This window comes from Apteryx mantelli, chromosome 7 (assembly GCF_036417845.1).
Source record: "Apteryx mantelli isolate bAptMan1 chromosome 7, bAptMan1.hap1, whole genome shotgun sequence".
Classification (NCBI taxonomy): domain Eukaryota; kingdom Metazoa; phylum Chordata; class Aves; order Apterygiformes; family Apterygidae; genus Apteryx; species Apteryx mantelli.
Window position 1 is genome coordinate 6,322,688 of NC_089984.1, and position 137,256 is coordinate 6,459,943.

General features: G+C 52.2%; 4 protein-coding genes across 7 annotated transcripts; 2 read left to right on the top strand and 2 right to left on the bottom strand.

The window, feature by feature from the left end:
- The first annotated feature begins 6,848 nt into the window (after positions 1-6,848).
- Positions 6,849-42,868, top strand: ADAMTS14 (ADAM metallopeptidase with thrombospondin type 1 motif 14). Of its 4 annotated transcripts, none has more exons than XM_067299714.1 (22): positions 6,849-6,921; positions 7,313-7,704; positions 16,708-16,864; positions 18,861-19,057; positions 22,231-22,314; positions 24,421-24,577; positions 30,363-30,468; positions 31,053-31,196; positions 31,804-31,936; positions 32,259-32,372; positions 33,616-33,764; positions 33,930-34,105; positions 35,387-35,520; positions 35,706-35,829; positions 36,453-36,536; positions 36,944-37,107; positions 37,703-37,871; positions 39,414-39,546; positions 39,713-39,920; positions 40,112-40,241; positions 40,427-40,537; positions 42,438-42,868. In XM_067299714.1, exons 1-22 carry the CDS (start codon positions 6,849-6,851, stop codon positions 42,797-42,799), a joined length of 3,501 nt encoding a protein of 1,166 aa, XP_067155815.1. In that variant the 3' UTR covers positions 42,800-42,868. The 4 variants fall into 4 exon arrangements, with proteins under 4 accessions (XP_067155815.1, XP_067155816.1, XP_067155817.1 ...); XM_067299715.1 differs by having other exon boundaries at positions 24,421-24,568; XM_067299716.1 differs by lacking the exon at positions 42,438-42,868 and adding an exon at positions 40,926-41,395.
- An 11,954-nt stretch (positions 42,869-54,822) lies between these two features.
- On the bottom strand, positions 54,823-71,001 carry LOC106482554 (microsomal triglyceride transfer protein large subunit-like). Its single transcript, XM_067299718.1, has 18 exons — positions 70,895-71,001; positions 69,362-69,543; positions 68,956-69,099; positions 68,411-68,518; positions 67,402-67,518; positions 66,313-66,452; positions 65,534-65,687; positions 64,663-64,820; positions 63,687-63,852; positions 63,264-63,371; positions 62,915-63,127; positions 62,566-62,780; positions 61,548-61,645; positions 60,301-60,422; positions 59,931-60,158; positions 59,146-59,270; positions 58,694-58,864; positions 54,823-57,542 (listed from the first exon to the last, which is right to left on the bottom strand). Exons 1-18 carry the CDS (start codon positions 70,959-70,961, stop codon positions 57,395-57,397), a joined length of 2,664 nt encoding a protein of 887 aa, XP_067155819.1. The 5' UTR covers positions 70,962-71,001; the 3' UTR covers positions 54,823-57,394.
- A 22,446-nt stretch (positions 71,002-93,447) lies between these two features.
- Positions 93,448-126,929, top strand: SGPL1 (sphingosine-1-phosphate lyase 1). The gene is made up of 14 exons (XM_067299719.1): positions 93,448-93,518; positions 101,647-101,812; positions 103,771-103,838; positions 105,784-105,931; positions 109,511-109,590; positions 110,844-110,972; positions 117,622-117,710; positions 118,885-118,990; positions 119,482-119,580; positions 120,429-120,578; positions 121,476-121,714; positions 122,366-122,512; positions 123,576-123,696; positions 123,800-126,929. The coding sequence occupies exons 1-14, from the start codon at positions 93,516-93,518 to the stop codon at positions 123,938-123,940; spliced, it is 1,686 nt and encodes a 561-aa protein (XP_067155820.1). The 5' UTR covers positions 93,448-93,515; the 3' UTR covers positions 123,941-126,929.
- An 861-nt stretch (positions 126,930-127,790) lies between these two features.
- Positions 127,791-133,068, bottom strand: PCBD1 (pterin-4 alpha-carbinolamine dehydratase 1). Its single transcript, XM_067299493.1, has 4 exons — positions 132,799-133,068; positions 129,626-129,757; positions 129,185-129,265; positions 127,791-128,492 (listed from the first exon to the last, which is right to left on the bottom strand). The coding sequence occupies exons 1-4, from the start codon at positions 133,039-133,041 to the stop codon at positions 128,394-128,396; spliced, it is 555 nt and encodes a 184-aa protein (XP_067155594.1). The 5' UTR covers positions 133,042-133,068; the 3' UTR covers positions 127,791-128,393.
- Positions 133,069-137,256: the final 4,188 nt, after the last annotated feature.

Here is a 137,256-nt window from a genome sequence, read left to right on the forward strand (position 1 = left end):
AAGGCTGCAAACCTTTGCATTTTAATTTTAATTTTTTAACTTAGACTCTGGAGCGGCGTTTGGGTTCGGTTCATTTTTGTGGCGAACAACAAGGCTTCAACGCAGGGCTCGTCTCCCTTCTCCTGCCCCTCGCCGCCAGCCGAAAGCTCGAAAATCCTGCCTGCTATCCCGAGGGAAGTCCGAGCAGCCGCTTAATTAGATGGGGTTTTAATTGCCTGGGCACGCCAGCCCTTTAATCGTGGTAACGAAGGCTGGAGATTTGTGTCACCTGGCCCGTGGGCTCAAAGGCTTCTTTCCGCTTTCCCACCTTCAAAACAAGCGATTTCGAGCGTTGGGCAAAAGCAATTGTCGAGGGGGGAAAAGAGGCCTCTGAAATACGAATGCGTTGGTGAAAAATCAACCGTGCTGAATCCCCCCCCCCCCCCCCAGGGCAGAAAAGCAGAGGCGTGGAGCCCCTTTTCCCTCCCGCTCCTTTCTTTCAAGCTCTCCGTCCGAAACGGCCGATCCGGAGCGGCGGCAGGGCTTCCCGGTGGGATTTTGGACGCGAGCGATGCAAAGGTCCCCCGAGCGAGAAGGGCTCCCGCAGCGTCGCCGGTGCCCTCCGTCGCGCCGTTGGGCCTGCGCAAAATCACCGCGCTGGGATTTCTGCAAGCCCTTAGCAGAAGATTCACTCCACTGACAGAGAAGATAAGCCCTAAAAAGGCAAAGGGCCCCTGTGGCACCCTCGCTGTGTGGTTAAGATTAGTGGTAGAATTTTTTTCGTTGACTCCTAAAGAAATAGGAACGAGTGCAGCAGTTCCCAGCCAGACTCTGCATTTCATCTTCTCACGTTTGTGCATCGGATTTGGCTCCTTGCAAACGGCCCCCTGCTCGGCCCCGACGCCGAGGTGAAGGAACGGGTCTCTCCATACCTCGGCCAGTGCTTTCTTTCCCTTTTATTTTATTTTTTCCTTCTCTTGTAGAAATCCTTGGAAGTCTGAATTCACATTTCTGTATGTTTTTTCATAGATAGAAAGGGAAAATGCATCAAGGAGCCAATGTTCCGCTGGCGCGGGGAGCCGCGCTGCAGAACCTGGCGCGGTTTGGGTTAAACCCCTGCAGCTATCAGGCGCACGGTGTTTGCCTCTCGTGCCTGCGCCTTTTTCTTCTCATCGTGATCTGGTCTTGAATGCGTCGGTGTGAAACGTGCAACGGCGCCGGCCCGCCGCGGCCTCTCGCTTTGGCGTATTCCCCTTGCTTTAAAACGGGCTTTTTGGGGGTGTTTGGGTGCAAAAGGCAGGTGCAAAGCTTAAAAAAAAAATAGAAAAAAAATGGAGAAAAAAAACCCAACCCAACCCCAAAGCCCCTTTCCAAATCCCTTCAACCCCGCCGTGCCAGTTCTGCTCGGGATAAAATCAGCGGCGTTCCCTTGCCGGAGAGCTGGGGCGCTCCCTAAGCTTTGCTGCAAAAGCACGCTATTTTGGGGCTCGTTATTTCGTCCCTATTTCCGTTAGCAGCTGGCCGGGGAGGGGGGGAGCACATGGAAACGGCTTGCGCTCTCCCAGGGCCCCGGCCGGCTCGCCGTTCAAAACCCGCCGCTGGGAGCGCGGCGCTGGGAAGGCACGTGCCGGTGTGAAGCCGCCGCGGAGAGCTCTGACGTAACCGTCCTTTCCAGATAATAATAATAATAATAATAATTTCCGTGTTTTTATTTCTGCGATGTGCCGCCGCACCAGGAAGGCCGGCGAAACTCTTGGCCCTCGGCGAAGGGGGAGCCCATCTGTGTTTCATTTCGGAGCTAAAGAATAGTAATTAAGATGCTTTCGTGGAGCCAGGGCTCGGAAAACTCCAAACAACAGCCGTGCGCACACGCGCGCTGCCGGCGCCCCGACCGAGCGCTCCCTGCCCGCTCGCCGCTTCGTTTCCCCGGGCACCCGCTCGGCGCGGCAGGAAGCCGGGAATGGCGAGGGCGCGGGGGGCGAGGGGGGAACCCCTGGAAAACCTCCCGGGTTCGTCCCCGTGAGGCTGCCGAGTCGCCTGCTGCATTGCCCCGACGGCTGCCGCTCCAGTGGCGCCTCCAGGCGGGAAGACCCCCGGTTAAGAGAAGACCTGCGCACAGCTGCCCTTCTGGCTTGGCTTCGGAGCGGCGTCTGGCGTGTTCGGCACCTCGGCGGCGGGTTTCCCCCGGCGCGTGCGCGTTCACGGTGGTTAGTTCAGTTGGCAAAGCCCGCAGCTCCGGGGTCGCGGCTGCTTCCCCGCCACGTGCTGCACGCGCGGCGGAGCTGAGGAGCGTGCAAGCCCGGCATGCATGGACCTGCTTCGAAATCCTGGGAGAAAAACAAAAAAAAAACCCCCAAAACCTTTAACTTGTACCCCCAGACCGTGGTTCAGGGTCAGGAAGGTTAATGTGCGCCACGAGCTAGGGAAAGCTGGCCAAAACAGGGAGAAGTCAGAGGGCATCAGGGGAGACCTCAGAGGCGCGCAATAACTGTCTTCGCGCATGGGAAAGGCTGCGGGAACGGAAAGATCTGCTCTCAAGCCCCCGTGAAAAACATTCAGACCAGACAGGAGGAAAAACTTTCCAAGATGAGAACAGCCGAGGCTTGGCAAAAAACGTCCCCGGGGGGTTGTGGAGGCTCCCCTCGTCTTTGGAGGTCTTTAAGTGCGGATTAGAGCGAGATCCGCCAGGAATGGTCCTGCCTTGGGGCAGCCAGAGACCAGATGATGCTCGCCGTGCTGTCCTGCCTCTCCCACCAGGGACGGCGCTTTTCTTCCTCTTCTCAAAGAGAAGTTGGCCTTGATGACTGCGGCACCTTGGTGACTCTTTCTGGCGGTCTTTTAGCAGCACTTCAAAGCCTCTCTGGAGGTCGCACCAGCCATGGCAGGGCCACAGGTCTCCCAGTCAGCAGATCTGGCTCGCTGACGCTATTTTGAGGAGTTTTGAAGGCAAAGAAGAGGGGAAAAAATGTAGGTGTAGGACCCACCGCTGTCTTCAGAGGCGCTTTGCAATGAGGCAAGAGCCCAGCAGAGTGGCCGCGACTGCCTCGTCCGGGACAGAGCTTCTCCCCTGGCCGGGACGGTCTCTTGAAGGACTTCTTCCCAACTTGCATGGGTTTCTCTGCTCACAGCTGTGACGCTTTTGCTTTTTTTTTGGGGGGGGGGGGGTCTGTTTTATGGAGGGGGGGGAGGAGGCTTCGGGCACCCTCTCTCGCAGGCATCGCCTTGCGGCAGCGAGGCGCCCCTTCCGCCCCCGATGCCGCGGCAGTAAATATTCGCTGTTTCAATCTCGTCGCGGCGGCGCGCGGCTGAGGGATGAGGTCATGCTCGCGCACCGCGAGGCTGCTGCCGGTCTCGCTTCAGGACCTCTATTTTGGGGAGCGGCGGGGGGGATCTCGCTCCCTGCAAGGGCTGCCGGTCCCCGCACATCAGGGAACCTGTATTTCTCCCCGACCGCCCAGGCACCGCTGCAGCCCTCGGGGCAAAAAAGCCTTTTTTTTTTACATCTGTTTCCTTTCTCCTCCTAACCTCGCTGGCTTTGCAGCTTCTCGCCAGGAGTCGCCCCATCGCGAGGCTCGGGGTGGCTGCGGCTCCGGCCGAGCTGCAGCGCCCGGCGCTTTGCCAGCTTTCGGATTTCCAACCGGCGGCTTTAAACCTCTGGAAAGACCCAAGCCGGCGGCCGAGGGCTGGAAACGCCGCCCTCGCTTCAGCTCTGGGCGATCGCAGGCTCCGGGCTCCCCAGCTCATGGCGCGGCGGCTGGAAAAGCCGCCTGAGGTGATTGCTCGAGATCGCTGCGATCTCGCTGGAGCGACCGCTCGCCGGCAAGGCGCCCAAAGGCGGCGGCGGCCGAACGCGGCGCCGAGCTGCGAGCCGTGCCAGCGAGGGAGGACGCGGCGGCTGCGGCATAGGGGCAGGCAAAGCACCTGGCCACAGCGGGGAGCGGAAAACCAGGAAAAGGCACGGCTTAAACTCCGAGACAGAAATGGACAGGGTGAGCCTAAAGGCACAGGCAGGAGGTAGGCAGAAGGACAGCTACGGTGCAGCCTCCTCTCAAGGAGTTTTGGAGAATTTTTCTTTTCTTTTTTCTTCTTTTTTTTTGGTAGCAACCTATTTGTTTCCTGCGATAGCTGGTCTGTTCTTAAGGAAAACGATGTTTTCCTTCAACAAACATATTGCTAAAAAATTGCTGTCCGGAATAAAATCTTTCATTTTACGCTGACAGTTCAAAACAAAAATTTATTTTGAAACATATTATTAAGTCTTAAATTGCTGCAAATTTCAATTTAGCTTTCCTAGCCAAAAAAAAAAAAAAAGAGCCCCATATATGCCTCCTTTTTCCCTCTTCCCACCCTCTCCCCATGCTGGGCACTGCGGGGCAGAGGCAGGAAGAAGGCTGAAGATAAGAGTAGCTTTTCCACCGAACCAAAATGCTTCTGTTTTGTTTGTGCAGGAGTGTAAGATTTTATTTCAAGCTTCTGCCACAAACTGTTGCGTGAATGCAGGAAGTCTAATCTGTTTTAATCTTTTCCCTAATGGCTATTTTCCTCTGTTTAATTAGCACTATCTAATCCCTAGGAAAGGCGTTTTACAGAAGGGACAGGATGAGGCAGGGCAGGGAGCGACTGCAGGAGAGAAACCGGGAGAGGAAGTTTTCTCCGTTTGCAGCTGGGATGGTGACCGGGGTTGTTTCTTCCTTTCCTTTCTAGATGCTGGTGTCTTACCAGAGGTAATATAAAATCCACTTTAGTCATGGTCATTTTAATATTTAAGGCAAGTAATACTAACGGATAGGGTTGATGGCACCACTCGGGTGATGGATCTGGGAGAGATCTTGGCGTCCTGCGTTCCCACCATGCCCAGCAAGGTGTAGGATCAGGACCTTAAAGCATTTCTGAATTATCTTTAGTAGATGTGCATTTAGTTTAGCACATGGGGGGAATTGAATCTAAAGCTGTGACCCTCGGCGGCGGCCAGACTTGAAGGACCTGTTTGTCAGCTTGGATGGACACGGCCGCTGCCGCTGAAGCCAGCGGTTTGGTAACTTAGGGGAAGTGTTAATGGTCCACAGGGACTGGATGAGTTCATGGATATTGTGGATAAAGAAATAGTTTTGGCCTTTGAAAAGACTAATTAAATGATGTGTGGGGAGCTGTTCTTCACGAGTAAAATATGCTCTTTATTACGCGTTTCATCATAAACCCATTCAGTCATAATTACGGCTCGTTCCAGTTTTAATGCCCTAATGAATGCATATCTGCCTAAGTTACCAAAAACGCTTGGAGCACATAAACTCTTTTTTCTATATTTAACGCAAAGAATCTTTTATGTCTCAAGCCCTGCGTTAAATCATGTACCACGCTACGCAACAGAAACACAAAAACAAACGAAAAGACTCGATTTTGGGAGCACGAGTTTGGTTTTCCAACTCGGAGTCCCGTTTCCTTGGTTGACGGACGCGTACTCGCTGCTTTTCGGGAGGTGCCTGGTGGCTTTTCTTCTCGGGGGTTTTGGAGGGTTGGACTGCGACTGCGGAGCCCTGGCCACCCTCCCCCAAACCCCAAACGAGCCGCGGCGCGAGGAAGCAACGCTCCTCACCCTGCTCCGCGACCCCGGCGTGCCCCGGACGCGTGAACGCCGTAGCGGCTGCTCCGCGGGGCGAGCTACCCGCGAGCAGTCGCAGTCCCGGGAGAAGCACCTTGGCTGCAGCGTTGAGTCTGTGGAAATGCCGCTTGATTTTCTGGGAGTTACCTGTGCTGGCCTGGGAGCCGTGCAAATAAGAGAGTGCAGGAAACGCTCTCCCGGCCCTTGGGGAACGGTTCTTTCTCCCACAGCGCACGTGTGCTCTCTTCCTTCAACAACCCTGTTTCTTTTCGCCTGGAGACGTTCGCTGATGAGCCCCGAGAACAGAGAGATGGGAGTGCCAATAACAGCCGGCGATGTTCGTTTTTCTAAGCTTTTTGTCATATTTATTCGCCTTTGACAAGGAGTTTTGGAATTTGTTTTTTTCCTTGCCCCTGCCTGCCTGTCCCACTTGTATAGAATATTTGTTGTGAACGCTGGATTAGCTGCTCCTCCGCACACCTCCTGGGTGCCTCTGGGTTGCAAAGCTTTGGTGATGCCTTTCGGAAAAGCCCAGCAACACCCATGTTAGGAGAGCAGGCGCCGAGGTGCGGAAACCAGGTGCTGCGGCCACGCAAGCGCCCTGTTTCACCCCATCTATTAAAAAAAAAAAAAAGTGGAGGGGAGAAGTAAAAACTGGGAGTGGAGCCAAATAATCCCGCGTGTTTCTAACGCAGCTGGCCAGGGTGGGCTTCTGGCGAAGGACGTGCCAAGGCTGAGCGAGGACGGCCCTCAGCGCCGGGCAGGGGGAAGGGGCAGGGGAGGAGGAGGAGGAGGAGAGGGAGGAGGGCTCCTCCTTCCCCCGCGGCCCCCGCCGGGGCTCGCCTTTGTTCCGGGCCGGGCCGCCGCACAACTTTTTTCACCGGTCGACCAAAAAAGAAAAAGAAAAAGAAAAAAAAAGGAGGAAAGAAAGGAAAAAAAAAATAAAAAGCTCCTAAACACACAGTAAAATTAAAAAAAAATTTTTTTTTCTTTTTTGAGAAAAAAATTTATTTTTTCCGCCCGGCTTCCCCCACCCCTTCCGCGCAGACCCTGCCCCCGGCCCGCCCCGCGCACGGGGGCCGCGGGCGCGCAGCGCGGCGCCGCCCAGCCCCCCGGAGGCAGCGGCCGCCCCGGCCCCGAGAGCGGCGGCGGCAGCGGCGGCAGCGGCGGCGGCAGCGGGGGGAGGCGGGCGCCGGGCGCCGCCCGCCCCGCATCCCGCCCGCCCCGCAGCCGCCGCGCCGCGCTGCGCTCGCCGCGCCGCCGGCCCCAAATGGATTATCTGCGCCTGGTGCTCTCCTGCCTCGTCCCCCTGCACGGCTGCCTGGCCGCCGGCGGCGCCCCAGGTAGGCTGCCCCGCCGCGGCTCCGTGCGCTCCGCTCCGCTCCGTGGGGCTGCGCCCGCAGGTGCGCGGGGGCGGCGGGCGGCGGGCGCGTTGCATGCCTGGGGCGCGTTGCATGCCCGGGGCGCGTTGCGTGCCCGGAGCGCGTTGCATGCCTGGGGCGCGTTGTGTGCCCGGAGCGCGTTGCGTGCCCGGTGCGCGGCACGTCAGGATGAGTTTCTTCTGCTCCGCTTGACGCGCCCGTCGGAAGCGGCGGAGTGGCAACGCTCGTTGCCTCAACTGGTGCCTCCAACGTGACCGAGTTGGACTCGCCGCCTGAGGCCGGGCCGCGCGCGGGATGCTTTCCCGTGGCTCGCTCTTTTCCCGCAGCGCTCTCCGTCCGCGTGTCTCCGCAGAGCTCCTGCTGTCTGGCAAGCTGAGCGAGTATGGCGTGATCGTGCCCTTCAGCACCGATTGCCGGGGACGCTTCCTCTCGCACGTGGTGTCTGGCTCGGCGGTGGCGGGCCGTGGCGAAGGCCACCGCGTCGCCCGCAGCGCCACCCAGGAGTCGCCCCACCGGCGCAGCGCTGGCAGCCGCTTGCTTTACTTCAACGTCACCGTTTTCGGCGAGGAGCTGCATCTGCGCGTGAGGCCCAACCGGCGCCTGGTGCTGCCCGGTGCCGTGGCTGAATGGCAGGAGGACTTTGAAGTGCTCTTCCGGGAGCCCCTGCAGCAGCGGTGCGTCTTCACGGGCGGCATCTCCGGCATGCCCGGCGCTGCCGTGGCCATCAGCAACTGCGACGGACTGGTAAGCGCGAGGCCGCCCGCCCCACGGTGCTTCGTGCTCGCCTCCCTTTAGGTGGTTGTCCTCTAAAGAAACCCCTCTGGCGACGGGCTGGTGGCCCCGGGGAGCCGGGAGATGCTGGTTGCTGGCTTTTTGGTGCTCATCTGCCCAGTGGTTCCTTCCCAGTTCTCAATGACCCCCCAGGGCTGTGGCCAGAAACACGTTTCCTATGTTATATCCCACCGGGAGAAATTTAACAGGGAGATTTTGCTACGTTTGTCCTAGTGGCTTCAGTCACAGGTGCCACTCTTGCATGGAAAGCGTGAAAGGTCTTACTAAGCTGCTGTCAGACTGATACGGGGACGTTCATCTCAGAGTGCTCTGGGGAATATAGATCCGACCATACGTCCGTGTTTACTCCGGGGGTTAAAAAAAATTGCCTGCCCCATGCCTGAGCCACCTCCTGCCTCGAGGTAGCACGTGCCTGATGCCCTCCTGCAGCCGAGCGTTGGGTAGAAAGCCCAACATCTACATGCGTTGCGCTCGCTGGCTTTCTCCTAGCCTCCAACCATGAAGGACACCAGCGGAGGCGCTGCACGGGCCAAGAGCGATGCCAATGCAGCCTCCATCGTACCCCCCGTTACACCTCGCGACTCTTGAAGGAACCTTTCTGCATGCTTCCCACTTCTTAAATGAGCTTCAGTGAGCTTTCGCATCTCCTAAAATCACTGTTGGCACCTTTTCTAAAGACAGGGCTTACACTGCTGTCTGTCTTGCTTCTCCTAACGTCGGTAAGGTTTTTTTCCATGGAGGACCTCTGCGTTTTTAGTAGTAGCTCAGATGCTCAGAGCCTCCTGGGTGAGGAGCAACAGTCAGTAATGGTGACTTATTGCCGCAGTACTTAAACAGCTCCGTCACCTCTTTGTACCCCTGGCGTCTGATATGCCCACGGGTTTCCTACTTTTGATACGCTTGAAGAATTTCCGATTATTTTTTTTTATAGCTTTGGATAGTTGCCCTTCAAATTTCCTTTGGGCCAATTTAATCCTTGTTATGCGTGCCAGCGTTTGCTGCTTCCTCCTGGTATCGTTCACGCCGCTCTTTAGGTGGAGTGAACTTTTCATTTTGCTTTTTTTCTTTTTTCTCACTTCTTTTTCTGTTGTTTTATTTTGGGAGATCCTTAGCTATTTTTGGCTGCTGGCGTAAAGAGATTGGCATTCCTTTCTTTTTATATAATGCATAGTGTTACTATACATACAGAAATGACAGAGCAATACAGACTGAAATACATATTTCACCTACATGTAGTTTATTTTTGCCGACAACTTTACCAAGTAATCCGCAATTTTTAAAGCACCTTTTTTGAACTGAGTGAGGCTGTGAGGTTGCAGGAAGTCCTCCGTGCCACAGATTTTGCTGGGGCTGGTGAATTTGGACACACTTGACAGCTTTACAGATATTTCCTATAAGCGCAGCAAGCAATTACTAGCGCTGCCTCTAGAACGAATGTGAATTTTTTAAGTGCGCAGGTTTGGCTGCAAAAATAATTTCTCCTGGCACCCTGAGCGAAAGGCCACTTTCTCTCCAGATTTTGAAGCCACTGGTGGATGAACCTGTGCCACTTCTCCAGTGCTTTCACGTTAAACTGGGAGGAAAAGTTTCGGTGCCGAAGGCAGAAACGCTCCTTCCCACCGGAGCATCCTGGGGAAGCTGCCACGGCGTTAGAGCCCGGTGCTGTCGCGGCTTCTCCTGCCCCGGCCGGGTGGCACGTGGCGGCTCTCACCCAAAGCCTGGTAGATCCTGCCAGGAAGGGCAGATTCTGCCAAACCAGTGCGTGGTTTTAAGACTACCCACTCTACCATTAGATTTTGGATGTCGTATCCATCTCGAGTAGATTTTCCTCTCTTTTTAAAAATTTTTTCCCCAGGCTTTTCTTGGCTTTAGTTCCAGGTGCTCCCATCTCAGCCCCTTCCACACCTTCTCAGGTGCAGCTCGTCCTTGTTATCAGCTCTCTCCTTGCATCGGGCCCTTTGGCACCTTGCTACAACCCGTAAACCTCTGGTTAAGGAGGTGGCTTGCAATGCAGAATGCCTTTTGCGTGCAGATTTATACAGCTTTAACTGTCCCGCTGCAAAGAGGTAGAGTCACTCTGGGATAAGGATGTTTAGGTGAGGTACTTGATACGCTATTTCTAAAATCCAAGTGGGGGGGAGCTCTACTGGCGTGAGTCCCATTTAGACCAGCATCTGTGTTGCTGCTTGGTGATGTAGTGGCAAAATTACAGGTCTGACTGATGCAATTATGCCGTGCAAAATCTGTAGACAGAAGAAATGGGCTGAAATCACCAGTTATCATTATTAATGTTGATGTGCTGCCTTGCAGATGTTGTACGTCTTTATTTATAACCTCAGAAGGGCTGGGGGGAAGAGGGAAAAACCCTTCTTTTCTGCAGGGCATTTATTGCTCTGCGGCCAACGAATAAGTGCCCTGGCCTCCAGCAGCAATTTCCCATCGTCTGGCCCAGCCCGTGTGGAGGTTGCAGGCTGGGGAGGAGATCAGAAGGACGGGGCCTGAGCAGAGGCTGTGCCCCACCGTAGGAAATAACGTTATGGCTTTATACCTGCTCGGGGTCTGTCCCCTTTGGAGGAGCCGTGAGACCGAGAGGACCACGAAAAGCAGTCGCAGAGCTTGGTTTAGCAAATGGGGCGAGAAACAGGGCTCAAACGCGTGCTGGCAGTAGCGATGGGATCAGAAGACAGTATTTATGACCGCGCTGAATTTGCCAGCGTGACTCAGCGTAGAAGCGGGACCTTCGCTTTACCGGGAGGGATGTTCGTGATCCGGGCATTTGGAATAATGTTGTTAACATCGCGTTGGTAGATCCGAACTAACCCAGCCCAGGCAGAGCTGGCTGTAGGGAGCAGGGTTTCCCTTTGATATGTGCCCTGTAATTGCTTTTGACTTTTCTGGACGTTGTCCACAGACTTCAGAAAGGGATTATGGCTTTTACGTCTCAGTGTAGCATGCGTGGGAGACGCAGGATCTCTCTTGGCCGCTCGTCTCTGGCCGGATGAAGTGTTCTGGGACGTTGCAGATGGAGCCTGTGTACTCAAAGAGATGATGCTGTGTATAAACTGAGACTGGGATTATAAATAATAATAACGGACTGCTAGAGAAAGAGAGTCCAAGTGAAATCTTTCCTAAATCCATGTTCAGCCATGTGAAGAAGTGGCCTGATTTTTCAAAGAGGCCAAACCCGTGGCACCTTCCACATTTATCATTTGCTGTGGGCATGTACGTGTGGAAATCTGGCTTTCTGTTGCGAGAGCGTCTTGTACCGAGGTGGGAAGACACCGTCTTCCATACCATAAATTCAAAGCTGATCCAAGCCGCCAAATTCCTAAAGGGTGAAGTAGCTTTAGTGAGAAATCTGCCCCAGCAGACGCATCTCTGCAGGCGTCCTAGCTTTCCTGCTGCTAGGGGATCCCCTGTTTCCCTGCGGTCTTCAGCAGCGCGTGGTTGAGTTTGGGCTCAGATGGCCATGGTTTTCATGTAAGAAGAGTAACTGAGAACAAGCTGCAGAGCAATGGCAGCGGCAGCATTTTGCTAGTTGCAGAGGTCATTTGCTGGGGACATGGGGGAGAGCGAAAGAGCCTGAAGGCCTGTTCTTCGGGTTGAATTTGGGTGGAAAAGAAGGAAACTTCTTCTGAGGCCACGCTTTGCTTGAGCACTCGTTGCGGTGATGAACGCCTGCATCTTCCATCGTTTTCTGGTCCGATTTGCTGAGGGACGAAGGGCTGCGGGTTTAGGCGGCTCCGCTGTCTCTGCCCGGGCCTGAGCTTGTGAAACCGGCTTTCCCTTCCCGAGCGGTGGGGTTGGGGTGGAACCTCAGCCTCGGCAGCGAGCGGAGGGCTGGTGGGCAGCGCTTCGCCCCGTGGCTTTTCCGAAGGATCTGGTGGGTGCGGAACTACCTTTTGTACGCACCGTATTTGCTTTTTCACGGCCGCTTCTCCGCACCGCCCTGTGCGGGTATTTGCACCCGTCAGGAACGTGCTACCAGCTGGACTGCCAGCCTTTCCCGTCCCTGTTGCGCCGGCTGCTTTGGGTGGACGGATGGAGCCTGCAGCTCCCAAAATGCAGGTTTAACGTCAGGAAGGAAAAAGGGGCAAGTTTAAATGCTCGTGGGGAGATAGGTGCCTTGGCCTGTGCGGGTCCCACTCTGTCCTCGGCCGGTGGAGTTTGGAGTTGGTGGGTTGCGAAGCCATGCACCCTTGCCGGATGCCAGATGTGAGATTCCCGTCTCTGTAAAAGTCCCCAATACACCCGTGCAATTACCAGCTTAAATTCCCGCAGCCTTCTCCCGCGGGAGAGCCGAGCGGCGGAGGCGTTAACCCTCCCCGGGCAGCCCGTCGGCACGGGGGAGGCGGAGTGCGGTGGTTAGCGGCAGCATCTCTGTCGCCCGGCCCTGCTTTCTGGGACGTTTTGTCCAAATTAAGTGTGAAATGCATAGGAAAAATACATATTCGACACGCACGTCTCTGTTTCCCCCTTTGCCGAGCCGCGTGCTTCCCTGGCTGGGTGTAGCGAGCGGGTTTATTAATTTTTCCACGTTTCAGCTGTGTCTGAGTGTCAGAATTTCCTGAATTCCTGTGGGAGTTTGCTCTCTTTTAGCCGCTGGTCCCAGAGGAGTCACGAGAGGTTTCTCGGTGGTGCGGTGGGCTTCCCTGGGCCGAGCGGTCCGGCTTCCCGTGCCGGGGGCTGGCGGCGGCCCAGCGCGGGGAATTCCACTCTCCCACGGCCCGGAGAGGCGGCGAAGAGCTGGAAAAGAGCCCTCGTCCGCCACCAGCCCTCTGCGTGCTGGCAGAAATGAGCTTGGTGTTTAAAAAAATACGTGCATTTTTCCCTTTCCAGTGGAATTTGCTTCAAAGGGCCGTTTTCTAGTGCGATAATTGCCGGGACCGAAAGCTGTGTCTAGCAGCCAGCATCTCGGACTATAAATATCAGTAATGATATTCCCATCTTGCCAAAGCAGAGTTAATTTTACTTGTTGTTAACCTCCCCCCGACCAGTGCACCTTCCTCCCCTCCGGTGTTGTGCTGGTTTCTATCTGCAGCCTTGATGGGGGGGCTCAAAATTTCCTGAACTTCTTTTCCCACCTTGGGGAGTAGCGGTGGGGACGAGACGAGTGACCCGGCAGATGTTGCTTGCAGCCAGCGGTGCCGCTCGGCAGCGGGATGTGCCACCACGCCGGGCTCTCCAGGCCGTGGGGGTTGCTCCCCGAGCGAGGTCCTCAGCACGGGTGCTGGCACGGATTAACCCTACCTGGTTCGTTTTGGTGGTGGGATCTCTCCGTGGGCGTCTGGTGGTCCGCGGGTGGGCACGTAGGTTGTCCTTGCAGCATTGCAATGGGAGGGGAGCCCAGGGCAGATTTATCATTAGGGATGGGATCAACCTCTTGGAAAGAGCCTGGGGAACGTGCTTGGGGCCCTTGGGGTGGTGCCTGGCACCTTCCTGCTGCCTCCCTGCAGCCGAACCTTCCTGAAGCACCACCTGACCTATTCCTAAAAGGAACGAGCAGGTTGGTGCATGTCTCGTGCTCCGCTTTTTTTTGCAAAAGCCATGGTGACTGCTGTGGTTTCCGTTTCGTTTGCATGTGTTGGAGTCCTGTGATTACAGATTAGGCGTGCGCCTAAGTCCTTCGTCTTTGCCTTGCCTTGCGGTGGCAAGTCCTCACTCTGAGATCAGCCGCTTGGAAAGCACCTTTATACCCAGCTGCGTCCGCTGCAGGGAGAAACGCTCCTCTGCGACTTGCTGGAGTAACGCTCAGTAAATTACAATATACCCCTCTCCCTGCCTGCCAAGGCACGGCCGCTCCAAGGGGAAACACCGTTTATTCCCGTCTTTTTCCAGCAAGGGAAAAACACAGTGTCACTGCAAAAGCCGGTGGAGAAAATCCGTGCTCGCTGGGGATCCGGGCGCCTGCCCTGGTCCATCCTGTCCGCTCACACCCTGGCTTGCGGCGGGCGCTGGCCGGAGCCGCAGCCAAAACCAGCGCCGAAATGCGGTCGGTTTGCAGCGGATTTGCCTCCGAGCCCCCAAGGTAGCGTTAGGCTGGCTTTAAAAGCCCCACGCGGTATTTGCAGTTTTTTTGGTGATTGCTGGGAGGTAACTGCTTGGGTCAACGGCGTGTTGCCTCGCGGGCTCGGGAGAAAGCACAGCCGAGGAAGCCTGCGCGGCTTTATTTCTGGAGCCCAAACTCTGCCGTAGCAGCTGCTCGTTTTTAAATTAAGTAATTGGCGCCAACCTTTCTTTGCAGTAGAACGGCTCAAATTGGCAGGGGTTTCCAAAACTGCACCGTGGAAGTGTCTGTGCAGAGTTCCCGTTGGATAGGTTTGTTGTTTTTCAGCTCCTCGGTATTAATGATGTTGGGCAGTTGTACGCTTCAAACGATATATCAGGTTGTCCAGGGTGAAAGTTTTCCATTTTGAAACTGTTGAAAACTGGTGCTCTAAAACGTAGCATTAAAAATAGAGGTGGGAAAACTGAGAAATGGCAGATGAAAGCTGCGAGTGTCGGAGAGAAGCGCCATACTGAGATGTGTATTTCTTAGAAAGATGAATTCTAAATGCCGTTTCTGGAAAAACCCAGTGAGTTTGTGATAGACGCTGCGGAGTGAAGGTCGCTCGCTTGGCAAACGTGCTTTGCTCCGAAATCTCGGTCCGCTCACGCTCCGAGCAATTCACTCCCAGAAATACGACAAGAGCGATTCGTTCCCGACGGGAATTCAATCAGTGCTGTTCCTCCGCAGGTGCTGAGCGAAGCCGGGGGGAGCTCAGCAGCCGGGAAGGGGGAAGAGAAGACTGTTTCTCGCTTGCTCGCGTGTCTCTGCTCCCCCGTGCAAAGAGCAGGGTGGCCCTTACGGAGCTGCCCGTTTCGATACGAGAGAAACCGCGTCGGAGCGGCGGCGTGCAGGGCCCGGCTCTGAGAGCGCGCGGGTCCTGCGAGAGCGTTGTGAGCAGTCTGGCGGCGCGTTTCTCGTGTTTGGTGTCCCTGGCGTTCCTGACGCCCAGGGAGGTGATGGGGTGGAGCTGGAGGACGAAGAAGGTAAGAGAATGGAAAAAGGAAGAGGAGGAGACACAAGGGGGAAGAAGAGTGATGGCCTGCCAATTCTGACGGTGCCATCCCAATGCTAATGACGAGATGATCGGGGGGAAGGAGAAAATGGATGGAAAATTCTCCTTGTGACTATGCTGGTGGGGGGGGAGTCAAAAAAAAGCAAGAGAGGAGCCTTGTCACCATTGCTTGGCTCGGTGCTGCGCTCCAATTAATGTCGTATCCCTGGGAGCGCGCCAAAGAGAGCAGCTGAAGATGAGGGGGGAGAAAAGAGGTAGAGGGGGGCAGAGCAAGACAAAATTGCGCTGATGGTGCCTCTGACGTGCCGACAGCCCGTAGCAGCCCGTGCCAGTGCCGGGGAGCAGATGGGGCTCCGGGGTGCAGCCTGGCCACGTCCTGCAGAAAGCAAGGACCTGAGATACGTGTGGCAAGCGAGCTGATCCTAGCAAGACTGAGCGTACCTAGATTCCTAGGGAAGGGAAAAAACAAAGCAAAACCACCCCAAACCTGGTTTCCAAAGGAGTTAAGCAGCTAACAAGACTGAAGGGGAGCGGGAAAGCTGATGGAGTATAGCATAGTTGGCTAATGCCACGATGAATAGAGCTCCGCGTGAATGCGAAGGGGATCAAGCGACGCAGGCGAGCTTGGGAGAGCCCCGGCTTTGACCGGCTGTTTACAAAGTCCCGCTCTGCCTCCGCGCCGCTGTGAAACGCCAGCGCTGCTCCCCGCGATCCTTCTTTAGTCACTGAAAGCGAAGCCGTTCCGCTACCAGAGCACCGACGAGTGCTCCGGTTGGTACCTGCTGTCAGAGGCTTTGCTGCAAGGATGGATCTACACGTTCTGCCGGCTTTTCCAGGCTGCTGTTCAATAATAAGCCAGCGGGGATGGTCCAGCCACCAAGGGCAGTGGCAGGGAAGTGGATGCGCGTGCGTGATGGAGACCAGCAGAGCTGGTGGCGGAGGCCGTGTTGCGTATTGAGGAATCTCTTTTAAAAAAAAAAATCCTTAGCTTTGCCGTGGGGCTGGAGAGGTCACCTGTGCGATGAAGGAACCACCGGGTGAAGTGCAAGCGTGCTGATTTGGGGACGAAGTGGCAAGGGGACAACATGATTTTTGCATGGTTATTTCCCGTCGCCCGGTGTCTTTTGCTTGCCCTGGGTCCTAGGCAGCTGGTGCTTCGGGGCATAACTGCCTGGGTTGATTTCCAGGCAGGTTTTGTGGGAGCTTGGTGTTGACTGGGAGCGGCCGGTAGCCAGGACACCGTTTCCAGTGACATTTGCCATCTCATTCATCTTCCCCTTGTCTGGGAGGTATTCGGAGTCATAACGCTGTCCAGCTTCTCAAGGGATTCCCCTGCTGCAATTTCCAAGCGCCTTATGGGCCAAGATGATTATTCTTTTCCTTCCTTCCATTAATACTGTTGGTCAAATGACCAATTTGCCTGCCAGCGTGTCCGGCTGCGATTTGGGGGTGGAGATGGAGCTCTGGGAGGGCAGCTCTTCTGGAGCCCGTCTCCTCTGACGCGGAGGGCTGGCCAAAACCACCCTTCGCTGGTAAGAAGGAAAGGCATTTGGTGGCCGTATAAAGACGTAGTTTGAGATGTGGCCTGGTTGGTTGGTGTTTTTTTCCCTTCTTTTTTCCCACCTACAGGAGAAATTAAGGGTCATTATACGTGAACGTGGTGATGAATTCAACCCACTGACGGTTGACATGTAAAGCACAGTTGATGCAAGGGCAGGGTGGAGGTATGGTGGAGGCTCTCCTATACATTGCGGTGGTTGAACGAACCTGTTTTGCCCTGAAATGGAGCACATACATACACATATGGATATGCATATATATATTTATTTATTTATTTATTTATTTGTACCCACCCACACGTTCCTTTTTTCCGTTTCTTCTCTGCGGATTCCAGGCGGGCCTGATCCGGACGGACAGCAACGAGTTTTTCATCGAGCCCCTGGAGAGGGGGCAGCAGGAGAAGGAGGCGCACGGGAGGGCCCACGTGGTGTACCGCAGGTCGGCCATCCGGCGGGACGGCGCGCAGCCCCACGAGGACCTCCCTCCCGAAGGTAGTGCCAGCCGCTTCGGAGCGGCTGCGGACGGGTTCGGAGAGGGGCCGTTTCTCGTCTCCTCTTGCGCGGGTGGGCCGTGGGAGGGCTGGTGCCTCCGGGCGCAGCTGACGTTCGTGTCCGCATGGGGAGGGATTGTCTTTAAATCCAACGGTTACTCGATCCTATTGCAGATCTGGTACTCGGTCTGAAATCTAGCGTTCCCCAATACTCAGCATTGGTGATAATGTAGATGATGAGCATTCTCAGGGCCCTCGTCGGAAAACTTCCTGGGGACGATAACATCCGTACCAACACCTTTAAGAAGTAGGTTTGGCTGCCGAGTGAAAGGAGTGACTTGCTAAAGGGCCTGAGCATGACGGTCATCTGCACGCAACTTTGGTCCTGACTTCCAGGCTTGTCGTCTCGGTGAACCCCCGCGGCAGTCCCCGCTGTTCGTCCCCTTGCTCTAGCGCTACCGAAGCTTGCTAGCTGCCCACGCCATTGCCACCACGCCTGTCCCCCGCCCACCGTGAAAAAATCAACTTACGGTGACTTGCCCATTAGCAGTTCTCACTGCGCTTTGGAGAGAGCTTGGTCCTTTTGAACCGCGTCTTGCGCGGGGAGGATTTCTCATGACATTTGCCCTCAGGCTTGCGTGTCTATCGCTGTGGCTTTAGGCTGGCCATAGCTCCCAGTGAGATCATTAGCAGCATCAAAGACAAGGAAACGCTGAGCTGTTGCTGGAAATCTTTCGCATTTGGGGAAAATTGGATGAGTTATATGGGTCGGGCGAGGGGAGAGCACTCCTAGGCACGTGTGGTCAGACCCATGGAGGATTTCATCACCCTTGGAACCGGGATGGAATGCAGACTCAGGACTCATGAGGAAAAGGGTCAGGAAGCGCCTGGCCTGGCCTAGGAGTGGGTGGGAGGACGCATTTGGCCTCAAAGTGCCAGGAGACAGAGATGGAGGTGCTGCGTTTTTTTGTGTTAATCAGCTATACATAGTTAAATGAGGTGCTGATTTTTTTCTGGATGATGCAAGTTCTTCTTTTTCCCAGCAGTCATCGTACCCTTCTCTGCTTTCCCTTTTCTAGCGTCTGGCCTTTTATTTTATTTTATTTTTTTGCGTTGAGGCAGAAAATGTGCCCTTTTTATGGCATCTCTCAGCCACAGGTTGAGCTCTGCACGCCTAGCTAGCCCGCTGGCTTCCCGTCCCGCCGGCGCGACGTCGAGCGTGCGCAGAAGTGTTTACGAGCCTGGGGGGTCAGAGGGGCGCGAAGGCGCTTTGTAAACGCGTCGCACTGCATTTGCAGCGAGGCGGAGGAGTCAGCCCGCCGCAGCGTCTGCCCACCTCCTGCCACGCCGTGGTCGCTGAGATTTGAAAGAATTTCGGGGACGCGCTTGTTGCTTTTGGAGTATCGCTACGAGGATTGCAATGGAAAGCCTCGGGGGACGGTGCGGCGGTAGGGAGAGAGCGATGAAGGATGCTCTGGCCATGACCGCCGGCTCCTGAGGAGCAGCCTCGGGCTTTGCACTCGTCCTCCCCATCCATCGGCAGCATCCAGAGATGCCCCACCGCCAGGCAGCAGACAGCCCAGCACCCTAATTACGCGTGGCTATCTGTTTGCTCCCAGTCCAGAGCCATTTCCACCACGAATTTGTTGTGCAGCCATTGGGGAGATATAAAAATATATACCATTTTCTGCCTAATTATTTCTTGGAGTGAGGTGCGGAGGACTTTGCTCCAAACGGGCTGCGGAGCCCACGTGCCAGGAGCACCGAGGTGCCCCCGTGCCAGCTTGCTTCATTGACCTTCGGGGCCAGGATTGGCCTTTCCATCCCATGAGGATGTGTTTATGGCTTCGTGTTGCCTCCACAACTCGTTTGGGGAGCAGATTTGGGGCTTTCGGGGCTGGGAAATCGGTGGGAGCCGGGTGTGAGCCAGAGATCACCGCTCCATCTAGCCTTACTGGCTCTTTTTCCTCTCTGCTGCCCTCCTCTGCCTCGCTCAGCGCCCCGCTTCCCGGTGGGAGAGCTGCCCAACTCGCTGGAGCTGGTGGAGGAGCGGCTCGGCGACGCGGAGCGGAAGCGGCGCCACGCCAAGAAGGACGACTACAACATCGAGGTCCTGCTGGCCGTGGATGATTCGGTCGTGCGCTTCCACGGGAAGGAGCACGTCCAGAACTACGTCCTCACCCTCATGAACATAGTAAGGCTTTCCCCTTTTTTTTTTTCCTTTGGAGGGAGGGGGCTGTTTTCGCAGAGCGGGGCTCGAAGGCTGTCGATGGGGACGGGTACAAACGGGGGGGGACGTTGCTCCCGCGCATTGTGGCGTATTTAATTTCCCACGGTGGCCTGGCAGCGTGGACCTGCTCAAGACCCATCTCCACGGACGTGTTAAGAGAGGTAGGTTTCTCCGATGAAGGCTCTGGCATCTTTTTCCCTGCGCTTCAGGGAGGAATTTCCATGCTGGGGTCGGAAAGGGGGACGGGAAGCCCTGTGCGCCCTCTCCCCGATTTCTTTGCCTCCGATTTCCCCCTCTTTTGTGGATATTTGCCACCAGCGTCTGTGTGCCTGCGTCCCAGAGCACCTTCTGTTTCTCTTGGCCACGACCGTCTCCTCCTCGTTGCTGAAATCCCCGCAAATCCTGGGAAAGCCGCGTTTTCGGAGAACAGCCGTTTCCACTTATTTATTTATTTTGGAAGGTTCCCGTCTGTTGACAAGGGAGAAGATTTTCGGCCTCTCCCCTGCTGCCCAGAAAAGCTGCAGACCTTGAGCTCGCGGATTAGTCGGATGTTTGTGAAAGCGGGTTTACGGCGACGGCGGCGCTCGAGGCCTTGCTCCTGCGCTTCCGGCGGCGCTGGGCGTCCTTCCGCGCCCCGCGGCAGCCTGCTCTCGTTCCCCCCTGCCGCCTGGCTTTCGTCTGCCCTTTTCCCTTTCATCGTCCTTTAGCAAACAGTACACGTGTTCCCCAAATCCTGGCAGAGGTGGAGGGTGAATATTTATCCTACTATTAATTTTTCGGGAGGTTTGCTCTGCTGGCAGCGCCGTGTCCGCGCACGGGGGTCAGCGGTCCCGAAGATCTCGCTCGCTCTCGCCTTTCCCTCCCCTCCGTCCCCACCTCGGCTTTCCCTTCTCTGCCGCCGTCTCTCCCTGGCCGAGTGTCTCGTGGGAGACCTACAAGCCATCCGTAAAGCCCATGGCGGTGGCTAGTTAATGGCCGTAACCCCCCTTTTTATTGCCTTAGGGGTTTGGCGGCGGCGTCCCAGCCGTTGGGATTAGGCTGTGGGCAGCGTGGGGATTTCCCGGGAGCCCGGAGGCAGGCGGGAGCGCGGGGACCCGCGCGGGACCGAGGTGCCTCTCCACGCCGGTATCTTAAGAGGGTTTACGGGGGTTCGCTTAGCGGGGATGGGTCCGATCCTCGGCACAGCATCGGGAAACTTTTAAACTTTTTTAGTTGCTAGAGACGTGGGGGAGAAAGCGGGGGGAGCAGTGCCGGGCAAATTACGGCGCTGCCGGCGGAGCACATTTCCCCTCGCCTCGGCCGCTCCGCGTGAGCGAGGCGGAGAGCGCGGCTCTCGCCGAGGCGCTGGCAAACGCCCGGGCCGACGTCTGCAGCGGAGGGAAGCGCGTGCGGGGTGGGGGGGGGGGGTGAGAAGATCTTCGGCCCCTCTGCGGTCCCGCCAGCGGAGCCCTCTGCCCGGAGCTGCCCGCTTTTTGCCGGCGCAAATTTTGCAGCACCGGGGCCTGCGTTGCCCCTTTGCAAAGGTCAGACCCGCTCGGCGGGAGGATCGGTTGTCACGCAGAAAGGTTAACGCCGATTCTTTACGAGCTTGGAAAGGGGGTGGTGGTTTGGGGTTTTTTTTCTCAAACGGAAGCCCAGCCGATAAATTTTGAGTCTCATAAAGCACTCATGTAGTCTGGGAAATCGGAGTCTCGGAGCTGCGCAACATCTGCGTGAATTGTCACAGCATCCTCGGGTTCAAACCGAAGTTTAAAAAAAAAAAAAAAGGGGGGGGGGAAAAAGGAAAAAAGAGAAAAGCCCCATAAATCTGGCTTATGTATTCGTAATATTCATCTGGTCTGGAAAACTATGACATAGTCGAGGAAAATTATTTCTCTCTTGGACAAGTGAAAAAGTATATTTTAATTTAAAAAAAAAAGGGCTAGTAGCTCCCAGGTACTGCAGAATTGTCCCGGATTTTGTCCCGGCCATAGCAAGGTCATAAATCTCAGGCTTTTCCTTGTGCTTTTTGTCAAAGGGCTCTGAAGCACGTTGAGAACTTTCTTACATATGACCATATGGTTTTAAAAATGTGGGGTGGTGAGTGTTAAATTTTAGAAAGTGCGTGTTTTCTTCTGTCTTTAGCACTTATGGGTAGAATGGGTATTTAAAAAAGAAGTGCATATATTGGTTTCAATAAGTATAATTTGCTCCTCATAAAGCAAGTTTAATGTGCTGGGTAGGTGTGATATTGCGATCCCCCGGTCCCTGAGCATCCAGACGATCTCCCAGAAAGAAACAGGGAGGAGGGGAGGCGAGATCCGAATTTCCAATTTAAAAGCAAAGGAAGAAAAGTCTTTTTTTGTTGTTTTTAAAGAAGGGGTGGGAAAAAAATGCCCTTCTCCGTACTTGCTAGAAACGGAGAAGAAAAAGGTTGGAACTCATATTTTCCTTCGCAAAGTAAGCTTGAACAGCAGATGTTGATGTAGATCTTATTGACTCACAAGCCCTCCCTGTTCTTCCAATTATATTGTCTTCTCCCTGGGTTTCTCCTGGGGTTTCTGAAGCTGTAGGTCAAACTTGACTCACCGGTATGGCTGACTAATCCCCTCGGGTTGATAAGATCACTCACCTCTCCCTCAACGGCCGTTTTTTTCTTTCCACAAAATGCAAGGATGCGAGTCCGAGGCGTTTCCTCCCGTCCGATGAATTGTGCTCCGAAGGGGGCAGTTGCTCGCGGCGAGGTGCTCCGTGACCGAGGCAGAAGCCGTGGGAAACCCGGGCGTCTCCGGCTCTCCTGACAGGAGGAGCGGTGATGTCATTGAACATCTGAGCCCGCATCCTTGGGAATTTTTGCTTATTCAGGCTCGGGCTGCTTTGTTTTGTGTTTTTTAAACAAAAAAAAAAAAGAACAAAAAAAGGAAAGGAAAAAAGCTGGGGCGGAGGAGGAGGAGGAGGAGGACGTGATCCTTGCACCTGGCCTTGCGCGGCGGTGGGAAGCGCGGCGGGAATGAGAAAGAGTGGGCTCAGGGGCGTTTATTCCCGCGGAGGGCTTGGTTAAGCAGACGCCGAGTACCGGGGCGGCTGTGTGCCCTGTTCCTAACTTTCTTTTGCCTTGTTTTGCCTTATTTTTATTTTATTCTGTTTTCCCTCCTCAGGTGGATGAGATTTATCACGACGAGTCCCTGGGCGTCCACATTAACATCGTCCTGGTCAGAATGATCATGGTGGGGTACCGCCAGGTAAATGCGGAGCGCGGGCCCGCGGGGCGCCGGCCGCCGGCGGGGCCGAGGCTCCTTCCTCCCGCGCGGGGGTTTCGCTCGCGCTGAGACGCGGCGAGGAGGAGCTGCTTTTCGGGCCGGCCCCGCCGAGGCCGGCTGTTGCGGTACGATGGTTTAACCCCCGTGTCCTGTCATTCACACCCCTCCGCGCCCCTCGGGGTGTCTGAGTGCCGGTTAGGAATAGGGAAAAACACAAGAGGATCCACGGAGGAAAGTTTTCTTGATGAGATCTGTATTGCTTCTAGTAGAAAAGAAGAGGTAGAAGTTGCTTGTAAAGGGTAGGAAGGGGATGCTTTGCACGGGTTGCCGAAGGGAGAGGCATCCGGGATTTTCCCCTGCTCGCAGGCCCCTGGAAGACCTGGACCTGGGCTTCCTCGGAGGCTCCCTTAGAGGTGGGACATCAGGAAATTATGGGGCAAATGCAGCTTCCCAAATTGGCGAGAGCTGCCTATCAGCGAGGAGAAGCTAAGGCCACCATCTCCTACGTGCCGGGCTTGACTCAGCAGCCCTGGAAGGCTTTGCTGTCTCGGTCTTCAGCAATGGGGGAAGGACACGGACAGGAAAAGTGTGCAAAGGTTTCACGTGGTTTCTCAGCCTGGATTTTTATTTTATTATTATTATTATTATTATTATTTTTAAGGCTTATTTGAGTGTGGCAGCGTAGAGGTTTTCTTTAAAGCGTAGTGCAGTTTGGTATACTTTTTGTGGCAAGCCCCGTCCTACCTGAAATGTTCTAGCAAGAATATCAACGAGTCCAACGAGGTAATATCTGTGTGTGGTCCGTCATAATCAAGGCCCGTTAGGTCTTGGAAAAACACCCAATTATTACGTAAATCTGCTTGGCCAGCAGAAACCACCTGCACGCTGGAGACCCGGTGGCGGTTCTCTGGGGCGCGAGGATAAGACCGGAGGCAGACTGTTTTTTTGGAGGCTGCTGGGAGACCGGGAGCATCGTCTCCATCCGAGGAAGCCAGTAGAGCGCCTGGCTGCTTGCCGCCGGGGCTTGGGCTCTGGTCTGGAGGATGATATACGGAGGGGAAGGGATTCAGCTGCAGTGCTGCGGCCAATAACTGAAGGGACGGGAACTTAAGGGCTCCGTTTAGGATGATTTATCCTCGCAGATCCCTGCGCTGGAGGCAGCTGGTCTGGTTTGCCTAGCTGCGTCATTGTTTAGGTTCGAGGGATGATGTGGAAGTGATGTGCAGATGTTCGCGTCCAAGCTGAGCCTCCGTTAACCACCGTTGGTCTGGGACGCTTCCTGGGGGAGTCCTCTCGCGGCCCCGGGCGGCAGCGCGTGGCACGGCTCGCGCTGGTTTGGCATTGGTTTCTGGCCGCCGTTGAAGTTGCCTCCCGTCTCGGCCAGCCCGCCGGGTTTGTTTTTTGTCTCCCGCCTCGCTTTTTGTAGGGTAAGGACTCCGGGGCTTCTGTCTCCAGGCCGCAGGAGGAGCGCTATTTCCTACCTTTCTTGCAACTCCTGCAGTTCGGCGGGTGCCTGCTAACCAGGAAAGCGTGTGACTCGGGGGACTGCCACAAGTATACTTTCATATTTTTCTGTCACAAGTATATTTTTTTGCAAAATGGCTATGCCAGGGAACTGTGTAGTTGGACAAAAAAAGGTGCAAACCAGGGCGAGTGCTCTCCAGCAGTCCTGGAGCGCCTTTGCTCGTTTTCTGCTCGGGTCTCGGTCTCTGCGGGCCGGGTTTTTGCGGGGGAACGTTGCTCTGCTCCTTGTTAGGCGTCAGCATCTCGCGCAGTGACTCCGTCTCATAGCTTCTCGCCGAGGAGCCTGAGTAGGAGCTAGGAATCTAAATCCTCTTTGCTTTCCAGCGCGTCCAGGCTCCTGGGGCATTTCTGAAGAAAGGACTTTTTGTCATGAGCTCCGCGTCTTGCAGCGCGGAGCAAAACAGCCCTTTTACCAGAAGGGATCTATAAACCGGCAGGGAATTTGAGCAGCTAGAAAACGGGGAGAAAAATCCACAGTTTCTAACCTGAATTTTAAAGCCTTTTCCGTAAGATCACCCATGTTTTTTTTTTTTTGTTTTTTTTTCCCCCTCCATCTTTACGCAGTCGGTCAGCCTGATCGAGCGAGGGAACCCGTCGCGGAGCTTGGAGCAGGTCTGTCGCTGGGCTCATTCCCAGCAGCGCTCCGAGCCGGAGCACGCCGAGTACCACGACCACGCTGTGTTCCTCACCAGGCAAGATTTTGGCCCCGCAGGTATGCAAGGTACTGTATTTATCTCGATCAGGTATGTGCAGTTTGCTGGGGGAAAGCCAGCAAGGGGAGAGGATTTCTCGCGGACACAGTCCGTGTGCCGATGGCCTGACGTTGTTGGCCAGCAGGTCTGGAAAAAAGTTATAAAAATTAGTATTTTTTTTTAATGTGAAATAGAAGACAGAATTAATCCGGGGCATCAACATGAACTGAGAAAAATTGCCTTTTTTAATTCATTAAACCCTTACCTGCCATTTTGGTTTCATGCACCAATCCTCCCCTTGTCCCAAAGAGCCCCAAGCAATTAAAAAGAAAAAAAAGTTATAAGGATGAAATATGAAAGGGAGCTTCACAGGGTCAGTCAATCCCTTCTGCCCACTGGAGGACCTTTAAAGCCTGATTTTACATGGATCGGTTTCTTGGCTGTCTTAGGGCTGGGCACTGGAGCATTCAGTAAATTTTGGGCTGAAAAGGAAGCTTGGCTGCAGTAGTGATGCCCAAAATCAGGGTCAAAATTCAGAAGACCAGGCAAAAATCAGCGTAGGTACCAATGCATTTGCAGAAGAAGCTTCTGGCGTTTGACTGATCCGTTAGAAACACAGATGCTTTGGTGGCAGTACGAGAGCTAACTTCTGCCTCTCTCAGCATGCTCCTGTTCTCCAAGCCTGCTGCCCGGTGGCAGAAAACACGTGAGTTTCTAGCATGAGTCATTCCAGTGTATGTAGGATGGATGAGAGGTGGAGAAGGAATCCTGCCCCAGCCTCCGTTAACTCCCTGGGAAGGGTCTTTCCTCAACAGCGAATGCAGGGATTAATCACAGGAGACATCCACCTGGGAGTCCTTGTGAGCTGGGCAGCCAGGAGCAGAGCTCACGCCGCACCAGCAGCATCCCCACCGGGCCGTCACCTCCAGGGTCCAGCCACAGGCAGTTCCTCCTCCAGAAACTTCCTCCGGAGTCGTATGGCAGCACTGGTGAAATACCAGTTTTTATTTCATTTTTCTAGACCCTTCCTGGCAGAGCGACTGTGTCCAGAGACATTGGTGAAAGGACCTTTTTTGGCATGCGGGCAAAAGGAGGTGGCTCGCTACACTCCCTCTTGGTGGGAAGGAGCCTTGAAAATTGGGATTTTCTTGTGAATTTTCCCCTGTGGTGGACACATGCCTTGTGAAACGGGCTGGGTTACCGCAGAGGAAGCCGAGGCTCCTCCCTCGCTGTTTATCTCCCTTCCTTCCTGGAGGGAGCTGCAGGCAAATCCCATGCAGAAGGTTCCAGCCCCTCTGCTCCCTAGACCGGGGCTTGGACTGCAGGGACCCAGAGGTGTGGTGGCTCCCATAATCCTGGAAATCCTGATTTTTCTCACCATGCTCCCAGGCCCTCGGGGAACAGCTACTTTGGCAGCTCCCAGCTACCAAGGTGGTTGGCGCTGCTAAGTGGCGATGATGAGCCCACATCAGAAGGTGGTGATAAAATTAACAGACTAGCCCTGCTCTGGGGATGCTCATTCCAGCTCCTTGCCTTGTTCCCCATGGATCTGGCCGCTGCTTTTCATGTTTCCGGGTGCCCGTTTGCTTTTGGCAGAACTTGTGGCCATCGTGTTCTTGCCTGGCTGTGTTGCATGGTCCAAAGCATGGTTGCTTTTTGCCCACCAGGAGCTACCCTCTCTTTGGGCTGCTGGAATAGTAACGTTCTGCTTACTCTTGCTTCCTCTTCTCAAAATGATGTCCTTTCCACTCCTTACCCCCCTTTCAGCTCAGGATTATAAGAAGCGAAGAGCCGGGCTGTGGCGCCTTCATATTCACAACACTTGCTGACGGAGTACGTTCACTGGTGGTATCTAAGCTGCTCCTGGGAAGGTGGCTACGGGACGTCCTGTCACTAGTTATGTGCCCGATGAGCAATGGAGGTGGGGTTAAAATCTGGGCCTTGAACCAGTGCAGTCCTCTTAGGCTGGCTGTGAAACGGCAGCCAGCCTACTTCCCCGCTGCATGACGGCTGCTCCCCATCGCCTTTGGACACAGCCGGTGGCTCGCTCTGTATCGTGCTGCCTCACCTTAGCCAGTAGAACAGATGACAAGTGTCTGATGGAGCTTGGCACGGGTTAAGCCGGAGGCGTGTAATTGCGAAACATTGCGGTCTTGCAGGATAGCTCTCTGGTGCGGATCCAAGCCAAGCCCTCGGGTCTTGAAAAACCTTCTCTGTGCTGGCAGCAGCCCTGCTCACAGCATCTCTTGATGTGCGCGGGAGCAGTCCTGGCCAACACCGAGTAATTTTGGAAAGCTGATGCAATTATTGCTTTTCGAATTAAGAGAAGTTGGAAGGCGTGAAGCAGAAGGGCCACAAGGCACAGCTGAGCTGTTCTGTCCTCGCATGTGGGCTGCAAATAAAACCCTGTCTTCTAAAGAGAAATGCCTCTGGGTGGCAGACAGACGGATTGTGAATTATTCATTGCTGATTTAAGGCCATGTCGAAACTAGAACAGACTACCATTCCCCCAGTCCCTCCACAGCAGGAGCACAGGGAGGCCTCTCTCTCCCAGGCTGAAGGATGCTTCTAAGTTTAATTTGTTGCATTGGTTGGTCTTTGTGTGAGCTACCAGAGTAGGTCAGCAGTCCGTCTGAGAGGCTGAAAGCCAGGGTAAAATCTCCATAAAGAAGAATAATGGGCATTTGGAGGAAGTTAGATAACGGCCTGTGTCTTGCTCGTGAAGCTGAGAATGTGTCCCTTCTCCGGTGCGCATGTCCGGTGACCTTCTGCAGACTAATCTGATCTTTAGCAATTCAGTATTTTTCAGGTAGTTACTTCTTGTCATCGTTCCCCCATGGATAACCCTTTAGTTCATTCAGTTCTTCCAAAGATCTTAACTATGAAATATTGGTCATCCTTAGCCAAAGACCTTTTTGTATGCCTATATCCCATTTCCTTGCTAGACATCAGGGGCCTCTCTGGGTGGGAATTTATCCCATCTTCATTCTAGAAAAAATATATGTGCTCTTCCCTTGTACGGAAAACTTTCCACATCCCTACTCTTTTTTTGTGGAACACTTATTTAAAACAAAATCTTTTGAAATGATTTCCCCAGGTCTTGATGTATTATTTTATAGTAAAAACCCAATCATCGGATTCTCTCTCTCAAGCTCTTAGTTTGGCCTGTTACCTTTTGCTTTTTCCTTGTGACTGCAGCGTCCATTGAGCAGATGATTTCTGTGAGCTTTTGGCAGTTGCTCTCTGCTCTTTTTCTGATGGTGCCTTAGTTTGTTTGTTCGTTTGTGTGAAGTCTCTTTGCGCACTTGATTTTGGGGAAGATGAAAACCAAACTCTTTTCCTGTTAAACAAAACTCTAAGTATAGATATCTAAAGCAGGCTACTTCGCAAAGATCCTTGACATGGAGGTTTTTCTCTGAGGTTACATGGTATTTTGCAGGCAAAAGCGAGCTTGCCCTGCATGTAGGGAGAAGCAGGTATTTAGTCTGCCTTAGGCTTTTGCTCTGGAAATTGTGTTCAGCCAGCTTCTACCTCAATTTATGCTCAGGCTAAAAAGAATCTGTTTCTTCCCACAAAACACCATGTAGATGTGCCCTTCAAGGGTTAGTGTCCGGGCTTGTTTTGAAAAATGAAATTGTTATGACAAGAGAAATTTCCTTTAAATGTTCCGGTGCAGGACGACACCCTGGAAAATCTCCACTCAGCTGATAAACAGAAGTATCAAGGGAAACACCACCCTGATCCTCTCAGACAAGTAGCTTCCTCCGTGCCTCTGTTGCTCAGAGGTTACACACGTTTGCAGTAGGGATTGGAAGTGCTGCTGCTGGGCCAGTTTGGGCTCTCCTCTTTCAGGGAAGGTTAGGACGCAGGTGTCAAGAAGATGCTGGGCCAGTGTCTGCCAGTCCTGCTGCCGCTTTTCAACCCCAAACCTCTTGGTACTGCTTGTTCAGCACAAAATTCAGAGATCTTCTGCCTCTCTTTCCTGCCCTCTTCTTTCTTTGTGTGTCTTGGCTGACAACAGTTTCCAGGTGTCCAGCGGTGCAGTGACAACCTGTCCCTTGTCCCCGCTGGGCATCCAGTTTTCTCAGTATGGCCACAAAGTCAATTATGGTTGACTCTGGAGCCTTCATTTGGGAGGAGAGGTAGGAAACACTTTCTTTTTGCTTTGACATGTTGTCCTCAGCTGGCTGCGTGGTGAATTTTGCTGGTGTGCCCATGGATGTTTCCTGCCATGGCTGCAAAACCAAGTGTGTGTCATCAGTCATGAAGATACTCTAACAGCTGGTGTTGGTAGCAAGGGAGGGATGGGGCTGTCTGCCTGGAAAGCTGGCTTTGGGGTTGAGCCCCGGGGATGGTGGTCCACCTTGGAGCCTCTCGGCATGTGTTCGCAGCCCCTTCCGGCTGCCGTGCCTGGAGACCCAAGCACTTCTGGGCTGGCCTTGGAAGGAGACCGCTTGTGTTGCGAGGCCAAGGCTCCCAGACTTGCATCATCTGAGTTTCTCTGCTAGCCCTGAGCTTGTCTGGTGGCTTCAGCTGTTCTCCGAAGGTGCTTTTAACCCCCTGTAGCCTCCATAATGTCTGGATGGGGCTTGGAAATGTTTTGGTCATCAAACTCCCCTCTCCTGCTGCAGCTCAGATGCCTGCTTGACTCTCAGAGCTTTCCTATCCCAAAATGCTGAGTTATCCAGCATGGTCCTGCTCCACTTTTGCCAAAGCTCCTTAGGACCTGTAAGTACTTCCTTCACTAACTTCCTTCCCCATGATGCCAAAAAGGGTCTTTTTTGGAAGGAGGGGAAAAAAAAACGGGAGTGATTCATTAAAAGTTCATTTTAGAAGGTGACAAGGAATGGATTGAATCGGGCAGAAGTAATGTGTGAAAAAGAAGGGGGGGAAAAAAAAAAGCAACAAGATGCAAAAAAGGCACATCGCTGGCTCTGCTCGTGGGAGGCGGGAGGCGTTCGCTGCCCCACTGCACTTCACTTGATCGAGGGGTCGTGCCCGGGGAGGTGCATGGTGCTCCCCGGCTCTGTCGTGCGTGTGGACGCTCCGTGTTTTCGGGGCTGGGGCGCGTGCATGCGCGGGTGCATCGCCGAGGCCTGTGGTGAGCTAGACCGGGATTTTTGGAGGGGCTCCGGGCCGTGAGGGACACCTCTCTTTTTTTCATTCTCTCTCTCCCTTTCCTTTTTTTCAAGCAACCTATTGCAGTTGTCGGCACAGCCAGGCCAAGTCGGGAGTGCCACAGATTTAAGGGGAAAAAAAGTAAACCTCACATAGTCCCCCGGGACAAAGGCTCCCTATGGTTTTGTGGTAAGATTATCAGTGGCGTCAAGAGGCAGAAAAAGCAGCTGTGTTAACTGCTATGGCCAAAGGGTTTGAGGCAGCGTTAGGCATAGCTGCGCCTGGATGCAGAAGATGTCCCGCGTTATCCCAGGTTCCAGATCAGAAAGACAGTGAATATCCTCTCCTTGCTTTAAGGAGAGGAGTTCCCATCACGAAACAACCTGGGGGTCGTGGCAGCTCTGCTCTGGGGAGACTTTTCTGAGGGTGCCGTGGGCCCAGCCGCCCTGCTGCTTTCCTTGGCTTGGTTTTTAAGGTGCTGCCTCCAAAGTGCATTAGCACGAAGGCACAGGAGCGCCGCCGAGCCTTTGGGTGCATCGCTATAACGTTAGCCCGTTTTTGGCACTAGGAGCCAGGGTGATTTTGCTGGAGACTGGCCATGGTTTGTGACCGAAACAGCTCTTGCTTGCAATGTTTTGCTCCTTCAAAAGTTCTTTCTCTCTCTTTTTCCTCTTTCTCTTCTCTCTCTTTCTCCAGGTTACGCGCCGGTGACGGGAATGTGCCACCCTCTCCGCAGCTGTACCCTCAACCATGAAGATGGCTTCTCCTCGGCTTTCGTTGTCGCCCACGAGACCGGCCACGTGTAAGTCACCCGAGGAGAGCTGGCTGCCCCGTTTGGGCTTTTTCCCTTCCTCTGGTGGCTGGGCAGCGTGGCAGGGGAGGCATCGCCGAGGCAGGGCCCGGCTGGGCTGTGGGTAAGGTAGCTGAGGCCCTACTGCTGTCATCACACTAGTTAATCATTCCACGATGAGCAGCGCTGGGATGGATCGGTCTCTTCTGCCTCCAAATTGTTTTACGCCCTCCAGCAATCACGGCAGGACGCCTGTAGTGGAGCGTGCTTTGGAAAGGGGATTTCTTAACGGACAGCTAGCACCACTCGTGCTTTTTTGCCTATCTGAAGGGGATTCTGGATACATAATCATTAGAATCGGATTGTTGCTTTTTGCCCTTCTCAAATGCATCTGCGTGTCCATCAAAAACCCCGCAGCCTCACCAGCATGTCCCCAGCATCCTCCTTAAAGCCCTAACAGGTAACCTGCAGGCAGAGTTTGCCTCCTCATTTAAAGAGGAGCAAGCAGCACAGCCTAAACGCCGTCTTTAATAGATACGATGGGCTGATGTGAAGCCAAAGCCCCGAGGAAGGCAGCTCACGGGCTTTTCCAACAGGTTAGGTATGGAGCATGACGGCCAGGGCAACCGCTGCGCGGACGAGACCAGCATGGGGAGCATCATGGCGCCGCTGGTGCAGGCTGCCTTCCACCGCTACCACTGGTCCCGCTGCAGCAAGCAGGAGCTGAACCGCTACATACAGTAGGTCGATCCGAGCCGCTAACGTGCTCCCTTCGGGCAGCGTAGTGGTAGCCTGATGAAGCCTAATAAAAAATGGAGCAAAAGCTCGCAGAAATTCTCTGTTGGCAGATCGCAGATAAATGCATGCGCGGTCCCAAACCTGAGCCCATCCCAAGGTGTATCTGAAATACCTTTGGCCATTTGATTTGGGCAGTCTGCGTGTTGCCTGCGTGGTTTCTTCTTGCCAGGCCTTCAGGCTGGCAGGTGTTTTGTGCTGTATAAAAAATATAGAAACACACCAGTGATTTTTCTATTTATTGGGCCAAATACAGTAGCTGTAAGTCCTGAAAAATGAACAGGTTGCAGTGATGGTACCTGCTAGCGTTAAGGTGGTCTGTCTCCCTAGGAAACTGCAAACAGCGGCTAGACACCTTTAATTCGGATACTCTGACCAGTTGGTCTTTGCTAGCTGACATGAAAGCACGTTTTGCAGCAGTGGGTAGGCTTTTGCATCCAGGCCAAGAAAATTCAGGTCCCTTAATATCAGGGGTGAAGGTAATGGAAAGGATGATGGAGGGATCTCCTCAGCAGCTGACCCTTTCCTTGCCTCCGCCTGGTGTCTCTGCAGCTCCTACGATTGCCTGCTGGATGATCCCTATGAGCACCAGTGGCCCGAGTTACCCGAGCTCCCAGGGATCAATTACTCCATGGACGAGCAGTGCCGCTTCGATTTCGGCGTGGGTTACAAAACGTGCACAGCAGTGAGTACGGCCCCCGCGTGGCTTTTCCCTTGCCCGCTGCAGAAGGGCAGGGAAGGCTTGTGGAGCTGGCTGGTGGGGCGTACCTCGCCGTTGCACGGGGAGCATCGGCGCTTACAGAGCCAACCCAGCGTCCAGGGTGCCGCAGAGCTGGCACAGGTTGTCACCCAAGCCCAGGGGCATATCGCCCCATCATGTGCTCGCCAGGATCCTCTGCTGTCCTTCTCTTGCCTTGAGGAAGGGGTCTCCAGGGGCTAGGGAGGGTGTTGCAAATGCAAGGGGGCGTCCCTGCGGACGTGACGGCGTGCTCCTGTCTGGTTTGCAGTTCCGGACCTTCGACCCCTGCAAGCAGCTGTGGTGCAGCCACCCGGACAACCCCTACTTCTGCAAGACCAAGAAGGGGCCCCCGCTGGATGGCACCGAGTGCTCGTCGGGCAAGGTACTGGTGCACGCTGCCTCTGCCGTGGTGCCTGGGTGCAGCAGGCTCCGTACGTACCTCCACACACCCCTGCGCCAGTGGATTCACACAGCCACGTAAAGTATGGGTGCTGAGTTTTAGGAAAACCTTTGAGGGAGGCCTCTGTGCTAAGGAATGCTCCAAATTAGTTCTTTCAAAGTGCTTCCTTCATCTGTGGCTTGCAGCAGCTCCCTTGCTTGAAGAAGTAGCATTACGCCTATTTTCCCCTCTAATTATCCAGTGCAACTGTGTTCAAACAAGGACTTTTTCTTCTGAGCCGTCTGGCCTTGCTGCCCGGTTCTGAAGAGGAGCAGTGCTCCTTCTGTCACATGGCAAGAAGAAGTGATGTCATCAGGTTCGCTTTAGGCTTTCTTAGCATGCTCGTTATCACGGATGCATTGGAAAAGCTGCTGGACCAAGTCAGATTTGGGTTCCAATCAGCATGACAGCTGAAAGCTCCGCTTTTTGGAGTGACTGCCCGAAAGCATGCTGTTGGGAGAAGGTCATGTGTTTGGCAAGCTGGTAAAAGTTTTGGGGTGAATCTTCCCCCTTCTGTTTCCCTATTGCTTAAGCAAATTTGAGATCAAAATCCTTTTGGCCAGAGAACAGGTGTGTTTAAAGTACCCAACAACTTTGCTGTGATTTCTACGGAAACTTATTAAATCTCGCTGAAAATGCTGCCTTGTCAAGTGCCGAGGACTTGAATGATCATCTGTCAAGAATTTCCAAAATTAGATGTTTTGAAACATGTGCAAATGTGTTACATGTAGTGCTGGCATGTGGCTCCAGACGACTGAACGTCTGGACAGGGAAATCCTTCCTTTAGGCCCGTGATGGACATGGCACAGCAGCAGCATCAGCCTTTTCCTGCTAGAGCACAGGGCCACACGGTCCCCAGCACTGATCGGTGTTTTGCTCCTTGGTGGAGGAACATCTTCAGGGACCCTCTTGCTGTCTGTCACAGCAGTCACCGACAAGACAGTTTGCTTTTTCCCAGGACTGGAGTGAAACCCAGGGACGTTGTGCACTGTGACCATTCCCAGCCTCGGTCCTGCAGCCAGTGGGAGGACTGCGGCTGTTGGAAGAGGGCATGACTAAGAGCACGTTCCTCCCGTGCTTCCCATCGGCTGCTCGGCAAAGCACCTGTGGATGCGGGAATGCTCTCTTCCCGAGTGCTCTGGAAGAGGCAGACATGCAGATAACCCCTGTCTCTGCTCTCTTCCAGTGGTGCTTCAAGGGTCACTGCATCTGGAAGACCTCAGAGCAGCCTTACAGCCAGGACGGCAGCTGGAGCTCCTGGTCCAAGTTCGGCTCATGCTCCCGGACCTGCGGGGGAGGCGTACGCTCTCGCAGCAGGAGCTGCAGCAACCCGCCGTATGTTTGGCTCCCTCTTTTAGCACGGGTAAAATGGGAACTGGCCGAGAGCACGAGGCTCCTCGCTCTTCTCCTTGGGTCTCGGTCATGTTTGAGAGCTGAGCCACGTCGCGTTTGAGCAGCACCCCATCGATGTCCCGCTCACCCACCTGCTGTGTTTTCCAGTCCGGCGTACGGCGGGCGCCACTGCCCGGGAGCCACCTACGAGTACCAGGTGTGCAACCCTGAAGAGTGCCCGGGGCCCTACGAGGACTTCCGCGCCCAGCAGTGCTCCAAGCGCAACTCGTACTACACCCACCAGAGCACCAAGCACGCCTGGCTTCCCTACGAGCATCATGACGGTGAGTACGCTGCAGCCCACCTGCAGCACGGGGACTTCACGTACCCCCCTGTGCCCACCGTGTGGTCCTCTATCTGCTGCCCTCCTGGGAAGGCAAATTGTTCCTGCAGATCCAAGCCAGATCCTGGCTCTCGTCCTTCCTAAAGCGTCTCTGTGCTTCTCCTGCCCCATGGCTGGTGACCAACGTTTGGATGTTCCTTGTCTCGTAGCACAAGGGCATCTTGTTGCGTGACACAAGTGTCCTGGGGTGAAAGCACACGCTGGGTCACATGGTTGGGTGTTTACTAACCGTTTTAAAGTATATGTTCATAAATTTCTAGCGGAAGATGCAAGTTTGGTTGCTATCTAGCTAGACCTAGAGGTACACTTCCCTACCATATCTCCCTTCCCCCTTTGTCGGTTTTGGTCAGTAGGACTCTCACCCAAGAAAGCCGTGGTAGCCAAATTTCCTTCCCTCCTGGAGGAAGCTGTGCCAGTGGCAAGTGCCTTGGGAAGGAGACTGCTGCACAGAAATCAGGATGTAGCAAGCTCCTGAGCTGGAAAACAGGGCATAAAAACCCTCAAAAACAATTCTCTTCAGCTGGCCCTTAACTTAGAGAAACCCAGACATTGCTCTGATTTGTGCTGTCCCAAAGGGCAGCAGAGGTGGTCTGAGAAAATCAGCCAGCGCTGAAACCTCTCCCCGCTTCTGTGTCAGCTGGAGGAGAACCGCTCCTAATCGTAAATGGAGATAAATCAGTTTGCACTGTTCTTAAATTTTTATTACCCCTTTCTGTGTACTTTGGCACACAGAAGGTTTGTTTTCCTTGGAGATGGTGCGGTGCTCACTCTGCTCTTGGATCCGTCCACATCCCGTGGAGGGGAGCGGCAGGCTGATGATCTTGCCTGCCGTCCCGGGGAGCGGCAGCGGGTCACGTGCTGCTCCGTGCTGGAATCGCAGCCAGGTCCGCATGCCTTCTGCGGCATTCCTCTTGCACGCAGCCAAGCAGTTTGCGTTTCAGTGTGGGGGTAGCTAGTCCAGTCGTGCTCCTTCTGGTTCACTCTGTTTGCTGCCTCGTCTTACTTTCTGGAGTGCGCTGGGTGAAAATACAGGCTCCTGAGCAGCAGGTGGACATGGTAAAATGTCTGTCAAGAAGAGCCTGGACTTGAGGAATCTTCTGGCTGTGCTCAGGGGTACGAGTTGAGATGGGTTTCTATTTTTGATCAGCGTAATGTATTTCCACAAACCTTTTATTTTATTTTTTTCCTTTTTTCGCCCCTCTTCCTGTTTCTTTTGCCGCAGATGCCCAGAAGTGTGAGCTGATCTGCCAGTCCGAGGGGACGGGGGACGTGGTGTTCATGAATCAGGTGGTTCACGACGGCACCAGGTGCAGCTACAGGGACCCGTACAGCATCTGTGTCCGGGGCGAGTGCGTGGTAAGGGGCTCACCCTCCCCGCTGACCGGTCCTGCCCTTTGCCCGTGCCGGAGGAAGAAGAGGAGCGTGTGTGTGTTGCCTGGAGCCCGCACCCCTCGGGGCCCTGCGCGCAGCCCTGGGGAGGGCAGGGCGGCTGGTGAATGCCAGACCTAACCCCGCGCTTGCCTCCCGCCCCGGGGCGACAGCACGTCGGCTGCGACAAGGAGGTCGGCTCGCTGAAGCAGGACGACAAGTGCGGCGTGTGCGGCGGGGACAACTCTCACTGCCGGACGGTGAAGGGCACCTTGGCCAAGACCCCGAAGCAGCTGGGTGAGAAGGCAATGGCGTGTGACATCGCTCTGTAGACCGTGGTCTACCTCCTTCTCCAACTGACCTTCAGTTGGCCAGCTCCTGGCAGCACCACATAGGGAAAGGGGGTGCTACAGGAGACTTGCTGGCAGGTTTTTTGGGGAAAAGTCCAGCCCTGGCAGCCACAAAGAGCAAATAATCTTAAGGGATCGTGCCCACAAACAGTAGTGAGTGCTACAGGTTGAGGTGACAAAAACTCTCATGTTCTTGCAACTTCCCAGTAAGGATTCCCTAATTTGCTGTGTATCTGAATCACACCTGGGTGGGTTTTGTTTTGTTTTGTTTTCATTTTGACCCACTGCTATGGAAAAAGTGGGCTGCTGGCTGGGCTCAGTAAGCGGCTGCTATATTTGAGGTCTTCAGACCTTGCAGGAGAGCAGAGTGGTCAAAGCAGAGCTCATCCAGTGTGCCTCCTGCTTGGACAGCCGGGGGACAGGGAGCACCCTGGAGCCACCTCCATCCCACTGCAGCAAGCACCCCAAAGAGGCGCTGTCTGGGTGGAGCACACACCGCTGCCCCTGTTCGTTTTCTGAAAGCTCGCTCTTCTCTTCCATCCTTCCTTCCTCCTTCTCTCTCTCTTTCAGTGGGCATTTTGAAGATGTTTGAGATTCCTGCTGGGGCGAGGCATGTCCAGATAGAAGAGATGGAGCCAGCGTCCCACAGCATCGGTGAGTCGTGAGCCATCACAAGGACTGAGCGGCGCGCGGAGATTGGTTTTGCTGGGTGCTGCTTCTGCAGAGAAACCTGGAGCTTTCTGCAAAGCCGCACGAGCCACCTTTCAGAGGAGGCCTGGAAATGCAAGGAGCTAATTGCACCTAGAAGGTGGTAACTGAGAGCCGAAGACTAATTTAATGCCCAAGTCCTGCTTGGCGTCCGGTGTTGGTGTGCTGGACGCATTGGTCAAGACTGTCTGCTTAGAGGAGCTTCAGGGACTTGAGCACCGCCGGGAATATTCTCACCTCGAAGCCCTGTTCTGACAAACCCTGCCGGAGGGCCTTGTTTGGGGCGTTGCACTGTCCTTCAAAGGCGGTGGCTGGAAGAAATGACTTTGTAAATACCTGCTTTTTTTCTCTAGCTGTTAAGAATCAAGCCACGGGGGACTTCATCCTTAACGCCAAGGGCAAAGAAGCCAAAAGCAAAGTGTTCATCGGGATGGGCTTGGAGTGGGAATACGCCGTTGAAAACGGCAAGGAGAGCTTGAAAACCAGCGGCCCTCTGCACGAAGCCATCAGTGTTTTGGTGAGTCCTGCCGACGCGTCCCCTGGGAGAGTTGGGGTGACTGTCTCCCAGCGATTGCTGTGGCTGCATGTCTCGCGGTAGTTGCACTGACATTTGGGGAGTTAAAGATCAGATTCTCTGGGCATCCAGGGAAGGTTAGCTCTGTCTCCATCCCTGTGGTCCGCGTTGGCTTTGGGCGCAGACCGTGGTTCTGCAGGTCAGGGGAGAGGCTGGGGCATGCAAGCCAAGGCTGGAGTTTGCATGTTTGGGCAGTGCTTTTCTTCCCAGCCGGAGAGGTACATTCCTGCAGGGTAGGCTGTGAGTGCTCCTGGCTCAGCTAATCATGTTGGAGATGATAAAGGGTTTGGCCTGCGATATCCGTATATGAAATGGGTATTTATTCTCCTTCTTACTGCTGTCACTTGTTAAATTTTGCTCCTGTGAAACTCTTCTGTTTTTCAGTTTGTCCTACTGTTTATGTTACATGTACAGTACCACGTTGGCGTTGTTCACAGCTTTGTCTCTGATTCCCTCCTCCTTTCTCCCTCACCCCCTCCTGTGGTTTCCTTCCCTTCCTCTGTTTGCTCCACTTTGATTGCCCTTCCTCTGCCTGCAGGTTGTTCCTCAGGAGGAGGAGGAGGCGAAGAGCAGCCTGATGTACAGGTACATCATCCACGAGGACCTGCTGCCGATGATCGGGAACAACAACGTCCTGCTCGAAGAGATGGATTCCTACGAGTGGGCCCTCAAGAGCTGGTCTCAGTGCTCGAAGGCGTGCGGAGGAGGTATTTCCCCCTTTCTTTGAAGTAGGCTGCAACACGTACTTGGGAGGTTGCTTGGCTTTGTTAGACGGTGTGTGAGTCCTTTTGGAGATCTCTGGCTTGGTAACATGCAGATGCTGTTTTAAACTGCTTCACAAATTGCAAGGCTTCAGACGTGGTTTGTCTGAGGAGAGCATCCAACTTCCTCTGGCACTGCTTGGAAGCCTTGCTTTCTTCCCCAAACCTGATGGGGTGATGCCTCTGTTCTTGGCACCTCTATTAATTTGGGGGATCTACCACAGGAGAATGAGTGTTAAAATCTATTATTGCAGAACGGTTTAGGTGTGCAAGGTGAGCGTTTTAGCCAGATTTCCTATGGAAAGAGGCTTACATGATCATGTGTGTGCATGCTTTTGTCTGTCCATCCATGTGTCTGAAATCATTTTTGAACACATTGGCTGATTTTAACCCACTCTGAGCCAAGGAGTAGTGTTCGTGAAGATGACTCAGTTCCAAAAACTTGCATGGAAGGGGGTGCCCGCGTAGAGCTGACGCACCAGGAGTTGCTGTGATTGCAGGGGAGGTAGTGCACATGAGCTCATGGGTATGTTATACACGGTGGAGTCATTGCTGGGTTATTCCCTCTGGTGAGGAGTCATGCTGAGCGAGGAAGCACGTGTGCCTGCGTGCTGGCGTTGGGGTTTTTGCTGGTGAAAGCCTTGCCTGGATATGACCGGTTGGATCTGACTTTGCAGCTGGCCCTGCTCTGAGCAAGGGGTTGGACCAGAGACCTCCAGAGGTCCCTTCCAACTTGACTCTGAAATGATAGTTAAGACCTCACACTTGCACCTTGCACCAGACAGCTTGTGGCTTGCTTCCCAAGGCTGGTGAAAGTATAGCGTAGAACAAGCAAACTTCAGCTCTATGGAAAGAGCACCGAAATAAATGAAAAGGTTTTAATAGGCTGTGCAGATCCGCTGGCTCCAGCTTGCTCTCCTTTCCTTGTACCTGCAGGTGTAGATGTTGGAAGACTTCAGGGCTTGCAGGGTTGGAAACCGAGCCCTTGCTCGTTCCACTGACTTCGATAGGGCAGGGCTGCCCTCCAGGGTGACACAATTCATGCTTCACGCTAGCGCGGCCCCGACCTGGTCTGGTCCCAAGCAAGAGCAGTTCATTTGGCAAATTACAGCAGTGTTTTGGCTGTGCTTGTGATGTGGCTTTTTTTCCCTCCATCTGGAAAACTGAAGCTGAGTTCGTAGCTCATTAAAAGCTCGTAGAGCTGCGACGGCTGTGTCTCCATCAGGTGCTGCGCGGGAGCACCCCTCGCTCCGTGTTCCCTGGTTGAGTGGCCGCTGTCCTGACCTGGGTTTTTGGCAGAGTGTTTTGGGGAGGGAGAGTTGGGGAACCGAGCCCGCTTGGCCCTGGCAGCCCCTTCCCGCGTTGGTGCGCCCGGCGCAGCCTGACAGCCAAGAGCCGACGCGCTGGCGGGGTGCAGGGGGCTGGACGGGACGGGGGGCCCTGCGGGGTGCCCTGACTCCCCCTGCTCTGCCCCTCTGCTTCCCCCAGGCATCCAGTACACCAAGTACGGCTGCCGGAGGAAAAGCAACAACCGCATGGTGCAAAGGAGCTTCTGCGACAACGGCAAGAAGCCCAAGCCGATCCGGCGGCGGTGTAACCTGCAGGAGTGCTCGCAGCCGGCGTAAGTCCTCCTCCGCTCGCCCTCTCCGCCGTGCTCGGGGCCGCGTCCGGAGGGCGCCGGCTGCTTCCCAGCGCGGGCGGCGATGCCGGAGCTCGCGGAGGACCACGTCCCCTTCTCCCTGCCCCTTTCCCGCCGCTAACCCGTTGCCCTTTGTAAACCCTCGCAGCTGGGTGGCCGAGGAGTGGGGCGCCTGCAGCAAGTCCTGCGGCAAGCTGGGGGTGCAGGCGCGGGCGGTGCAGTGCGTGCAGCACCTGCACAACGGCACCAGCCGCACCGTGCACGCCAAGTACTGCGGCGGGGAGCGGCCGGAGACCCGCAGGCCCTGCCGCCGCCTGCCCTGCCCGGCCCAGTGGCGGACGGGCGCCTGGTCGCAGGTGAGCTGCGGTTTGAGGGGCCGCGTCTGCGGGAGGGGGATCCGGGCGGCGCGTCAGCCCGGCCTCGGAGGGCAGAGCGGTCTCCCGGGGAAGGAACGGGCGCGCGAGGAGCGCGCGTCCCCCGCGCTGGCCGGGGAGCCCCTGCGGGGCGCGCGCCCCTGGCCCACGGCCGCCTTTCTCGTCCGGCGCAGTGCTCGGCGAGCTGCGGCGAAGGCGTCCGGCAGCGGCAGGTGGTGTGCAAGGGCAGCGACGGCGGCGCCGCGCGGTGCGAGGGCGAGAAGCCGGAGGCCGTCCAGGTCTGCCACGCGGCTGGCTGCCCAGGTGAGAGGCGGCGGGGAGGACGTTCCCCACGGGGCCCCGGTTTTATGGAGATCCCTCCAAAAGCCGCTTAAAAAAATCCCTTCTAAGGTGTTTTCCGGTTGCTTTTGCACATTGCCGTTGGCTCCTGTCCAACGTTGGCGCTGGCCGGGGTCTGCCCAAGCGCCCTGATGCGGCTCTCTCCGCAGGGAAGCTCTCCAGCATCACGGACAACGCCGACACCAGCGACCACGTGACGCCCAAAGTGCAGTGGGTGCCCCAGGATGGGCCCAAAAATCCCGTTAGCAAGATCTCCTCGAGTAAGTTTTCCTCTCGACTCTTTTGGCCTTCCTGGGTGAGAGCCTGTGCGCTCGGGGAGGGAGGCTCTGCTGAGGCTTTGGAGACCACCTCCATGGCCCTCGTCCTCCTGCCTTTCTGATGGGGAGCTGACTTAGGAGGGGCTCTGAATCTCTCAGAGGGGAATCAAAAAGCCGATGTCCCATAACAGAGAGCACCGGAGAAGAGGTTTAGCCCGAGTCCCTTCTCGGGGCTGGGATCTGCCCTGCCTCCCCCTGGTGCAGTCGGTGCGATGGGCAAGGGGTTCAAAGGAAGGCTGCGTCCACCACCGTTGAGTGACTTTCGGGCGGCGGTGGGTTTTACCCTCCGCTCATCCATCCTGCCCGCCTCTGATGCAAACCCTGACGCTAGGCTGCCATCTCGTGAAGTTCGGGATCTCCCGCCGTTTCCTTCCTCTGCCCTTTGCTAGACGTCAGGCGTTTCTTTCTGAAGTTGAAAGTCCCAAATGCTGCCAGCTTGAACAGGCCCCTCAGATCCCCGTGGAGCTCTGGGCTGGGATGTCTTGGCTGGGGACTGCAGCCTACACTTGTTTCACCTCCTGATTTTTATGCCATTTCCTTTCAACCACAGCTTTTTCGCAGCCTCCCATGTTTACCCCTGCTGGGAATCGGCTTTCAGGGCGTGATGCATCATGGCCTGCTTTGGCAATGCTCATTTGGAGGATCCCTTACTCTGGATTTTTCTCTCACATGGAGAAACCAGGAGCATTTTGGCTTATGCGTTGCTTTTCCAACCTCCCTCATCCCCCCCCCTTCCATACAAGCATGGCCAAAATCCCTGTAGCGGTGCAAAGAGCAAGAGCAGGCGGGCCCTTATGACCACTCCCCACTCTGGGAACATGGTGTAGGAAATCGGAGCGTTTTAGGGGCAGGGAGTTTTTAACTTTACCTGGCTCCAGTCTTATGTGAGTACTGGTAGAAAGCTGCCACCTGGTGACTCCTTGGTGGCCTTCCCAGTCGGGCGGAAGATCTTGGTTTACAGCTGACCATGATGCACTCGCTATTTATTTTGTTATTATGGTGCTGCCAAAAGCTTTCTTGGTTCGTTGGGGTTATGAGGGAGAAAGTGCTCTTTTTGGTGGCGCTGATTCTGCAAGGGCTGGCGGCATGGATTAGTCCCTCACCTCTCCAGTCAGCTCCCCATCCGTGGGATGGCAGGGACTAGCCTTGAAGGCAGGGACCTTCCATGGGTTTTCTCTTTGCTTTTCCTATTTGATGGACTGGTGGTTGCCCCCAGAGAGGTGAATCTGTTACCTGTAGGGTCACCTGCCACGTGTAGGGAGAGGATTTAATGTCAGCTGCTGCATCCCTGCAAGCCCGCTTGCCCTCTCTGCAGCCCCGTGCTGGCATTGCTTAGAGGAGTCTCTCCTTCATGCGACGTGGTGGTTGTGATGGTTGTAGCACTCTTTGGAGGCTCCTGCTTGAGGCTGTAGACCTCAGCGGGAAGTGGCCTCTCCTGCACACATGCCAGAGCAGTGAGAGGTCCTGCATCTCCCCCTGCCAAACGTTTTGGTGTCTGGCTTGGCTAAGAAATCCTTTCTGCACATTTCTTGCTTTGCTAGGAAGCTCCGATGTGCAGGGGAATTGTGCAAAGCAGTCTGACCCCAATCTCATCTTTTTGTTCCTCTCGTTGCCTTCCCCTGAGGAGCAGAGTTTGGCTGATGCTCGGACCGGTCCCTCGGGTGGGAGAGGGGTCCAGAATCGCTGGTGTTCAGCGGGCCAAAGCCTGGCCCCGGTGGGATTGGCAGCTGCAGCCGCAGCACCCGCAGGGGAGACGCGGCGCTTTGTTTGGGGTGGTTGGACAGCCGTAGGCGTGGGGCTGCTCTCCCGTGCACATCGTGACCGGGGTCCTGTCCCTCTCCAGAGGAGCCCTGCCTCGGGGACAAGTCCATCTTCTGCCAGATGGAGGTCTTGGCCCGGTACTGCTCCATCCCCGGCTACAACAAGCTCTGCTGCGAATCCTGCGGCAAGAAAGCCTCCGCCACCAGCTCGCCCGCCGGCACGGAGCCAAGCGCCCCCGAGGGAACGGCCTCCCCCAGCCCCGCTCTGCCGCCCTCCTTCCCCGCCACGGCCCGGGTCCCTGCGCGGAGGGTCCCAGGTGCCACCGGCGCCCCGGGAGCTCGGGCCGCCGGCGCGGGCACGTCCCTGCTGCCGCCGCGGAGCCGGCGGGTGGGTGCCGAGGAGCCCGGCACCGCGCTCAGGACCGCCGCGCCGCCGGCCACATGAAGCCTTCTGCCACCCGCCTCCTCCCTCTGTCTTTCTCCTGCTTTCTCTCTTTTTATTTTATTTTTATTTTATTTTTTCTCCCCCATTTTTTCCCAGCGATGGTTTTCGTGCTGCCGCGTTTCCCAGCTGCCTTTTGGAAACCCGTGATTTTGGAAACGAACTGCCTCGCCCTGAAACTTCCCGGGAAAGCGGCTTTCTTGTGTGTTTTTTTTTTTTTTTTTTTCCCCCCTCCCAGCTGTGACACTTTTTTGGACAGCGCCACAGAAAAAGGTCCAAAGGAACAAAAAGCGATGGTTCGCTTGGCTGCGAGCAGCCCACCGGCGGGGGCTCCTACTTCAACGGGTGGCTTGACCCGACGGGTCATTTTCTTCCAAGGTGCTACGCGGGGTGGGGGGGTTATTACGGCTCTCTCCTCCCCCCGCCGTCCCCAAGTGATAACGCAAAACGCAACGGAAGGGGTCTCGGCCCCGTGGCCCAGCCCCTGGCTGGCTGCCGCCGCGATGCCTGCGGCGGGTTGCGCCGTCCTGCTGCGGCCGGGGCTTCCCGGCACCACGTGGGCGCTGCGGTGAGCCGGCCGGCGCTGCAAACCTGAGGGTGGGAACAAAGATTGGGCCAGGCAAGCAGAGGAACGCGTGGGGAGATGCCCAAACTGCTGCCCCGAGCTGTCCCCGTTGGAGCAGAGAGCCTGCAAAACGTGGCTGGGGGGGTGGTCCAAATGACCAAAGCTGCAGACTGGCGTCTCCCTGGCGTTGCGTGGCGAGGATGGAGGCGGCCTGGGTGCCACCTTTTTGATGCCGTTGTTTCAGGATACGGTGTGCGATACGCCCGGGCTGCAGATGCCTTGGTCCGTAGCAGAGCCCCGAACTAGCCCTGCCTGCCCTTGCTCCGCTGCGTCCCTGAGCTCCGCTCTGGAGCGGCGACCGAGCTAGCGGAGGTGTTCGTGTTGGATAGTGTTTTCTGGATGCGTTGTGCATTACAGCGAGGTGCGTTTGGCCGAGGGCTTCCAGGGCTCCTCTGGGCACCTCGGTGAGATGTTCCCTGGTTGAGGAAGCGTGCTGCTCGCAGAGGTCGGTGGTGTTGGCGGAGCTGGCCGTCATCTCCGTGGGGCTCCAGGGTCCTTGCTCTCTGCAGCTCATAAACCTCTCTCTCCTCTATCCATGTGCTTAGGAGGTAAATGGGGAGCAGGGGAAGCCCATGTGCCAGGAAAGACGCAGCAGAGCCACCTCGCCCATGGCAGTCGCTTCGTGCTCAGCTCTAAGGGGAAGCGTTAGTGCACCGGGAAATGAGTAGGAGCGGATGAATTTCATGCCTGTTTTGTGTCCGGGACTGATGCGCTCTTTCTCTACGCCTCCACGTCTTTCCCGTTTGGCAAAGGAAGCGGAACGTGTCTGCAGCGTGACGCGGCCCTGCTGTTTAAACTCGCTGGCCCTTGGAGCAAGCGGCGAGAGAGCGCCGAGGGATTCGGGTGGTGTGCGGGTCTGCTCCGCCGGGTGCTGCCCCTTGCACCGTGCAGGGCTCCCCTTGCCCCCGGGGCGCTCTGCGGCCCTTTGGAAGCCCTTGCCGCCCGCCTTTGCCCCAGTGATGAATTATTTCTGCTTGCCCTCCTGGCAGGTAGCTGAGCGCGAGCTGTAAATGCACATTTAAGGGAGCAGAGCCAGCCGGGCTGGTTAAGCTGTTTGGTTTTGGCTGAAGAAAAGTAGCAGGAATGGATTTTGCAAGCGGTTACGAAGGAAGGAGAGAGGAAGGTTGGGCTGGGACAGCCAGAACGAGCGGCTCTCCCTTCTGTCGCATGGCAAGGGTGAAGTGGGTAGATGCATTGGGCCAAGCAGTGTATATCTGCAGAGCCCTTTAGAAGGGCCACGTGCAGTTTGTTTCGCTTGGTTTCGGGGTGTCTCCCATCCGGATGGGTGCCCTCTGAGGCAGGGCTCGGCGCGGAAGCGGGAGACGGGTTTGGGAGCGCCAGCGCGGGGCGAAGCGTCTGCAAGGCGGCCGTGCCTCGAAAGCAGCGTGCCCGGCTTGCGGGCAGAGCTGAGCGGGGTTTCGTTTCCGGTGGAGGAGGCCTGAGAAGAGCGTGCGTGTGTGTGGGACGGAGAGCTGCGGCGGGTTGCGGCCGGTGTGCACGGTGGTGGTGGTGCTCCGGGGGATTTTTGGGGCACACTGCTGTTGGAGATGGATGCTCCTCTGTGTTGGTAATATATGCGTGGTGTCCAGCTGCCGGCCAGGCTCGGTGGGGAGGCATTTGAGGCTGGGGCATCTTGGAGGAGCTAAAGCAAGTGCTAGCTCCCGTCATCCTCTCCTGCTCCAGCGTGGCTGGAGAAGGGGTGGGAGGCTGAGGATGATCCATCTTGGATGGTAATGAACGGACACTCCTGTGCATTGCTGGCATTTTAGACACCGGTCTGGTGCCACCCTCTCTGCTGTACTCCCCTCAATGCTCAATGATAGGGTCCATGGTCAACAGAACGAAAAGGGCTCGAGCGTCACTGAGAGGGCAGCCAGGAGGACTCGTACGAAACGCGGCGGCAGGGTGCCTGCACCCGAGGCGTGCTGATTTTGGCACCGTTGCATACCTTTCTGCAAAACTGTTGCCGACCGTGAGCCCGGCGCGGGCTTCAACGAGGTGCTGCAGATGTCCCCGGGGGCGCCGGAGTGGGATTGACCCCTCTGACGCCCCCGGTGCATCACCGTGCCGCCGCCTTGGCCCCTTGCAAACCCAACCACCAGCTCAGCTCTCGAAGGGAGCGCCGGCGTGTGCTTATTGTACCAAAGATTCATTACTCTGCAAAGAGCCGCCTTTCCCCCCGTCTGTCGCGGGGGAGCCTTGAGCTTGAAGACGGCGCCGGGGGTCCCCTTAGCCCCGGCCGCCGGCGAGCGCGTCTTTGTGCCGGCGAGCGCCGCGCACAGATTGCAGTCGGTTCGCAAACCCTGCGGCAGCGCGGCCCGGGAGGGCGGCGTGAAATCCCGCTGGCCCCGGTGGCCTGGTGCTCCGGGAGGCTCCACCGCGGACCTCTCCTGCCCGTCGTCCGGCCCCGGGGCGGCTCGCTGCAGGGCTGAGGTTGCCGAGCGTTTCCCGTCTCGCAGCCCGCTGCCCTGCAGCCACTGAATAACCCCCAAACCCTCCCCAAAATACGGGGCTGCACTGCCTCCAGGCCGCGGTGCGCGGGGGAGCTGGGTTGCAATCGGTGCTGGGGCCGGGCAGGCTCCTCCAATCATTCCTGTGATGTAACCTCGTCCCCTGTTACGGTGTATAAAGTTTTGTACATACGAGATTCAGAGCTTTTTAATTTTTAATATTTATTAATTTTTTGTTGAGTTCTTTTTTTTTTTGAACTCTAACAATGTTAAAAAAAAATAAAATAAAATAAAATCCGCACCAAACTTTCTGTCATTTTTTTGTGTGCGGGAGGACATAATATATCATATGAGAACGTGTGGGAAGCGAAGGGAAAGAAAAGGAAGGGGCGGAGGAGGAGGCCTCCATCGAAGTCGGTGCTGGGAAAAATGCTGCACCGGGGTTATGCTGCAGTCGCGCATCCGCCTGGCCTCCTTTTAAATGAACCCGAAGCGAAGCAGCTCCGGGCAGCTCCCCTTTGCACCTTGCTCCTGCCACTGGTGAGCTGAGTTTGCTAGTCCTCCCGCGCCTCTCCACTGAGCGTACGCCTGAATGAGAGGGATTTCACATGACAAGATACCATATCCTTATTCGCTTTCAACCCAAACACTCCCATTTATCAGTCGGAGTTTCACACGGCTGTTTCGACAGGCTTTTTTTTTTTTTTCTCCTCCGATAAATAAGACCAAGACCCAGCAAAGCATATGGACGTATAAATTACAAGCACCCGGCCGTGGCTAACGCACTAACGTTTCCCAGCGCCCAGCGGAGGCGGCTCGCCGGGCCGCACAGCTCCCGCTGCCCTCCGCTTGCCTCTTGCTGGCCTTTCTCGTTGCGTTTTCCTAAGTCAATTGAACCAACGATGGAAAATGCATTTCTGCCCCTTCAGCAGCATACGGCTGCTTTGGCTGCTATTGCCATAGAAGGAAAACATATAGAGATAAGCGTATACATTATATATATATACACAAGCATGCATAAATGTATAGTTTAGCCATTCCAAAAATAAATAAAGGCGTGCAGGGCAAGGCAAGCCCCTGAGCTTGCACTGCCAACGGAGCCAATATCTGCTAGTAAACAGAGGTGGTGACGGAGCCGGCTGCAGCACCAGCAGAGCGGGGCGCAGGGCCCAGGTCTGCCGCGCGGGAGGCAGAGCGCCCCGGGGTGGGACCGGGGCCCCGGGAACGGGTTCCTCGCGGGCGCCGCTGTCTGTCCGCCCCCCCCCCCCCCCCCGGGTCACAGCGGCAGGGACTCAGGGACGCGCCGCAGCAGCGAGGCGCTGGCGGAGGCGGCCGATGAAGTCTGCTTGGGACTGCGGCAGGACGCGGTCGACGACGGACGCGGGGATCCAGCCCTTGAAAAAACACAGCCCGAAGAAGGGGGTTTAAAGGGTGCCCGTTGGACTGCTTTGAAGCGGCTTGGAAAAAAAGAAAATAAAAAATAATAATAAAAAATAAAAATAAAATAAATAATAAAATAAATAGATAAATAAATAATAAAATAAAATAAATAAAGTAAAAAATTAAGAAGTAATAAATAAATAATAAAATTAAATAAAGTGAAAATTAAAAAATAATAAAAATAATAAAATAAAATAAAAAATTAAAAAAAAATAAAAATACACGTAAAGAAGTGGCTCAGAGGGGGACTTGCCTTCAGGTCCATGCAGAGGAGCCAGGTGAAGCGGGTCCGGCCGGGGTCCCCCGGCAGCGGCTGCAGGACCATGCAGCTCAGCCGCGACTCGGCCCTGGCGGCAGGGACGGGCGGCGGCGTTAGCGTTGGCGCCAGCCAAGCCGCGGGCGCCGCGGCGGTGCGTGCACGCGTGTGCGCGTTACCTGACGCAGCCCGGCGGCGGGGGCAGGCGCTCGCCGGCGGCGGCCGTGCCCACGAGGTACACGGCGGCGCCCGTGCGGCCGCGGTGGCGCAGGCTCACGAAGTCCCTGGGGCCCGCCGGGTGGCCGGGGCTGCGGGCGGTCACCTCGTGCGTCAGCAGCGTGTCCGGCCCGACGCGCCGCAGCACCTGCGCCCGAGGCCGCCAGCGCGGCGCCGGATCATTCCGGGCGCCAACGCGCGCCTTGTAAAACGATTTTTTTTGGGGGGGGGGTAGGAAGGGGGGGGCGCCGCCTCGCCCGCGCCCGCTGGGCCTACCTCCACCCGGCTGAGGGCCGGGTACCACCGCGGCATCCGCTCGACGTCCTCGAAGAGCTCGCGGTGCAGCCACGCCACCGGCGCGCCCAGGACCGCCTCGGCCCGGAACACCCGGCCCAGCCCCGGCAGCGCCGCGCTCCACACCGCGGCGCCCGCCACCTGCGGGGCGAGAGCGCGCCGCCCGCCTGACGCCCCCCCCAAGCGCCCGCCTCGCCGCCACCGCGGCGGGAAGCCGCCGTCACAGCGGAACCGCGCTGCGGGCGGCACGCAAGGCGCCGAGGGCGGCAGGTTTTGGGGGCTTTACCGGCGCGGTTTCTGCCCGCCAGCTGCCGTGCTGCTGCAAGATGCCCAGCGCTCGCTGCAGGGCCCTTTCTCCTTGGCTGACGTAGGACAGGTCCGCGCTGGAAAACCGGCCGGAGCAAAGGTCACCTTCAGGCTCTGGGCACGCGGCTGCAGGAGCAAGCGCGACGGCACGTAAATGCGAGAAATTCACCATATCCAAGCATTTTCGGTTCTGCCCGTTGAGGGGAGCCCGCCTGGCTCGGGAGCCGCTTGGTGGAGAAAACATTATCCCAAGGAGCGGCCTCAGGATTTGTTTACCATGTCTGTGCTGACTGCCTGGAAAACGTGTGTTTTTTTTTTTTTTAAATTGCATTTCAAATCAATTCTCAATAATACTGCGGCAGAAATTGCAGGTTGCTCGGCTATTATTAACCTTTCACGTGCAGCCGTCAGACCAAGCCGCACTTCAGAAAACACATGAATTTACCCGTTTGCAAATCTTTGTGTAAGCAGGTGGCACTTCAGACACAGCTGACACGCGACAAAACACGGATAAGCGACTGCAACCTTTGCTAAAAGCTTTGATTGCATTTCCAGCGAGTTAATTTAATTCACCTTAGCGAGACCTCAAGGCGTCCCTGCTAATGTTTTTTGCCAGGAGTAGAGGGAAGGGTTTTAAGCTGCCCGAGAGATGGAGAGCTGTCGAGCGTTAAAGCACAGTCCTCCGTCCCCTCTCACGTGGGGGTGGGAGGCAGCAGGTGGGAGCCCAGCTAAAAAAATGCGGCGGTGGGGACGAGCAGGCTGCTTACCAGCATCCTTCCCCATTAACCGCTGGATACAACGGGGGATTTTAGCCGGCGGCCGACGGGACCCTCTTAACACCAGCACGTCGTTCTGCATCGCCGCGACCGCCGCTATCTTCAGGCCTGGGGAGAGAGGCACGCGCTCCGGCAACGCGAACCGCCGCGCGGCGTGTTTAGCCCGGCCAGCGGTTATCCAAGGACGCTCGGCGAGCTCCCGCCCGCCGCGGCGCTCTGCATCGCGAGATGCAAGAGAAGACCCGTGCCGATTCCCCGTGAAACCCGTCCTACCGGCGAGCCCGTCGGCTGGCCCCAGTGGCGTTAAGGCACGCGTGCCGCCGGCGAGGGCGGACGCGCTTACCGGGCAGCCCGCGCAGGTGGTCGTGCGCGATGCCGCAGCACAGCTTGACGGTCGCCTGCAGCATGGCTCCGAGCGGGGCTGCCTCGCGGGGCCGGCGAGCGAGCTGCCCCCGCGCAGCCGATGGCGCCTTTATAGCCGCCGCCGCGAAGGACGGCACCTGATGATAGGCCCGTGCCGCCAGACGGCAGCTGGGAAGAAGGAGCACTCAAGGACAAGGCGAGCAAAAGGAGGGGCCGGAGGGAAAGGCCGCGCTCCCCCTCCCGACGAGAACTCGCCGCGCCGCGCGAGTTAGGGCTGGCTCCGCAAGTATTCCTTATTTTCCTCCCTCCCCTTTTCCTCTCTCCTGATAATCTCCTGCAGACCTCTGTTGCTCACAGTGGTGGTGAGACCACTGCGTCTTCTGGCGTGAAGTTATTTAGCCCTCCACCTCGTGTTTTCATGGGTCCCTATTATAAGCTTAAGCACAAAGCCTCAGGCCTGCAAAGCTACATCCCTACGGCTCTTGGCAATAGCTGCTTTTTCAAGTGCTATGGAAAGCTGGCTTGGTTTTTACCACGCCAAGGCTCTTCCTCCCACACCTACCTAATGGGTCAGATGCTTCTGTTGCACTTAGTGTCACTATAGCTAACTTTAACTTGCAGCCTCTGAGACTGCGACTGCCGAAATGGTTGAGTGAGCAGGCCAGGCGGGCTTTTTGGCTTTAAAAGGGACAGGAGGGAGCTTGCAATCTGTCGTGGTTATGGCCAGCGGGTTTCTTGCTGCCATGGGACCGGCCCCTCTTCTGCAGCTGCTGTTGGAGCATGGCATGCCCACGGCTGCTGGTTGCCTGCAGACCTTGTTCCCTCGCAGCTGTAACGGTGACAGTCTGATGGACCTATGTTGCATTGCATGGTGCTTTAATGTGCTAAGAGAAGTGGTGGAGTAGCAAGGATAGGTGCCTCTGTATGTCTTTCAGCTGTGGAATAACTGCGGCAGAGAGTAATTGAATAGGTAGGAAGCGCAATGGTAGGAAATAACTATTTTCTCCCAGAGAAAGTTGGTGGAGTTAAATACGTTTATCTGCTCTTTCTGTCTCGTGATGGCTGGTTCCTTTGAGTGGATGTGAGTTCCCAGAAGCAGCTTCTCACCTAACCGGTGACCCTTGCAGATGGCCCAGGGTGTACCAGCAGCTGAGAAAGTCAACACACTACGCCTATATGGGGGAGAGCATCCAAGCAGGAAGCCGGCCCTGACGTTGCCCTTGATACGCTTGTCCCATGTGGAAGCTGGGGACGCAGATGTCTCCCCAAATACCTTCTGCAAGCACTGCATCACATCGCTGCTCCTACCATGCTCAGAGAGGCGGGGAAGCAGGGGTGCTGAACAGTCCCATAGGAAAGATGGTGCTTCCTTGAGAGCTGCTCATCTGGCTAAATCACAACCGTTATCAGATACATTTGACCTGTTAAAACCAAGGCACTTTTCAAAGCCTTCAGTGGTGATTGCATCCTATGCTCACTGGATAGGTGTTGTTCCCAAGTAGCTCTCTCAGGTTACCGGATTAGCTAACATCAGACTTGGGAGCATCTTTCCTTATGACCTTCACAAGTCCCATGGCCCTTTATAAGCCTTTCTCCTCTGTTATGGCAGATGAACACGTATGTGGGTGTTCAACCATAGCCCAGAAGCTTGGGCTGTCTCCAAAGCTGCTTGGACTCTCTACTCCCCCACTCAGCTTCTTTCTCATGGGTTTAGCCCCTGCTGCCCCAGAGGGTTTTTAACGCAGTCCCAGGGCCTGGCCACCTCAGCTCACCCAATTCCCATGCTCCCTCCCTGCCTCTTCAGCTCTGGCCCTGAGCTTTCCCCTCTGGGCTCTTCTGTCGGGGATAACCTCCCTCCACCGTCACTGCGGCTTGCGCAGCTGTGCCCGGCTGCAGCTGAGCAACGTTTGCATGTGCTCGCAGATCGCTGGGGAGGTTATTAAGAGCTAACCCCCAGCTGGTGCTCCTCAGAAGAGCTGCTCTGCTCATGGCCTTCCTCTTCATCATCTCTGCCAGCATGCTGCTGCACTTCTGACCTGCTCCAGGGTGACTTCTTCCACTGTGGCTAACCCAGGTGAAAGCCCATGGACACGTCCCACCTGCGGGAAGGGCTCACAGGTATATGTGTGTCCTGTGCACAGCCCAAAGAACTTGCATGCTTTGCAGCTGTGTTTTTGGGGGTCTATTGTAACCTGTCTCCATCCGCACAGTAGATCTGCTGCTGCCAGATATCTGCATTCAGTGCTGGGTTTCACACTGCTCCTTCGGTGAGTTATGAGCCTCTCTTCTGAGTCCTGGATATTCCTTGGGGTCTGGTGAGTCTCTGAGGCTCAGCAATTAGAAAATCCTGTATTCCTGCTAGGCTGCTCTCCTTCTGCAAGCCTTCTGCCCAGGAGTGGATGATAAGAGAATGAAGCCCAGTGCTGTCAACACGTGCCTCTGCTACCTCCCTGAGAGGGCCTGTTCCCCCAGAGGCAGGTCTCTCCTCTCACACACATTCCCATCGCTTCTGTGCACGCTTGCCCCGTTAGTTTTGTCTCTGCACAAAGCTGCAGTAGACATGCAGATAATGTTTTATCGCCCCCCCCCCCCCCATGAATGTTACCCATACGCTCTCCTGAGAGCTGTACGAGATCTATGGGGATAGAATGACCTATAGGGAAAAAAAAAAATCAAAAATTGCCTTTGCAGCAAACCTGGAGGCCCAGAGTGTTGCATAGCCACCTGGAGAGCTCGGCTCAGACCCACCTGCCCTCTCCCCAGAGACGGCAGCTCCAGGCGAGCAGGGACAAGGCAGAAGAGCGGTCTTCCTCCCCATCCTGCTCTCCACCAGCCTATCTGGAGCACCGCTTTTTGCAGGTGTCTTGCAGACTGGGAAGCGCTGGACTGGGTTTGGCTTTTGTATGCACCCACTGGAGCACAGGGTAGCGGTTCAGTGCCTGCTCCCGTTCCTAAAGGAGGAAGGCGGCTGCTCCGGGCTCAGGCCGTGGCTGCACGGGACGGGTTTGGCTCTGCTGGTGGCTACCTGCCAGGCTGGTGTCCCTGACCTCCCGGCCAGCTTGGCTGCAGCCTGGTCCCTCGCCCCCGTGGGGGCTGGCCGTGGCAGCAGAGCAATTTGGGGGGGACACATCCCCCCACATCTGGCAGCAGCCGCTGGAGGTCACTGCTGATCCGCAGTGCAGAGCTGCTTTGGGAGAGCCGGCCGGCGAGGCTGCTCCGGCCCCCCGCAAAGCCCGCGGGTCGTTCCTGGCACCGCTAGAAAAGGGGGTCTGGTGCCCTCCACCCGCCCTGGCTGCCGCTCTCCTTCGATCCCGGGTGAAAGGACGCTTTGGGGATGCTGTCGGGTCCTATTGCACAGCTCGGCTGTGGGAGACTGGCTCAGGAAACATCCTGAGGATAGTCCGAGCTCCCGAGGAAACACTGATGTGAAATGCAAAGCGTGTAGCTGGCGCTTCGGGAAGCAAAGCCAGAATTTCGGCAGTGAATTCTTCCCGCCTCCTCCTTGGCTAATAGTCCATTAGGAATAACATGCATTTCAAGGAGGATGCACTTTTTTATTTCTCCTTTTACACCTCATTTGACTGTGTTATAATTAGTGATGTGTTCAAATGTTTGCGTCCCGCCACCCGTTTGCAGGCGGGAGCCCCGGTGAAGCTGCCACTCGGGTACGGGGAGAGGGCACGCTGCCCGGGTGCTTTATCGCCCGCTCTCCAGAGTTTCCTTTTCCCTGGCTCTCTTTTCCTTGTCTTGCCCTTTCTCTGGGTGTTTCCACGCCTTTACGGGAGGCTGGCAGCCCTGCCGTTACCCCCAGCCTCCTGGACTCGGGCCGCAGTGAATGGCTGGTGGACGCTTTCCAGGGCTGGACCTGGCAGGAGGAAAACCCTTGCTAGCGTGCCCAGGGGGGTTAATTGGAAGTGCCAAACTGCGTCTTCGCCTTTTGATTTAAAAACCAAAGCTACCATCACGCTGCTGTGGTCCCAGTAAGTCATTTTTCTGACTACTTCTTTCAAGTGGCCAGCATCCATGTCCTTTGCTGCTCTGTCTGAAAGAGGCAGTTGGTGCTGCAGCAGCGTTGCGCTCCAGCTCGGTGTGCGATGCAGGTGCCTTCTAGGAGGGCTTCATGCCACTGCCAGTGCCTTTGGCAATGGTTGGAGAAATGCCCATGTCCCTTCACTGTTTATTGCTGTTCGAATACCCAACCGTTGGTGTTTGGGCCCCGGTGACGATGTCAAACCAGCGCGGAGGACGCAGCAGTCAGCGGCTGCAGCCGCAGCGCCTCTGGCAGCAGTCACAGGGAAAAGGGCCCGGTGATGCTGGGAAGTAAGTACCTTGTCATTATTACCCGGGATTTGTCGCTTGTGTTTTTGAGGGACCATTTTTTGGCTTCTCGGATTGTTTAAACCATGCGATTGCCGCGGGTAGTGAAGCAATCTGCTCTCGCCTGTAACAGCTCGCCACCCGGCAGTGTTACTCTCCCCCCATCCCGAGGGTTAAGGGTGGCGTTTCTTGATTTAGACTGTGAAATACAAACCCCAGCTGAATGACAAATCTGCCTCTATAAATCTCCTTATCCACCAGAGAGGCAAAGGAAACAGAGGCAGGGGAGGGATTTCTGGAAACGGTCCAAAACAGCAGATGGGCTGCTGGCAACCCACCCGTTCTCCTGGCTTTGGCTGCGGAGCAAGGTGCTGAGGCTGTTTTGCACCTAACTTAGGGAGGTTTCAGGCCAGACAGTCCTCCCCAAACTGCTGGCAGAGCCGTGTGAGAAATGCAACAAGGGAGATAGGGGCTGCTCCTCCCACGGTCACGCAGGGATCCTCCTGTTCGGACCCGAGGGCAAGTCCCTGGGCAATTACTCGGCGTCCTTGAGGCCCGCTCCGGGCGAGATTGCTCCGTAACCAGCAAAGCCTTGGTGCAGGGGAAGCCCTGATTTTTAAGCAATGCCTTGGATGGTCTCCAATACCCTTGCAGCAACTGGAAGGAGCGGATAAGCTGGTGTCGGCAGCCCCATGGGAACACGCTCGCGGGGCAGCAGGTCATCCCTGTCAGAGCGCTCCAGGTTTTAGGGGTGAGCTGCTCGTGGCTGGTAGCCCTGGCGGGGCATTTAGCCACAGGTATCTGCAGCACCCTAAATATAGACCTAGAAATCAGGTTCCTGGGGAGCAGCATTACGTACAGCTGGCTTTGGCCATGCTTTTCTGGTTGGAAAAGCCTGTGTTGCAGGAGCTGCTCTCTGCCTTTCTCTTCACCCCGGTTATAGGTCCAGAAAAGCTAACAGAGAAAATATAAAAATACACCTCATTTATTTCTGTACATAATCAAAACACTCAGAATTAGTGTCTCCAGATGAAAAAGCAACCAAGTTTCCCCCCCAAAAATCAGGAGATCCTGTGCTACATTTATATCACGTTCACAATTTTGACAATATTTAATGTCCCTCGTTTTCCTAAAAAGCATGTTTTCTAATACCAAAAAAAAGGGTAGAAACATTTCAAAGGCACTGTTATCAGAAAGGGATGAAGAAATACAGCTTTTCCTTGTAAGCCTCCCTCCGGTGCTGAAGGGACGTTCAGCTTTTGTGGCCGATAAAGGTCTGACTTGAGAGGAGAATTCAAAACAGCAGAACAATATTTACTTGAAGCTAACTGTAATTTTCATAAGTTGTCACCAAAAGTGCCCAAATGTAAGCAGAAAAAGGGGAGCTGCTGTATCTCTTTGTAGCTGGAACGCTGCCTTCTGCACGCGGGGTTGAGGCGATCTTATCTTCAGCCACTGCCTCCTTTGAAAGAGAAGGGGAACTGCTGTTCAGGCGATAAGAGAGACCAGAGGCTTCTCCTTTAATGTGTAAACTTTGGATCAAAAAGAAGAGGATGCTCTAGGCAGAAGCCACCCCTCAATACATGAACTTCAAATCTGTATGCATGAGCAAAATATATATGTTTACTGTTATTTACTGGCTTCCATAAAGAGCAGAAAGGGAGGAGGTGGAGGTGTGAGCCCCTCATTTTAGCTTTTCCAGTTTCGGTTGACTAATGTACGCAGTGAAGGATGATTACCTGAAGTAATGGCCTTGTACTACCTTGGTCAAACTTGCCTTGATAGACTCTCAAATCCAGAAAGGACTACTTCAGTCAAACACGATGTTTTGCCCTCCGCAGCAACTGATACCTGCATTTGGTCCTGGTAATGATGTGGACTGAACTAACAACAATTCATAGAAAAAATACCCAAGGGAGGGAGAGATTTCCAAACATCTTGGCAGCCTGGGCCCATGGTTTGAAATCGTGTTGTTCCCTGACTGAGCGTTGCTGACTTCAGATCCAGCTCTGTGTGCTACTCCTGTTAGAACAGCAATTTCTCTGCTTCCAGTGTCTTCATCCCATGCTGGGAATCCCAATAATCAAGACACTTTTTAAGTCCAGTCTTTGTAAACTAAAATGCTTGTGCTCTTGCAATTTTTTGTTGCAAGGTGTTTTTCATGACCTCAGCTGGTCCTTGTAGCCCTTCCTTAGCCTTTCTTAGAGGGGGAAAAATGTGTGTGGGGAAAAAATGCCAGTGGGGACACCAGAACAGCAGTCTCTGAGGATCAGCGTTAGGAGAGGGTACGCAGAGGTGTGATGGGATAGTTTAGTGCCTTGGGCACACCGGTGTCTCTTCCCTTTTCCTTCAGCCAGTCCCTGCTCCAGACTCCCTGTCTCCTTCCACCCTTCACCGGCAGCTGGTAGGTCTTCAGCATCTTTTCACACTTTTAGCCCCACCTTTGCTACAGTTCTTGCTGTTTTAAAATGAGGATTGAGACTGCTGGTCCATGCTCTTAAGGAGGGACTCTTGCCATAGGGTAGACTTTCCCCTGCTCCGTTTGAACTTTGCTTTAGTTTGCAGTCCTTTTTGTCCAGCTTTTCCTAAGCTCTGTGGGTCGTGTTCCTCTGCCTTGCTTCTTTTCCTTGCACCAAGTGTGACTCTGACCTCTCTGAAATATAAGCTGTTCCCCTCCTGGCCTCATCCTTGCTGCCTGATGTGACATCAGCCATATCCCTGGCAACAGAGTGCAAATTGCCTGCGGGAATAAGATGATGGCAACAAGCTGTGAGGGAGCTGAGCTGCCTTCTTACGCAAATAAATGCAAACACCTTCAGTTATGCTGGAAAGAACATAACATAATTGCCAACAGGTTATGCAGCATTTTGTCTTGCTGCTCTAGCTCTCTCCCGGAGGATTATTCTGGGGTGAATGTCTCTGTGGTTGCATTAAAAAAAACAAAACACAAAAACAAACCTGCACCTCCTCCAGAAATGAAAATTTCCACCTCCCTGGACTCTCTGGCCATCACAAAACCATGCATTAAAGGAAGGGGCATTCACTTTATCCCTGGGGAACTTGCTCCCTGGCAGCTGCAGATGTCCTCCCTCCTGACTGCTTTGATAAGTGGAGAAGAAATAAGGCAGCTTGGGGTATCATCTTGCAGAATGCTCTCTCAGGCTATCTGAAACTCTTTCATTTGCAAAAGAAGGCTGTTTTGTTTTTGTTTTGTTTTGTTTTTTTTTTTACAAGGCTCCCTGTAGACCATTTGGACTTCCACACAGCCCTCCTCCATAAAGAGGAAGAGTTCAGGTTGATGAACCTGCAGGGTCTCGGGGCAGGCCTAGATCCTCAAGCCCTGGCCCAGGACAGGAGGGTGCTTCTTGATGTTCTGTAGCAGTTTCTCTCCTGGACTCTTATGTCCTGGTTTCATCATTTTCCATTTTTTTTTATTATTGTCAGTGAAAGATGGTTGTGTAGGAGTGCAGCAGGGCCCTTGGCAACTCATGTTGAAGAATGGGGGTGCATGGCAGGAGGGGAGATGTAACTCAGGCCCAAAGTGCACCAATTCTCCTATTCTTTGTCCTCTCTCAGCAGGAGGTTGCACATCTTGGAGTTGGTCCCATGCAAGGCAAACTCCCGCCCAGCCACAGTGCCCTGCCGGCCTTTTCGCATAGTGCTGCTTTGGCTCCCAGCAGATTTGGAAATTGTGAAGATCTCTCTGTGGAGCAGAGCAGACTGGTCAGGAGGATATGCTGGTGGACCTCATCCATCTCCCACACCAGCATATTCACACTCGGGGCTTTATATTTCCGGAAGACCTGATGGTCTGGGCACTGCATTTCCACCCACCTCATCATGAACTTGTGGAGTCCTTCCCCAGTCTCCCTCATGGTTTTGGCCCACCCCACTCAACAAACGTGGAGATGTTAATGCCCTCCTCTCCCTGAGAAGTCCTAGGTCTTTTGTCACTGTACTGCAGAAAGGGAAATTTCACTGCTGGTTTCATTTATAACGTGGTTGAGTCCTATGTGGTTTCCACAGTAGGTGAAACCACGTTGTCCTTTAGGCTGGGAGAAAATAAGAGTGTGTTTTGGGTATTGTCTCGCTCCTCCTAGCCATGGGCTGAAATGGAGACTCTTATTTGGGAAGAGTGTGGGAGAATGAGCGGCATCTGTCTGTCCGAGGTACCTGTGCTCTTGGGCTTTGTGTCTTGGACACCTATAGCAAAGGCTGTCCAAGACTGATATATTGTATTGGCCCCTCTGAAAGACACATCCAGAAGAGTGTAAGAAAGCAGTGCTGTTATATCTGGGGTTGGGGTTATTATTAACAGAAGGATAAATGGTTCCTTCACAAAGCAGTTTATTACCTTAATACTGTAGAAAACAGCCTAGTGGTTTTCTGGGGAGAGGATTTGGTTAATCTTGATGCTCTTTAGTTCAGCTCTTTGCCTGGGGCTGTCTGAGACTTCTGTTAGCCTTTCCCTCACTTCCCCTGTTAGGAGGACTAAGTTGGACTTGCTTAAATTAAATTCTGGGCATGGATGCTGTTATCCTTCCCTGCAAGAAGCAAGGTACTAAGCAATCAGCTCCTCCCTGGGAAGAGAAAAATGAGCTTTTAAAATCTCCTCTCTCCTGTGCAGCTCTGCCTCCTTGGCTTTAACTGAGTGCTGCTGGAGCTGCTGCTCCTGCTGTTCCTACATTCGGAGATGGGGACAGGTACGATCTCGGCTCAGCCAGGAGCTCTGCTGCCTGCTGGATCGGGACATGAAGGTGACACCGGTACAGAGCCACTGAGCAGAGAGGTGTCATCCCCACTGCTTGGGCCTGAACCCCTGGCTGTGTCCTTCACCACAGCTCCAGAGCTTACCTGTATGGGACCTGGTCCTCTCTCAGCTGCAGGCACATGAGCACAGGGCTTGCAGAAAACCGCAGGACTGTGTCAAAGTGGATCGAGGTCTCCACCTCAGTCTGGCTTCTCATGGTGGTTTGGAAGAAAGGGGCGTCTAGTTCTGTCTGGAAATCTATGGCTAGACTTCCCCTGCAAGAGCAAAGAGCGCAGGTCCAGTCACCAGGCATGGTGCTGTGCAAGCCTCTACAAGCCTGTGATCACCTCAATTTTACATCTGCCTGTGGAAAGGAAGTGTGTAATCACTGCCCACCAGCTCCCTGCCCACCTCTCCACTCTCCCTGAGCAGAGGCTTGGCTGGACACAGCAGGAGAAGGGCATGAGGATAAGCTGCAAGACAGTCTAAGATGGGGCAACCCTCATGCTGGGTGTTAAGACCCTCCTGGGTAGCCTGCATTTCCAGAGCCACTGACCTTGTGCTGATGCTAGTTTTCAGTTCCTGCTCCCATATGCTCACGTCCATGTTGGCTGAGATGTCAAGCCCAAGCCCACCCTGGAGTTTGATCACCACTTGTAGACCAGACTGTAGTGGAATGACCTGTGAGATGGAAAAGGCAGTACTTGCTCTGAGGCCGGACACACAGCTCTTCACAGAATCGCTGAGGTTGGAAGGGACCTCTGGAGATCATCTAGTCCAACCCCCCTGCTCAAGCAGGGTCACCTAGAGCACATTGCACAGGATTGCATCCAGGCGCGTTTTGAATATCTCCAGAGAAGGAGACTCCACCACCTCTCGGGGCAACCTGTTCCAGTGCTCTGTCACCCTCACAGTGAAAAAGTTTTTCCTCATGTTAAGATGGAACTGTCTGTGTTTCAGTTTGTGCCCGTTGCCTCGCGTCCTGTCGCTCGGCACCACTGAAAAGAGTCTGGTCCCATCCTCTCGACACCCTCCCTTCTGAGATGCTGATACAGGCAATGATGTGAGGCTGTTGGGACTGTCTAGTCTAATGCCCCTGGCTGGGTTTGCATGGTGGGAACTAGAGCCATGGGTACCCCACGGCAGAGCACAGCCATCCGGCTGCTTTACCAACCCTAGGCGGCCTTTGGTAGTGCCATCTAACTCTTAGATTTGGGTCCACAGTGAGAAACATGGCATGACCCAGTGCACGTCAGGTATGGGAACTCAGTATTCTTTGACATCCATGGCCCAGTCTAGTAGCCAATGGGGGTAGAGGCAGGTTGTCCCTCCATCCATTACCTGGTGATGGTCCATCAGTAGGAGATTCCCTCTGACCACACTTGTGGGTTCTCCACTGCTTAGCAGGACCTTGGCCATTAAATCTGTATATCCCTGGAAGAACACAATTGGCCGCAACTGAACGTCGAAGAAAGTGGCAGACATCCCAGCCATGAGCTCTGGCTCCTCTTCTCCTTCCAGTGTGTTTTCTCCCAGCATAGACTCCATCCCTTGTGCTTCAATAGTGACCTAAAACACAGAGATAGAGCCATGAAAGCTGCATGGAGCAAAGCTAGAGAGTCAGTTCGATGCACTGCAATGCTACTTGAGATACTACACTTGTTGAACTGCTTTGCATAGCTGGCACCCAGCCACTCTCCAGGTAGCACACCTGAGCCACGTGAAGCCGATGGCCACGGCTGAACAACGAGAAGTCGGAGAGGCTCTTTCTCAGGAATCCACCCTCCGTAAATAGCAGCTCCAGCCCGAAGGTGGAAAGCAGGTCTTGGGTGACTGAAAGACAGAGAGGCGCCCGTGAACAGGCCTGCACCGTATCCATTGCGGCAGGATGTGACGTATTGCTTTTTGGGAATGAGTCACAGGATCACAATGAATCTCAAATGCTCTGATAACAGCTGCAGGGGATCAACACTGACTAGATAATAAAGAGCCCACGGGTGACTGTGGGAGGCACTGGCTGAGAGCTGCAGATCCTGGTGTGATCACAGGCAACCTGGCTGGCAAGTGTGGTTCTTCCCCTGTGCCTGGTGCAATGGAGCCAGAGCTTGGCAGAGCAGGTGAGTTCTTATAAAAAGCTCATTCAGGTTTACTGTGAAAAATGGGGGGTCACGGGGGATGTCTCAAAGCAGACTCTTGAGAGCTCCTTGGTAATTTTTAAGCCAAGTGATTGTGTTGCTAGTCCTGTAGAGCTCTTGCATTTGTGGTCAGGGTGGCTGAATACGTTAGCAATAAAATGTCTGACAAAGCTGAAGTATTTAGAGGGAAAAGCTTCTCTGCACCATCTTCTTCCATTCTTACAGTACTTGGAGGATTCAGCATTGCTATACTTTTCTTATGGATGTTGGTTACTCTGCCTCCACACCCCCCCAAGAAGAGCTTTATAAATATAAGGCTAGAAGAAGATGATTTGAAGAGGGTTACAAGTGAGAGCTGACAGGTGAAGATTTAAGCAGATATCTAGCAGGCATTAATTGCAGTGTCTCTGAAGTTTGATGACTTTTTTTTAATCCCAGCCCAAGGATTCTCCTCTTTGAATCACTTATTAAAAATACCTAAGGAACTGACTTATCAGGAAAAGCACAGAAACTCCCTCCCACACTCTACCACTGGTTTCACCTTCAGATGAAATTCCTCTTTCAAATGAGCAGGATTTGGGAAAAGTATGTGGCCCAGCTCATATTCTGTTGAAAGCAGGTGGTTGCAAAGAAGCCAGAGGAAGGCATACATGTATGAGGAGACGATATGAATATATAGGGGAGACACCTGCTCTTAGACTCTAGAAGATGCTTGTGGGAGATGCTCAGAAATCTCAGACTAGATTTTGGGGAATTTCTGTAAACCAGAGGCACCTGCTGGGCCTTTTGAGGGGAAGGGAAACAGTCTTGTCAGTGGTGTCACCTGTCAGGGGTCCTGAGAAGGCAGAGGAGATGCCAGGTTTCGAGAAGTAGTTGTAGTTATTTATCTGTGGGTCTCTCATGACATCCTTCACTATCTTCCTGGAAACAAGAAGGAAAAGATGTATGAGGACTGGAAAGAAAGGAAGGGGAATTCACAGTCAGAATTAAATATAAGCCAAATTCATCACAGAAAATGTTAGTGGTCATTAAAGAAAGCTGTACAAAGAAAAGAAGAAGATAAGAATTTAAAAACTGCAGAAGAAATGCAACCCCCCAACTCTTTATGCTGCTTGGCTGAAGCAAGCATGTCACAGGGCACGCTAATTTATAGAGCACTGTTTGTTTCTGTTTTACAAGGCAATGATCCCTGAAGGAGTATTCAGAGCAGCTGTGTGAATGCCTTCAGGGTGGAAGTCCCCTGTAAATCCCACTAGATGGGAATATGTATAACTGGCTTGATTTCTACAGATATTTCTCTGAATTCCTGACTGCCCAGACAAATGTGAGCAAAAAGGAAATGAGCACACCAGGACCATGCTGGAATTTCCCTCTGGTTTATCAGAATAAACCATTCAAATGTTTTTGTGCAGCTTTTGCCTAGCTTGGAGATTTTTGTGCTTGGTTTGTTTTGTGCACATAGAAAGATTAAGCCAGTTACAAGTTGTGCACTGTCCTGCAAGCCAGAGCTTTGGCCTCCAAGGACTCTGCTGCTGGGCTCCTGCTGAAGCAATGAGCCTGGGTGCTGCTGTGCTGCAGGACCAGCCAAGGAGAGATGCTGGATTTGGGCTTGCTTGGCAACACCTGCCTTAGCAGCCCTACAGTTTTCTTCCTCCCGCAGCTGGGAATTACCAGGCAGCCCTGGCACTGTTGCAGCAATGCTTCATGGCGTAGCCAGATCAGGTGTTGACCCAGCTATGAGGGGTATGCAGTTCAAAAGCCACAGCTGGGGTGTAGAGGAGGAAAAAAAATGATGTAGACTGATGGGGGGGGAAAAATGCAACTTTCCTTTCCCGACCCACCTCGCTGGGTGGTGTTCAGCACGCAAACTGTTCTGGACCTTCAGCTGCAGAAGTGTTGCCATTTCTGTTTCCAGCTCCTTGGTGGCCAGTAGGATGTTGATGACGTCCATGGGCAAAGGCTTGTTGTCTAAGAGGATTTCTGCGGCAGTCAGGCGGCATGTTTTTTCATAGCTCTTCCTCTTCTCGTGGAAAATCCTCCTCATTGCTCTTTTCACCTGATGCGAGAATGCAATTTAAACTATGGCGTTATGCCCGATGGCATGCAAACAGTGGTGGTCAAGCCTTTCGGGCTCTGCTTTGCATCCCTAGCCCTAGTGTCTCAGTTTAAGCGGGAAGCTTTGTTTCCTACCTCGCCGGAGATGTGCTGCGTGGGGAACCCCTGCAGGGCAGCGACTGCTGCAGCCGCGACCGCAGCAGGGCCTTCCTCGGCGTAGTGCAGGAGGGTGGGGATGGTTTCGGGCAGCAAGGCGTTCCTCAGGGACACCAGGTAAATAACCACCTCGGACTCCTCCTTGGCTCTTCCTAGTCCCTGCAGGATGGTTTTCACTCCACGCTCCACCTCCTGGTTTGGTTTTGCAAGAGGATAGAAGCAGAGGAGGATGAGGATGAAGGGCAGGATATGTTTCAGGCAGCTGCAGAGGAAGGGGAAGGATGGTAAGGCTGAAAAAGTGAGCATGGAGGTTTGTCGGGGAACCCACCTGCGATCCGCACAGATTCTGCCGGCACAATTTGCTAATGAGAGAGCCTATGACAACTATCCCCGTCTCCCAGACCTCTGGTGCCAACCGCTTCCCTTGGAGCTTGTCCTGGGAGGAGGAAAAGGGGTTTAAGGAAAAGAAGGGAAATGAAAAAAGAGAGAGGAGGAGTGTGCTTTAGCTATTGTCTCGGTGTTTACTAAAAAAGTAAGAAAGACTAGCTCTTACCAGCCTTGAAGGAGTCAACGCATGATCTGATCAGATAAAATGCCAATTTTCACAGTAGGTAATTAAGCTTTTAATATCTGTAATACACTGATATAAAGGACTTTCTGCTGAATGCATTTACTCCCATCACTGGTGTCCAGTTAAAACCACTCAGTGCCCTGGACCCTAAGGGGGAGAGAGAGAGATGCCTCTACTTACTAACACCAGGCTGAGAAGCTCTTTAGAAGGCCGGGGGGAGAAAGCCGCTGCGTAGAGGAACTTCTCCAGCAGGGAACTGGGGTCCTTGCTGAAATCCAGAAAGTCGGCGAGAGCTGCCAAGGATGCTGCTGACTGGGCAGCCACTGCGGCCTCGATGAAGAAGGGGCTGGAGCGAGAAGGGAATGGTCGTCAGAGGAGAAACGAGGTGCCCAGTGCGGCACCACTGGGATCAGTGACCTTGGCCCTTGTAGAGGACCTCGGCTCCCCCTCCCCAGGCCAAGGCAAGGGAGCAAAGGTTGAATCCTTTGAGGGATGCTGGGATTACATGCACCTCCATGGGGGCTGAATGTGACCCCCAGCCTTTCTAAAGCTCCTAAAGAAAATCCCAGTTTCATTTACTTTTCCCTACTTAAAAACACCCTGAAGTTTCAATTCACAGCTCAAAAAAAAAAACAAAAAACAAACAAAAAACCTAAGAGGTTGGGACTTTTGCAAAGAACTTTCTTCAAAGACAAGCTCATCGGCACTGGCTACTGAGCTGGCATTATCTGTGCGTATCACACCTGCGAGCTTTGCTCTGAACTTGGTCACACCTAGCGTTTTGCTGCAGACAGCCGAGCCTGGCCCCGGCATTCACACTCGCAGGGGATGGATGACAGGGCCATGGCTGTGTGTTCTGTAAAGGCCAAGCCTCTGCCAGTATTTCCCAAAGCCTTGCTGGAGCATTTGATCTGCCCCAAAGCCTGATGCTTGGTGAAAACTGGCCATATGGTGGCTGTAAAGAACAGGCACTGAGGAAAAACAGGAGGCCGTTTGCACTACTGAGGATAAGCTGGGAAAGCTCCTGCACACCTGCCTGGACTAGGTGTGGTTTATGGACCAGCATGTCCAGAAATGACCCTGCATCCCAGGGTCCTACATGCCATTTATTGGTATAGAGAGCCATCTGGGGCAAGATAGATACTGGGGGTCTTACACCATCTCCTCTGGAGCTACCCTCAGCAGCTGCAGGATATCTCTCTTCTTTGCTCTGTGCAGCATCTGGATGAGCCTATGGAACTGCCATGTTGTTGACACCTTGGCGATGTCCATTTTGACTTTCTGGCTGTCAAAAGCCTTCAGATAGGCTCTGAGCTGCAAAGGCAAGGTTTGTTTTGTTACCGGTGTCATGTGCAATTTAGCCTTGTTCCCCAGGATCCTCAAACATGGGACAATGTTTTATAGTAAGTGAATATTCAGGAGTGCAGGGAGATGTAGGGACACTGAATCCAGGACATACAGTTGCCTGCAAATAGAGGGGGGCCACAGAACATCTGCTACGCTCTCCCACTCCCACCACTGAAGTCTTACAGCCAAAAAGTAAATCTGTAACGTGCAGGAAAAGAGTAGGAGAAACCGAGGGCATCACCAGTGTCAGTAAGGCGCTGCAAGTCCAGATTTCCTAAGGAAATGCCTAGAGAATGGTTGGAGGCAGAAATAACCCCTCGTTTGTCCTTGCCAGCCTGACCTGCAGAGTGGGGGTGGAGGAAATATTTCCTGATCTCAGACCCACGATGAGTTTAACCCTGACTAGACGTGCCAGCTGTGCATCTGGTTACTTCTCCCCTCACAGAAATGCAGCTATGTCTTGGGGAGAGGGGGCTCCTTTCCGCAGCTTGTAGCAGCATTAGGCACAGCTGTTTAGGACAGAAATAACAGGTCAGGCTTAAGACTGGTGGGGTGCTCTCTCTTCTAGTCTAGGCAAGAAGCTAGCCTGGAAGCCATCTCCTGCCTGCGCTGTGTGTGTCTGGGCGCCCAGCTGGGAGAGGAGCACGGGGCATGTTTTGGGGGTGTTTGGTGGCACTGACCGAAGGGCAGTGGGTGCAGACCCTCCGGTAATGCAGGCAGGCCATGTCCAGGGGCTGGTGCTTTCCCTCCGTACCAGCCAGCGCGTCCTCGAGGCTTTGTCCAGGCACCTCTGCCGGGCCAGGCATGGAAGAAGACGCTAGCTCAAGCTGTTGCCTGTTGAGGGAGAAGAAGCAAATGGGAACATAGTTTACACCCTCCTTTGCTCTGAGGCTGGTTGGGTTCACACAGGTTTGGAGAAGGAAGAGATAGAGGGAGATGAGATATTTTGGGGAGGCTGAGGCACAAGGGAAGAAAAGGGGAAGCTCTTGGAGACAGAGATTTGCAGAGGTGTCCTGCAGCCTTTTTCTGCCCCAGGCTGATGACAGCTCACTTGGCTAAAGCAGTGGGTCCTTAATCTCTGCTCAGTAAGGTTTTCCAAGGGCCTCTGGACCTCTCTCAGTTCCCACTGTGCCCGCATGCTCCCACGAGCTGTGCATTCCCTTGCAGATCCTCTCTCCAGAGGAAACTTCTGGTTCAAGGGATGGATCCCATGGGACAGGATGTAGGGAAACAGCCAGCTATGGGAGGAAAGCGGTCAAATATGTCCTGTCACTAAGCTGATTTCTGTGCACCGCGTGCCTAGCTGTTGTACTGTTGCATCTCCTCGCTGTCTGCATTGGGCTATGCTAACTGAGATGAGACGGCATGAAAGCAATGAATAGCTTCCATCTTCAACACGTGGATGGTCATCCTGTGCGAGGCTGTCCAGTTTAGGCAGCTGCACAGGTCCATCACTCACCTTGAATTGATTTTGATGCCAGTGGTGGACCTCAGGCTCAGAGACACCGCGTGGCTTTCCTCCGCTAGCACTGACTGGATGAGGTTGTCTTTCACCAAGTACAGGCTTTTGCTGGTGGGTTGCCACTGGACTCCGAAAATCTTAAAAAAGGAAAACCAAAGGAGAAAAAATTTCAACCTTTCTTGCTTCCTGTCTCCCCCTTCATCTTCAACTGTAAGAAAGGAAAATTAGGAAGGACCCAGTCTCTTTGCAGGCCTGGGAGATGGTAGCCCCCGGTGAGAACCACAGTGCACAGATGCTCTGGCGCCCTGGCTCACATGCGGAGGAAGACTGGTGACACCATGTGGATGCTCTCTTTTATTACACTTATTTCTTTGTGTCACGGTGGCTCAGCTACAGAAGACAACAGGGGAAGCAGAGCCAGGAGGGCCTGCCTGAAGGGAGGGGATGCTCCTGCCGGCCCTGGGTGGTGGCTAGAGGCTGTGAAAACTGGAAATAAGTTCCTCACAAGGCATTGCCCTTCCTTTGGGTCCATCTGACAGCACTAGCGATATAGCTGCCCCAACACAAGTGTCCTGCGTGGGAAGAGGTAGCACCAGCAAAGAAAACCTGCCGTGTCCTAATGAACATTTGCAAGGACTTTCTCCAAGCAAAAGAGAAAGCTAAGCAAAAATAATCACTGGTGAACTTATGCCAAAAATGCTTGGCTCCTTTGCTATGCTGCACAGTGACCTTGAGGAAGCTCTCTGCTTTTTCTTTTTTCTTTCTTTTTTTTTTTTTTTTCCTTCCGAAAGGAATGACGCACATGCTGGACTTCACCCCTTGCCTCTGCTTCATCTCTCAGCCCTGGTGTGGAGAGGGCTGATAACTCCAGGGGATGTTATCGGAGCACCTGGCCCTGCATCTGGGGAGTGCTGGGAGGGAGCTGAACCCATTACAGACTGGTGCAGAAGGCTGCTTCCAGCTGTAAGTGGGTCACTCAGGTCAGGGACTCAAAGACCACCTGTAGTAAGATTTGAGGGAGACCCCAGTATACTTGACAGAGTCACAAGTTGAGTCCTACCGCCACCGCAAGAGCATTGGACTTGCTTTGTTTACAGAGGCAAATCCAAAATTCGGCTTCGTGCAGCTAAGGAGATCTTTTGTCTTTACGGCTGAATCATTGGAAACGGTGTACATGACTTGACAGCTCCCAGAAACGTCCTCCTGAAACACAGTTAAATGTAAGAAATCATGGTGAATGGTGATCAGCTGTCATTACAGCTTGTGAGAGCCTGAAGAAAATGATCTGTGTAGAGAGCAGACATGGTAAAAGACAAACCCGATAAATATCAAAATCATCAGGAAGCTAGGAACAGGGCTGTATTTTGCAAATTTGGTCCTGAAGCCATGAAGTTTGAGGTCTGTGTCCAGTTATCTGCTCATAGCTGGTGGTATGGCTACTGCATCAGATTGCATATGTAAATCAAGTAACTGCCCCAATGGGGTGTTTGATACCTCAAAATCCAGTTGGGAAGGACGTTGGCCTCTTTGCTTTTTCAGGCTAACACCAGCAGCAGCAGCACCTTTGTGCCTGGACTTTTGAGCCTACAGTTTTGAGGTTATTTGGTTTTGTTCAAAATTCACTTCTGAATAGTTCAACTGCGAAGTGAAGGATTTCCCTGTCATTTGCTGACCGCTGGATGGGCTGTGTGAAGTGAATCGCACTTAGCAGAATTCCTGTTGTTGTTTTTTTTCCCTCTCTGCTTTTCCTTTTGTCCAGGAGATAAGGATATTCTAAAAGGGTCTGTTCCTGAAAATCATCTGCAGATATGTATATTTTTAAATTTGTGCTTATAAACCCTTTCTGGCATGAGTAGTGAGGGTGTTTGCACAGCACCTCCTGCCCTGGGGTGTCCTTTTCAACAATCATCTTCATTCACACCCCACGGGCAACCAGAGCAGCAAACCCAGCTATGTTTATCCTGAATTTTGCCTCTTCTGCTGAAAATCTGGGGCTAGCTCTGCTTCAGGGCTGATTTTAGTGCTGCAGCATGGTTTCCCGGCTCAGCTTTCCTGCAGGATTTGCCCTCCGAACTAACCCCAGCTCTGCACCTACCTCCACTGCTGTGCCAGGATGGGGCTGGACCTGGAGCAGACTGATGAGGCCTCGTTTCAGATTTGAGATCAGGGGACTTTCTGCTTCATTTCCGTAGAAGGCTTTGACCTAGAAGGATAAAACTGGTGTCTGGCTGTGGGGCAGCAGGTTCTCTCTGCTGAAAGGTGTCTTCCCCCGCAACCTAAGCGATACCAGACACCCTGCAGGTACCTGGAGATCTTACAAGAAAGGCTGTATCCCTGAATAGCACAGGCTTGACTTTGTGGATCTGTGCCTGCAAACCTTTTATATTTTTTTAAGCAAAGCTTTCCTGATTTTCCTAAACCTTAGGAGAGAGGAAGGTCAGCAAGGAGCTACCATCCTAAGAATAAGACCTAGGTACTGCTAAAAAATGATGCTGGAGCTTCTTCTGAGTCTGCAGCACTCTCCCAGTTTGGAGCATCTGGGGTCGTGCTGGGCTCTGTGGGAGACCGTATGTTCTCATATTTGCCACTCCGGTCAGTTCGTGGGGGGGCACGGGTGGGCGCAGTATGCGTCCAGCTCACCTTCCCGCTGTTCCAGGAGATAAAAACTGGCTGCTGGAGCTCTGCTTGCGTCTCCTGGCTCAGTGCAATCTCCACGGATGGGTCTCCAGCACCATCCTGACTCCTCTTATGCTCTGGTGCATGTTGGGCTTTTAGGTCTTGGATCTACGATGGTGGAAGAGAGAAGAAAGTAATGACAAGACGTGTGCTCCCAGGTTCCCCACTGCCTCTGTGCATTTAACCTGCAGGCAATGCCCTTTGTCACAGAGGTCGTGTTTCATACCACTTGGGTTCAAAATGGAAGGGGCTAAGGGAATAAAACCCCACTACTTACGTGAGGAGTATCAAGCTGCAATGGATTTACTATTCACTATAAAAAAAGGTCTGCTATGAGAAGCACTAATAACCCTTCGGCAGCCTCGCGTACCTGCACCTGGAGAAGCTCTTCCCCTCCTGGATGCCTCCAGAGTCGGTGCACCTGAACCAAAGCTTCAGCCTTCAGCCAGCTTCCCTGCAGGGACAGCTTGGACATGTAATCTAGCTGGACATCCAGGGAATAGTGGTACTGATACAGGATCCCGGGCTGGAACGAAAGTGGCTGCAGATTCCCTAGGGAAAGAGGCAAACATTGAAGCCTTGCATACATCCATGGTTCTCAGTCCCTCTGCTTGCTGTAGCTGGCGTGCCCCCATGCTAGAGAGGACTCAGGCTTCCAGAAAAGCTTGCAAACTGCATCGCTTTGCCTTCTGAAAGTGTCATTTTTCACCAGGCGCTAGGTAGAACTGCCTTGGAAGAATATGAGAAGGTTTTCCTGGAAAAATATTTGTGCTTGCAGTTTTTGGTTTCGGTTTTACTCAGGTTGGAAACTATGTGCTCCTCTAGCAGGTTACAGTGGACAAATACTTCTTCCAGACAACACCCGCTTCTGTAATAAATGCAGGTTAGGGGATATTTGGGTATTCACAGGGTGGAAGTTGATTCCTGGCTAAGTTTCCAGGCTTGCCCTAGAAAGGATGTTCAGGGTGGATGCCCTGCTTGGGGACTCTGGGAATTTTTGAAGGTCCCCATGAAATACAATTCAATCCTGAAGCACAGTCTCCTGAGCATGCCCACAGACGGGAAAGTTGTTTTGAAGGGTCTTTCAGCGTTCTGCATCAATAGAGACAACACTAGTGTTTTTAGTTAAGAGAGAAGCCGTGACCTATTCTTCATGTTGTACCTTTTCCCTCTTTTTCTCCCCCGTTTGAAGAGTAGCTGTATCAGAACTGCTCATCCTTAATTAAATCAATGGCCTTGTGATATGGTTGAGTGAAGTCACTGGGGCAGCTTTAGATCAAAACTCCTCTTTGCTTTACTCTTATTTTGTCTAGAATTATTTGCAGTCAATTCCCTTGTTCATACGCAAATATGATTTGGGGAGTTTGCCATTTTCTAAAGCCACTTGAAATGCTCCTCCCAATCTGATGCACTTTCTGGGCTTCTGAAACGGTTTAGGGTGCAGCTGATTTTAGTATAACTGACAAACTAGGCTTTAAAATCCCTCTGAAAAATTATTGCATTCTCCAGGAAGGGGAAAAAATCCACCTTTGAGGCAGTCAGGATTAAATGAAAAGCCAGCTCGCTCCCCTTGGGTTTTCCTCTGCAAATCGGAATTATTCCTACACTTCTGTGCTGCGCGTGGTCTGAAAAGCCCCAGTTTTGCTCACCCCACGGAGAGGACTTTCACGGCCCTGAAAAATGCAATTACCCCGACCCGACCCGACCCGTCCCCGAGCTGGGGAGCAGCGCGGACTGTCGTAGCTGTCGCGGCAATAACTCTTCCCTTGGCCGGGAGCCGGAGCGGTTGCCGAGCCCTGCTCTCCTGCGCTTCCCGTGCGGAGCGGCCCGGGAGCTGCTTGTGCGGGGGACGAGCATCCCGTGGCCCGGGCCGCCGCAGGAACCAAAGTGCAAAGTCTCTTACCTCGCGCTGTGCTCCCGAAGGACAAGCAAAGCAGGCAAATGTATCCCGAAACCGCCTGCGGATTCATGGTGGGAGCTGGGAGCTGGGCAGAGAGCGGGAGCCGGGAAGCAAGGGGGTGGGAGAGGGACTAGACAACAAAAGTGGGCAAGATTTGCGGCATCAGGTGACTGCGCCTGACCTTCTCCCTGTCCCTGCGTTAACACACCCAAGGAAAAGCAAATAATTAATCCTTTGCACCAGCCCCCGGCAGCCACAGAGGGTTTGGAAATCGGCTGATTTATGCCAAAGAGCGACGAGGGGGAAAGTTGCAAAAAAGAGCTGCCAGAAGCACTTCTGGGTGGAGAAAAACCTTTGCCTTGGTGTGGGAGGGGGCGGCTCGGAAAGCAGCTCTGTCCCACCTACTGGCCCCCCGCCGGAGGGGAAAGCGGAAGAAATGGTCGCTTTTTAAAAGAAACGACCCAGAAGGCGATGAATGGAAAAGCAGCAGCCTTCCCTCCTCTTTTGAGCTGGAGACGGGACTTCCAGCCCGGAGGCTCAGGTTACTTAAAGGGCCAGGCTGGAGGGGGACGGAGGCAGCGCCTGCAAGCGGGGGGGCTACCAACACGTTTACGTGCACCCGTGGAGGGAGTCAAGCCGGGAATCAGCCTCCGTCCCAGCCCCGCGCCGAGCGCAGGAGGCAAAAACTGGCTCCCTGCAAAAATGCCGTGGGAAAGGGTGGCCAAAAGGGTCCGGAGACTGGTGCTGACTAGCCAGGCCCAAAACCATCACCCAGCTGAGGATGTGATTCCCAACAGGATTTTTATTCAGCAAGCAGCCAGAGTTGCATTGAAAAGATACAGGGAGCACGCGAAGCAGTCCAGGGGTGGGAGAGCGCACACGGGGTCCTGCGCTGCTGGTCCTGCTCGGTCCGGGCAGTCGTTGCCCTGCTAGTCTCTGCAGGGCTGCGATTTCGGCAGAAGCTTTACGTTTAGCGCAAATCAGGAAGGTCAGGGAGGTGTTTATGGAGGCTGCTTGGGCCGAGAAGACAGCGGGCACGTAGGCGAGAGTGATCCAGGGATCTGAGGGTGAGCAGCTGGTCTGTGCTCTGCTGTCTCAGGGGAAGGGGTGAGATGTGTAAAGGCCCAGCTTTTCAGGCAGAGTCAACCCCTGTCCAGGCTTGCTGCCTTTCCTGCGCCTGGAATGGCTGCCAACACAAGGCCAGTTTTCCTCTGCGATCCCTCCGAATAATAAACTGACCACGCGAGTGTAGCTGGACTTCAAGCTGTGGACAATTTTAGAAACTCCATGGAGGGGTCAGTAACGAAATTGCAGTTAACTTTGGTGCATCTCAGTGTAGGAGGTAAAAGCAAGGAGAGGATCTAGGTGATGCTGAGACTGCGCAACTTGTTACATGAACTCTTTGTACTATGTAGGGAATAAAGCATTTCAGGTGTAGTGGCTAATGCGATAGCAGTTCCTCCCACAGGGCTGTGACACTGTTAGTTGGTAGGGTCTGGCTGCCTTGGCTTCTCCTCCTGGGTTGAATGGACCTGGAGGACTTCTGCTGTACCAGCGTGCACTGAGAAAGAAAAACACGTTTGGGATGGATTGAAGTCCTGCTGAACACTGAGAAATTTAGCTCTTTGGCTAGGGTGAGGAAAAAATGAGATATTTAGAAGAGCAAAGTGGCTGAGGCTTCTAAGGGCCTAAGTCCCATCTGAAAATGAGGCTCCAGAGTGCTTGCTGGCTGCAGAAAAACACACTACCTGGACAGGAAAGGCAAACAAAAATAGCTTGTGAAAAAAGACCGTGCTGATAAGGAGGTCTCAAAGTGGGACTGCACTTTGGATGCCAAGGCAGCTTTGCTTATTCAGATTTGATGCTGTGTCATTCCAAGACCGGACTGTGGGAAGCCGACGAGCTGCAACCTGCTCTGCTGCGTGGAGCTCTGGACTGCTGACTTCTACCTGCAGGGAAGTCTGAGCAGCAAAACCATGCACTAGTCACTTGGCAGAATTTTCCCAGCAATCCTGAGAAAGGGAATTTATCCACTGTCCCACATCCAAATCCCGGCGGGAGGAAACCTGCTCCCCTGGCCTGGGCTACTGCTCGCTCCCAGTGATGGGCTGGCGAGCCCCTGCGTGGTGCCTCTGAAATCGGCACGGAGGAAATCTTGCTGGCATTTCCTTGCCTACTTTGTTATAATCTCACACTCGTAATAAGATGGCAACGGGCAGGAAAAGCGGTCACGTGGCTGGAAAGTCACCAAGGATGGGATTTATCGCTAGGTTCCTAAATGAGGTCTCTAGACTAAACCGGCCGTCCAGGATCCTTCTAAAGCCAGAGGAGAATAGAGAGGTGTCTTTGGAGGATGCTGTGTGTCACGTATCTTGGATACTGCCTTACAGTGACATTAATCTCCCTCTGATGGTATTTATTTAACTCCACCAATTATGTAGGAAATCTAATACCTAGCTCAGGCTTTGATGTGTGCTTAGAAATGAATCACACTCTCTGAGTGATGTGCAGCTTGGTCAGTCACTGGAGCAAGGCTTCTCTGCCTGAGCACCTGCTGAGGCCACCTTGGTCCAGGTTTGTAAGGACGCCACAAGAGCCTGGGATGCAAAGTGTGTGGGTAACAAATGCAATGCATTTTAATGCCTATGTGTACCTGGTTTGTCCTCCCGTGGAACTGGTTCTTTCTTCTGTCCCTGGGAGTATCTGTGAGAGAGCAGAAGAAATTAGATGCTTTATACTCCTGGCACGGGTCACAAATATGAAGGACGGGCGGCTTAGGCTGCTGCTCGGTGTTATGCTTGGTTGCTGTGTTTGTCCTCTCCGTAGTGACTGTATAATACTGTGACTGGGGGTCTAGCCAAAGACACTGCTGCCCAGCGTCATTACATGGTTCGCCCTTATCCCGTGCTTTCATCCCGTGTGCTGACAAAGTCACAGGCCTGCCATAAACTTTAGCGAGCTTTCACTCCACTGCTCAGTTGAACCAAAAGGAGGGGGAATAATGTATTTGCGCAAGATTAATCTGGTTAGGATCCCCTGATGTTTCTCTTCCCACACGTGGGTCCTTCCTGTGTACACGCAGGAGCCCCAAAGTGTGGGTCTCCCCCGTCCTCCCGCAGAAACGCGCTGCAGGTACCTGCCTGGCTGGTTCCTCCCGCCGCGCCGGTCCCCGGAGGAGAGGCCCGCGGTGGTCTGGGACGCCTGGCACCCAGCGCTGTCCCCCGTGCCCGCGGCCAGGACCTGCAGCTGCAGCTGGAGGGTGGCAGTTGCAGTCTGCAGCAAGGCCAGGACAACGTCCTTTTCTGCAAGAAGAGGAGGGCAAAGAGGCAGCAGAAGGAAGCGCGTTTCCGCTGTTGCACTAAGAGCTTTGGTACTGGTGTTGTAAGTTGGCCCTCTTTCCCCCTGCTTTCTGGGTCTTCACTTTTGATTTCCACTCACTTCGCAATTAACCGGCTTTTATAAAACCTCTGATTTGCTAAACTTTCTCCCGAAAGCCTTTATTTTTACCTCCTCTTTTCCTTCCTTCCATCTTTGCCCTCCCTGCTCCAAAAATCTCTGCTTTCACGCCCACTGTCTGTACCATGCAGGACAGGGTGGGAATCTCAGCCTCTGGGGATGTCATGCTCTCGGAAAGATGGCTTATGCAATATTGCAAATCTATAGACAGATTTGTCGTCCTAAAAATAGTGCTGCTAAAAAACTGGGTGCTCCTTCAGCCCCTCACCGTATCACCCAAGAGAAACAGGCTCTCCCACCTCCATCCTGGCACATGCTGCCAGTGCAAATCCTCTTCCAACAAATTAAATACATGCAGTGTGGTCAAGGACACCTACCTCCCCATCATCATACTTTTTTAGTTGAATGCTGTGCTGATGTCTGGAGGTTTATCTGCAACTAGCACCTAAAACTTAGAGCCAAAGCGGCTGTGCCAAATATTGAGCAGCTGAAGCCAAAATAACTAGGTAAACAAATAACTTGGATTTCTGAAGCACTGAGCACTTATGATCTCCTTGGGATGAATGGTTTCTTTAGAGCAGTAGAAATTTTGTAGCTGAAAATGTTGAGCAATGTCTTTTAAAAGTAAACAGCCTTTTTGATTTAACTCTGGGTCCCCTTGGAAAGTATCAGAAAAATCAAAAAAGTAATCAGCAGCAGAATGGGCAGAGTGAAGGAAACCCTCCTGGAGACCAAAGAGAGACAATGTCCCAAAAGCTCTTTACACTCGTGGTCTGTCCAGGTTTTCGAGAGGGCCCGGGAGTGTAAGGGTCTGAATCCCCAGCAAGGGGCAGTCATTGCAAAGACGGTAATTAGAAAACCCTAAGAAATGCCTTGTGACAGCGTTTCTCCTCCCCAGGGGGGTGTGTGGCAGGGAGCTTTGGGCTCCCTGAGTTATGAAATGCTGAACTCACTCACAGCAGGCCCAGCCAAAGCAACGAGGGTGGCCAGCTTTAAGGACAGAAGTGGGATCCTGAGCCCCGGTCTCCAACCCTCATATTCCTGGTTGTCCTCACCCCTCTGCCCAGCTGTGAGCAGCCACTGCTGAATTGCCATCAAGGAATCTGTCTGCAGGATCTGACACAGCAGCTCCAGCACCTGTTGGCAGAAGAGCATAGCAGAAACGGTCAGCGCGGTCGGGTTGTCGTGCCCCAGGCTGTGCCCGGAACACGCGACAGGTCAGCGTGGCACGCACAGGGACCTTGGTCACCTAGCTAGGACACCAGAGTGGACTTTGGCAAAGGGTGGTCACCCTGCCCAAAAGCCTAACTTGCAGAGCTGTAAGCAGGGTGGAGGAAATGGAGATTATTGCATGAAAGCCTCTCAACTGCACGCCTGAACACATGATCTTGGCTGGCAGGCAGGAGGCATGAGCAGCCACCAGTCCCGAACGGTGCAGGCTCCTCAGGCTCTGCATGCCTCCCCATCCATGAGTACCTGCACATGTGAGGGGGGATTTGCAGGGGCAGATTCTTGCCCGAAATGTCTGATGGAAACAGCAGTGCATTAGCCATGTGAATGCCAGCACCAGAAGAAAGCCAGGGTCTCTTGGCTTGGAGGCAGTAGGCGGCTCTGGGGCTTGGGTTTGAACTGTGGAGGCTGCCGCATGGTCTCATGGCTTTCCCAGTACAGATCTCAGCTAGCTGGGAAATTTCCAGCTCCGTTCCCAGTATCTGATCACCCTGGGGCAGATTGGTGGGGGAACGGAAAGAGTCCCTAAGGGCTCTGTTCCTTTCCCGTTTCTTGCACATGATGATCCTTAGTTACACACCCACTCTGGCCTCTTATTAGTCAGGAATTTTTAGGAAAGGCCTGGAAGCAAGTGCAAAATAACCACTGACAAAATATGCAGACAGCCCAAAGGGGGAAATAAGAGATAATGAAGAGGACATAACGGGCCCCCAGGAGCAAATCTTTACAGGATGACTCAGTGGAAAAGCACAACCATAGAGGCAAGAGCGAAGGATGCTGGCTGCACCTACGGAGCAGGAGAAGGCACGCGTTATTCTCCCGAGGGACGTTTTGGCCGCCGTGAGGAGGCTCTCTAGGGTCTGCTAGCTTCTACTAACCAGGACAATCTGCAGCAGGTCCCACTGCAGCCGGCTGGGCTTTGTGCCAGGGAGGACCTCAGGCGGCTGCCACCCATGCGGTCCTGCCTGCACATGGGTGCTCCTGAGCACCCCCTTGTGCGTTGCGCTGGCCGAGAGCCAAAGCCAGGCACGTTTTAACTGGGAGCAGGGCATGCGGGTTAACAGCGAGGCTGATTCACCGCGGAACACATTGCCGAGGGAATCAGCGGATGCGCCATCTCTCGGTAACCTCCATCCCAGAAGGAACGCTTTTGGGGAAAATGGCTCTTCTGGCGTTGCAAGAAAAAACAGGCATAATTCTATAGCCTCAGCACATCAGATGACGTGATATAACGAGCCGTAGTGGCTTTAAGTCTTAATCACTGTCCCCTATCTTTTCTGTTATGAACCATAAGATTGTGACGGCAGGTCTTTCTGTCTGTCTGTCTGTCCCAGCCACTTCAGCCCTCATTGCCCGGCCACTCCAGTCTCTTTTGCTTACCACGAGCTCCTGGCCCTGGCAGGAGAGGGCAGCTGGCTTCCCTTCGGTCCCGGCACTCCTGCAGTGCAGCTGGCAGGATGAGTGGTGAGTGGTGGCACGAGAGGGAGGTGGGATGAGCCGCCCCGTCTCTGCCGAGTACTGGGTCACTCGCTGGGGCTGCCGGGCCTGCCGAAACGTAAAAGCACACGTGCCACCAGAACGGTGCAACCGTCCACCAGCCGGGTTTCCGCGTGCGCTTTGCTCCTAACCTGCAGAGCTCTTCCCTTCTAGCTTCCCCTCTGGTCTCTTCGCTCCTGCCCCGTATCCCCTCTTCTGTGCCCAGCCACCGTCTCTCCCCAGCGGTGCTCCTTGGGCTTGACCTGCAGCTGCTTACAAATCCTCGCCCACCCTTGGTGTCGGCGCTGGGTGTTGAAGTGGGGACTGTGCGAGCTCAGCTCCTCCGCGTGCTGAGGCAGGGTTGGCCTTGCGGCTCGGGAGGTGAAAAGTGGCTGTGTTAAACCAGTTCTCGGTTCGGCTCAGGCGCCTTCATTTTTGTTGCTGGAGGCATTGGCTCTCCAGCGCCGCAGGGAAGGGGCTCACAGGGCTCCGGAGGCTACGAGCTAGTACATGATCGAGATGCACACTGTGCAGGTTTTGGATGGGAAAGTTCAAAGCTTGGGCTGGGAGCGGGATTCCTCCCCTTGCACCTTTCACCCTGAGCAAGGCACTCTCTAACGCTTCCCTTTTCTCAAGGAGATTCCCCACGTCTCTTGAAGCCCTAAACGACGCGAAGATCAGGGCTTAGAAAAGTGATGGAGCAGCCTCAGGCTGAATGTAAGTCAGGTTTTTCTCCTTGTTCCCCCTCCGTTCCTCTCCCTCCCGTGCGCACCCCCCCCCCATACCTTTTCCTGGCTTGCCGCCTCCTTCCTTGCCGTTCCAGCGGGAGAGAACGCGTTAACTCTGGCAGCAAGTTCCCTCAGTTCTTCCCTCCAGGCCTCCGACAGCGCACCTGGGAAAATCAGAGAGCTGTGAGAAATTCCCGCAGACTTGCACCGGTGACATCCCAAAGTCTTCAAAACCCCGAGCGAAGAGACATCCTCTCTTTTTTCCCATCCGGCAGCCTCGTGAGCAGAACCGGGAACTGTTTCAGCCCGACGAGATGGAGCCGTTCATCCTGATCCCTGCTCCATCGGGACAACGATTACCGGACCCCACGATGGGGAGCGTGCTAACCTGTGGTCAGCCACGGGATCGCCTTGCTGGGGGGATCCCCGATTGGCATCTGCCTGCCCGGCACCCCCGGGATGGGGGTGGAAAGCCGGTCCTTAATCCGGGAGTGCAGCGAGAGAGGGCTCAGCGCTGGCCAGCCGTCCTTCACTGTGCATACGGGCATGCCGTTCAGGCCTGCAGGAAAGAGGGAAAAACAGCATGGAAGGAGCCCACACAAATCTCAGTGTTTTCTGTTATGTCCCACGAGGGTAATAAATCTATAGGTGCCCGGTCCTGCGGGACGGACAGACAAATCTTCCCCCTCCTCCTGCACAGCCAGGTGGGTTCCCGCAGCGTCTCTGCTTCTAGACGTCTCCCCAGGTTGGGCAGCGTGCGGTTTGGATGAATTAAGCTGCCGTCGCTGTCATTTTTAAATGAGAAGCAAGATACAGGACGGCTTTTGCCCGGTGTTCACATGAGAAATATTCAGCTGGGAATGTCTTAATGCATCAGACGGGATCTGAGGGGGAAAAAAACCAGAGGTATGGGATGGACATATGGATTCCCAGACTATCAGCCTTGATGCTCTAAGCAATCGATGGGAAAAACCTGCTTCAGGAAGCACCCCGCAGAAAAGCTGCCGTTCCCTTCTCGCGTCCCCTAGCGCTTTGCAAGCCGCAGGGGGCCCGCAGCACCCCCGGCTGCTGCTGGCCCCCGCCGTCCCCTCCGCGCGCCCCGCGCCACCCACCCGCGATGTGGGTCACCCGGTGCGGGTGGGGGTTGTGGCGCGAGAAGAAGGAGCGCTGGCTGAGGCTGCCGAAGCGGGAGCTGCTCCGGCAGGGCGGTGGTCTCGCGGCGGCCGGGCCGAGCCGCGGCGGGGCGGCCAGCGCCGCGCGTTTCAGCTTGCTCGCCAAGGCGGCGACGTCCTCTGCTTCGCGCGGCCCGCCGACGGGGCTCCCGAGCTTCCTCGCCTCCTCCGCCGCGGAGGCGCGCTTGGCGCTGCGAGGGAAGGAAAAGCAAACCACTCACCCGCGGTCCCCGGCTCGTGAAACCTCTGCACCTCGGGACGAGCGGCCGGGCTCATGACACACGGATGCGCGTGTGCAAAGCAGTCCCGCGGCAAACGGCTCGTCCGGTATTTATAGGGACGTGGTGTTGCCACCTCCAGGCCACGAGGCATTTCCTGCGAGGAGAAGCGGGAGGCGAGTCCGTGCTGGCTCCCAAGAATGTGCTGAAACGCCGAAAAAGGAGCCTGCGAGGGAAACCCCCAGAAAAACAACGGCTCTGCTGGCGATTTTTGAGCCCAAATCAACGTGTGGCATCTGCAGCCGCCCGGAGTCCAGCCGGCATCGCTGGCCGCTCTCCTTTGCTGCCGGCACTGCTCGGCGAGTCCTCCTGGCCCTGGTACTTACTGCGGCTGCCGGGAGTCAGGCTGCGGATCCCCGGGGTCTGTTGCCATTTCAGCAGGTCTCTAAGAAGACAGGAAAGCCGCCGGTTACTCCTGCGCGCCGAGCCACGCGGTCCGTTCGATATGTGGCTGTCTAGTGTTACACAGGCAGATGCCGCCCGTAACTTCCCAATCCCCGTTCACATTTCGGCTTTGCAAAACAGCCTCTGGAAGATGTAAAACCGGGTGGCCAAGCTACGGTGCAGCTTCTCCACGTGCCTGCACCCGGCTGGTAAGGATGCCGTGGTGACCAGGGACACGAGCTCGCTCTGGGTGTGGGGCTCAGCGAAAATCAGAGGGTGGCACAGTGCGATAGTCAGGTATATAGATTTGGGGGCAGGGAGATCAAAGCAGAGGAGGAGACCTGGTGGGCACTGACTCCGCTTTCACAGCCAGGTGCTTGGGATGTAAAGTCCGTGCTCCCTAGCAGGGTGACCACTGATGGGTTGTTTGCTGAGCTGGGGGCCTGTAAAGGTCTCTAACAGCCGTTTTTAGAGGCCAGTGCTTGAACATCTGGAGAAGAAGCTGTACTGTCCATTCCCCATCTAAGCTGGACCGTTCATTGCCTCTCTCTTCCAGGCTGGGGGCAACCTCACATGGGAAATCGCGGAGATATTGGAGGAAGCTTGGAAGAGTATCCAGGGCTCACTGGGAGCAGATGCTGATGCTCTCCTCCAACAGCGTGCAGCACTTGCGTAAAGTACTCGGCGGTAAATACAGCCTTGCAACACATGTTTTCTAAACAATTTACCATGCGCAAATAATACAAGCAAAAGGCATTCCAGTAATTTCTCTGAAAATGGTAATCTCCCCAAACTCCTCCCTTTGTGAAATAACCTGGGGGCAGGTTTTTTTGAGTGAGGTATCTGCAACGCAGTTTGGAAGTGGGGGGTGTCAACATATTGCCCAGTTTGGTTTCTCTGTTCAGGCAGGCCTGCCTGATGCTTTGCTAGAGCTTTTCTAATTTTTGTGTTTATCAAGCTGTGCAAATGCTCTTGCTGCTAGATGTGTTTTAATACAGGGGAAAGCCTCCCAGCAGTACCTGCCACCTGCAGGCAAAGCTGGCCACCAGGACCCTTCAGGCCAGGACAGCCAAGCACGTGTCCAGCATAAAGCTGACGACAGGCCCTGAGGGCACTAATGGGCTTTAATGGCCCTGAGCAGCCTCACCTGGTGCCCACACACCTGCCCACACTGCATTTAAGCCCAGTCCTGGCTCCTGGATGAGTCTTTCAGACCCATTTTGTAGCCCTGGTTGCAGCCCCATCTCTGGCTGCTCCTGGCTGGAGGGACCCTGGACCTGGTTCATCCCCTTCCTGCATCTGGGGCTGTTGGTGGATCCTGGTGCCTGCTCAGGTAGGTAGGTAGGTCCCCCAGGGAGCTGTTAGTGTTCCCAAGACCTCTGTCCCTTCCTCCTGCTTCCCCTTCCCGAGGTATATGGGGTCTATCCTGCTATGCAGTAAGTTTGGGCTGGCTGAGGAAGGCTGGACACCCAGGGTCTGACTCTGCCCCCAGAGGCTCTATGAATAGTATAAATGCAATCAGATGCCAGGAGCAAAGCTATGCAGATATACTTTTTTCCCCCAAGACAAATACCTTAGGGGAAGACATAATTCCTGCAAAGCACTCTATAGCCTGCCTTGGGAGCAAGGACACGTTAAGTATCTGACCGGTACTGCTATTGCCTGTTTAAAAAGCAAGTGAAAAATGCTCAAACACTCTCGGGCAGCAACAGTAAATATTGGGCTTTGAGATCTTTGGAGCCATTTTATTTACGAATCTACCTTCTTCATACAGCTCTGGTCTTGTACTATACCTTTTAAAGACAGTTTGTGTAAACTGAGCCTAGCAGCCAGAAGTTCTTGCTTCCTAGCCTTTTTTTAGGCAATTGTTTTGTAGGGAGAATTTGGCTTGTGATACCTGGACAAAGGCAAACAGTCAGCGCTAGTGGTGTGTCTGCTATCGGATATATAAGAAGAACTACTCACCCCTAGCCCTTCTCCCAGCTCCCAGCGTGCGGAGGGAGTCTTGCGAAAGCCCCTCATTTGTATGGCAGCGCGCGTGTGCTCCGGGCCGCGTTGCGTTCGGGTTGCTAGGCTGCCTTTCTGGGGACGACAGCAGAGCCTGGCCCCCCTGCTCCCCCCCACCCACGGGGGCTGTGAAACAGCCTCGCAGCCCCGTTCCTCACGGGTCTTGGGCGCTCACCATAGTTACGTCCTGGGGCTTTCAATAGATGAGGTCAGCAGAGGCTGCCTGGGCACGGTGAAGTGGTGGGAACCAGTTCTACATCTGACTCTAAGGTCTCTCGAGCCCCAACTGCATAGCCCTTCTTTGGGTCTGATAGCCTTAAGAAAAGCTTTTGCTACTCTGGTGCCTAATGATTTCTCTTGGAATTGCAGAAAAAGAGGCTGGAATTGACTTCGGGAGGTTGCATGGCCCCTCTCCCTGCTCTGAGGCAGGGTTGACTTTGCCAGCACTGTTCATGACCCATGACTGTCTCACCTCTTTGTGAAGCCCCTCTGCTGGTGGAGATTCCCAGTACCGTGAAAGAATTCAGTCCAGTGCTTTACTACTTTGGCTGCTGTAAAGGTTTTCCTTGTGCCTCATCTTGCCTCAGTTGTAGCTTATAACTCCTAACCTCAGCCCCAGTTGACATGGAGGGCTGCTTCTTTTTTTCTTTAGAGGGGAGTTTAAGGAGAGCTATGACCCTGTTGCCCTCTACCTCACCTCAGAGGTCCTGTTTTCCAGACCCTTTTGTCATTCCTGTGGTTCTCCTATAAACCTCTGGTAATCAGTGCCCATCTTTTTGTGAACTGTGTGCCCATTTGGGGCCCAGTCCCCCAGGGAAGGCTCTGTTATTTGCTTTCTTCCACCTTCTGGGAGCCATGGATGAAGGTCTGCTTTGGATGAGCACATCCTGCTCCCTCTGTTCAAGCAAATAACCTGGCAGCTCTTCTAGTCTCCCCTCTACTGCTCTGGTTTTGGGCTTTTTAGCAGTGATTGGGGTTTCATTAGGCTAGTGTGAAACACCTGTTGAAACAAAAAAAGGAACATTTTCCTTTTTTTAAGGTAATAATGCTTCCTCCAAGCCTGAGACATGACCATATTTATTAAAACCAACGGTGCAAATGCCCCCGGTGCTCCAACTTCTCTCTGCATAGGTCATGAGTTTGTACTCTCAACAACTGCTAGGGAAACCATTCCAACCTTGTCAACTGGCAATGCAACTGCTTTTTAATTCAGTTTTAAAATAGGTTTTTACATCAAGCGATGCCTCTGCTATTGATTTGAATTCTTGATTTAATAAGTGGTTGTTTAGCAGGATCTCTGTTATATATCTTTAATGGCCTCCTGCAAGGGTCGAAGAATAACAAGCACGTGTTTGCTTGCAGTCTGAGGCCAGTCTTTGGAGCACCACTGAAATGGAGAGCTCAAGCAACCACTTTGGCACGGGCTGAGGCTGTAGTTCGTGTGATGCAGATGGCCAGCTTGTCCCTGGATCAACACAGCGCCAGGCTCCTCATGAGTGCAATGTGTCTGGGCTGAGCTAAAACCAGCAATAGAGAAGGAAAATGCACGGATCCACCTTTGAGTGCTAAAGCATATACTCCAGTCTGCTCTCCACCTTGCTGTGGAAGCGAAATCCTCCTGACATGTCTGAAGTGCAGCCCTTCCCAGCAGCTTTTTTGTAGTTAAATTAAAAAAAAAAAAAAAAAGCTAATAGTGCTCAGTATTTTGGGACCTAGTGGGATAGCTGCAGATGAGGTGAGCTCCCTTATTGCTGGTTAAGTAGTCAACACCTCACCAGTCTGCAGCCAGATCGCTTCTCGTCCTGGTTAAATTGAATATAAGTAAAAGGATTTTTAGAAATGACTTGACTGGAAAGGATTTAACAGAACAAACAGATTGGAGCACCAGAAGCACAGTAACTGATATTTTGCTGTTCCTCCAGATCTTAAAAAAAAAAGTGTGTGTATATATACACAATATTAACTTTTTTTACTATAGCATTTTGAGAGGTTTTACTGTGTCGTTCCCTCCCCCCCCCCCCCCCAAGAAAAACCTCACAACCCTATTGTTTCCCCTGTTTCAATGAATGGTTTCACTTGTAGGCCTTATCCATGCTTGTAGCCTGATTATTTCTCAAACTGAGGTCCCTCAAAGCGATCAGGCTTTCAGAAAGTGAAGAGCTTTGTTCTATCTGAGGCAAACTGTTTTTTGTCGTGTTTTTTCTTTTTTGAAGACACAGCGCTACACATTTTGAAACCTTTAGAACATGAATGTGCATCTTTCCAGCTCTGGGAGGTCACGGTCGCGTCTTGCTCCAAAACCTGCCAGGTTTTGAATGAATAGATTGCTCTTGAGTGAGCGGTGTTGGGAGCTCTTCTGCTATGCAGGTGCTTTTCTTTTAACTCTAGAGTCATTTGATATCATTCTGGAGACCTACTAATGAGGTGATGCTGATGCTGGGCCTGTAAAGGTAGGAGTAACCGGAGGACATGTAAAACCCTCATATCAGTGCACACTCAAGTCCTACTTGGCCATTAATTTTTCAGTGTACACAGTATCATCAGCAATGTCTTTGTTTGCATGCTGGGGTGTAATTGCCAATTTACCCTTTGTGCTGGGTGTCCTGTTACTTTGCTGAGCATCCCTGAGTTGCATGCAAGATATTTTATTTACCAGCGTAACCTAACCTGGCTGGATACGAAAGCATGCTCCATTTAAACAAACAAACAAAAAAAGAGGCCAGAGAAGCCAGTGTCAGGATCGTCTTTCCATTGCCCATAATCCCTGCTGCTACCAAAAGCATTGCTGCCTTATGCAGCAGTGATAGCTAGCAAAGTCATGGGATGAGTCGCAGGTGGTCCTGGGAGGTGTCACTCTTTAACTGATGTTTAATCTGATATTTAATCAGATATAGGGAAATCATGGATGCTTTCCTGACTTGACACATGTATCTTGTTACTTATCGGACTGCTGCTGCTGGCTTTAGAGGTAGCTGCAAGAAAGCCAGTGCTTGCTTAGAATTAAAATGGTTCTTGAAGGCTCAAGCGCGGCTGAAGAACCTCTTCCTTCTCTCTGTTTGGGAGATGTATGTGAGTCATGAGGCATTAGGCCAACTCTTGCTGCATTTTATTTACATTTTTACAATTAAACAGGTAGTTGATAAGATTGACAAGAAAGATAAGATTTAGGAGCTTGTTAGACAAACCTCTGAACTCTTTGGGTGATTTAAAGAGCAGTGGGATATGAAGAATGCTTTCCAGCATGGGATTAGTGTAATCAATACGAACATGCTTGCTGACATAAAAGTCACTTCTTAAAAGCAATTTATCATTCATTTAAATGCAGGAGCTGCAGCGTTTGATAAATCCTCAGCCAAATGACGGAGAATATTCCTGTCTGACTTTGCTCTTGCAGGAGCAGGACAAAAAATCAATCATACTTAAGAAGAGTGCTTTTCTTAGTGATCACCTACAATTTAGGGGGAAGCAGTAGAAAAAGTATCCAGCGACATTAATTACAGTTTAACCTGCACTGCCTTCTTCTACATGTGAGGTCTGGGTACTGTGCAGTATCATTTGTGGGATGCATATTGTAAAAACACGCTTTTTTTTTTTTTTTTTTCCTCCAGGCTCAAGATTGGAGAGTCAGCTCCCTCTACGGTCGGAAGATGGAGAGACACCTTCCTTCCTTCGGGGGATCTTTCAGTTTTCACTGTGCTCTGGAAGAATTGGGTGTTGTCTAGCAGCTGTAGAGAAAGCCTTGCCTCTTCCTAAAACCGTGGTGTAAATCCCACTCAAGGTGACAGTGCTCTTCAGAAGAGCTGCGGTTTGAGGCATCGTTTGCAGCTTGGATTGCGTGACACAAGGTGCAAAGGCATTTGCGTGTGAGGAGAAACAAGAAGGACTCGTATGGGGACAGGGTTCTGCAGTGCACGACAGCAGACCTTGAGCTGCCTTTGTGGCAGTCTGGCAGGAGGTGGAAGCGGCTCAGCGTGCTCGGTGGCACTCGTAGCATCATGCGCCTGCAGGTGCAGGAGGTGGGCTTGAGTTTAACACCGAGCCACTGCAGGGAGTGTTTTTTCAGCCAGCAGTCGGCTGGGATTTGCCGGGATTTTGAGCCTTGCTTATCCAATTATAGGAGCCCTTTAAAAGGACTGCAAAAAGATGTGGAGATGGGATTTTTTTGCATCCCTAGGTGCTGAGCACACTTCAGCTGTGAGACCCTGGGGGCCTCCTGGCAAAGCAGCAAGGCACAGCGTGGGCAGCAGTCCCTCCTCGGTCACTTTGGGTGCTCAGCTGGAGGCTTGGACCAGGAGCTCAGCCACCTCTGGTGGCAGCAGGAGGTCAAGGGACACCTGAAGGTGACGCAGCCCGTTTGCGGCAGGGATGATCCTGCGGCTGAAGCTGCTCTCCCAGGCTGTGGCTGCAGAATGACTCTGCTCCTGTCTCGGGTGCTGCAGTTAAGTGGGATAAATCCAGGCTGTGGTTTGTGTTGCACAGAGCCAGGGCCTCAGACTGGCTTTTAAGCAATTATACTGCCTTATGCTAATTCCCTCCAGTTCGTCAATGGGGCTGTTGAGGGTAGTTTGCTGTCATTAGGCATCAGAAGGGGGCCGTAAGTGGTGTTACACATCTCTGCACCACATCTAATGGCTGCAGCTGCAGGAACAAGGTCCTTAGTGATCCTCAGAGATAATAAACTGATATGCATGAGCGCAAGCAAATTATTAATAGAGTACAGCTTTGCAAGACGGGGCTTACCATTATAAATACAAGGCTGTTAGCTGATTCCCAGGTACCCATCTTGCAATTGGCTCTCAGCAAGGTTTTGCCGCAGTGAGGCTTAATTTGCTGTGTGGTATGGGATAGGCAACATTTTTTCACCATTATCTCATGTGTTTACAACTGGTGTCAGCTCTCCAGGCCAAAGAAACAGAGAAATACAGAAATTCTTCTGTGCATACAGGACATCTGAGAGAATTTTTGTCCTGTTTGGCAAAAAGCATAGCTTCTCTTTCCTTTTTTTTTTTGTAGCTCACCTTGCAAAATGCTGGGCTCTTGGTGTCGAAAGGAGAGCTTGCTGTTTCTTTCTCCCCTGTCTCCAGAGCAAGTCTAAGATGTTTTTTTAGCTGGCAAGAAGCTCTGAAGAAATCAGTGGGAAGCAAATTGCAACACTGAAGACAGAGCAGTCTGAAACTGCGAATATTACAGCCACTGTGAGCCCAGGACCACAAGGTAATTGCTGCAGCAATCCAGATCCACTTGGAAAGGCGCCTCTGGGAGCGTTGCCTCTGCCTCGGCCTCGGCAAGCACGATTTTTCTTTCAACTCAAACAGCTGCTCCTGGGAAGAAGCTAGAGACTGTCTCCGTTGTGGTTTAATTAGCTGGTAACAGCCTGCATTGCTTTCTAGCCTGGACTGAACTTAGTCTACTGACAGTGGAAAGGAGCTTGCCACATTTATGGCTTAATCCAAGTTTTTAATATTCATTGGGCAAATTCAATCCAGTGGTAAAACTATTGCCATTGCAATGGGAATTAGTGCCCTGTGGATTTTACAGGTTTTGTTTACGTTTAAGGTTTATTTTGCAACTCCTGAGAATGTCGCTGGATGTCATGAAAACCCCACTCTTTGTGGCACTGTTAATATGCTGCTCGGATGGCCGACTGAAGCCAGCATGCAGCACGATGTGGTAATTCATGGAATTACTCCAGACTGCGCTGGATCCCAGTGCTCCGGATGGCGAAACATTGCTGAAGTGCTTGTGCAAGCACTAACCATAAAGAGACAGCTGCAGGGGTGAGAATCTTGCCCAAATCTTTCTGTTCTGACATGCTTTTGCACACACCTCGCACAAAGCAGTTAACCCAGCAAAGTGATATGGTGATTCCCTAAGCTGTTTATTGAATAAAGGGACGTAATGCTGGAAAGGATCGCACAGGTTGTCCAACCCAGACCTCGGAGCTTGTGCAGCCAGAGGGGAAAGTCCAGGGTCATAAACCTCGGCTCTGCAAGCTCCCGGGTGCCTGTGACCTGCTCCATGCTTGGGACTGACAACCACAGGAGGGGTTTGCTCGGGGGTGTTCCCAGGTGACTGTGGTTCTTACCCGGGGCTTTTAGGAACTGAAGTTGAACCTAACTTAACCAGGAGCTTTTCAGTTTTTATCCTCCATCTCTTGAATAACAGAATTTGGGGGGAGGGGGGGAAAAAGCATCTTCTTGCTAAGAAGCACTGAAGAAAGTACAGATAGGGAAAAGAGGATTACCACATATATTTTATATGTGTGTGTGTATATACATAAATACACATATGCTCCCTGCCCCCACTGGATACTTGAAAAGTGCTGGTGGTAGAAATAATCTCTAATGCTCTGTTCTGAATCCCAGGCAATACGTGCTCTGTAGCAACGTGACCCTACTTGCCACCAGGCCGCAATGAATGAGCTGTTGAGATTGCGGCTGATGGTAAAGGACTGTGGATGTTTCGTTCTCCACTGTGGCCTTGAATGGGTGAGAGTAATAGAGTAGGTGTGCAAAGAAATAAAAAAAAAAATCTGCCTTGGGTGAGGACTCTTTTACAGCTTCCCTAGGCTCTGAGCATCCTCAATAGTGAGGACTGCAGTGTGGTACCAAAGTGCTTCTGCAGGAGTCAGCTGAGAACGCCAGGGACTACTTCATAGGAACAACATATCTGAAGCCTAACTTTGTTTGGGCACCTCTTGGTGCATGTCTAGAGGGCCTCCTTGGAGCGGAAGAGACTGGGCTTGATAGCGAATCCACATGGAATCCACATGCACACAAACACTAGCAATATGGTCAGTCTTGCTGCTGCAGAAAGCTTGGAAAAAGGATTTTATTAGTGGAAAAAAGCTGAGGAAATCCTTGGGCTCAGCTACAGTGCTGCGGGGGAAACATTTTGAAATGGCAGTGACAAATAATGCCATTTAAGTGTCTTAAGCTTTGCTCGACAGTGCTGTTTTTTTTCTAGCAATAAACTCTGCTTGTGTTTCAGATTAGAGTCCATCTGCAGACTTATGTTCTTTGATACCACTGATCTTAGTAATATATCCAGTGCATTCAGAAAGAAGCAGCATGTGGTTGAACAGGACAATTGTCAGAAATAAAGGGTCAGAAGGGGTCTTGGGTTGGGTAACCCATCTGGGGTTATTCAAGTGGCTGAATGTTTCCTCTTGTCATCTTGCAGTACGTGGTGTGTAACGTTAACAGCTTTGTCCCTGACAGGCTTCTCTATTGCCTTTGGAAAGATGAAGAAATCTTTTTCTATTTTGGAAAAACAAAAAATTCTTTGGAAATATGTGTGGGGCTACAAAACTGGACAGGAGAAGAACAACTACCTGTTTTTCTTCTAATGAGCTACTTTGAGTGATTTGCCCTTTCCCTGTCTTGAACTGTCATCATTAAGCTAAGTCATTTCCAAAATTTCTGTGGGAAGATGTTAAAATGCATTACACTTAATTTCTGGAGAGTTGAAATAAAAATCAGAATTTTGTATTTGTCACTTAATATATTCAGAATGCATAATGTAAATGTTTATTTTCAAGTGCTCGTATTTCAGCACTTTGAATAGCTTGTGTCCTGAACAACAGCATCAGAAACAAAAGGGACACCTCAAAGCCAGCTTCAGTGTGAATTTAATCATTCATCACTTAGGCTTAGAGTATAATTTTCTATAAGGTGAGGATTATGTTGTCTGCCAGGTAGGGATACTTCATAGCTCTTTCAGGAACCGAGCTTATTTGTACATAATGTAAAGTTGTATCAATTAAGATTACAGGAAGGAGAAACTTTGTTAGTGTAGAAAACAAACCATTCTTGATGTGTTTATGTGTAACTGAAACAGATCAGCTGGAAAATTCCAGGTTAAAGCAGGCATTGTTTTTTTGTATGAATCTACACTAAATCCTTACTGCAAGGGTCCAGATGTGCTGACCAGCTGACTGCTTGGGGCTCTCGGGGTGGCTGGCAGCTGCTAGCAACCTCCCAGCAACACATGCTGTGGCCTTTAATCAACAGGGATGCAAGGAAAGGAAGCAAGTGTGGGGCGAGGCGCGGTGTGTTCGTCGTGCTCTGGTCTAGGAAGCCGCTGTTTCTCATCCTCATCTCCTAGAGGCCAGGGCTGGCTGGAGCAGAGGTGGCAATTCCTGCTCGTTGCTGAAAGGGGGAGCAGCGCTGCTTGGTAAGGACACAGGCTTCTGAATTAAATGCCATCCCTTCTTCCTGTCCCTTAGAGGTTAGCCCATATTTTCTCCCCAGGATTGCCAGAACTAAGCAGAGTGGGGTTGAACAGGTGGAGCTGTTATTACCTTAAATTTTTATTACCTATTACCTTATTGCATCAGCAATGCGATATGCTTTCAGAGTAATATACACGCATATTTAAATCTATGTTCCTGCCTCTGCCTTGTGAGGGTGTCTGACCGACGCGTGCTGAAGCCGGGGCGCTGGCCCGCGCTGCTGCGTGGCGGCTGCCTCAGCTCCTCTTAGCTAGCTGACTGCTGCTGGCTTGCACACGTGAGTGGGCAGAGCTGGGGCAGAGGGAAGAAAGAAGTGTCTGTTCCCTTCAGAAAGTTGTTATAATCCCCTCCTTTCATTACTTTGTGGAAAGAGGGGGGAAAAAAGCACTTTTTTCTTCATCCTTGACTGCTTTCAGGCTTGACTTTTGCATCAGCCTTTCACCCAACTAGTCCTGCTGGATTGGCCTCAAGACTTTTTATTTTTTTCCCCCTCATAACTAACCTGTGATGCACAATGTAATTCTAACTTCCCTTGTGGCAGGGAAGGTCTTGGAGCAGTTCAAAGCTAGGTCTGGCTCTTTCTCTTCAGCCCCTTTTCCAAGACAGCCTCTACAGGAGTGTGAGGTCTCCTTTTCAGTGTGGGAGGTGCTGGCCCAGAGGGAAATGGAAAATCTGGTTCAAAAGACATATAATTCCCGGTTCAAAATAATCTCATCCCCATTGGGAAAGTCTTCCAGTTCCAAGGGGGGATCCTTAAACTCGGATTTAAAGCCTTGACGAAGCCAGTGTCCTCTGTTGCAAGGTGCTTTGGAGAAGCGGCTCTGGCTTTTGAGGCTTGTAAGGTGTTACCGTGCGATGCTTATGCTACCGATTCCCCCAGCGGCATCAACGTTTACGCTTAAATGGCTCCTTGCAATAGGAGCAAGGCATGACATCAAATGACCTTACTGTGGTATACGTGAACCGTATATTATCCTGCCACATAATGAGGGTACTGGGGACATGGGGTGTGTGTGGGGGGAACAAGCTCCTCCTGTTATTGAGTTCAGACTACTCTTTACTCAGGCAGGTATTGTCACAAAGTTTGAAATTTCTAAACTTAGTGTTTGTTTGGTTTGGTTTGGTTCCAGCTACTCTAATGGAGAGGCTGTTCCAGCACCTCAGCTCTCTAATGGTTACAAACCACCTCCCAGTTCTTAGCCGAAGTGGATTCGGGGCCACCCTGCAGCCGTCTGTTCTCATGCCACCATTGTATTCCGCTTAAATGGCTCCTCTTCCTCCCCGGGGTGTCTCTTCCTCCCCCCCACCCGTGTGCTTACAGCGAGATAGCGTATCCCTCTCTACCTGCGTTCGGCTGGATTAAACAAACCAGCTCCCCCTTTCCTGGCATTGTGCGAAGGTGTGCAGAAAGATAAACACGACTTGCAAAGATGCATCTGAAGAGCCTTACTTCAGGCTTTAAGGAACAAATGAGATTTCTTCTCATGCCCTTCAGAGTAAAATGTGATTTAGAAGTAACTTTTTTTTTTTTAAGAATACTTTCTAAATAGCAACATTATTCTGAAAGTCTGGAGGCCTTAAAGTGCTTGTTGCAGAGGTTCTTTCAATAAGAAAACGCTTAGCTTCTTCGGACCCCGAAAGCGCTTTCTCGCTTGGCAAGCGTGCGGGAAGACGACCTACTTTGTGAGATTTATAACAGTTTGATAGCCGATCGCTCTGTTACCTTTTTTTACTGAAAGAGCACAGCCGATATCTGGGGATCCTTTTGAAAACAAACATCCCACGAGGGCAGTTTTCTGGAGATAAAAGCGCTGTCTGGTGCCTTATGTAGGAAGCCGCTTTCTGCGAGGCGACAGCTTGGATGGTGTGGTGGCAACTGATGAAAATAGTTACTGTTTGTAATGCTGCGCACAGCTAAATGTTTGTACTGAGAATAAATGCCAAGGGCTGATACTTGTATACCCATTCCAAGACAGTGTAAAAACAGAAGTACAGGAGGTGAAATAGGAACATTTTTAAAAGCCACGTGGGAACCTGTGCAAGTGCAAGCGAGGAGACACAGAATTATACCTTTTACAGCCAAAATGTGTCCTGGTGTGACTAACCAGAAATCTCCAGTTTTGGGAAGCCTGAATGCCTTAAATAATAGGTTTAGCAACCTCCAATAGAAGGTATACCTTAAACACATTTTATTATATTCTATGGACACAATGGGCATAAAATAATTGCAGGTTTCAACTCAGTGTAAGCTAAGACACCATCCACCAACCAGTTGTAAAAATAAATGATTATTTTATTTGTAAGTGGTTTGAGCATGGAATTTGGGCTGTGCCTGCTTGGAGCCACTTTGCGAGCGCTGGTGAGGACGCACACCTCGCTCCTGCCTCTGCATCGTGGTGGCAGAGGCATGGCACCCTGGGACCCCCTGGTTGCACCATGTGTTAATTTTTGACCTGGTTTCTTCAGGAAATGTGCCAAATGCTAGTGGTGTTTGCCTGTCCTGCCTCATTTCATGCCACTTATTAGTGATCAGGGAATCCTCTTGCACAGAAGCCATCGGGATGCAAAAACACCTGAAGCCTGGCTGCCTTGGGGTCACTGCATGAGGAACTAATTTGCTTTAAAATGTTCCCAGCTCTCTCTTTCCAGGTTGCATTTGCTTTCCCGGGGGCAGCCCGCTCTGTTGCCTGCCCAGCTGCTGCCGTCCTGGAGCCCTGTGACCCAGGGCCGTTTCGGATCGGAGCTGTGAAGCATCTCACAGTCAGCTGGAGGATCTGCAATAGCGCTCGCAGCACAGTATAAGGCAATCTGTTCCCAACCTTGCTTCCCACAGCTGAGAAAACACCCTTCGGATATTTGCCAGGTGTTGTTTGCCCTGGATGCATATAAATTGCCGTGCTGGTGGGCGGCTGGTCCCAAACGGCGCGCTGCCCACCCAAAACACAGCCCCTAACGTTTGTCCCCTGAGGTCAGGCCTGGTCTGCACAAAATGGAGTTTAACGCTGTGTTAAAACAAGCCCAACAAGCAGATGCTGGAATAACCCCAGGATAAGATTCCTCATCGGCTTCGGCTGGCGCTGTGCTAGTAAGCTGTCCTTAAGGCTCTGGAATGACCTGTCAACGCGGCAGGTCTGCCTCGCCGCGACGGGGTCTCCTGGCGTTTCGCAGCACCTGACCAGGCCTCAAGCCCCGCTTGCTCATGCACCAAAGCCATCAGGGCCGCCGCCGGACGCTCTCCTCTCGGTGGCCGCTTCCTCGCTTTGACCAGCCCGCCTGCCCCTCAGCCCGCTGTGACATTCACCCCTCGCTTCTCAAGCGAGCCGCTGCTTGCAGGAGCGCAGCAGCAGCAGCCCCCCGGCGCGAGGAGGGAGGCTGGTGCGCGGGAGCAGCCCCCGCGCAGCCCCTGCGCGCCCGGCGCAGGCCGCGGCACCCGCCCGCCCGCTTCGCTCCCTGCGCGGCTGCCGGTGAGGGTGCGGCGCGCGGCGCGGCCGGCGGGGGGCGCCGCGGTGCGGGCGCCGGGCGGGCGCAATCTCGGCGCGGCGGGGCGGGGCGAGCGCGGAGGGGCGGGGCCGGGCTGGGCCCTCCGCGCCGGGCCCTCCGCGCCGGGCCGCGCCGCACCGGGACCCGCGCGGCGGAGAGGCGGCGGCGGCGGCGGCAGCGATGGTGAGAGCGGGGCCGCCCGGCCCGGGGGGCGCGGCGGGGCCCGTCCGGCGGCCGCGGCGCCTTTGCTCCGCGCCCGCCCCGTCGCGGGGCCGCCTCTCCGCGGGCGCCTCCGAGGGGGGGTGCGGGGCTCGCGGCGCCGGGGAGGGCCGGGGCGGCGGCGGTGGCGGGGCCCCGCCGCGGTGTGGAGCGGTGCGGTGCGGTGCGGAGCGGGCGCCCTTCCGCCGGCTCCCGCGGGAGGCATCGCGGCGGCGGGGAGCGGCGGCGGGGAGGTCTGATGCAAGGGGCGGCCCGCCGGCGCCGTGCCTGCCTCCTACGGGTGGGAGTCTCCTGCGCTGCCCGGTTTCGAGGCAGGGGGGAGAAGCTGTAGTTTCTGCTTGCGCTGAGCGTTTTGTGGAAGGTGCCTCGCTCTGCGAACAGCCACCGGCCTGACGGAGACCCTGCTTGCTTGCTTTTTTTTTTTTTTTTTTTCTTTGCCAGAAGTAGTAGGGAAGCAAATTCCTCGGTCGAATCCAAGTTTCGTTGAAACACGGTCAGCACGCGGCGGCACGGCGCGCGTTCTGCGAGTCCCCTTTTTCGAAGGTGGAAGAGCTGCCGCCTCTTCCCCCCCCCCCCCCACCAGGGAATCTGCAGCGTGGGACTGGCCACGGCGCGGGGGTCCGTGCAAGAGCGCCTCTGGCCGGCTGCCTGCCTGCCTTCCCCCCTCCCACCCCGCGGAAAGGTCATTCGCGGCCCAGCAGTCAAGCGCCGCTTCCTCTTCCTACTCCGGCGCGGAGCCGTGCCCGGCCGGGGTGCCGCCGGCTCGGCGGGAGGGATGGAGGCAAGGCCCCGTGCCTGCCCACGCGCTCTGGCACGCTCTCAGCAGTTACTTCTTCCATCCCCGTGGTTCCCCGCGCAGCTCGTTGTCCTGGTGGCTTTTGGCTGTCAAAGGTTGGCTTTTTTTTGGCGCTGAATAACGGCGGCACATCTTGCGCGCCGGGTGCTCTAGACTGGCCCGGGGTTTCTGGAAGCGTGCGCTGTGGTCAGGCTCTTCTCCTCCTGCTCTCCTTTTGCCAGGGCTTTGCTGAGCGTACAGCCGCTTGCTGTGCCTGGAAGACCTGTGCAGGATAGCTGCTTTATTCATTAGACTAGGCAGCAGCTTTTGCACGGGGTTATTGGCTCCTGGAAAGCTAGTGAAGTTGGTTGTATATTGGTGTTTCTCCAGAGAAAGCTTCAACCCCTGAATACGCCTGTCCTCAGCAAAGGGGGTTGCGAGGCACTGGAGATATTTTTTTACCTAAATGAAGAAAAATCTGGCTTCCCCCATCCACTACACACTTTTAGCCTACTAAGTTTTCCACCCTCTCACTACTCCTGCAGGTTGTAGGTGAATTGCTAACCCGAGCAGGGGAGGATCTGCTGACTTTTGCCACGGAAACGACGCCTTGCTCCTTGTGTTTTTCTCCAGTGCACCTCTCCGCTGTTGTTTGGTGCTATTAAGTTGGACCTAATCACAGCCTTTGTGCATGCATGGTTTGATTGCTGTGGTGGTGTCTGAAACCTTGCCGTGACTGTCCTGACAAGAGGGATTCGATGGAGCCCGTTTGCATGCATGCATGCATGCAGGTTCTTGAGGTGCTACTTGCCTTTGTTGCAAAGCACGCTTAATCCTGGCGTGAAAAGGGCATTCGTTCAAAGTGATCCCATGTGAGAGCTGCTCTCCCCTGTTGCGCAACCCCGTCTGCAGCTGCCTAATCTGCTCAGGCGCCTCGGTTTTTGCAAACAGAGCGATATGTTTTTGAACTAGAAATGTTGGTCTCGTTCCCTGCTTCCCAGGAGGTTGAAGAAATTCCCTTTCAGTGCAGCTAGATCTTCATTCTGGAGTATTTAGTAACGGAAATCTCTATAGACTAAATAGCTATGGCCCTTTATTGTTAAAGAGCTTTGAAGTATGTTTTAGTACTGTCCTTAGAGTAGGATATAAAATGGTTTCCTCGGACTGATGTTACGGTAGCAGGTGTGCTGGTCTCTTAGCAGCTGCCAGAGGTGTCTGCGTGTGGCTCTCTTCTTTTCAGAAAAGATTCGCGTTTCCTAGAAATTTGCAGGCCGCAGTCTCTTGCAAGTCCTTGCGTTCGGGGAATTTTTGTTTCGTTTGTGCCTTCTTGCTCATCAAGATCCCTCCGTGCGAAGTGCCAGGAAGGGCAGGAAGGGCACGTGACGAGGTATTGCGAGGGCAGAAGGGTTTTTTGCACAACGCTACGCCGGTATTGATAAGAGAGGCTTTGAGGGTCCTGCACGGTGGTCAAAGTTGCCGGAGAAAAGGACCCTTATTGTATAACAGCAGTGCTGAGTTTGTGCTGATCCCAGGGGTTTTGTCAAAGGCTTGCATAAGCCGCCGGGAAGCCGTGCCAGGGCGCCCGGCCGCCTTTGTCCTCCGCCGCTGCCCCGAACGACTGCAACACGCCGCGGCTCCCTCCAAGGCTTCATCTTGCAGCGCTTCGCCCGCCTCTGCGCCGAGCCGCTTGCAAAACGTTTCAAATAAATCCCCGTTTTGCCCTCCGAAGGGCTGCGTGATCCGCCCCGGAGAGGATGCCGAGGGGACGAACGAGCAGATGCGTCCCCGCGAGTCCTAGCGCACGGAGGACCCAACGCTGCTGCTTTTATCCTGGTTATCGCGTACGCCGGGACGAGGTTTCCGGGCGGAAACTGCGCCCTGCTTGGCCCGCCAGGAGATTTGTAGTAGGTTCACGTAGGGCATAAATAGAGCAAATGGCTGCTTTTGTGAGGTTTGGGGTCTGCGCTATGGAGAGCGTGCCTGGCCGCCGGGAGCTGGGCAGAAACTTTGCTTTTACGAAGCAGCTTATTTTAGTGAGCAGAGTGGCCTAGCTGACATCTCATGCACAACCTTGGGGTAAATCCTGTTGCTCTGTAGCGGAAGCCTGTTTCTTACTCCAGCTTCTTTTTTTACTTTCTAAGGGGAGCATCAGTGAGGCTTTTCACAATAACCACTGCTTGTTTTTTTTTTCCCCCCCTGCAAATGAAATCTGAAATCTCACCTAATTTTGAAAGTCCTTCGGGCTGTCATAAAACCACACATTTTTTGAGCTTGGAATCACCCTGTTTTGAGGTCTTTGCGTTCCCTCTCGGAAGCGCAACCTCGAAGGTGCTGCTGCTGCCGCCCTTCCTCCGAGTTGCTGCCTTGTCTATTTTTGCACTAAAACTATAATTAGCCTTTCTGCAGCTGCTCCCCTCGAGCCCGCAGGGCTGGTGGGATAATGCGTGGGCATTAGTTTGCATACGCTGTATCTGACAGAAAAATTGCCATCCCTCTAAATAGCGAAAAAAAAAAAAAGGCATCTTTGCTTGCTGAACATTGGGCACCAAATGCTTAATATGGAGCTTGCACATTCCCGATTGAGCAGGCGTCATGGTCTGGTGGGGGCAGCTAAAAAGCCAGGCTAGAAACTTAGGTTGCAGGCACTGGCATTGTTTTTCTGTCAAACGCTTTACTTTTCCATCAAATGCCAAAGTTAGATTTAAGAATAAACAGCCAGTGCTTGTAGTGTTTCCTGGGGTGCTTGAGTGAAGTTGGGGAGCGGGGTGAAGTGTTAGACCCTCCACTCTGCTCAGGTACCTTTTGGCCTGATGGGCTTCTGCTTTCAAACATCGCGGGCTGGAAAAGATTGGTGGAAAAAAAATGCTCAGTATTGTGAGGGGCTGCTTTTGTGTTCCCTCAAAATAGGAATTAGAAAAGGAATTGGAAGAAGATCCTTGCAGGGTCGGAAAGGGGAGGCTCTTGTAATGAAAATGTGAGGTTTACCAGTTTACCGCCTTTCTGCGCTTTTTTTTTTTAATAATGTACAAGGACTTACTACAGTTCTAAAACTTGCTGCCAAGGAAATGCTGTTCTGGCAAAATTACAAAATCTGCTCTTATTAGCTTTGGCATTTTTCTCCCTCTTTCTTTCCTATCATCTGGGACAGAAGAGCATTACTGCAGTTAATTTGTCCTCTTTTATAGTGGGGTGAGTGCTCAGCTAGCTAATGGCCTTCAGAAGTAAATTCCTAAGGATGTATTCCTAATCTGTGTAGCTAAAAATTCAATATGTAAACTGCTTGGCTTGCTGAGTGCATTAATATTGGTACAAATGAATATTGCATGTCCTAATGATAGCAATTAGTACTTTATCTAATACCTCGGTCTGTCTTAATGCTCTGAGAATTAAGAAAAAATCCTCTAGTGGAGATTTTCTCCGTACTTTTTAATGTGCTCCTAAGTCAGGCTTTTAAATTGATTCTAGAATAATCCTGTGTCTCGTGAAGCTGGGTCGCTTTTTGTTGGGGGAAGGGTCTTTCAGGGGAAAAAAAATTAACTCCTCCACTCTCCTGTAATGGGAAGGGAGAGCTTTTTTTGTGATGCCTTCACCGATAAGCAGGTTGTCGTCTTGCATGGAATTCTGTCCTAAATCCTGCTTTATAATCAGGCCCGGTCATTGCCTTTAGCCCAGCCGGGCAAGCAGCAATAGCAGAGGAGAATGGCGGTGATGATCCCACAAAGCTGGAAGTGCATCCCGCCTTATTGCATGTGATGGTCTGGTGCAAAACCTGCTTTTTCCTCTGTTGCGAGCAGCCTCCCCAGCGCCGGGGTGGAAGGAATTCAAATGATTTGGCTAAACATAAGCTATTTATTCCCCCCGCCTCCTCCCCATAGAATAAGGAAGCGGTGCAGAACCACAGGAGCGAGGCTAGCATTGCAGGTAGTGGATGTCGCAAAAATAGATTGCACTTAAATGCGGCCTCTAGATTCTCCAGGATTAAGTTAGTAATTCAGAAAGCAGAGGGCTCGTTTACCTTACTGAATACTTGGGGGAAAGAAGCACTTTAAAAACTCTGAATACTTAGTTAACCAAGGAGCTGAGAATTTATATTTCCTAGCTAACTCTTCTTGCATGCTAATCGCCACTATTTTTTTTTTAATCCCTGTTTTTAGTAGCCTAACTTGATCAGTCTCATCCTTACAACTCTCAAAGAGTGCGGAAGCAAGGTGAGATGGCTGAAGCACAGAAGGAGAGAGTGAGACCTATGGAGAGAAAATCTTACTCTTACAAAAAAAAAAAAAAATCTTACAAAGAACTGTGTTCTTTGGTGGAGCAATCTCAGATTTTTTTCTTTTTTTCTTTTCTTTTCTTTTTTTTGGACCTGAAAAAGGGAAGGAAGTTCTCCAGCAGGTTAGGATTCACAGCGTGAGCTCTTTCCATGTCTGTTCAAAGCTTGCGCACATCACTGAGTTACCAGCTATCGGCCGACCTGTGGTAGCAGCTTGCATGCTTTTAGCTTGGGGTGAGCTTAAGGTAAAATGTCTTGGCTTGCACCTCAGGAACAGGAGTGTAAGCCGAGGCATGTTAGCTCGCATTTGCAGTGGGCCCAGAGCAGGAAGGCAGGTGGGTCAGCTCATGTGTTGCTCATTCAGCCGTGATGTCCTCACTGTGCACCTGAGCCTCTTTAGCTGATAATGTAGCTGAGGAAATACCTTCGTGTAGCAGCACGCTGGAGTTGCTGTAAGACAGTGTCACGCGCTGCAGAAGCAATTCTGGAGTCGAGCAGTCTGAATTTGCAGACCGGAGCGTCAGTTTGATGGGCCCGTGGACAGCGAAGGACAGGAGGGGCCTGTGCGCGTGCGTGTGCCTCTTGTTATAGCATGCAAGATTTGCCATTGGTGTCACGCAGCTTGGCTGGGTCTAGAAGAACGGACTTGTTTTCTTTTCCCTCCGTCCCTGCGAAATGCAGTGATTGCGGAGAGGAGTGTGTGATTTCACACCAAGGTGTGCAACTGGCTGGGGTCTTCTGTCCACATCCTCATCCAAGAGTGAGATCAGTTCGTTGCCAGATTTATTACTTGCCATTGCCTTATGCAATTTAGGCCTAAAATGTAATGTTCGGTTTTGATTTGGGGCATAGAGCTTAAAATATCTCCGTTTTCAGGGAAACCCCCCCCCCCCAAAATGCACTGCTCTGTACTTGATACTGCAGCATTTTCTTGTCATCAGTTGAGAACAGCTATAAAGAAACCAATACATTAATGGTTCCGTTTCCACCCTTTTAAGTGCAGTTTCAAAACTGGATGATATCCAGGTATTAGCTCCTATAAGCCAAAGTCATCGTTGTTGGTTTCTGCGCAGTTAAGCACTCCCTTCCCCCCCCCCCCTTTTTTTTTCCCTAAGAAGATTGAGCAAATTCAGTGACACTTAAGAAGTACTTTCGGTTATCCGGAGAAGGCAGATCTCTCCAAATTCGAGGCTTAAACCAGCTTTGTGGCGTCTGGGTTGTGGGACTGGGCATTAGCTCTGACATTTCCTAATTGTGGCGGTTTATGTGGCTGTCTAGTTTCCAGGCCGAAATAGCTGGCGTATTTTTAAATCGCCCTATGCCAAGTGAGTGAGTGCTAATTTGACGTCTCAGAGCTGCGTGCCACTCCTCGGGAGCAGAAAGGTTCTTGCCTAATTTGGTCCATTTTCTTCAGCCTGTGCAGGGCTGTGGATGATATTAATCTTTTATGATAAGCTGACTTTGTTGTTTTACCCTTATTTCTGGGCTGCTTAAGAGGCTTTAACCTCTAGCATTACATGTATTTTATGGATTTTCCAAAGTTGTGAATGTTCATTAGTGTTTTTTTGTTAGGAATCTTGCCGTCCTCCTTTGATCGTTTGGAAGAACTTAGTTATTTTTGATTTTTTTCTTTTCTTTTTTTTTAAAAGGTGTTTGTGGTCTCTCTGGTTGCATTGCAAAGACATGTCACCCCTAAAGGGTGACCTAAAAAAAATTAAATGCTGCTTCGGTTGTTAACTTGATCCAGAAGTGAGGTCTATGAAGAGTGCTGAGAAGGGAAGTTTTAGCAGCTTTTGACTTGCTTTGTTTATGTCCATCTTTGCAAGCCACCCTAAAATCACCATGCTTGTGACATCATCAAGGTCATATGTCAAGGAAATATGTCATATCAAGGACATATCTCTTCCCATCCAAGGTTTTATTAACAAATCTTTGAAAGGCCCAGTGTGCCTTTTCCATTGCTTGGCAGGTGAAGCTTTGTGGCTTTGTGAGATTCCCCCGGAAAGTTCTCCAGAAAAACCAGGGAAAACTAGGTTTGACAGTATGTTAAAAGGGGAGAAGGGTTGGGAAGAGTCTGAAGGAGCTTAAAAAATAAAATAAAACACACAAGCTTTTGTCTGTAACATACAGCAAGACCCCAAAATACTTATTTTTGTCATAGCTCCAGACAACACATGGTTACCTGGCTTCTTAGCTCGAGAACCCTTTTTCCAGAGTATTGCACTGAAGACCTCTCTTTGAGGGAAGTGGCCTTTCTGCCTTGTGTACATCCAATTTTCCCCACCCTGTTCTTTTTAAACACTTGAAGAGAGCATGCTTTAATGCTATTGATTGGGTACTTGGGCTCTGTCCCTGCAGTAATTACTAGTTTAACATTATAATTGTGATTGCATCATGATTTGCAGGGTTTCTTTTTTTTTTTTTCTTCCCCCCTTCTCTTCCAGCAGTGTTAGTCTCTGCAGCCCTCCCTTTGTATGGAACCTAATAATTAGGTCTTAAACTTGAAAAGCTGGTGAGTACTTACATCTTTAAAAATCCAGCCGTAGGTACCTAGATAGACCTGTTTGGTGGTACCTGGTGAATGGTGACTCCTCTCTGGATGGAAGAATTGTAGCAGTTCAGCCTTCATTTGCTGCCTGAACTGATAAGTCCATGGAAGTAACACAATTGCTCCTGTTTGTTTTTTCTGTAGTAAGATTCAGGCACTTGCTGCCAATCTCGCTTCGAGGTCTCCTGAGGGGTGTTGGACCCACGAGTCTTGCACATCTTGCTCGTCCACCAGTGGCCCTTCTCTCTGAATATTTAGTCTCTTGAGCTGTGCATTTTTATCAATGGATTTTGACTGGAAATGAGTGACAGCTATCTCCTGCCCGTTCCATGTATAGGAATTAAGAAAAGCACACGGTCTGCGTACTGAAAAGCATTTTTTTAATAGACAATAGACTTACGTGGGAGGCAGTTCTCATTAGAGTGTTTCTGATGCCCTGTTTGTGTGTTTGAACACGACCGTTTTCTCAGTATCGGTCACCTTGTTTTCCTTCGTGTAGGATGCCATTATCCCCTACAAGGAAATCCTCCAGATGTACTGGGAGAAAGCAAAGAGCTTCGTGAACGCCCGGTGCGACGGGCTCGAACCCTGGCAATTGATTGCACTGACGTTTGCTTCTACTCTTATCATTGTATGGCTGCACGGTTTCCTCTTCCAGGCCGAGAGTAAGTATTTAAAGTGGGGGGTTTTCTTATGGCTTTATGGGGGGTGGGTTGGTTCTTAGCTGTGGAGGGAAAGAGGAAGAACAACGAGACCGAAACAGGCCTTCTGCTGGCAGCTGGTTAGTATTAATGAGACCTTTTCCAGATTAAGGTCAAGGCTTGTTTGGTCAATGCGGCTTCCCCATTCCTTCGTAGGGTGTGGTGGGCCTGCCTGGAATGTGCCTCTATCTCTCCCCTTCCTTTTGTCTCCCTTTAGTTTCTGGCTAAGCCATTTCCATGCCAAAAAACTCTCTTCTGGCTCAAGACCTGGGGAAAACGATCCGAGAGCTGGGGTCTCCTGAACGTAGTTGCTAGAGCAAAACGTCGGGGTAGCTCTGGCTCTTGATCGCTCCTCAACCCCAGGAGGGGACTGCTTCTGATTTGGTGTTGGAAGCATGTTTCCTGCTCAGGATGTTTGAGATAATTGCGTGTGCGGTTGTTTTTTCGGAGCCTTTTCTTGCTTCGAGCGATTTCTGCTCCTGACAGCTCTTCAGTGAGCTCCCCTTTGATAAGCTTGCAGTTTCCTCTGCGGCTTGGGGATGGTCAGAGATAACTGCCTTGCTTTCGGAGGAGACCGTGGTGCTTTGCAGATCCCACAGGCCGTAGGGTTGCATTCTAGTGGCAGCATGTTAAAAATAGCCAAGTTTTTAACTTGATGTTTACCTCTGTGTTTTAACTTCATGTTTACTTCTGTACTTCTCTGCTCCTCAACCAGACTTTTTTCTTTTTAAAGGCTAGAGTAGCTGAATAGGGGGAACATCTATGGAAGGAACAAAATGATGTGAAGCTTTTGCTCAGTACGGTGTTACATTAGCTTCTTGGCTGATGTTTGTACTGTCGTGTGGTAGTTTTTGTTTAAATATTAACTAATTGCATGAAATCTGATGAAATGGTCTGAGTTTTTGAGGAGTTTACAGTAACTCTAAGTCTTCTCTCAGCATGGAAGTTCCTGATTAAACTGTTTGTGCATGGTGTTTGCAATAGAAATGTTATTTCCAGAATATTAAATGTTTGGTACAGAATGTGCCAAACTGCAACTACTGTCCTTCTGTAGCTTTTCAAAATATATCTGAAGTAAAAAAAAAAAAAAAAAAAAAAAAGTCAAGCTAATGCTGTGGGTAAGATTGTGAAGTGCATAAAAGGTTGATTTTTTTAAAGTTTGTTTAGTTATGTCTTGGTGATGGCATTCTCCAATTAGCTGAAATGCCTGGAGGACTCAGTCGCAAGGCATTTTTGGTGGCAAAAGAATCTCTGTCATCCTGTTTTCATTCCTGCCTTTAAAGTTACCCCAGGAGTTTTCCGGTGTTGGTCATAACCAGCTTCTCTCATTTCAGGCTTTGGCCTGTGGTGGGATTTCTAGTTTTTCTCCCTCTCCCCTTCCCCTGAGCAGTGGGTGCCGAACCGCTTCCCGTTGCATCATCCAGCGCCTGTATCGGATGGCCAGAGACCGGAAGAAAACTTGGTCCCCTTCCAGCTGGGCTGCTATTTCCTTTTTTGGGCTGGGAGTCTTGTTTCGCGTGTCTGAGTGTATTCGTGTCGCAGTACTATCCTGGGTTGAAGATGCAGAATCATTGCAAAAAGTGTTTCCACGGGCTCTATCTAGCGAAGCAAAGATTTTAGCCTTGCAAGGTTGCCTGTCTTTATGCAGCAGGCTTAGCAGCAAGGTAAGAAAACGAGACAGGTATCGGCCCCCAGAGACAGCTACTACTTTGCAAGCCAGTTCTTTCTGTGGCCTGGGCCGTGTCTGAACCTTGCTTTCTGACACGCTCGCCTGTCTCCCCGTGTCCCCTTGCTCTCCGTGTTATTTCTGCTCGGACCAGAAACGCTGCGCCTGAGTCGTGGCTTGCATCAGAAATGCCGTGCTCTGCATGCGCCTGGTTTCTGGAGTCACGTTGCCTTAACTGCTGACTTTTCTCTTTCAGGTTTAACATCCCGAGCTAAAAAACAGTTCTTTAAGCTCTTGAGGAAAATGCCTTTTGTCGGGGCCATAGTAAGTATTTCCACAGCTTTTCTTAGTATTATCCCGGGTCCTTGTTTCAGCCTGCGTAGCTCTGACTCAGAGAACTTGCAGTTCTTTGCAGCTTAACTGCCATGTTGTTGTGATCATACTGATCCAAGGATATGCATCTGGAAGGTCTTCTGCTGCCACCTGGTTTAATAAAAGATACAATTTCTCCCTCGTCTTTTTGTAATAGTATCACTCTCAGAAAATGGGGATGCCGTCTCTTTGTAGGCATTAATCAGCGAGTGCCATCACAGAATTTTCCGGTGATGTTTTCTCCCTGTTGGATTTCAAGAAAATAACTTGATTCATGGAAGAGAGGGACAGGACTGAACTTGGGTTGTTATTCCGAAACAATGTCTTATTCTTGAGCAAGTGTGAAATAGCCGGGCCTTTGTTGTGCAACACGGAAGGATAATTTTTTTTAATCTGATGACTGGCCATGATTACTTTAGAGCTCAGATATCTGTTAGCAGCAGTTAGCATTATAGCACAGAGATATCAGGAGTTTGTGTAATCATTAAAATGAGACAGGCTTCAGTGTCTGGGAGATGTTTTTTACATGAAAACTTGAAACTACAAATGTCAGCATTTTTTAGCACTGATTTCTTGATCATTAAGTCATTAACACAAAGCTTGGTTTATTTTACCTAGCAAATGATGGTATCACACCTGATAACTGCCCTTCTGCTTGATGTGTAGGCAACTTTAAGCATTGACTTGGGAGGGGTCAGGTCCGTCATAGGCCATCTTATGGAATGGTAGTAGGAGCTGTTCCTTGTGGTCCCTGATGTGGAGGCAGTTCTCAGGTTTCTCCTTGATGAGGGGCTAGCATTTCCCCTTCGCTTGATGTTAAGTGCTCCAACTGTCACCTTCTGGCTTCAGCAGGCCTTGGTCGGGTGAATTAATGACTTGTACTCTTCTGCTTGTATTTGGTCCCTGCCGGTTAGAAGAGGACAGTTTCTGGGGTCCCCGTGTGTGGTACTCGTGTTCCCAGGCTAGCACCGTTGAGCTCTCCTGTGCCGAAGGACTCCTGGCGTGTCCTATCTGTGCGCTGCTCCCACTCTTTGGCCGGCTGGTAGGTGATAACCTATCAGTCACCTGCAGGAGGCCTTGACTTTGGGGTGTTCCAATGTCCAAAAGTCTTTAAAGCTGATAACGTCCCCACAGCTGTGGTGTCTAGTGGCTCTGGAAGAAGAGTCTCTGCGTAGGAATGTGTTGTGAGGAGAAATCTGGGCCTCCTGAGTGCAGGGTGTGGGTCGGAAGAAAGAAATCTCTTAACTCTGTCTGTAGTGGTGATTTCTTTAATGCACGTCTCTATTTTCTTAAGTCTCTAAGCTGTATATGGGATGGCAGAGGAGACAAGGTACAAAACATAATGTATCTGAAGACTTCTGCAAATTCACAGCTGTGGCTTAAAAAGGTTCTGTGGATAAAAATGCTGTATTTTTGCCCTAAGCTTTTTTTTCTCGAGCATTAAAGAAGGGGCTCAAAACTCCCGCTGCTCACTGGTACCCATTAAGGAAGATATTCTCTTCGGATGTGGTGGTGTTGACTGTGCTGTTTAATAAAATGGAGCCAAGCTATGCCCTAAGCACCGCTCTGTGATCGTCCGTGCTGGTTAGTTGGCATGATTTTGGGCTGCGCCAGCTAGTTCCTGACATGCTTTAGAGACCAGCTCATGCCAGTGACCGTTCCCGTAGGCATTTTGGACATGGCAGCTTGCTTTTCGAGGGAGAGGTAGGTAGGGAGGAAGAGCTCAGCTGCGCGGCTGTGATCCCTGCTGTGTTTTTGGTGGCAGGGCTGAACCAGCTCCCAGCCTTTTCTCGCTCAGCGGAGCGGTTGCAGCTAGTGAGCTCGCTCTTGCGGCACTGAACAATTTATGTAAAATGTGGCCAGTCCCGTTGCTGATAGGGCTTTCCTTTCTTTTTAGATTCAAAAGAAGATTGACGAAGCCTTGAGTGATGTCACCTCCAGTTTATCCTTCCTGAAAGATGAAAAGGATTATATCAAAGTGCTGCCGGAACAAGGCATGAGCCAGTCTGAAGTGCTCGAGAAGATGAAAGAGTACAGTTCAAAAGGTATGACCGTGAGTCGGTGCTGCTACCGAGGTGGGTCTGCTTCCTAGACCTAATACTAGGCTTACGCTGTTAAATGAGGTTTAATGACTCCTGCTCATAGTTTCATCTCAAATATTTCTTCCTTGGTGTCCTTCCCCTGGAAACGTATGCCTGTTTTCCTTTTGGAAGTGACTAAGGACAGTATTCTTGACTTTTAATACTGTATTTGGGTATTTACATTGAAATTCCTTCCCTTCCCCAAGAGATTTTTAAAGCTGAAGGTGATGGGAGAGCTGAGGAGAAGGGAAATATGGAGGAAATAATTTGTATGCAAGTTTGGGTGTGTTTCTGAGCAATTACCTGGATGTTTGGCTTTTACCGGAAATGCGTTTTCTGTAAAGCCCCAAAGAATATTTGTAACAAAAAAAACTTCCAAACAGTATTTTAGGGAATTTCCAAGGACTGCCTCTCTTAATTGAAGTCATACTGGTTTGCACTTTGAAAACTCCCTTGAAGGAAGACAAAGCCATGATGTTCTCCTGGCTTGAGTCCACATAAGCAGTGTCGAAAACTTAATTTGAGTTGCTGCACTGACGTAAATATCCCCACCCCAATTCATAGACCTGTTACTTCTAATATGGAAGTTTGGGTGACTTATTGTCCAGGGGAGAGTATGATGACTACCCTGCTCCTATGCCAAATCTGAGAAATGCTTTGAATTGTCTGCTAGAATAATGCATCTACTCCAACGTCAGAAAAAAACAGCTTCACAACTGAATATTCTGTAACGGTGTCTTTCTTTTCTACTCTTATATCTTGTATTTGTAGCTCTTTGGGTTTGTCTTCCATCTGTGTTTTTTTTCTCAGATGATTATTTCCTTCCCCCTTTCCTTTCCTTCCCCCTTTCCTTTCCTTCCCCCTTTCCTTTCCTTCCCCCTTTCCTTTCCTTCCCCCTTTCCTTTCCTTCCCCCTTTCCTTTCCTTCCCCCTTTCCTTTCCTTCCCCCTTTCCTTTCCTTCCCCCTTTCCTTTCCTTCCCCCTTTCCTTTCCTTCCCCCTTTCCTTTCCTTCCCCCTTTCCTTTCCTTCCCCCTTTCCTTTCCTTCCCCCTTTCCTTTCCTTCCCCCTTTCCTTTCCTTCCCCCTTTCCTTTCCTTCCCCCTTCCCCCTTTCCTTCCCCCTTCCCCCTTTCCTTTCCTTCCCCCTTTCCTTTCCTTCCCCCTTTCCTTTCCTTCCCCCTTCCCCCTTTCCTTCCCCCTTTCCTTCCCCCTTTCCTTCCCCCTTCCCCCTTTCCTTCCCCCTTCCCCCTTTCCTTCCCCCTTTCCTTCCCCCTTCCCCCTTTCCTTCCCCCTTTCCTTCCCCCTTCCCCCTTTCCTTCCCCCTTTCCTTCCCCCTTCCCCCTTTCCTTCCCCCTTTCCTTCCCCCTTCCCCCTTTCCTTCCCCCTTTCCTTCCCCCTTTCCTTCCCCCTTTCCTTCCCCCTTTCCTTCCCCCTTTCCTTCCCCCTTTCCTTCCCCCTTTCCTTCCCCCTTTCCTTCCCCCTTTCCTTCCCCCTTTCCTTCCCCCTTTCCTTCCCCCTTTCCTTCCCCCTTTCCTTCCCCCTTTCCTTCCCCCTTTCCTTCCCCCTTTCCTTCCCCCTTTCCTTCCCCCTTTCCTTCCCCCTTTCCTTCCCCCTTTCCTTCCCCCTTTCCTTCCCCCTTTCCTTCCCCCTTTCCTTCCCCCTTTCCTTCCCCCTTTCCTTCCCCCTTTCCTTCCCCCTTTCCTTCCCCCTTTCCTTCCCCCTTTCCTTCCCCCTTTCCTTCCCCCTTTCCTTCCCCCTTTCCTTCCCCCTTTCCTTCCCCCTTTCCTTCCCCCTTTCCTTCCCCCTTTCCTTCCCCCTTTCCTTCCCCCTTTCCTTCCCCCTTTCCTTCCCCCTTTCCTTCCCCCTTTCCTTCCCCCTTTCCTTCCCCCTTTCCTTCCCCCTTTCCTTCCCCCTTTCCTTCCCCCTTTCCTTCCCCCTTTCCTTCCCCCTTTCCTTCCCCCTTTCCTTCCCCCTTTCCTTCCCCCTTTCCTTCCCCCTTTCCTTCCCCCTTTCCTTCCCCCTTTCCTTCCCCCTTTCCTTCCCCCTTTCCTTCCCCCTTTCCTTCCCCCTTTCCTTCCCCCTTTCCTTCCCCCTTTCCTTCCCCCTTTCCTTCCCCCTTTCCTTCCCCCTTTCCTTCCCCCTTTCCTTCCCCCTTTCCTTCCCCCTTTCCTTCCCCCTTTCCTTCCCCCTTTCCTTCCCCCTTTCCTTCCCCCTTTCCTTCCCCCTTTCCTTCCCCCTTTCCTTCCCCCTTTCCTTCCCCCTTTCCTTCCCCCTTTCCTTCCCCCTTTCCTTCCCCCTTTCCTTCCCCCTTTCCTTCCCCCTTTCCTTCCCCCTTTCCTTCCCCCTTTCCTTCCCCCTTTCCTTCCCCCTTTCCTTCCCCCTTTCCTTCCCCCTTTCCTTCCCCCTTTCCTTCCCCCTTTCCTTCCCCCTTTCCTTCCCCCTTTCCTTCCCCCTTTCCTTCCCCCTTTCCTTCCCCCTTTCCTTCCCCCTTTCCTTCCCCCTTTCCTTCCCCCTTTCCTTCCCCCTTTCCTTCCCCCTTTCCTTCCCCCTTTCCTTCCCCCTTTCCTTCCCCCTTTCCTTCCCCCTTTCCTTCCCCCTTTCCTTCCCCCTTTCCTTCCCCCTTTCCTTCCCCCTTTCCTTCCCCCTTTCCTTCCCCCTTTCCTTCCCCCTTTCCTTCCCCCTTTCCTTCCCCCTTTCCTTCCCCCTTTCCTTCCCCCTTTCCTTCCCCCTTTCCTTCCCCCTTTCCTTCCCCCTTTCCTTCCCCCTTTCCTTCCCCCTTTCCTTCCCCCTTTCCTTCCCCCTTTCCTTCCCCCTTTCCTTCCCCCTTTCCTTTTTTTTTTTTCCTTCTATTGCCCCCTTCTTCCCACACTCAACGCTCCCCCTCTGAAGTCACGTGGAAGTGAGGGTTGGACTGTCACTGTGTTCACCCTCTGTATGCTTGTGAAGCTGATGCCTGTTAGTTGTAGGAAGGAGGCTCATGGTTTGGAGGTGGAGCACGTAACCAGATGGGTGGAAATACTCTGCTGGGGTGTTAAACGGGGCGCACTGTCGATGCTGCTCCGGTTTGCTTAATGCTTCCGTGGCATATAGTTGTAGGCGATAATTAATTGAGGCATCCTGCCCTGTAGGTTTTAGCAGTACGAACCTGGCCCCTCTCTCCCTTCCCAGCTTGCAGCGCTGCTGGGCACTCTGGATCTGGCTGTAACTTCGGCGGTGTGAACTCAGCTGTGCGGACAACAGTTTGGGGAGCTCAAATGGGGATTAAGTGGATTACTTATGGATATAACTGCTTGCTGCAGCTAGATGTTGTCTATGTGCTGACTCTATTCATCATTTGCTTGTAGTTTGCTAAGCTCGTAGGACACAAGGCGCCAGAGGCGTAGCATTATAGGAAGCTATCTCTGTGGCACAAAAAACGTACTTGTTTCTTATTAGTGAAGTCTCAAAACCTGAATCCTCATCCGCAGAACTGGTGGGAGACTTCTTGGTGCTTTCTGGGAATGGCTGTGATTGCAAGCAACGTGCTCTTCTTGCTCCTCTTTCAGGAGACGTACGCTGGGAGGATGGGAAGGTCTCGGGGACTGTGTACAGCGGTGAGGAGAAACTCACCCGTCTGCTAGTGAAGGTAAGGAAGTGCAAGCAGTCTAACGTGGCATCTCCGCAGGTATCTTAAGGACCCTAAGGGTGACCAAAACCCCCTCAAGACTGTTCCAGCATCTTTCAAGATAAACAGGGCAGATCTGAAACTAAGATTGCCAATGCTGAAGACAGAGTCCAGGGTAAACTTAAGTGGAAGGGGAATTATTAGAAAGCATTTGGGCAGCGTAAAGCTGGCCAGTGGCTGTCACTGTGAAAATACTGTGTAGAGATAACCAGGATCTGCTCGGATAAGATGTTGTTTTGAGTAAGCAAGCAGGAAGCTGGTTACGAGTGAGTTGGAAATTGGTACTGACCTTCTGATTCAGGGAGCGAGAGGGGGGCATAAAATTGCTGTAGGTCAACTTCAGCAGGACCGTCCGATAGATGTGACTTAGCTGCAGGCTGGAGTGACAGCATACCCGGCTATCCCATTGTGGAGTTGCTGTGGGACTTTGGATTGGGACAGCTTTTTCCTGAGGAAAGCTGAGTTGCTCTTGATTTAAGCAAAAAAGAAGTTTGTAATTTGTTTTGGCGTTACTCTGCAGTCCAAGTCCTACAACAATGGAGGACTGGCATGCTTCAGTGAAGTCTTTGTTAGGTCTGTTTACCTAGTTGGGAACTTTTTCCTTTGAGAAGGTTGAAAACAACCTAAACAGCCCAAAGGTCTGTTTTTAAACATATATACTTCAAAAACTCTTTTGCTAGAAAGGGAAATCCAGCCGTCTTGCTCCTGGGAGCAAGATTTATAACAGCTGTAGTGAGTTCCGTTTGGTGGTGGTTGTTGCTGTTTTCTTCTGCCTGTGGTCTTCCTTTAAAACTAGTTCTGCACAGTAAGTTATTGGGGGTTGCATACTGGCCTGCCCTGGGTAAAGCAGTTATAGGGTGCATATATACCTGATATGACAATCTTTTTTTTTTTTTTTTTTTTTTTTAAATAGCTAAGCCATTAAACCTGTCTGTACAACAAGCAATATTGCTTGATTATTTAATCATTGCGGAGGCTGGAATGCCCTAGAAAAACAAATGATTTCTTTTTTCTCCAGCTGTAGCTTCCCAGCTTGTAGTGTTTACTCACAGTAGGAGTAAGTACTGCAGATCTCCCTGAACTTGTTGTGGCTGAATGCAGTTTGTTGGGCTAGTTGGCTTATACATGCATGGTGAATTCCCAAATCTGGACCTCTTCACTGATAGCCCATGGCTTCCCCTGCAAGGCTAACTTTCTGTCTCTGTTTTCTGAAGGTGTATGAGGAGTTTGCCTGGAGTAACCCGCTCCATCCGGATATATTCCCAGGTTTGAGGAAGATGGAAGCGGAAGTAGTGAGGATAGCCTGTACGCTCTTCAACGGGGGCCCCAACTCCTGTGGTGCTGTGAGTAGCCTGTATTCAAGTGTCCCATGGGCATCTGTATTTTTCTGACTTGGATTTAAGTGCACACGCAACTTCTGCTGTCCAGCTGAGATCGAGGTCAAGGTCATGCTGAGATATGATTGTGGTTTATGCCATGCCAGCATAGTCACACAGAAGGGGGTTGCTAATTGCTCCTCTTGGTGAAGCTTTATGAGCGACAGAGCGAGAGAGAAAGAGACAATTTAAATCAGGGAAATAGTTCTTCAGAGACAGTCCTTTACTTCAGCTGTTTTTCACGGTCCTAAATGATGATGCCCTGATGGCAGTAGGAAAGGAGACCCAGTGTAATGTGCCATAGAAAGCTGGCTGGGTGTCGGTGGAGGATGGGGAACAGAGCAGTGTCATTTTTGAGCAGCTCCCCATAGTTTCAATCTCTGAGCTGGAAATGCACAAGCCTGCCAGAACCCTAAGACTGAGGACAAGACCTGCTGGCTGGTCACCAGTGAGCAGCTCCAAGTGTTGGTGATCAAGCAGGCGTGGCGTGTATTGTCATCTGTCCAACTGGAAAACCATCTTAGCAAGTTTGTTTGTGTGGCCTTCCAGTGTACTAGGGTTGAAACAATTTTTAAAGCCTCGATAGGGTTCCCAGCACAAGAGTTCAGATTTTTGCTTTCTTTGTTATAAAGAAAAACATAGTTTTTTACACTCCTCTCTTGCATTACCTCTCTGATAAGGATTATGAGTTCCTCAGGCCAAGTCTTCTCTCTTCCCTTTTTTGTGGTGCATGGGACAGTGAGGCCATTGTCTCCTAGCAGGGTCTTCAAGCGCTATTGCGGTACACATTGGCTGCTTAATAACTTGCGAAGAAGTACTTTCGTTTGTGAGAATAATTCAGAAGAGACTTTTCAGAGTTTGGGCATGAGGTGATGCTGTCTGTAAATATGCTAGGGAGGGAGAAGGCCAGGAAAGGATGAAGACTGGTATAGGAAGACAGTGTTGACCCAAGAGCTGACTGGGTGAACTGGCCTTGAATGGGCTTACTCTGACTGCTTGAAGCTTGGTTGTATTAAGCAGGGAGGTGCCAGAAGAGCTGTTTAATAGGGGTAGTTGGGACCAAGCTCTGACTAGATTGAAGATGAAACTTGATTGGTGTATGACTGGGAGTATAAGACACGACTGCCTTCGATAGCAAGAGGTCACACCCTGTGGCCACCCTCCAGTTTAGAGAACAAACGGGCTTGTTTGCGTCTAAAAGGCATTTAACCCCCTCTCTTCTCCTTGTTGACTTGCAGTGCTGAGAGCTGGGTCTAAACTGTTGAAACTCATCTTTACCTATGGTTGAGATGTTAATTCGTATAATGGTGAATAGGTAGTTCGACGACGCTGGCCATCTGTTCAGGGAACTTTGCTCGCTGAAGTCTGCGACACGCGTACAGGTTTTGTTGTGTAAGGTGTATGTTGTAAAAGTGTCAACCTTGGCTCTGTGTGTGCTTTCACTGAAATTTGAAAGTAGAATTGTGTAAGAGGAGAAATCCAGAACGGTAAAAAGCTGCTCCGCAATCAGACAGTGATGACAGCCAGCATGAGAACCTCAGCGTAGGCTTTCTGATGGCTTCCACTTTTCCTCTGCCTCTTCCTTCTTTCCCCCCTTCAGAGGATCAGGCCTCAAAGCTGAAATTCAAGCAGAAGCCAAGCAAAAGGGGAAGCGTTCAACCTGGCATGAAGTTGTGTTCCAGCTGGCTGACCACTCAAATCTGCAGGGTCAGAGGGACGGCTGAAAAGTTGGTTGGGCGGAAACAGCAGATTAATTGTAGCCAGAAAAAGCAGATTAATTGTAACCCTGTAATTATCTTGTCCAAACGAGTCTCTCCACTGGGCTTTGCACCTTCCTCCCACGCAGCCCTTCCTGGCTGTGAGAGTGTCCAGAGGAGCTAACGCTTGATGGAGAGACTTGGGAGGAGATGTGGGGGGTTACCTGCTCCTTAAGTCGTTGGAGTCAAAGACTTTTTTGTTTCGTTTTTTTTTGTTTTTTTTTTCTCCCCCAAACAGAATTAATATTTCTAAACGATTTCTGGAGGCTTTGACAGTTACACAGCCATTTAAAAAGAACGTTTTTCTCAAACTGATGCTCTTCCTTCCGTCTCTGACAGGCCGTGCTGTAACTGGTCACTCGTACTGCCGCAGTTACGCTCCGATACCTGGTGAGGCTGTAAAATAAGAGATGGCTCCACCAGGGAGGGTATAATGCTGAGAGTTATCTTTAAATTGATCTGTTCGGGAAGTGCCGTCGCTTTTTCCGAGCGAGAAGGCTTCTCGTTCACTTGATTCAACTTCTGCAGTGCTGTAAACTAAAACAAATGTTTTTTTTCCTGAATTTCATCACGGCTGTCTCCGAGAAGCAGTGGATGCATGTGTCTGTTGTCATGTCCCTGTCCACTGGATTAACTAATCTGATTTAGGCCTCTGGGACTGCTTGTCCAATTTTGTTGGTGTCCTGTGATGGTCCCTGAAGGTAGATGGAGCTTGTTGGTGTTTCTGAAGAGTTTATCCGCGGCTGTGATAGGTGGAAAACCCACAGTTTTCTGCTTGTCTCTGCTTCTCAGGGAGGCCAGTTCGCTTCCTTTGGGCTCCGATTTCCATGGCGCGTTGCAGAACGGCACTTTCTCGGGCTAATGGCTGTGCTGCTCAGCCTGGGAAAAGCAGCACCGTACCACATCTGTGCTATTCCCAGGGCTTCCGGAGACCGGGTGTCTCTGCACGGTCCTGCCCTCTGTTGTGCGGACGTCTCTTAAAGAAGGATATCCGGAGAGCAGTCCGGTTCGTATGCTCTGAAGGATGCCGATGCATTAGATAAATGTTGAAATAAATGGTGTCTTCTTTAGATTTCTGAATTTTGAATTCGATGAGTAGCTTTCATGATTTACTGGAGTTGCCTGTCTTTGAGGCATGGGGGCTACAATTCTTCTTAGTTTAAACATGAGCATAAAAATACTGACAGTTCCCTTGTGGGATGTTCAGGCATGCCTTTTGCCTTAAACTGCACTAAGAGATGTTCAGGCTCTTAAGCCACGTTTAAAAGTAATCACTTTCAGGAGCGGAGAGATGCTTACTCTTTCTCACTAATTACTCCTTTTGTTCTTTCTTTTAATCGTGTTATGCAGGAGCAGAGAGACAGGAGCTGGTGATGTTTGGCTCCCGTGAGATTCTGATTGCATCCTTTCAATGATTTGGAGGGACTAATTAAGCTCAGTACGTAGAAGGGGAGCGGGGGAGTTTGGTTTTGTCTGATGTGGACTTGGGCTCTGATTCACAAGCTCTGTTTTGCAGTGCTGGCTCTGAGGCTTTACCTTGTAAGTTGAGGAGAAGTCGCTGTTTTTATGCAGGCTTCAATGATTTCTGTTTTTTAGTGGTTAGTAGTTGTGAACTTTAAGAAGAAAAGGCAGCCTCAAGTGGAGTGCAGAGGAAAGTTGTCCGTGTGTATGCATATATTTGACGTCTCTCTGTCTTTCTCAATTCTTCTTTGCGCTTATTTTGCAGCTGAGGACAAGATAGAGGAAGCAAAAGCAGAAGACGATGGAAACCTAGCTCCCTGTAGAAGTTGGCTTGCCTCTTCCTCCCATGTTTTGGGCTTTCCAAACTTTGTCATATAGCTAGTCACACGTTTGAAATCTAAAAGTGAAATGTGAATGCTGCATCCTGGGAGGCTTAAACTCCGGCTTGCCCTCCTGCAGATCGGTCCGGTTTTATCTGCGGCGACAAGCGGGTCGCCTTGGGAGGGATAACTGGTGGCATTTACAACCCCTGGCTTCACAGGGGTTTTGGGTCAGCCTGCCTCCATGTTATGAGCATCCAGGGGATCATGGTATATTTTTGCTCTGATGATATCTCAGAAATGAGTTGCGATTTACTGCTCTTATTCATAGGGTAGTTCAGCTCAGAGAAACTTCCGGTCAACTTTGGTCTCCAGGGTCTGGAGAGAGGTATTTCCTATGGGGGAAAAAATGCAAGCAAAATTTAGACTGCTAAATGTGCAAGGTGTGTGACATTTTGGCAGCAACGTGAAGGTGGCCTCGCCGAAGAAATCATATAATAGGGACTGCACCTCTCGTTGCTGTGCTAATGTTGAGGTTGCAGGGAACTGGGATTTGCAGGGAGCGAGCAATGGAACGGATGTATCAGCTTTAGGAGGCGGGAGGAGTATTTTTCTTCCCCCATGCTTTCTTCTCTCCCCTCCCATTTGCAGAACCAAATAAATCAGGAGCAGGAGAGCGTGCTTGTTTGCCTTTTTCCGCATGCCGCTTCTGGCTTTTGCGGATAGTGCCTAGTCGGGAAGCTGCTTAAACCAGTGCCCCTGGCCAGCCCTTCCCTGGGCCTGCGGGCTTTAACTTAAAGGGGAGAAAAAGTATTTGTGCCTGCCGTGGGCCGGTGCTGAATCACGGCGGGGCGGCCGGAGGGGAACTTGTGTCCTGTGATGGTGATTCAGGCCTGGATGGTTGCAGAGGGGGTTTGCTGCCGCTCGCGGAGCCTCCGGAGCCTCCGGACTCCCTCTGCAGGCGGAAAGCGCCCGTCCAGGCGAACGGTGAATAACATCAACTTTGACCTCCCAAACGGTGCGCGCGGCTCGACTTTGGCAACTTTGCAGGCCAGATTTCGGAGGAAGGTGTCATCTATAAGGGCAAGACGTCGGCGCGCCGGTGGAAAGATGGGAGCGGGAGTACGGCTCTTCCAGGGGCTGCGCTTTGAAGGCCGGTTGGATGAAGGCAGAGGCAGGGACGGCCTGTTCAACGAGCGGCAGGGCCCGCTGGCATGACTTACCTAGCGTTCAGCAACGTCCGCCCAAGGTCTCAAAATCGTGCCCAGCAGTGTCTTCGCAATTGCTGCAATACAGTAAGCAATATTGTAAGGGCGAAATAATTCTGTTCCTGTTCTACCGCCCGGCAGTGGGAAGGGAAAATCCGCGTGATGCCGGTTGCTTTTTCCCCAAAATAATAGCTGACAAGCTTTTTCATGAGAAGGGTTGAGAAGTGAGTGACTCAGCCTATAAAGTACTCGGGACGTTGTGTTCCTGCTACCGTCTATTTGCTTCACAATAAGTGCAACAGAATTTTTTTTTTTAGCCAGTGTGAGGCTCTGTTAGGATTTTTTTTTTTTCCTTGCAACAGCTGTTGATTCCCAAAGTACAAAAAAGCAGGACTTGTTTGTCTGTGGTGAGACAGTCGCTTGCACGGTGCCCGCGGCGGCAGCTGCTGCTGGCTTGGCTCGTGCTAGGAACAAATGCGGCGGGTGGTTTTTTTTGTTCCTCATCTCTGTACTTATGCTTGTCCTTGTCACGCAGTCACACTTTTTGCATTTTGGGGTTTTGCAGCAGTGTCAGCTGGTGAAAAACTGAAACCCAGACCAGTGGATAACGTAAGATGTGCACACGCGATTACATCCTTTTTGTGTTTCTGTTTTAGGGGAGGGTTAAAAAGGGGAAGTGACAGTCGGCTCAGCGCCCGAGGAGGTCAAAGCTGAGCCTTCCCTAAGCAATGTGTGTCGCTTTGATTCCTCTCTTTCACCTGAACTAGGTGCACCTGGGCCACGTACCAGCCCTCCTCAAGTTACAGCCCGCTTGGCATTGGCAGTGCCTTTCATGCAGAGCATAAGTCCTGCTTGAAAAAACAGCCCCACGTTTTATTAGGGTAAAATTTTACTTTGAAAGGTTTGTGCATGCTCTCTGCTCTGTCCCTCAGAGCTCCTGAAGGCTGGCCAAGGAGGGACAACCCTCCCGTTTGCTGGCTTTCCTGTCTTAGCATACCTTCCTGTAAGGGGTTTATATATTTATTTTTAAAAGCTCTCGAGTGCTGGTCTGCGACAGTACGCCTGCTCCAGCAGCTGGGGTGCGCGCGCGCCCGTGCGTTCCTCTTGCCCGTCGCCTGATGCAGAACGCGCTGCCCCGCCGTGCTCAGGGTGGTAGGGGCTGGGGCGACGGGGGCGGTGGGCTGCTCGGGGGCTTGCGCTCCAGAAATCCCTCACGGCGTAACGTTTCTGAGGTCCTTCGGGATCTACCGGCTCCGGCCTGCTACTGGCCAGAGCTCGGCTGGCCTCTGCAGAGACGGGGCGGGAGAGAGCCCTGTCCCCGCCGGTGTCCAAGCTCGGGGAAGGCTCCTCGGCTCCGGAGCAGTGCCAGCGCCGAGCTGGCGCCGTGCCTCAACCTGGCGGTGCTCCAGGCGCAATAAACCCCGCCGTACCTGAGTTGTCTTGGTACCGAACCAGCTTTGTTGTTTCCGCCTACGTGGCGTAGCTAATCTGCAACCAGCTGAATGATCCCCAGGTGATCAAGAGCTGAGCGCGTACTCGTGTGCTCGTGAGGTGCGGTCGTCCCTGCCGGCTAGGGACCGTGCGGGCTTTCCTCTCTCGTCAGGGCTTTGGGTCGCTTTTTCCCCTTTAGATAGCGGAGCCAAAGCTTACTTAAATGTGCACTTTCGACCTGAACGCTAGAAAGCACCTTGAACTGCTCAACGGCTTCTGCTGCCCTTGCAAACCTGAGTTGTCCTCTGCGTCTCTGGCCTCTGAAACGTCTCTGGGCAGAGATGCTGTGGCAGCATCCTTTCCTCTTCCCCTCTTCTCTTCTGTAACATCCATGTAGGTGATTTTCTTTTTTTCTTTTTGCTTCTTTTCTCCCCAACAGATGACGTCTGGGGGCACCGAGAGCATTTTGATGGCCTGCAAGGCGTACCGAGACCTGGCGTACGAGAGGGGCGTCAAACATCCAGAAATGTATGCAATACCTCCGCTTTGGAGGCTCTCGCGACTTAATTGCTCCTTTGAGTGGAGGTGGCTGCTTGGTCCCGATCTTCCTTCGTTTCGTAGCTCTTTGCCATCTCTTCTGTGTCTGAAGGACTGAATGCAGGAGAGAAACGTGGATGCAAGGAAACGGAGCAAAAGCGCAGGAACCTTTAAGCAGCCTGGGAACCCAGGCGCGAACGTTGCTGTTGCAGCCATGCCGTGCAGATGTATTTTGGCAATATCTGCGCGCTGCTCTAGAAAAGCCTGCTCGTTTCAGCTTTGGGCCCCTCTTCAGCACAGATTGCGAGGCACTTTGAAGTGCATAAGGGTTTTAATTTATTCTGATCAAAGACGTTTAGCCTGAAAATTCTGGGACTAAAGTCGAGGCTGATTGGGGCTGAAATGAGAATCTGTGCTAATCATTACACTGCTAATGTAGGATTTGCTCTCTCTGATGTGCATCTTTTTTCTAAACGGTGCCTCAAATTTATTTCTCTGCTTAATTGCTTCCGAGGGGAAAACATGAGAGATGAAACACTGTGGTGTTCATCTGCTGAATTCCTGTGACTTTTTTTTTTTCCTTCCCTTTCTGATGTTTTTGCATGCCGTTAAAGGCCCCAATAAAGATAGGATGCCACAGAAAACAAGGCAAATGCTTTTTTTTTTTTTTTTTTTTTGCAGTCTAGCCACTGCCACTGGAGATGTGAGACAGCGAGTGTTAAGTTCATTTGATGTATTTATGCTGTTCCTTCCGTTTTGTGCTGTGATGGGCCCCCCTCAGTGAGGATGGTTGTTTGGAGACGATGCAATCTTGTCTGTTATGGCAAGGAATTAACTTTTTTTTATTGGAACTATGCTTCCTGGTTCACAGAAGACCACGTAGTGGAATAGAATTCCTTCTAATAGGTTTGCTCTGTGTCATTAAAGATTGAGTGACCACTGTTTTAGTTCAGAATAGCACATGGCCTCTCTTGCGTCCCAGAGTGCGTTTTCCCCACCTTTTCTTTCAGTCTGTATGATTTTTGGCTTTTGCCTGTTTGTGACCTGTCCGTAAGGGAGGAAGCACAGAAACACCTGCAGGTTGGATTTGTGCTCTTTCCCCTCCTGTTCACCTTAAGGCTTAGGTGCTACCTGGGCTGAAGTTTGGAATCTGCTGCTTTCCTAGGTTGGTCCCGAAGAGCGCTCACGCAGCGTTTGACAAAGCAGCACACTACTTTGGCCTCAAGATCATTCACATCCCGTTGACCAAGAATATGGAAGTGGATGTTCAGGTATTGCTTTTAGGCAGCACAACACTCTTTCTGGGGGAAACAAGTGGTGTGCAAGAAATAGCAGGCATCTGCCTGTCAGGGTGCTAAGTCAGTGGGTAGAAAGAGGAGATGAGCTATGTTTCCTGGAAATAAGGAAGAACTGTAAGAGTAAATGCCTGTCGCTGCATATAAAGTCCTGTTTGAAATAATCGGATGTAAACCATCCCTTTGTCCCATGTCATTCTTTTAGAATCAAATAATTTGTGTGTTTCAGAAATAGCTACAGGTTTCAGATGAGGGTGAACAACATGTTCCGTTATTTCCAAGGGGATGAGTTAAATGACTCAGTTGATGTCGTCTGATGCTTACAGCTCATTGCGTTGGTTTCTGTGGGCTCTTTTGTGTTGGTTTGTTTTTAAGACCAGAAGCTGCATGTTTTCATTTTTTATCTTTTTTGGCAGGGTGGAACTTGGTAAATGGAGTGTGAGCATCTTCTCTCTTTAAATCTTCAGGCAATGAGGAGAGCCATTTCGAAGAACACAGCCGTGCTGGTCTGTTCTGCTCCCCAGTTCCCGCATGGAATTATGGACCCCGTTGAAGAGGTGGCCAAGGTAGGACGCCCCCCGTGACTTCTGGGAGCTATAGCGATAAAACTGGTATATCCCACTGCTGTGGGTGGGCTTTAAATAGCTGAAGTTAACCCTGGACGTTGTCGTAAAGCTGGCTGCAGGAGGCTGGATTTAAACTTGGGCCACTGCGTGCAGAGTGGCGTGGGCACGCCTTTAGTGCACGTTTTGTCTCTGAAGTCACTGCCATAAACTTCTGCTGTAACTGTATGTATCGTGCACGTGGGTTAGAGCTCTGCTCCATTGCAACACCAAGCAAAAGGGCTCATTCTTTGACACCTGAAAGGAAATAGCAGCAGAATAGTCCACCTGGTAAAAGGCTTTGGTTGTAGCAAGCTTGGTGGAAAAGTCATAGGGATGTGTGGAAGGAGGAGGAAGCAAAGGACCAGGATCTCATTTTTGAAACAGGCCTCTTGATTTTTCTCTCCATGCTCCCATTATTTATTTTGTATGTAACCAGTCAGCAACTTCTGATCTTCTTTTCATTTGGATCACATTCTTGTAGTGTATTTGGGATATCCACTTTCAGACCAAGTTGTCACATCTCTTTGGCAAATACAGTAAACTGCCAAAATACAATGTTGTTTTTTTCTCTTGCTGATAATCTCTAAGTATATGAAAGGCAGAAGGAGGAGTCATCCTACAGCTAGCCAGACCTTCCAGATCATCCAGTGCTCAACAGCTTGAGAATGGCATGATGTTCCAAAAGGGTCCAGAAAACATCCAAATGTGAAACATGGAGTATTTTTGGTGACTGGAGTTTGGCTAGCCCAACCACATCATTTTCCTCCTTGGTTGTATATTGCTCACCAGAACCTCTTGTTTGCATGCAGCTGGCGGTGGAGTACAAAATCCCCTTCCATGTGGATGCCTGCCTGGGTGGTTTTCTCATTGCTTTCATGGAGAAGGCAGGGTTCCCTCTAAAGCGTCCCTTTGACTTCCGCGTGAAAGGTGTGACCAGCATTTCTGCTGATACCCACAAGGTAAGAAGGGGAGAGAAAGGACTTTCAATGCTTTCATTTTGGGGGAGCAATTCCCAATGCCATCCCTGTCTTTAGGCATTTCTAGTACACTTTGCATGGCTTTTTCAGGGTTTGCTACCATTGGCCTGTGGGGGACTGAATCAGACGTTAAATAGAAATAGTGGCACGTGGCTGGTGGGGGGCTGTCATGGAAAGGTGACTTGGACTGTGGGCAGTGGTTGCATCTGCTCGCAGTTTGTGTTTTGTGATGTGAAGGTGGTGTCAGATACCCGGAGCAGGGGTTTGTCTAGGGGTGATGGAGACCCACTGGTTTTAATTTCCCTCATCGTGTGGACTCAAGTCCCAAAGTGGTCAGGAGTGCCGCGGCTCCACTGCTGGAGGGCAGGAGAGATGCCTTTTCAGTGGGGTGCTTGAAGCAAGGACTAGTTCATTTGCTTCAGCCGTGCTAGGTAAGAAAGCATTAGACTTAAATGAAGAGGAAGTGCTGCTTTGTTCAAGTCTTTATCACATTGCAGATTTTGTGTTAAGGCTCCCCTCAGAGTTTTCCTTTGCTTCTGAGAAATTAATCTTTAGTAACTGAGTTTGTCTTTTCGAGTTCATAAATTCGATAGCTAAAATATGAAGCAGCTGCTAGCTGCCTGCAGGGAAAGGCAGGTCCTCAACCTGCTGCAGGGTGTAAGCTGTCCCACCTCACCGTGTCAGGACCTGTGCCAAGTCCTGGTGGTGTAGCTGCCCTGCTATGTGGAGGCGTGCTGGGATAAGGAATGCCCTATGTGGATGCTTTGTGCGATGCATCAAGGTATGGGCACAGGCGATCTCGGTGACCGTCACAGTAAGTGCTTGAACGTGTTCCTGTGCCCTCCTGCCACTCTGTAATGCTTTGCGTGCCTCTTGCAGTACGGCTACGCTCCCAAGGGTTCCTCTGTGGTGCTCTACAGCGACAAGAAGTACAGGAGCTACCAGTTCTTCGTAGCGCCCGACTGGCAAGGGGGCATATACGCCTCCCCCACCATGGCGGGCTCCCGGGCTGGTGGGATCATCGCCGCGTGCTGGGCGACTCTGATGCACATCGGGGAGTCCGGCTACGTTGAGGCGACGAAGAGGATCATTAAAACAGCTCGCTTCCTCGAATCGGAGTACGTCCGTGACTTGGCTTTTTGATTGTACTCTTTAACCCCATTCTGGACTCCCTCTCCCACGCTGCTTTTGTTTCTCTTGCACCCTTTTTTCCTGGAGCATGTTAGCCCCTGGGTGGGAATCCACTGGGAAACGGTTGGAGAAGATGCCTCATTTATGCCCAAGCTACTGCCCTCCTTCATACAGCTGGAGGGCACAGAGAGGAGGGATGCAGGCATCTTTATTTAGCTGGCCTTACTTGGAGAGTTTCTCCTGCCTTAGTTGTGGCTGAGGGGGAATCGGGAAGGACTTACTCCAGCTGCTGAAAGAAGGGTTATAATCGCTCTTGTTAGCGTGCCTGCATTGCTGTGTGATGTGATGGACTGATGCTCTTTGCTGCTCTGTGTTTCCTTGCCTCTCTGTCCTCCCTCTTTTCCGTTTCTTCCTGAGCGTACTTGACTCAGGGCTTCTAATCACTGGAGTCCTCTTGCGAGGCCTTATGGCCTGGGCTGGTTGCATGATTTTTGGTAGGAATGTGTTGCACTCTATCCCCCTCCATATGTACCTTTTCCTCTGAGGCTCCAGAAAGAAGGACAGAATGGCTGACCTCCTTCTGCTGTAATCCTGTAACTCTGATTAGTCGCTTCTTCTCTCTTTAATATTGTTTCAAGGTTGAGAAAAATTGACAGCATCTTCATTTTTGGGAAACCCGAGGTGTCTGTCCTCTCCATCGGTTCGGACACTTTTGACATTTATCGATTATCTAATTTGTTAGCTGCGAAAGGGTGGAACTTGAATGTCCTGCAGTTCCCATCAAGGTGAGTTTGTGGTCACAGTGGGAGCCGTTGTTGTAGACCAGTGGAGCGATGTGCATAGCCCGGGTATGCGAGATGGTCGTCTTTGGACCACGTAGCTCTCTCGACTTGCTGAGTGGTGTTGTCCATATCTGATAAATTATATGTAGACTTTTCCTCTGGAGAAGCAATTACCTTTGTAATTGCTGATATATAGCGGTTACTGCAGTGAAGATGAGGCAATAGTAATTTTAATGAGCCTGGCAGAGGGCATATCTGAGACTTTCTTTCTCTTTGCCTCTGCATTATACAAGCGGAAAAATACAAATAGCCAGGACTTTATCTTGTGTTAGCCAAGTGAGATTTTGTAGATTTTTATTTCTTTCTCCTGCACACTGAACATGAAGGTAATTGAGAGAACAATGAAGGTTTGATCATTTTCTGTGATCTTTCCAGCCTGATGTAAAATGAATGTTTGTCCATGATTTTCCTTGAGTGGGTAGAAGTTGTGTTCCTGTGCATGAAAAGGGCAAACCTTTTAAGTTGTAGGTGTGCTGAAAAAGTTTTAGACTTGCAGTTAGCGTGAAGAGGAGCCCTAGAGAGCCTGAAGCAGTAGCTCAGAGGTGCGAGTAGCCCCATCCCTTCCGGTAGGTTCGAACTTCCACGCTGGGGGTGGCCGACACGTGCAGGCTGACAGCTCATCTCGGCTGGAGGGGAAGGGGAAGGAAATTACGGCAAGCATCCCTGGAGCGAAGCGTGCTCCCATGCAGCTGCATCTTTCTAACCAGATGTAACTGGGGTGAGGTGAGGCAGTTGCAGGCTTTTAGCTATGTATGGTGATGTTGGGAAGGAAGGTGGATTTGCAATTTTGCAAAAGAAGAGCTTGGTTATAGCAAATATTATGGAGAGATTGCCTTTAATTGGAAGGTAGTGGATAGTCATCTCCCTTTATACCTCTGAAATGTTATTTCAAGGAGATACACAGCTGTCACTGGCCAGGGAAGGCCTCAGATGCTGTTTGCTCTGCAAATGTGGAGCTGTGCATACTTGGCGTGGCTAATCTCTGCCTTCTCCCTTGCCTGCCCAGCATTCACCTTTGCATTACGCAGTTGCACACGAAGCCGGGTGTTGCCGAACAGTTCTTGAAAGATGTCAAAGACAGCGTTGACGAGATCATGAAGGATGTCAATGCCGAGACCACAGGCATGGTAAGGAGCCAGGACATAGTGAGGGTGTATTTGGGGTGAGCGGGTTATGTACGTCGAAGCACCTTTCCCTGATGGTAGTAACGTTCTCTTCCTCTCCCCTTAGGGAGCCATCTATGGAATGGCCCAGTCCATCCCGGACCGGAGCTTGGTAGCGGAGATTTCTCAGGCGTACCTGGATGGCCTCTACAGCACGGATGTTCCTTGCAGCGAGAAGCACATGAACGGCTCTCCTGGCCACCGCTGACTGTAGTGCCGCAACTGGTGCCTTTCCAGCTAGCACTGGGGTGGCTCTAAAGGTTTTCTGGGAAAGAGATTGCAGTAAGCCTTAGTTCCCACAAGTGCAGGTCTGATGGCAGCTTGGTCTTGGAAACTTCCTTCCCCACCTGTGTCTACTCTGACATCTGCATTGTTTTCATGCCCAACTTTAATTTTAGGGCTTTTCTTCCCTTCCCCCTGTCCGTTTTCATCAGGATTACTGATGGTGAAATGAATGTCCATTCCACAACTCCAAATTCCTCAGGTATTCTAAATGTCGCTTCATTCCTCACTGTTTCTTCTCCTCAGACCTTGTATTCGGCCGATGTCCAGCCAAGGGATAGGTTCTAGTTCTGACGTTGTGTTCCAAAGCATTGATCTTCCCAGAAGTTGAAGGTAGAAAATAAATTGAAAGTTTTGTTTTCTTCTGAGTATTCCTCCAAGCTACTGCATTTAACAAACTGTGCTAGGAGCCTTATATCTGTGTAATGCAGGGTTGATAAATTGGCAAAGGAAAGTGGTCATGTACTCTTTAAAATCCCTCCCTGGAGATCTCAGTGAGACTGCAATCAATATCTGTTGGGGGGGGGGGCAAAAAAACAATGCAAAATCCTCTTCTGGAATCTCTCGTTTGAGTAGCAACAGAAATAGAAACCAAGTGGGTGGTGCAGGGAGAGGAACTGGATGGTACTCAAAATCGTAGGTACATGGTATCTATTTTGCTTTCCTGCCTCTTCTAGAACACATGCATTTGCCACCTAGATTGCTGTTGTACCTTGCACAATTCTGGAGGGATGTGCAAAACGGTGATTTCACTGTTTATAACTTGAAGGTTTTGCACTGTCTCGCAATGCTGTAGTTGAGTCAGTCGAGCCCTGGTGTGTGTCATGGCTACGGACTTCGTATGCAAACATATGGCACCAAAGTTGACTTTTTTCTACCATAATCTTTTAGTATGAAAAGGTGACTTTTGTAATAGAAAGTAGCAATCGCTGTCTGCTCTTTGCACTGATTCTTTTAAGGCACATTCTCAAAAGGGCATTCACCATTGTGCCTTGACGCTTCCCTGGCTTTTTGTGGGATGCCAGGAAGAGTTTGAGGGTTCAGCTATTGACTGCAATGTTTGCAGTCGTTTCCTTACGGTACTTTATTGAAAATAACCTCAAGGGCAGACTGGCCTCAGGTAAAGTATGCTTGCCCATAAGGTAGGACAGTTGTATTGAGCCAAGTCCCTTCACAGTATTACAGAGACGCTGGTATAGCGCTGAAAGGCAGATTGCTAGGATGCAATAGCTGGAGCTATTCTAGCCTTGGGTGCATGGCCCACCCTTCCTATTTTTCTCCACTATTTTTACTGTGAGAGAGTTTTACCAGTGCAACTTGTGAGGCAACTGTGGCCTTAAGGACAAACTAGAGTCACTTGAGTTGTGAAACAGTGGTGGGGTTTTCCTCCAGGGCTTTCCCGTGCATTTCTTCCCAGCTTCTTGCACGCTACGGAGAGTTTCACCGGCAGAGTTGCACAAGGGATAGGATTGCTGTGCAACGCTTGGGGGAAGACCGCGCGCCAGGACCGCACGGTCCTGCGCGGGACAGCTGAAGGCATCTCTCTGCGGTACTGCGCTGGTTAGCCCTAAGCTGACCCTCGCTGGCTTAACATAGCTGAAGCACACACTTGCACAATAATTATACTGCATGAGAGGGTTGCTTAACCACTGCAAAAACAAGCGCAACCTTGGGCCCAGTGTCTGTGGGGAGGAATATTTGCTTTTTAACAGGTCTGTTCTTCAGTGCTGTGAGACGTTGTGTTTTGGCCATCTCCTGTCTCATTAAACTGATGACAGTGTGCATGTCTCTGAGCCCTTTTGAAAGCAGTGCATTTGAGTTGCCTGATGCTCTCTTGATGGTGTTACCAGCTCCCCTGGTCAGCATTTGTGTTGGACCTATTTATTCTGTTAACATCTTGCCAATGTGACTATTACTGCATCTCTCAGAGTTTTCTGTGCTTTGGAGAGCGAATCTTCAGTATCTAGCTACTGTGATGGTTCTCTTTGAGCCAAGATTTGGAAAACAAAGAAGGAAAGTACTCTGTTTCTGCTTTAAAAGAAGGGGCAGGGGACAGATTGGGGAATGGGCGGGGGAAACACCCTCTCCTTCCCCACTCGGGTTCTCCTCCAAGGAAGTAGATGGACCTAACGGATCAGTGCTCCATTTCATGTTTTTGGATGTATTTGAAGATGTTATTTGTAAGTCAATGTACTTCATTCTGGGCTTCACTTAATAGTAATATTTGTGGGTTTAATTGTTTTATGTGTATTTGTTCTATACTGTAAATGTAATCTTTTTGTGGTCAGGAGAAGACTGCTGTACTTTACTGGTGTGTAGTCTTGTTCATCCTTGTCATCTAATATGTAATCTGCATCTCCTTTATCATGCCACATGGTCTTAGAAATATGATGGATTAATAGGCTGTATAGTTGTTTAAAAGGAAAAAAAGAAGAAGAATTCTGTGGACTGGATTATGATCTGAAACTAGATGGTACTTTAGGCTTGGAGGGAACTTCCCCACTGTTGATTCCTGTAAGATTTCTGGCTGGTTCGGTTTAGCAAGTGGGACGTTAAAGTTGTTATTTGTACAAAGCACTCCCAAGGGAGCTGGCTGCTCAAGGTACCAGACTGAAGAATATCCAGTGGGATGGACCAAGAAGAGATGTCCGTCTTCATGCCATGGATTTCATCTGCACTTTTCTGATGATTTGTGGGGAAGGGAGGGTTGGGGGGGGTGGAAGGGTTGCATACAACACTATCTTGCCCTTTAAATACGCATTGACCGTTTTTAATGAACTTCTGGGACAAGAGTTCACCTGATGGCAATATTCTGTATCGCTCTGGTTTGCCGCTGTGTAAAACTGTAGGCTGAAATAACTGAAGAGATGGTGAAAGAGGGCCTAGTTTGCATTAAAATGGTGCATTTAGCTATATAGGCTCGTTGACCCTTTTTCTGTTTTAACGCTTACTTGAATGGGTGGGGACCTATCACTCCTGGCCGTGCTCGTGGACAGCCTGGTCTGTGGTTTGGAGAACGGTTTATGAATCTTATTAGCTTTGCCCGGGAGCTGCTCTGTCATTCTGTCAAGATGAAGGTGGTGTCCCTGACTGTGCCCTGCGGGTGATGCTCAGGGATGCGGAAAGTGTTGCACCGAAGAGCTATGGATTTTCTTTTAATACTTTATGGAACCTAGGGGGTTAAAAATAACCCCAAAACAACAATCAAACAACAAAAAAAAACTTGTCCAGAATCAGCCGTCTGTAGTATTTCTCCTGGAATGTTTTGCTGGAAACAACTCCTGTTGGCTTCGCAGCAAATCATTCCCGCTAACAGAAAAGCGGCAATTTGAGTGTGGACTCACCTGCACGGTATTGCCAAGTTACTGTGTTGCTGGAGTGAAGATCTTGCGGCACCAAAGCCACCCAGAACCTCTGTTGAGAGGTATCCCACTTCAAGCAGCTTCTGGCCTGAATCTGGACTGCTTTTATGCCTTCTGGTTGTCCCTTGCCTGTGTTTTTGCCTTGGGTATGACAGTTGTGCCTGTTTAGCATTAACAGGCTTTGCCAGATCCGCTCTGGCTCTTTAGGCAGTGCTTTAATAATCTCATTCTCTTCCAGGCCCCGTTCGCTGTGAGGTGCAGGCCTGCAAAGGCACGTGCCGTTTCTCCGTGCTGCTTCATGGAGCAGCTTTCCTACGGCAGAAACGCCTTCTGGAGAGAGGAGTCAGGCCAGTGCCTGGCTTGGAAAAACCAGTTGCCGTAGTTCTGACAAAGAAGCCTCCTTCCAAGCTGACATCAGGTTAACTGGGAACTTTATTGTAAACATTTTCACCTGGTTCTCTACTAAAAGGCCCGTTACAGTAGGGGTGAGATCGCATGCCTGCTTTTAATACTGCTTAAGAAAGGTTACAGTAATAACCAAACTGCACATCACAGTTGCCGGTACGGGATAGGGGAGCCGAAGGGTTCCCATACCACCGTAAATTCAGGTGGTAGAGCATATTGTAAAGCTAAGAAGCCAAGAGCATGGTGCCTGGATGGGTCAAGCTCTGAAAAGATTTACTCGTGCAATTGTGTAACGTTACTCCTTCTGGTAAAAGGCATGCCTACTGAAAGGGCCACGGGTTCAGCAATTTGCACACACGGATAAAGACGGGATTAAGAACGGAGGTGGCAAGAGCAGGGGTGGACGTATGCAAAGCAGTAGAGGCTGCCTTCCCGGTGCAGAAGTGCCTCCATCGGGGCGAAGCGCCGAGCTGCGGCGGGGGGTTTGGACGGCATACGCTGTCTGGGTCCAGCAGTAGCTTGGAGCAGGGCGAAGGCTCTGGGTGCAGTCATCCGGGTGAGACGCAGGGGTGTCGATTTGGGTTGATTTGGGCTTTATGTGTTCCTCTCTAGTCAGGATAGAGAAGCCGCAACCTGCTCTATGAAACTGGCCAAATTGATGTCTCGCTCGGATAAGCCTGCGCACTCGTGGGTGCTCAAGGTGATGTGAACCTAAACCAGACAGACAGACAGACAGACAAGTGTTGCTGGCAGGAAGGACAGGAGCGAGTTCCCCCAGTGCTGCAGACAGTTATCACCCGATGGAGCAGGTAGCGCTATTACTTTCTCCAGGCTTGTTAGTGACCTTTTTTTGGGGGGGGAGCAGTGCTCTGGCATTTTGCCTGATTGCATCCAGCTCCGGAGGCTGGTGGGTGCAATGACTCTGCCCTTCTCCCGGTTCCCACTGTGCCCCTCTCCCACTCCCCGTGCCCAGACCAGAGCTTCCCCAGCCCTTTCTGGTGGCTGTCGCCTCTGCAACTTCTTCTCCTTCCCTGCAGCTCATCCTGGCGACAAGCAGACACTGCCACCCTTGGTCACGGCAGCTGCTGTGCCACCTCTCAACTCTTCCTCCAGGCCCTTTTTCCCCTTGCTGCCACTTCTGGTAGTGATTTAATAAGCAACCTGGTGGCAGCCTGCAAGCAGCTACTGCTCAGCCGGCCAGCAAACAAGGAGGGGAGGAGAGGACGTGTGTGCGATAGTCACAGGCCATCTATGATACGCAAAGGGATTAGCATCTGAGGGAGGAAGAGGTGCCGCTGAGCTGAACAGGAGCTGCTGCTGCTGCTCTCAGTGCCGTTTTGTTCCTCCTAAACGGGAACCGCTCTCCGAAGCGCCCCGGTCGCCCCAACATCCACGTTTCTTACCTTATTGTACACATTGAACCACTCCGGGTGGTGATCCAGTTTCTCTGCCTGTAGAGCCACTCTGGTCATGAAGCCGAAGGCCTGCCCAGTGGGTTAAGAAGCAAAGTTAGTCTTGAGCAGCTTATCCTGGGATTTTTTTTTTTTTCCCAACCCATTATCAAAAATTTCACTCCCCATGTTTCTAGAAAACAAAGCAAATGCAAGGCTTGGTTTGTGCTGTGTCTTTGGGGATTTCTGTGGGTTTTCTTCTTTTCGAAGAACTTTCCCCACACAAACCGTGTGCTGGTTGAGCGTTTTGGTGTCTTGGTTGTGTTACCTTGCTCAGCCATTACATTTTAGGAAAAGCAGGGAGGGCTTTCTATGCCTGAGGCATGCAAATGGGACTCCCCGCTCTGCGCACCCGGTTTCCCCTATTGTAAAACTCGGCACTGACGCTTGTACCCGATTGAAGTCCTTGAAGTGGAACTCCTTGTAGATGGCATCTCTCCCTTCCACCTCGTTCCACCCCACGGCTCGCAGGTTTGGGAGCAGCTGCTCCCTCTCCTCCGCGCTCAGTCTGTGGGCTTTGCCTGCCTGGCAGATGGGGGGGGGGGAAAAAGGGGAGAGGAGCAGATCAGCACGGCAGAGGTAAGGAGGAGCAAGTGCTCAAATAAATGAGGCATCCTATGGGTTACAGGGGTTGTGTCCTGACCTGCAACACAAAGCAAACAGAGCCTCCTGGGGCACTTCACTAGTGAGTGTGTGTGTGTATGTGTGCAAATACATATACATACATATATATATATATGTATATATGTATATTTTTTTTGTGTGCGTATATATATATGTTCATTATAATCTGAATAAGAAGTGATGGCTGGGTGAGGTTACGCTCCCAAATACATTGCATTTAATCCTCTGGAAAGGATCGTTGATGACTTCCAGAACGGAGAACTGCTTGCTGTTGAAGTTTGCAAAGTACCTTGCCAAAACGGGAGGGTTTCATTTCAAGGGCAACGGTATCAGAAGCCTCATAAAGAGGGAGAAAAAAGTGGCGTGAATCATAGTCTTGAGTCACACAAAGCTGGAGTTTAGCTCCTGTTCCGTTGCAGCCTCCCTTATGTGACAGTGGGATTTAAGAGGCTGTTTCTGTGTGTGCGTAACAAAGGGCAGCGGGAGCAATTACGATTTAGCATTGTCTTCTGCTTTTGGGTAGATCTGCTGTTGCTTGCCCTTGTTTTTAGGGGGGGGAAAAAATCTACTGTTCTTCTTGGCTTAGCTTTAGCAAGTGAATAATGGCAAAGACGCAACTAAAAATGGGAATACTTAACGGTCGGTGGAAGGATGGGGGCTATGCAGGCCAGCGTATCTTCTGGCTTAGAGTGAGTGTGGACGGGTGTGGTAGCGTCTGGAAAATTGTGCCCACGTTCTGGCAATGAAGTGCCTTCCTAGTGGGTGATCCGACCGTTAGGGTTGGTGGAGATCGTTGTTTCTCAACGGCCAAGACCAACAGCTTTTTGCAATTTGTTTCCCTTCGCATGCCGCGGGGCAAAGAGTGGGATGTTAAATGCCGGTCCCAAGAAATGCAGCCCGCTGTTTCTCGCGGGCGTTGGTTCAGCTGCTTGAGATGCTGCTTCTGAGCAGCTGTCTCCCACCTAAGCGTCGCCGGCCGGGGCCTGCTGACCGACGAAAGCGAGCCGTCCTTTTCTCCGGCTCGCCTCCTCGCCGTCGGTGAGCCCCCGAGGCGCAGCCGCGGAGGTGATACGGAGGGGTCCAGTGGGCGATGAAACGTTCAGGGGCTGCCCCAGCCCCGGCTCCCCCCCCCCACCCCGTTAACGCCAACCCCGTCCGTCCCTTCCTGGGCGTGGGAGCGGGGCGCTCCGCTTCGGGCAGGACTGAGAGCAAACACGGCGCAGCGCAATAAACCCTCAGCCCTTGCCCTGCCGCCGCGGTGGCTCGATAAGCTGGTTCCAGGTCTCTTAGCAACTGGGATAACGTGGGCACGGAGGCTGGCTGCGCGGGGGCCCCCGGGAGCGGAGCCGCCGTGCCCGCGGCTAGGCTGGCGGAGGCGGGGGAGGCTCCTCCGCGGGGTCTCGGCCGGGTGCGAGCGCGAAAGCATTCGGCCCTGCCCGCTCTGGCCGGGGAGAGCGAGGAGAGCACCTATGCCACCCGCCAGCATTTCGGTCTTCTCACCGCGTTGGAATCGGTTCCCAGTTTGGGTTCAAGGTGCCCCGTGGGATGCGGGAAGCCCCGCTCCCCCGTCGGGCAATAGGGCAGGCGGAGGCGAGGATGAGGAGGGAGCGGGGGATGCCCGTCGCGGGCGAGGCTGCTCTGGTTAGCCTAGCAAAGCGAAGGCTGCGAGGGGGCTTCGCTGCTCCGCGCCGAGGTTGTCAGCCTTGGGTGCTGTGTAGGCGCCTGGAGGGAAGCAGGGGCCCCGCTGAGCCCCCAAGGGTCATGGGCCCAGCGGCCGAAAGCTCCTGCTCTGTGCTAGAGCAAGGAAAGCCTGCCTACCCCAGAGAGAGCAAGCGACCCGGCTGCTCTAAAGGCAGAGCTTAATTGGCTTTGAAAACCCCTTTTCTGCATGGTGACCGCACGGGAGAATGGGCCCCGGGCCTTTTTCCAGGCTTTTTCCAGGCCCAGCTCCTCCCCAAGAGCGCCAAGCCAGCGGGGGCCATGGCCAGGCCAAGGTGTGGCCAGGAGACCACGTGAAAGCCGGCTCTTCCGGCTGTGGCTGGTGACCACCTGAGCTGCGTGTCCCTCTGGCCAGGGCACCTGGCCGGGCCCCTGGTGTCCTCGACCCAGCTCCCGTCCTCTCCCCTGGCTGCCGCAGGGCCCCGTTTCCATCCCAGCACCGTGGCCAGCCCGCTGCTGCTCTTGGGTATTGCACGTTAGTGCTTCTCACGCGCGCCTGTTCCTTTAAAGCACATGCTTTTCATTACGGAAATGTAATTATTTTGTTTTCTTTCTGGCTTTCTACGGACAAGGCATTGGCTTTTTTTTTTTTTTTTTCCCCCTGCCTTTGAAATGAAGCAGATGCATTTGTGTAACTGAAGCTTAGGACCCGGCGTGAGAAATCGGGAGAGCTTATCTCTGCGGGTTTTCTGGGGTTGCTTTCTGGAGCCTAAACCAACCCTCCCTGCCCAAATTACTCGTCGCTTAGGAAAAGGCGAAGGGGTCAGCCCTGCCTGGGTGAGGCCTGCAAGCAGCGCTCCGGTTAGGGATGCCGCAGGACCCCCCGCCTCCGCTCCTCTCCCCTCGCTTCCCGAGCCGGGGCGCCCCGTGGCTGCCGTCAGCGAAGGGCAGGCCTGCCTGCGAGCGCCCCTCTGCCGCGGGTGCCCCTCTCCAGTCCGCCCGGTTCGCGGGTCCGGGGCCGCGCTGGGGGTGCAGAGGGAAGGGGCGCGCGCGGTGGGTCGCGCACGCGGCACAATATTGCTGGCGGCCCTTCCCTCGCAGGGAAACCGCGCGGCAAGGCGCTCGCTTCGGCGGCGCGGGCAGAGTTCCCGGCGTTACTCATTAACCGGAGCGCGGAGCGCTGCTCCTCTCCCCCTTTCCCCCTGCCGCTGCCGGAGCCGCCGGCTTCAGCCTCCCCGCTGTCGCCTCCGAAGCCCGGGCCGGATCGCCGAGCGGCCGCTTACCATCGCCGGCGGGTCCCTCGCGGCCTCCGGGTCCCGGCTCGCTCGGCGCGCGCCCGCGGAGCCCGCCGGAGCGGCAGCGTGTGCGCCGGCGGCTGGGGCCGCGGGAGGCGTGGCGAGGACGCTAGGTCCACCCACGGCCGCTGGCCTCCCTGTGCCGCCGCCGCTGCGCGTTCGGGTGCTGCTAGAGCGCGGTCCCCTCTGAACCCCCGCGTGCAGAAGCAGCACGTGTCCGGCGGTGCTCATCCACCCGTCCTTTCCCACAGAGCCACTTTTTTTTCCTTTTTTTATTTATTAACCTGTTGCAGCATCCTGGCTGGAGAGGAGCAGCGCGAACCAGCAGCCCTGGATGCGCCCGCCGTCGCCGTGCCAATCCTTGCCGCTGATCTCCCAGCGCTTAGGTCCCTCCGCGCGCAGTCCAAGAGCCGGGGTAGCCGGGGGAGCGTGTGCCGCCTCGCCTGCCTGCGCGTTCTTCGGGCGTTTGCTGCCGTTGCGCAGGGAACCGTGGCGGCAGGGGTGCCGCGCGCTGTTCGCCCGCTTGCTTTCTCTCTTCTGGCCCGCCAGGTTTATGCCCATGTCCTGCAGCTCACTGTCTGCTCAACCCACTCGCACGAGGGGCAGTTTTCCAGTGCTGACAACACAAGAAGTTTTGTGCCTTGCTGGTGTAGATGGTGGTGTGCCAAGCCCAGTGAGCAGCGAGGACAGAAATTCACCTCGCTTCTGTACCCTGTTGGCTTTCCTTTCCCTGGAAGCAATCGATTCTGGGGAGTTTTTTAGTATAATGTGACATGCATCCCCTGTATGTACTCCTTGGTGCACCTTCTGGTTTCCATTCCTAGCGTTCATAGGTTACACAGAGATCTAGACATCATCTGTTTCTCCAGCAGGCATGCAAGAAGTTTGAGGGAAACAAATCCTTGGTTTCTTTTGTCGCCCTCAATAGATTTTCTTGGCACGGTAATGGAAAGGAAAAACGAGTGTCTCCTCTGTCCTCGGAGAAGCTGTATATCTGTCCAGGGAGGGAAGGCTGGGAAAGCAAAGCAGGACTTGAGAAGAAAATAATTGCAGATATGAAGCTGTAGACCTTGCTGCCTTCAGTGTTAGCCCACTGCTAGACACGGCGGGGCTTGTCCCAGTCTGGCTGGAGTCTCCCCATCCCTTACTGGAGGGAGCTGGGTGGTGCAGCCACATGAGATAAATGATGAAGCAATGCCTTTCTGATGGGGCGTGCAAATCTTAAACACCCCTTGCGCTCCACGTGCACGTACAAGGAAGAAAAGAAAAGCGTGACTTGAATGCAGAGTGGCCAGGGTCATCACCTCCAGCCTGAGATGTGCCTGGTGCTGGCCGCCAGAAATGCCCCTGTAAATGACGGCGTAAGCAGGAGGTAAAGGAGGCAATGTCCTTTCGAAGTAGCAGCTGGAGCTGTAGAAGCTGCAGATAACAGCTCGTGCCCAAGCGATCCCAGCTGCAGTCTGGTTCTTAAAGAAAATGCAGTGGCAGTTTTGATGGTGACTTGTCAGGGCCTCCAATATGTCTCGGCTAGGTGACAGTGCCTCTAGGACTGCGATGATTTTCTAGCTAACTGATGGAGTTTTGCCTCCCTTTTGATGTGGAGAGGGGGGAGAAAGCAAATACGCCACCTCTCGCAGCAGCTTGCTTTTCCGCGGTGGCTTTTGTTGCAGCGCAGCTGGGAACGGATCCCATTTACCTTGCCAATGCTCGCTGCCAATGCGAAGCAATTGACAGGCACCTCAGCTTGTTAAAGGTGAGGATTTTTGTGGTCGGAGAACATCAGGAGAAAAACGATTAATTATACTGTGTCTACTGATTACCCAGCTCCTTTGTAATGTCGTTTTCTCTCCTCGGTTATAAATCAACCTTAACTGCTAGCAGTACACGTGAGAGAGCTCTCTTGCAGAGAGAGAGGTGCTCTTGCAGAAAGAAGGCAACAGGGCAGTTGTGATTTTCCTCTGCGTGCAGCATGAAATTGTGGCTGGGGGGCATCCTTTGGCTGACTCCTCCTGGTGTGCCCCCGCCACGTGAAACTCCCCCTCGGCACTGCTTCGGTTTCTCTTTTTGGAGATGGGACTCTGTGGATTTGCTTTTAATGATTAATTGAGTGGTGTTGGGCAAGGTGTTTGCTCAGGGTGGTTTGCAGCCCCATGCAAGGTACGTGCCTGTTATTGGGAAGAGATTTCTAAGGAATTTTCTCTTTTTTTTCCTCCTTTTTTGTCTAGTTTAGAACTATGCTTTTTTGGGCTACGTCGATGGCAGCTTAACTCACGTGCATGCAGCGCTGTGTCCATGGTGGCTCCTGCATAGCTGGATGGAGCTCTTAGGTCAATAATCTACTATTATTGTTGTTATTTTGTCAATACCTTTTTAACGAAATCCACCTGCCCCAAAACCTGAGATCCATGTACTATTTATTCCCCATCTTCAGATTTGTTTTGCTCTTGGCGTGATTTCCCCCCCCCCCCCCTTTCTCATTTCACATTCCCTAAAACGTTTTTATGGTCCCTTTTGAGGGAAGAGGAACGCTAGCTGCCTTCTCTGAGAGTGCCAGCTGCAAGGTGACCCTGCCTGCAATCCCATAAGCAACATGGAGAGCATGATCCTTGCTCTTCACAGGGGAGAAAAGCTCCCTGCGGGAACCTAGGACTCTCCAACACAGCAACAAGAGGTCTTTTTCCGTGTGGTCAGTTTTTCATGGTCTCTGCTGGCTCCTCGCTTAATAGTATTAAAAATGTGCTCAATGTTGTTTTTCTGCAGGTGCGCTTTTCCAGGTGTCCCTTTGGAACTGTGGACCCATGGGGTTAGCGTTGGCATTTGCATGGTTCGACTCACAGTAAGTTCACATGGATTTTGCATTTTAGGCCCTCTCACAAGGCAAATGGGATTAACCAGCAAAGAAAGCAGTGGCTTCTGCTGTCTTGGTTGCTGTGATGCAAGTTTGCATTGGGCGGGCTGTTGGTAAAGCTGCTGACACAGCACGGGGACCCTGGCTGATGACACTGGCTGAAGGAGTCTTTATCTCAACCGAGGTGCAGTTACAGGGTTGTGTGTTTGTTTTACATTGTACTTTGGAAGATGGGCAGATGTTCCTCAGCATTGCACATGAGGTCAAGTCCGAGAGAGATCTGGTGGGGGTTACTAAATAGAAAAAACACATCAAGTGAAGGAGATCTCCTGGGCTGAAAGTAGTTGAGAGCTGCAGGAGAACCTGGGAGAGGCACTGTTTGTATTTGCCCTGTTCTTGCATTTCACTGGTCCGCTTGTGGCTACAGCTGAAGTGAGGGCTAGACAGACCCTCAGTCTGAACCAGTTTCCCCACCAGAATGGCCTGGATCCTTACAGAAGGCCTTTTAGAAAGTCCTCGTTATGCTGTCAGTGTGCTTCACATTTAACTGATTTACTGGGCTCTCCTTCAGGTCTGATACCATCTCCTCCTCCTACCTCTATTGTTTGGGAAGGAGAGGAGCTTGCTGCGCTTCACCCATTTCCCAAAGCAGGGAGACCCAGGGCAGGGGGGCTGTTAGCAACCCACAAGTTGGGGGGAAAGAGATTTTTAGCTAGTATGGCTTTGTGATCACTTCTATGATGAGACCAAAACTCATGTGTTGTGGATGGGGGGCAATGACTGCTTAGTCAGCAGGGTGACAATTAACCAGCTAAAGTGCCTCAGGAATTCATTGGAAATGTGTTTTCAAAGTTTGCATCTGTGTTAGGGCTTTTGAGCAGGTGAACTTGAGTCCCCTGGTGAAGCACAGACCCCAAAGGGTGTTTTGGGCAAGGGTGGGCTCGCTTCTTTCATCATTGACTACTCTATTGGTATCTGAAGTATCGCTCTTGTGATATAATAGATTTAATTAAAGAGTTTGTTTAGCTTTGGAGGCGATTTATGGCAGCTGTGACAACTTTAAATTGACAAAAGGGCCCAATAAATAGAGAAGAATCATTAATTATCCCTGTGTGAGACTTTCTCTTGTACTATCGTTTTATCAAAGTCAATGAAGGCCTGAATTTTGCCTCAGCGCAGTGAACAAAATAAATTGGAGGCCAGTACAAATCAGGGCTTCTCTGATCTGCTCATGCGATGCTTTAGGTAAGGGGCCTTGACTTCAGTCAGTGTGCAAGTACCCCTGGAGAAGGCTAGACAGAAAAAACGCCACTAAAAGTGGTGTAACCTCTTCTAATGTGTAGAAAACATGAATACCATGTCTGAGGACAACTGGTGAGGGTGCAAGAGGGAGGAATATTTTAGCAGCTGAATCAAGGAGATGTGTTGAGGGAACGTTTCCCAGAGGAGGACGATCGAAGCGTGAGTCTGAAGTATGTGAGTGTACGTCGCTATGGGTTATTCCTGCCTGGCGGGATGGGTGCCTTTTCTTCTGTCGAACTAGTGCTGGAAGAGATGACCTGTTGCTAGCCTGTGCATGGAGAAACCTGGTATGAAAT

Coding starts and splice junctions, on each gene's coding strand:
- ADAMTS14 (XM_067299714.1), top strand. CDS start 6,849: ATGGATTATCTGCGCCTGGTGCTCTCCTGCCTCGTCCCCCTGCACGGC. Junction 16,865..18,860: donor CGAGGACCTCCCTCCCGAAG/GTAGTGCCAGCC, acceptor TGCCTCGCTCAG/CGCCCCGCTTCCCGGTGGGA. Junction 35,830..36,452: donor CAAGACCCCGAAGCAGCTGG/GTGAGAAGGCAA, acceptor TCTCTCTTTCAG/TGGGCATTTTGAAGATGTTT.
- LOC106482554 (XM_067299718.1), bottom strand. CDS start 70,961: ATGAATCCGCAGGCGGTTTCGGGATACATTTGCCTGCTTTGCTTGTCC. Junction 63,128..63,263: donor AGAATCTGTGCGGATCGCAG/GTGGGTTCCCCG, acceptor AAACCAAACCAG/GAGGTGGAGCGTGGAGTGAA. Junction 59,271..59,930: donor TACTGATGGACCATCACCAG/GTAATGGATGGA, acceptor TCCATCTCACAG/GTCATTCCACTACAGTCTGG.
- SGPL1 (XM_067299719.1), top strand. Junction 119,581..120,428: donor CCGTTGAAGAGGTGGCCAAG/GTAGGACGCCCC, acceptor GTTTGCATGCAG/CTGGCGGTGGAGTACAAAAT. Junction 123,697..123,799: donor ATGCCGAGACCACAGGCATG/GTAAGGAGCCAG, acceptor CTCTCCCCTTAG/GGAGCCATCTATGGAATGGC.
- PCBD1 (XM_067299493.1), bottom strand. CDS start 133,041: ATGAGCACCGCCGGACACGTGCTGCTTCTGCACGCGGGGGTTCAGAGG. Junction 129,758..132,798: donor CGAGGGACCCGCCGGCGATG/GTAAGCGGCCGC, acceptor CCCATCTGCCAG/GCAGGCAAAGCCCACAGACT. Junction 129,266..129,625: donor ACTTCAAGGACTTCAATCGG/GTACAAGCGTCA, acceptor CCCACTGGGCAG/GCCTTCGGCTTCATGACCAG.